General features: G+C 45.8%; 1 protein-coding gene across 1 annotated transcript; it reads left to right on the forward strand.

The window, feature by feature from the left end:
- The first annotated feature begins 49,555 nt into the window (after nucleotides 1–49,555).
- Nucleotides 49,556–88,612, forward strand: THEMIS2 (thymocyte selection associated family member 2). Its single transcript, XM_063954556.1, has 7 exons — nucleotides 49,556–49,677; nucleotides 67,713–67,853; nucleotides 71,733–72,137; nucleotides 73,005–74,083; nucleotides 75,536–75,677; nucleotides 81,787–81,870; nucleotides 85,360–88,612. Exons 1-6 carry the CDS (start codon nucleotides 49,575–49,577, stop codon nucleotides 81,855–81,857), a joined length of 1,941 nt encoding a protein of 646 aa, XP_063810626.1. The 5' UTR covers nucleotides 49,556–49,574; the 3' UTR covers nucleotides 81,858–81,870; nucleotides 85,360–88,612.
- Nucleotides 88,613–144,179: the final 55,567 nt, after the last annotated feature.

Raw genomic sequence — 144,179 nt, forward strand, 5'->3', positions numbered from 1 at the left:
ACTGACCTTTATACAGTGATATGATCTAACACTAACACTAACACTAACAGTAAGAGAAATGACCAAGCTAAAAGGTAGATATTGCTGCATTTATACTGCCTGATAATAAGGAAAGAATATGACAAGTCTGTACTCACAACCATTTGACATGGGGCTTGATATTAATCAATTTTCATAAATCAAATTCAGCGAATGTGTCGTTTTTCAATTCAGCAACACTATTCACAGCTAGTAGTCTTCCAGGCAAAATCTACTTTGACATAATACCCAAATCCTCACCACAGTTCCATCTTGGTGATTGTGACATACTTGGTGATGTCATAGAATGCTAAGTACAGCAGCCAATCAGCTGTCCCAAGTGTTAAGTAGTACTATAATAGATGCATCGACTTTAAGGCCTAGTATACATAATGCACATTGTGTTATACCTATAGTATATACTGTATTATATTTATCATTCCAATAACATGACCTGTCCTTAGAGTTTTTCTTACTTATACTGCTAACTAAACTGCTTAATGGAGGCCTAAACATATAGGGGGTCATTCCGAGTTGATCGCTAGCTGCCGTTGTTCGCAACGCAGCGATCAGGCAAAAAATCTGCATTTCTGCGCATGCGTATGCACCGCAATGTGCGCGCGTGACGTACGGGTATAAAGTCCTTTGTGGTTTTGCACAGGTTCTAGCGAAGCTTTCAGTCGCACGGCACAACGCAGGAAGATTGACATGAAGTGGGTGTTCTGGGTGTCAACCGACCATTTTTAGGGAGTGCTAAGAAAAACGCAGGCATGTCGGGGAAAACACAGGCATGGCTGGGTGAACGCTGGGTGGGTGTGTGACGTCAAAAGCTGTCCCACCATCGTTAGATTCAACGCACACGAAGAGTAACTACAGGGCTGGTCTTCTGCACAAGTGTTCGTACTTCTGCAAAGCTAAAATACACTCCCCAGTGGGCGGCGGCAATGAGTTTGCATGGCTGCTAAAAACTGCTAGCGAGCGATCAACTCGGAATGACCCCAGATCAACTCGGAATGACCCCCTTTATTTTGCTGCTTTTAAATTGTATTAATTTAGTAACAATTAATTTTAACAGATTACACTATCCTGATTTTTGTTAAATATTGGGCAAGACATTTTATCATTATAATTATCATTGTCATTGATTTATATAGTGTTCCACGGTGTCAGAAAATGGGAAAAACGGAGGACAAATAAAGTTCTCCAGGCATTGTCCCCCATCCTGCAAAACAAATATACATAATTGCTTAGCTCTAAACAGGGGCATAGCCAGAATTTTGTGGGTCCCATAGTAATGTTTTGAAGGCACCCCTGTTCCAATGTTTCTAGAGACACCTCTCTGCAGCAGTTGTTCATTTTATGCCCCATAGTAGTGCCCTAGTTTATTGTATGCCCCATAGTAGTGCCCTAGTTTATTGTATGCCCCATAGTAGTGCCCTAGTTCACATGATGTCACATTGTAAACATTATACCGTGCCCCCACTTCACATTATGACACTAGAGGAGAGGTGTATCAAGCATTGGAAAGACATTTCCAGCTTTTATGAGATAATTATGTTTTATTAAATATCCCCCATAAAGTGAAAATGTTGCTCAAATCAACTTCTGTCATTTATATAGAACAGTCTTGAAATGACAATTTGACACTGGTTGCTTTTTACTTTATCTCTCTCCAAGGCTTGATACATCTTGCCCTCAGTGTCCCCAGTACACATTATGCCACATTGCAGTGCTCCCTGTTCACACTATGCTACATTAGAATGTCCACAGTACATATTATGCCACATTATAGTGCCCCCTGTTTATATTGTGCCACATTACACTGCCCACCAGTTCAAATTATGCCCCATTACAGTGTCCCCACTTCATATTGTGCCACAGTACACTTCATATTATGTAATATTCTAGTGCCCTCCAGATCATTTTAGACCACATAACAATGAGCAGGTCAGGTTATGCCACATTGCAGTGCCCTCCAGTTCAGATTATGCCATATTACAGTGCCCTCCAGGTCAGATTATGCCACATTGCAGTGCCCTCCAGGTCAGATTATGCCACATTACAGTGCCCCCTTACCATTAGAACATCCACTACACATACCACTCGCTGAAAATAAAATGTCACCCCATTCAGGCTGAGCCCATTGTATACCAGGCAAATCTAGAAACGTGTATTCAGTAATATAACTTGGACTAGGGTATCCTAAGTCTCTGAGCCCCATAGCAATTGCACCCCCAGCACCCACTATAGCTACACACCCATGGTCCTGAATGATCTAGAGCAAATTATACTGTGAAAGAGACTACAGTTCTGCAGTGTATAACAGTAAAGTCCTATTCTGTATGCCTCAGGCAACAGGATATCTTGCATCAACCAATTTATTAGTTAAGGTACCAGAGCGTGCTCAAGTAAGACTGACGGATCAGCTGGTGATCAGGTTTGGTATTCCTTTTGGTCCTGCATAGGCAGTGATTTTTGGCCAGATTAGTCTCAAATAACAATCAATTTGTGTATGGATAGTTTAAGCATTAGAGCTATATACACACAAAGCTCCATTCCAAGCAAAAAAACGAAACTTGAGAAAGAACTGAGGAAGATCAATAGATCTCTATAGATCACTGTGCAGTGCTGCCACTTGAACAGTAGAGATATATACATCTCTTAACTTAATCAGTAGATGGCACGAGTAAGTCAAACAACTTGTAAGCTGCGCTGTTTAGCGGCTGTTTTGTCTATTCTCTTACCAGCTGGAAAGCAACTCACGACAATGCTTATAATAAATGTGCTTTGTATATAAGGCTTTTGATTATAAACAATTTCACTATTTAAACGAACAGATGGGGAGATGTACTAAGCCGTGAAAAGAGTGGAGAAGTTGCCTATGGCAACCAATCAGCTGCTCTGTATAATTTTATAGTATGCAAATTATAAATGTTACTTCAATGCTGATTGGTTGCCTTTGGCAACTTCTTCCCTGGCTCACTTGTCCACCCTTGTCACTACTTAGTACATCTCCCCTTAGACATAAATGGATCTGTAAGGAATGGCACAGCGACATTTTCCTGATACAGTATTGGTGCTCTAGGTAATGCTATTCTTCACATTTGGCATAAAACAATACACCTGAGTTTAATCAGAATATTAGACTGTGCATGTGCAGAAAAAACACTATAAAGAAGTGACTAAATCACAATTCTTTGTTTGGGTTACGTTTATGTGACCGGCGGTCAGGAGACCACCGGTCATAATACCAATGCCGGCATGCCAACCAACAGGGACTATTCCCACTCGTGGATGTCCATGACACCCATAGAGTGGGAGTAGAACCTGTTGCTAGTGCAGCGAGCCACCGAGCCCGCTGTGTGGTGAGCGCACCGAGCCCGCAAGGTGCTTTGTTGTGCTCGCCCCCTGCCGGTAATCTAATTGTCGGGATCCCGGAGGAGGTATTGTGACTGGCCGTCACGCATATCCAACGCCTTTGTTATAATTCTGTAAAAAAAAGAATCCCAGATTTCAGTGCTGTACTATGGGGGTAATTCCAAGTTGATCGCAGCAGGAATTCTGTTAGCAATTGGGCAAAACCATGTGCACTGCAGGGAAGGCAGATATAACATGTGCAGAGAGAGTTAGATTTGGGTGTGGTGTGTTCAATCTGCAATCTAATTTGCAGTGTAAAAATAAAGCAGCCAGCCTGCACAGAAAATAAGATTTTACTCACCGGTAAATCTATTTCTCGTAGTCCGTAGTGGATGCTGGGGACTCCGTAAGGACCATGGGGAATAGACGGGCTCCGCAGGAGACTGGGCACTCTAAGAAAAATTTAGTACTACTGGTGTGCACTGGCTACTCCCTCTATGCCCCTCCTCCAGACCTCAGTTAAGGAAACTGTGCCCGGAAGAGCTGACATTACAAGGAAAGGATTTTGGAATCCAGGGTAAGACTCATACCAGCCACACCAATCACACCGTATAACTTGTGATAAACTTACCCAGTCAACAGTATGAACAACAACAGAGCATCAGACAAACATGATGCAACCATAACATAACCGTTATTTAAGCAATAACTATATACAAGTATTGCAGAAGAAGTCCGCACTTGGGACGGGCGCCCAGCATCCACTACGGACTACGAGAAATAGATTTACCGGTGAGTAAAATCTTATTTTCTCTAACGTCCTAGTGGATGCTGGGGACTCCGTAAGGACCATGGGGATTATACCAAAGCTCCCAAACAGGCGGGAGAGTGCGGATGACTCTGCAGCACCGAATGAGCAAACACAAGGTCCTCCTCAGCCAGGGTATCAAACTTGTAGAACTTTGTAAAAGTGTTTGAACCCGACCAAGTAGCTGCTCGGCAAAGCTGTAATGCCGAGACCCCTCGGGCAGCCGCCCAAGAAGAGCCCACCTTCCTTGTGATTTTGGAGGCGGCAAGCCAGCCGCAGAATGAGCCTGCTGAATCGTGCTACAGATCCAGCGAGCAATAGTTTGCTTTGAAGCAGGAGCACCCAGCTTGATGGATGCATACAGGATAAACAGCGAGTCAGGTTTCCTGACTCCAGCCGATCTGGCTACATAAATCTTCAAAGCCCTGACTACATCTAGTAACTTGGAATCCTCCAAGTCACGAGTAGCCGCAGGCACCACAATAGGTTGGTTCACATGAAAAGATGACACCACCTTTGGCAGAAATTGCGGACGAGTCCGTAATTCTGCCCTGTCCGTATGGAAAACCAGATAGGGGCTTTTACATGACAAAGCCGCCAATTTTTGACCCCTTTCCACGTGAGATATTTTAACTCCACGGTCTTAAGCGGCTCAAACCAGTGAGATTTCAGGAAACTCAACACCACGTTAAGATCCCAAGGTGCCACTGGTGGCACAAAAATGGGGCTGAATATGCAGCACTCCCTTTACAAACGTCTGAACTTCAGGTAGAGAAGCTAGGTTTTGTATGAAAGAAAATGGATCGGGCCGAAATCTGGACCTTAATGGACCCCAATTCTAGGCCCAAAGTCACTCCCGACTGTAGGAAGTGAAGGAAACGGCCCAGCTGGACTTCCTCTTTAGAGGCATTCCTGACCTCACACCCAGCAACATATTTTCGCCGTATACGGTGATGTTTAGCCGTCACGTCCTTCCTAGCCCAGCGTAGGAATAACCTCATCCGGAATCCCTCTTTTCTACTAGGATCCGTCGTCCAACCGCCATGCCGTCAAACGCAGCTGCGGTAAGTCTTGGAACATACAAGGTCCCTGCTGCAACAGATCCTGCCCTAGCATTTTTTGCAGCTCTGGATACCAAGTCCTTCTTGGCCAATCCGGAACAATGAGTATCGTTCTCACTCCTCTTTTCCTTATGATTCTCAGCACCTTGGGTAAGAGAGGAAAAGGAGGAAACACATAAACCGACTGGAACATCCACGGTGTCACCAGTGCGTCTACAGCTATCGCCTGAGAGTCCCTTGACCTGGCGCAATACCTCTGTAGCTTTTTGTTGAGGCGGGATGCCATCATGTCCACCCGTGGCAGTTCCCACCGACCTACAATCTGCGCGAAGACTTCTTGATGAAATCCCCACTCTCCCGGGTGGAGGTCGTGCCTGCTGAGGAAGTCTGCTTCCCAGTTGTCCACTCCCGGAATGAACACTACTGACAGTGCGCTTGCGTGATTCTCCGCCCAGCGAAGAATTCTGGTGGCTTCTACCATCGCCACCTTGCTCCTTGTGCCGCCTTGGCGGTTTACATGAGCCACTGCGGTGATATTGTCTGACTGAATCAGAACCGGTTGGTCGCGAAGCAGGGTCTCCGCTTGACTTAGGGCGTTGTATATGGCCCTTAGTTATAGGATATTGATGTGAAGGCAAGTCTCCTGCCCTGACCACAGCCCTTGGAAATTTCTTCCCTGTGTGACTGCCCCCCACCCTCGGAGGCTTGCATCCGTGGTCACCAGGACCCAGTCCTGAATGCCGAATCTGCGACCTTCGATACGGTGAGCACTCTGCAGTCACCACAGGAGAGACACCCTGGCTCTGGGGGATAGGGTGATTAACCGATGCATCTGAAGATGTGATCCGGACCACTTGTCCAGTAAGTCCCATTGGAAGGTCCTCGTATGGAACCTGCCGAAGGGAATGGCCTCGTATGATGCCACCCTCCTTCCCAGGACTCGAGTGTAGTGATGCACTGACACCTGTTTTGGTTTTAATAGATTCCTGACCAGTGTCACGAGCTCCTGAGCTCTCTCTATCGGGAGATAAACCCTTTTCTGGTCTGTGTCTAGGATCATGCCTAGGAGAGGCAGATGAGCTGTAAGAACCAACTGCGACTTTGGAATATATAGAATCCAGCCATGTTGCCGTTACACTTCCAGAGAAAGTGATACGCTGTTCAGCAACTGCTCTCTTGATCTCGCTTTTATGAGGAGATCGTCCAAGTACGTGATAATAGTGACACCTTGCTTCCGCAGGAGCACCATCATTTCCGCCATTATCTTGGTGAAAATTCTCAAGGCCGTGGAGAGACCAAACGGCAACGTCTGAAATTGGTAATGACAATCCCGTACCGCAATTCTGAGGTACGCCTGATGAGGTGGATAAATGGGGACATGAAGGTATGCATCCTTTATGTCCCGAGTCACCATAAAATCTCCCCCTTTCAGGCTTGCAATAACCGCTCTTAGCGATTCCATCTTGAACTTGAACCCTTTCAGGTTCAGGGATTTTAAATTCAATATGGGTCCGACCGAACCGTCTGGTTTCGGGACTACAACATGGTCGAATAATAACCGCCTCCTAGTTGAAGGAGGGGACCCTTGACCACCACCTTGTTGAAGATACAATTTGTGAATTGCAGTTAACACTGTTTCCCTCTCGTGGGGGGAAGCCGGCCGGGCCGTCGTTGAGGGGGCATCTTCTCAAAGTCCAGCTTGTATCCCTGAGACACAATATCTATTGCCCAGGGATCTAACAGGGAGTGAACCCACTTGTGGCTGAACTTACGAAGGCGTGCCCCCACCGGGCCTAGCTCCGCTTGTGGAGCCCCAGCGACATGCGGTGGATTTTTGTAGAGGCCGGGGAGGACTTCTGTTCCTGGGAACTAGCTGTGTTGTGCAGCTTCTTTTCTCTGCCCCCGCCTCTGGCAAGAAAGGACGCACCTCGGACTTTCTTGTTTCTTTATTCGAAAGGCTGCATTTAATAACGTTGTGCTTTCCTAGGCTGTGCAGGAATATAAGGCAAAATATCAGAATTACCAGCTATAGCTGTGGAGACCAGGTCCGAGAACCCTTCTCCACACAATCCTCAGCCTTCCATATGCCTCTTAAGTCGGCATCATCTGTCCATTGCATATTCTACAGGACACGTCAAGCAGAAATCGACATAGCTTTGACTCTAGGACCCAGTATACCCATGTCTCTTTGGGCATGTTTTATATATAAACCCATCTCTTAAGACAGCATCTTTAATATATATATATATATCTCTATATATACATATGTATATATATCTATATGCATACTAGGGTCTCAATCTCTGCTGATAAAGTACCTGTCCACGCTGCCACAGCGCTATAAACCCATGCCGACACAATCGCCGGTCTGAGTAGTGTACTAGAATGTGCACGCTATCTGCAGGATCCCTGAGAATAGCTAGTGCTACCTTCTGTGCAAACGTGACACCCTAGGGGAAGATTCCCATCACATCCTGGCCCTAGTGGGGAAAGGATACTGCCTGAGAATCTTTTGTGGGAAGCTGCAGTCTCTTGTCTGGAGATTCCCGCTCTTTTTCCTCATGAGAGGAGGGAAATTTACCTCAGCTTTCTTCCCCTTAACATGTGTACCCTTGTGTCAGGAACAAATTAGTCATCAGTGATATGCAAATCATCTTTTATTACAATAATCATATATTGAATACCTTTCAGCCATTTTGGCTGTAACTTTGCATTATCGTAGTCGACACTGGAGTCAAACTCCGTGTCGATATCAGTGTTTATTATTTTGGATAGTGAGCATTGTGAGACTCTGAAGGTCTCTGTGACATAGGGACAGACATGGGTAGATTTCCTGTCTGTTCTCTAATCTTTTGTGCAATAAATTCACCTCAGCACTTACACATATCCAAACAGGTGTCGGCGTTGTCGACGGAGACACCCTCTCACACACATATTTGCTCTATCTCCTCCTTAGGGAAGCCTTTTACCTCAGACATGTCGACACACACGTACCGACACCTTAGGTGTGCGCAGGGGGGGTGCCTGGTGCGCACAGGCACCCCCTAATGTCCGGCACCCCGATCTCACATGCCTGATGCAGCGATCGCCGAGCAGGCTGATTACTGTCCCCTCTGCGTTGCACCCTGTCAGGACTGCATTACTGACCAGACGCCTGGGTTAATCAAGGGTGCCACTGCCACCGGCTTTCAAATTCCCAGCTCCACCTCCATGTACAAAAACAGTGTTATGTGACATGATTATGTCATGCTGCTCGCACGCCCACCTGCCACACCCCCACCTCTCTCCTTCTGTGCCATGCTAACGCCAGCCACTGATGAGGAGCAGCATGCAGCCAGCGTTCCTCTTAGGAAGACAAATTCAATACTGGCAGGCGGTCGGCAGCAGCATTGACAGGCTGAGGGGGAGCAGTGTAATTGCAGTGAGTGCCATCAGGGGTGTTTGTTTGGTGCACACCACAACATCTGACAATGTATCTGCTTTATTAGGCTTGGTACAAAGGTGGATATTTTATATGCATTGACCATCAATAGTTGGTGCTAGACACGGCCAAAAGGCGGTGCTAGACACACCCCTCCGACGGTGCACCCCCTAATAAAATGTGCTGCGCACGCCAGTGACCGACACACCACACACACAGGGGATGCTCTATTTGAAGACAGTTCCCCCACAAGGCCCTTTGGAGAGACAGAGAGAGAGTATGCCAGCACACACCCCAGCGCTATATGACCCAGGAATCACACAGTAACTTAGTGTTAACCCACTAGCTGCTGTATATATTGTTTTTACGCCAAATTTATGTGCCCCCCCCCCCCTCTCTTTTTCACCCTCTCTATCGTGCAGGGGAGAGCCTGGGGAGCTTCCTCTCAGCGGAGCTGTGGAGAGAAAATGGCGCTGGTCAGTGCTGAGGAAGAAGGCCCCGCCCCCTCAGCGGCGGGCTTCTCCCGCGATTTTGTGTAAAATTAATGGCGGGGGCTCATGCATATAACAGTGTCCAACTGTATATATGCTGCTTTTTGCCAGGAGGTAATCAATTGCTGCCCAGGGCGCCCCCCCTGCGCCCTGCACCCTACAGTGACCGGAGTGTGTGGGTTAGTGTGGGCGCAATGGCGCACAGCTGCAGTGCTGTGCGCTACCTCATATGAAGACAGGCGTCTTCTGCCGCCGATTTTGACGTCTTCTTGCTTCAACCCGCCGGCTTCTGTCTTCTGGCTCTGCGAAGGGGACGGCAGCGCGGCTCCGGGAACGGACGACAAGGTCAGGTCCTGTGTTCGATCCCTCTGGAGCTAATGGTGTCCAGTAGCCTAAGAAGCGCAACCTAGCCGCAGTTAGTAGGTTTGCTTCTCTCCCCTCAGTCCCACGTAGCAGAGAGTCTGTTGCCAGCAGAAGCTCTCTGAAAATAAAAAACCTAACTAAAATACTTTCTTATTACCAAGCTCAGGAGAGCTCACTAAAAGCACCCAGCTCTGTCCGGGCACAGATTCTAACTGAGGTCTGGAGGAGGGGCATAGAGGGAGGAGCCAGTGCACACCAGTAGTACTAAATCTTTCTTAGAGTGCCCATTCTCCTGCGGAGCCCGTCTATTCCCCATGGTCCTTACGGAGTCCCCAGCATCCACTAGGACGTTAGAGAAATAAAATAACCCACCCAAATCTAACTCTCTCTGCAAATGTTATATCTGCCACACCTGCAGTGCACATGGTTTTGCCCAACTGCTAAAAAAATTCCTGCTGCGATCAACTTGGAATTACCCCCTATATTTCTTTCTGGAACAGAGCTTACGCAGCAAAATTACTTACAAAAGCACTAATGAAATAATATGAATCTGTAACCTACTGTAGGAGAAAATGCTGCAGGATGTTAGAAAAGTAGAATACCACAACTGGGAATCATATTTTTTACTTTGTTCTAAGACGCTATCATTTTAAATAATATAGATATAAATAATGAACGGGTCACAATTTTAAATTTATAATATTTAAAATGAACTATGGAGAACCACTATAGCAATGTTATTTGTAAAACACGTGGGGTTAGAAAAATCCAAACGAAGATTAATAAAGTATTCCCCAGAAACTATGCTTTCTTGCTTGTTTTCTGTATTTTATTCACATTGGGATAAAAGCTGAGAGGCACACCTCAGTGACCCCATACTCTCATACACAAGGAGTCTTTAGCCCCATACTCTCATACACAAGGAGTCTGTGACTCCATACTTTCATACACAAGGAGTTTGTGACCCCATACTCTCACACTCAAGGAGTTTGTGACCCCATACTCTCACACACAAGGAGTTTGTGACCCCATACTCTCACACACAAGGAGTCTGTGACCCCATACTCTCATACACAAGGAGTTTGTGACCCCATACTCTCACACACAAGGAGTCTGTAACCCCATACTCTCATACACAAGGAGTCTGTGACCCCATACTCTCACACACAAGGAGTCTGTGACCCCATACTCTCACACACAAGGAGTCTGTGACCCCATACTCTCATACACAAGGAGTCTGTGACCCCATACTCTCATACACAAGGAGTCTGTGACCCCATACTCTCATACACAGGGAGTCTGTGACCCCATACTCTCATACACAAGGAGTCTGTGACCCCATACTCTCATACACAGGGAGTCTGTGACCCCATACTCTCATACACAAGGAGTCTGTGACCCCATACTCTCATACTCAAGGAGTTTGTGACCCCATACTCTCACACACAAGGAGTTTGTGACCCCATACTCTCACACACAAGGAGTCTGTGACCCCATACTCTCATACACAAGGAGTCTGTGACCCCATACTCTCATACACAAGGAGTCTGTGACCCCATACTCTCATACACAAGGAGTCTGTGACTCCATACTCTCATACACAAGGAGTCTGTGACCCCATACTCTCATACACAAGGAGTTTGTGAGCTCATGCTCTCATACACAAGGAGTTTGTGACAGAGCCGTAACTAGACATTTTAGCGCTGTGTGCAAGAAGCAGCATCGGCGCCCCCCCCCCAATATACAAAACAGGGCCAGTGCACGTTGTAGGCGTGTGCCAAAAATCTAGGGGTGTGGACACAAAATAATACCAATTCATATTATGACGCTGTACAGAAGTCTCCATTATTCAAATTACACCACACAGTAGCGCCACTTATGTCCTTATCACACATTATGCCAGGTAGCAGGCCCGGCGCTACCCGCTCAGCAAAGGGATGCAGAGTAGGTAGGCGCCGGGCACGAGAGGCGCCTTCACTGCTCTGCATCCCAGCTGAAGCGCCGTCCTGTCCCCCCTGCTGCTGCTGCTGCGCCTGCCTTGTCACACTGACAGGCAGCCGCAGCAGCATGAAGCCTTCTCCTCTCTCCTCTGTGACAGGGAGAGGAGTGTCAGTGATAGTTCGGCCGAAAAGGGGCGGAGCTACACGGACCAAGGGGGCGGAGCTACACAGGATCATGCTATTGAAGATCTGGCCAGCACAACTGTGGTAAGTGGATGTAAAAAGAGTGAGAGAGAAAGTGTGTATGTGTGTGTGTGTGTATGTGTGTGTGTGTGTGTGTGTGTGTGTGTGTGTGTGTGTGTGTGTGTGTGTGTGTGTGTGTGTGTGTGTCTGGGTATGTGTATGTGTTTGTATTTATGTATATACTGTATTTATGTATGTGTGTATCTGTATGCAGAGCCGTAATGTGTAAAAAGGGGACGCCGTCTGCCATAATGTGTAATAAGGGGGATGCTGTCTGCCGTAATGTGTAATAAGGGGGACACTGTCTGCCGTAATGTGTAAAAAAGGGACACTGTCCGTCGTAATGTGTAAAAAGGGGGACGCTGTCTGCCGTAATGTGTAAAAAGGGGACGCTGTTTGCCGTAATGTGTAAAAAGGGGGATGCTGTTTGCTGTAATGTGTAAAAAGGGGGATGCTGTCTGCCTTAATGTGTAAAAAGGGGGGCGCTGTCTGCCGTAATGTGTAAAAATGGAAATCTATCCGCCATAATGTGTAAAAGGGGCTCTACCTGGTGTAGTGGCGCTGCTGTGCGGCGTAGTTTGAATAATGGAGACTACTATAATATGTAATATGAATTGGTATTATTTTGTGGCCACACCCCATCCCCATGAAACCACGCCCCTAATTTTTTTGCACGCGCCTGCGGCGCGCAGTGCCTCTATTTTACACACAGGGAGGCCGCCAATGCCCTCTCTTGCACACAGCGCTAAAATGTCTAGTTACGGCACTGTCTGTGTGTAGGGCCGAAACTAGCGCTGCACAGGGTGTGTGTGGGCAGAGAGTTCACATCCATAGGCTTACACGGATCTCCTGCAGCTCAGGGGCCCAAGAGGCCATGGTAACCCTCCGGCCCTGCATGTAAAGTATGGGAGGGCGCAAATTTATATTTTGCAGGAGGGCGCCGAACACCCTAGCACCGGCCCTGCCAGGTAGTTTCCCCTTTTACACAGTACGGCAGGCAGAATCCCCTTTTACACATTACGGCAGGCAGAGTCCCATTTTACACAGTACAGCAGGCAGAGGGGGTCATTCCGAGTTGATCGCTAGCTGCATTTGTTCGCTGTGCAGCAATTAGGCAAAAAAAGGCACTTCTGCGCATGCGTATGCGGCACAATGCGCACGCGTGTCGTACTATTGCAACGAACAATGTAGTTTCACACAAGGTCTAGCTAAGCTTTTCAGTCACACTGCTGGCCGCAGAGTGATTGACAGGAAGAGGGCATTTCTGGGTGTCAACTGACCGTTTTCAGGGAGTGTTTGGAAAAACACAGGCATGGCTGGGCGAACGCAGGGCGTGTTCGTGATGTCAAAACAGGAACGAAACAGTCTGAAGTGATCTAAGCGCTGAGTAGGTATTGAGCTACTCTAAAACTGCACAAAAAAGTTTGCCGCCGCTCTGCGATCCTTTCGTTCGCACTTCTGCTAAGCTAAAATACACTCCCAGTGGGAGACGGCATAGCATTTGCACGGCTGCAAAAAACTGCTAGCAAGCAAACAACTCGGAATGACCACCAGAGTCCCCTTTTACACAATACGGCAGGCAGAGTCCCCTTTAACACAGTACGGCAGGCAGAGTCCCCTTTTTTTTTTTTACACATTACGGGAGGCTGAGTCCCCCTTTTTTACACATTACAGCAGGAGAGTCCCATTTTACACAGGACAGCAGGCAGAGTCCCCTTTTACACAGTACGGCAGGCAGAGTCCCCTTTTTTTTATACATTACGGCAGACAGAGTCCTCTTTTTTAAATATTACAGCAGGCATAGTCCCCTATTTTTAAACACTACGGCAGGCAGAGTCCCCTTTCTTTACACATTACGGAAGGCAGAGTCCCCTTTTTACACATTACTGCAGGCTGAGTCCCCCTTTTTTCCACATTACAGCAGGAGAGTCCCATTTTACACAGTACAGCAGGCAAAGTCCCCTTTTACACAGTATGGCAGGCAGAGTCCCCTTTTTTTAAACATTACGGCAGGAAGAGTCCCCCTTTTTACACATTATGGCAGGCAGAGTCCCAAATTTTACACATTACGGGAGGCAGAGTCCCCCTTTTTACACAATACGGCAGGCAGAGTCCCCCTTTTTACACATTACGGCAGCCAGAGTCCCCCTTTTTACACATTACGGCAGGCAGAGTCTTCCTTTTTACACCATATGACAGGCAGAGTCCCCCTTTTTACACAATACGGCAGGCAGAGTCCCCCTTTTTACACATTACGGCAGCCAGAGTCCCCCTTTTTACACATTACGGCAGGCAGAGTCTTCCTTTTTACACCATATGGCAGGCAGAGTCCCCCTTTTTACACATTACAGCAGGCAGAGTCCCCCTTTTTACACAATACGGCAGGCAGAGTCCTCCTTTTTACACAATACGGCAGGCAGAGTCCCCCTTTTTACACATTACGGCAGGCAGAGTCCCAAATTTTACACATTATGGGAGGCAGAGTCCCAAATTTTACACATTAGGACAGGGGAGAGAGAGAGAGAGTCACCTTTCAGCATGCTCCTCTTCACCAGCACACCTGTGGGTCATACAGGAACTTCCTGAGCGCTCTTCTCCTGCAGAGCAGCAGTCGGGGGCACCGCCATCCTCCAGCAGCAGTCACCTGAGGGTCTGCCTCCAGGCCAGCGCTGCAGTCATCTCCCCCGCCTGGGTCCGACATACATGGAGCAGAGGCTGCGGGACAGTGACCAGGGGGCGCCGGAGGAGGGACAGTACATCGGCGGCAGCAGCAGCAGCAGCTGAGAGCACACAGAGTGGAGGAGAAGGAGGAGCTTCTGTCCTCTCCTGCTCCGTGTTCTCCTCCAGCAGCCTACCCTGAAACCCAGCACTGCAGCGGCCGTCCAATTTCTGTCACTTGCCGCAGCTCTGAGGACAAGCAGCTCCTCTTTGTGGGCACTTCTGACTCCATCTGGGCCGTGCTGCCAGCGGTTCCGCTGCAGCTGTCCCTCACCTTCACATTGGCTGGCCACGATCGCTCCCTCGCTGCTCCCTGGCAGAAGTGCGCCAGGAGCAGGGAGGGAGCGATCGCAGCCAGCCAATGTGAAAGAGAGGGACAGCTGCAGCGGCGCCGCCACCAATTACATAGCGCTGCAGCGGCTCCGGAGTCCCCCTCCCTCCTCCTCCTGCCCTGCCCCAGGAGCTGTTCCTCTCCTCTCTGGCGGCAGCATACTCACACAGGTGGCTTGTAATGAGTAAGTTTGACTCATTACAATGCCTCTGACTTTATACAAAGGATGCGGGCAGTGGCACCCTCAGGGCAACTGCGCTGTGCCAGGCACACCTGGCACACACGTAGTTACGGCTCTGGTTTGTGACCCCAAACTCTCATACACAAGGAGTTTGTGACCCCATACTCTCATACACAAGGAGTATGTGACCCCATACTCTCATACACAAGGAGTTTGGGACCCCATACTCTCAAACACAAGGAGTTTGGGACCCCATACATGCCTAAAGCTCATACTTGCCTAGGTATGGTGTTGAGGTCAGGGCCGGCGCCACCACTAGGCAGCTTTAGCATACTTGCCTACCTGACCCTCTCCATGAGGGAGAAAATGCTCTGTTCCTGGACTTTCCTGGTAATGTATGGTTACCTTTCTTATCAGTTAACTAGCTCACCACAGGTGATGGCAATCATACATTACCAGGAAAGACCAGGAACAGAGCATTTTCTCCCTCATGGAGAGGGTCAGGTAGGCAAGTATGCTAAAGCTGCCTAGTGGTGGCGCCGGCCCTGACCTCAACACCATACCTACCTGCATATTAAAAAAGCTGAATTAGGCCAAAATATCCTTAGTCAAAGTAATATTTCCTTTCTTTATCCAAAAATCTAGGTGGGTCCATTGCTTGGGACAATTGGGATTGTTTGAACACTATCTACTCTCATCTTACCTTACTACTCTTTTACCGTACCTGTCCACTTGACCCTATACCACTATAAATCACTCAATCTTCCAGTGCTAATCCTAGCCTTTACTGTGGGCCTAATTCAGACCTTATCACAAGAACAAAATCTTCCTCTAATGCAGGCATTCCCAACCGCGGTCCTCAAGGCACACCAACAGTGCAGGTTTTAGTGATATCCAGGCTTCAGCACAGATGGTTAAATCAAAATAACTGAGGTACTAATTAAGTCACCTGTGCTCAAGCCTGGATATCACTAAACCAGAACTGTTAGTGCTGAAACACACTACCCGGCTTTTGCCGGCCGGGAAAAAGCCGGACGGCTTTTTCCCGTGCCGGCATTGTAGTTAACAGTGTGAGGGCTAGGGTCCCTTCACACTGCACGGCCCCGGCCCGGCTGCCGGGTCTCACCACTGGAAGGTCCGGCGGCCGGGCGGCCGCCGGGCCGTCTTTGGAGCCAGTGAACCGTGTGTGTGTGAAGGGGAGCTTTCACACACAACGGTTTTTTCTGAAGCCGTGTCTGATGCTGCGCATGTGCACAGCATCACACACGGCTCAAAGCCGTCCTGTGTGACAGACACTGCCGGTTTCTCCCGGATGGCAAAAAGCCGGACAAACTTTGTCCGGCTTTTTGCCATCCGGGAAAAACCGGAGTGTGTGTTACAGCCCTTAGTGTGCCTTGAGGACCGAGGTTGGGAAACACTGCTCTAATGGTCAAAACTATGTGCACTGCAGCTGGGGCAGATATAACATGTGCAGAAAGAGTTAGATTTGGGTGGGTTATATTGTTTCTGTGCAGGGTAAATACTGGCTGCTTTATTTCTAACTCTCTCTGCACATGTTACATCTGCCCCACCTGCATTGCATATGGGTGGTCATTCCGAGTTGTACGCTCGCAAGCTGCTTTTAGCAGCTTTACACACGCTAAGCCGCCGCCTACTGGGAGTGAATCTTAGCTTATCAAAATTGCGAACGAAAGATTCGCAATATTGCGAAAAGACTTCTCTGTGCAGTTTCTGAGTAGCTCGAGAGACTTACTCTTCCAGTGCGATCAGTTCAGTGCTTGTCGTTCCTGGTTTGACGTCACAAACACACCCAGCGTTCGCCCAGACACTCCCCCGTTTCTCCAGACACTCCCGCATTTTTCCCAGAAACGGTAGCGTTTTTTCACACACTCCCATAAAACGTCCAGTTTCCGCCCAGAAACACCCACTTCCTGTCAATCACACTCCGATCTCCAGAACGAAGAAAAAACCTCGTAATGCCGTGAGTAAAATACCAATCTTCATAGCAAATTTACTTGGTGCAGTCGCAGTGCGAACATTGCGCATGCGCAATTAGCGAAAAATCGCTGCGATGCGAAGAAAATTACAGAGCGAACAACTCGGAATGACCACCATGGTTTTGCCCATTAGAGAAACATTTTTCTGTTGTGATCAGGTCTGAATTAGGCCCTAAATTCTGTAATCCCTCTACACTGGCACTTATTACTCCTATTTTGAAAAGACAAATTTTGACCCAAACTTTTTCTCCAATGACAATGCTCTGATATACCTCAAGTTTTTTGAGAGACCGGCCTATACTAGCCTCACAAGGTTTCTTTCCTCATACAACCTGTTGACTCCTCGTGTTCCCTACCCTACACAGAAACTGCACATAGGCAGCTGATCAGAGGCGGAACTAGCGCCAGTGCAGGCAGTGCCTTGCACTGGGGCCCGCCTCTGTCAAGGGGCCCAAAGCCAGAGCGGCATGTAATGAGTCAAACTGACTCATTACATGCCGCCTGGCTGCTGCTGTGTGCCGCCGCCGAGGAGAGGATGCGCACCGGCTACGGAGGGTGAGGAGGAGGAGTGGAGGAGAGAGCCGCAGCAGCGCTGTGTCATTGGTAGAAGCGCTGCTGCTGGCCCTCTACTTTACCATAGGCTGCCCCCCGCCGCTGTGAATGCTGGGATGCACTGGGAAAGCTGTCGGCTTTCTCGGCAGTCGGGATTCCGACCGCCTGGATATTAAATACAAACCTCTTTTTACCTGTATCAAATTCAATGTAGACACGGTCTTAAAGATATTTGGGAAACGGAAGGGGAGGTAATACTTTTTAATAGTGCTACAGTACAATAATAGGACAATGGATCAGTGGACAAAGTTATTTTACCTTCATGGCTCATATCAGCGTATTTAAATTGGGGCTTTGTGGTCCTTTAATACAAACTATGAGGTACAGCACAGACAGGAGAGTCCAAAACAAATATATAATAAAACACCGTAGGTGCTACCAATTAAAAATACCACAATTAAAACATGTCGCATTCACAACAAATATACATTGAAACAGAGCAATATTGGCAGGGCCTAATCAACCAATAGCCTCTGCCAGGCAAAAGTGCAGAGGCTGAGCTCTGGTGGTGAGTGAAACAGAAACACTGAGGGCTGTAACACACACTCCGGTTTTTCCCGGATGGCAAAAAGCCGGACAAACTTTGTCCGGCTTTTTGCCATCCGGGAGAAACCGGCAGTGTCTCTCACACAGGACGGCTTTGAGCCGTGTGTGATGCTGTGCGCATGTGCAGCATCAGACACGGCTTCAGAAAAAACCGTTGTGTGTGAAAGCTCCCCTTCACACACACGGTTTACTGGCTCCAAAGACGGCCCGGCGGCCGCCCGGCCGCCGGACCTTCCAGTGGTGAGACCCGGCTGCAACCCGGCAGCCGGGCCGGGGCCGTGCAGTGTGAAGGGACCCTAGCCCTCACACTGTTAACTACAATGCCGGCACGGGAAAAAGCTGTCCGGCTCTTTCCCGTCCGGCAAAAGCCGGGTAGTGTGTTTCAGCCCTTACAGCAAACTTGCCTACTTTTGAAAACTAGTTTCAGGGAGATTTTAGCTGGTAGTAAAATGTTCAGCGCTGCTGAGTGGGTGCGTCATGGTCCGCCCAAAGGGCATGTCTAACTCCACCTATGGGCGTATCTATCATCCCTAAGGGGTGTGTCCTGCAGTGGCAGGTAATAACTAAAGTACTAAGGGACCTATTCATGAAGCAGTGATAAGAGCGGAGAAGTGAGCCAGTGGAGAAGTTGCCCATGGCAACCAATCAGCACTGAAGTAACATTTATAATTTGCATACTATAAAACTAGAGAGAGCAGCTGATTGGTTGCAACTTCTCCACTAGCTCACTTCTCCACTGCTTCATGAATAGACCCTCATGTGCAGCATGCTGCCAGAGGGGGTTTGTGTAAGGGTGTCTCTCCAGACATGAGATTCCACAACTCATCCACATCAGAAAATAGCTGTGGCTGAGCTCGGTAACATTCTGTGCTTGACCTATTGATGGACGTTGCTACATTCATTCAAGTACCTGTTGCTGGAATTGCTGGTGCGATGATATGAAAATGCTAGTATCACCCTACCCCTTGTGTACTAGTGTTTGTCTCAATGTGCAAGCCCTGTGACGGCCACTTTCTGTGCCCCTGCCTGCTGTCACCCCACCCAGTGGTTCTAGACAGTCCACTAGTAGCAGCACACCGTAGTGCCTATTTATGGCAGGTGCCGTTTGAAAACATAGACCCAGTGGAAGCAATACCACAGGCAGCTTGCAGTGGCCATCATAATGGTAACACACAAGGGCCTAATTCAAGGTTGATCTAAAAGCAAAATCTTCCTCTAATGGGGAAAACCATGTGTACTGCAGGTGGGGGAGATGTAACATGTGCAGAGACAGTTAGATTTGGGTGGGGTGTGTTCAAACTGAAATGTAAATTGCAGTGTAACAATAAAGCAGACAGTATTTACCCTGCACAGAAACAATATAACCCCCCCAAATCTAACTCTCTCTGCACATGTTACATCTGCCCCACCTGCAGTGCACATGGTTTTGCCCATTAGAGGAAGATTTTGATTTTACGATCAAGTAAGAATTAGGCTCTATGTGCAATGCGGGAGTGATTCCATAGGTGCCCAGTTTTCATTCTCCGACACCATTGGGGTTTTAACTATATTGGCAGTGTGCAATATCTGTGTATATAAAAAAGAACTTAGGGTGTGTACACACGGTGAGATTCGGGCTATGCCCGATTCTCACTATGCGACAGGGGCCAGGTCGGCACTTAGCCAGTATCGCAAGCACATAATGAGTGTGCTTGCGATACTTGCTATGTGCGATTTTGGCTAAGTCCCGATTTTGACTATCTCTTCTATAGAGATAGTCAAAATTGACTTGCCTGCTTGGTCTATTTTTTCTTTCGATGCCGACCGCGCGGGACCGCGCATCGGCATCGAATCGGGATCGCAAGGTGACTGTCACCTTGCGATCTGCACTAACTTTTCTTCCGATCCTGACTATATCGTCAGGATCGGAAAAAAAATCTCACCGTGTGTACACACCCTTACTTTTTTGGTTAAATGGAGTAGTTTCTGTCTAATGAGGAATGACTCTTCTCTGTCCAATACATTGAGAGGACATGTCGCAGTATGTTTTTGGAGTGTGTGAGGAAACTGAAGTACCTGGGGGGGGAGAGTGTGTTGCTGATAGGGCTGTAACACACTCCGGTTTCTCCCGGATGGCAAAAAGCCGGCCAAACTTTGTCCGGCTTTTTGCCATCCGGGAGAAACCGGCAGAGTCTGTCACACAGGACGGCTTTTAGCCGTGTGTGATGCTGTGCGCATGCGCAGCATCAGACACGGCTTCAGAAAAAACCGTTGTGTGTGAAAGCTCCCCTTCACACACATGGTTTACTGGCTCCAAAGACGGCCCGGCGGCCGCCCGACCTTCCAGTGGTGAGACCCGGCTGCAACCCGGCAGCCGGGGCCGTGCAGTGTGAAGGGACCCTAGCCCTCACACTGTTAACTACAATGCCGGCACGGGAAAAAGCCGTCCGGCTTTTTCCCGGCCGGCAAATGCCGGGTAGTGTGTTTTAGCCCTTAGGGGGCAGGGACACAGACTCACAGAGGGGACTAGGGAGGAATGGAAACAGCTGCAGTATGCAGTAAGATGTCTACATCCCTGGAAGGGACCAGGCTGTCAATGATATTGCACACACCAATAACCAGGGAGTTTACTTATGTGGATTCTGTCCATGTTAATTTTTTCTAGAACTAAATAAAAACTAAACTGCTGCCATCAGTTAGTTAAGTAGCAGCATCAGGTGGGAAGCCTTTCAGACAGGGGGTTCCGTGGCACATGCCCATGAGGTCCCCTTACCAAGCCTGCTCTGTCTATTAAAAAATGAAGTGTTTTAGCCTCCCTGTGATGTTAAACTGTGAGAGGAGGAGGTGCTTCCAATGGGCCCAGTGAGATCAGATCACCAAGGGCTCGGAGGACTGGAAGTTCTGCAGGGCAGGAGGAGTTGAAAGTGAAACTCAGGCTGACAGCAGCAGCAGCAGCAATCAGTGTGAGGTAGGAGAAGAGGGGGAAAGTCCATAGCTCTGCTGAGTTCACAGCCCGAGTCCCTGCACCTCTTACCTTCCCCTTCCTGGTCATCTTTCTATGTGCTTCCGCCTTGCTGACGTCCTTGGTCGGTCACAGCTCTGCTCCACTACTGGTGTGGCAGACACCCCTGCGCAGCCCTGTCACTCCAGCCGCAGCATCATGACCCCGATAATCAGCTGCAGCAGCTCCAGCTGGCTTCCACTCAATGTTGCTGCAGCACAGATGCCGGGAGGAGGATCATCACAGTGCTGAAGCCGCCGGGTTACAACTTCCGCCCACTGCTACCCATACATCCGGGCTTCGCAGTGGCCCTCCCCTTGTGTCCTGTTGTCACAACTTTAGTTCTGGGCAGTGGGGAATCCGGGAGGTTTACGTAACTTCCCGGGGCAGCGGGAGACTCTGCATACAACCGGGAGTCTCCTGCGAAATGCGGGAGGGTAGGCAAGTATGACTTACAGACAGTTAAATTTATATAGTTTAGAGCTCTGTGTTATGGTACTGTAGTGACTCAGGCATAAAGGTGCTTTGATATATGAATTAGATAGGAATGTTTCATCTCAGCAATAGTAGCTTACATTTAGAAAATTATTCTGAGCCTTGTAGTCTAAACAAACTGTACACCTGTACACACATGCAGTTGCACCCTGCATGTGCTTGTTATATGCCCCTGTTCACCAGACAAAAGGTCACTGCATGCCAGACTTCTAGTGCACTACTTGGCAGGGCCGGCTCAATGCCTACTAGCACCCTGAGAAAATTTGAAGCGCCCATCCCCTCTTCTCAATGCGTGTGTTCTCCTGGAAAAGTAGGTGTGGCCTCACAGCTTCATATTATGTTAATCAAACTATAACTATATATATATATTATCACACACCCCCTCTACACACACACAATTCGTAGCCTTACAAATAATGCCACCAGTAGTGCTCCTTACACTTAATGCCCCCAGTATAGTGTCAGTTACACATAATACGGCAGATGTATTAAGCCTGGAGACGGCATAAGGAAGTGATAAACCAGTGATAAGTGCAAGGTGATAAACGCAACAGCCAGTCAGCTCCAATATGTAAATTAACAGGAGGTGATTGGCTGGTGCATTTATCACCTTGCACTTATCACTGGTTTATCACTTCCTTATGCTGTCTCCAGGCTTAATACATCTGCCCCAATAACCCCAGCATAGTGCCAGATTCACATAATGTCCCCAGTATAGTGCCAGATTTACATAATGTCCCCAGTATAGTGCCAGATACACACATGGCGGTATTCAAATTATATATCACGTCCAAACTCATTTCTAAAGTGATCTCCGTTATCGCGCATTTTGCGCCCATAGTAATCAGGTTTAGTTGCGTAAAGGGTTGGGTGTCCTCACTACGCTGAAATGATTATGCCGGTCAGCAGAAACAAAACGGGTGTGGAAGGGGGTGAAAAGAATTGAATACCACCCATAATGTCCCCAGTATAGTGGCAGATACACATAATGTCCCCAGTATAGTGGCAGATACACTTTGCTAGATGCTAAATAAATGTTAAGTAGAATCTGATTGGTTGCGTGACGTATTCTCTCAACCTTATCTTTCTCTTTATCTAGCTGCTTCTAGAAGATAATGGATAGAATCTGATTAGCTGCTATGGGCAACATCACCAGTTCGGAAAAAAAACCTCCCACCTCAGTAAATTTACCCCTGCATCTTTGAACGCAGCAGTACTGAGAAGTTATGCCACAGCGCTGTATTTTGTACAGAGTCACCCACCAGCTACAAGTCTGATCCACCACTTGCGCACATACATCGGTTGCACTTTTTAACTTCTGAGCAATCCCATTCCTGCTCAAATTAGAACTTAGACACTGAGGCCAGTGATGCTGCATTCAAAGATGCATTCGCTGGCTGCGACATGACCACAAAATGCTTACAGCACGTGCATGTTTTTTAAGCCACCCCGTTACCTCCCATTGTCCTCACTACAGCCGCCAACAGTTAACCATCGCAACAAATATGCAGTGCGACTCTGATGTATGTGCAGTACAGAAAACACTATCCAGCTGCACAAACATAGGCATTATGTCTTCCTTGGAGTCAGGCCCATTACATTGAACTGGATAACAACGGACTCTGCCAGGAGAGAATCATTAATATATGCTTAGATATCTGTGACATATCATAGGATCTATCACAAATACAGTCTAGAAATCTAGTAACCTGTGCCAAGCACAGTGAGGCACCTTACCCAAAGCATGGGGAGCAAAGCAAGCCATGCGAGGGGACATGGTACACTAATGGGGCTTGTTTGTGACAGAAAAGTGGAACCCTCCCACAAAAAAACAAAAAGCATTGTAACTAGCTTTTTTGTGTCGACCATTTCCATGTTGACCTTTTCTACTGTCTACCTATTCTATGTTATAATAATAATAATAATTAATTATTATTATTTTATTTTTATAGCGCTCTTTCTCCAACAGGACTCAAGGTGCTTTACAGACATCAAAAACAATGCACATTGGGGGTCATTCCGAGTTGATCGCTCATTGCCGATTTTCGCAACGGAGCGATTAAGTAAAAAATGTGCATGCGCATGGTACGCAGTGCGCATGCGCTAAGTATTTTAGCACAAAACTTAGTAGATTTACTCGCGTCCGAACGAAGAATTTTCATCGTTGAAGTGATCGGAGTGTGATTGATAGGAAGTGGGTGGAAACTAGCCGTTTTCTGGGAGTGTGCGGAAAAACGCAGGCGTGCCAGGATAAAACGCGGGAGTGTCTGGAGAAACGGGGGAGTGGCTGGCCGAACGCAGGGCGTGTTTGTGACATCAAACCAGGAACGAAACGGACTGAGCTGATCGCAATCTGTGAGTAGGTCTGGGGGTGTGGTATTGAAAGTCGACAGTAACTAGGTCGACCACTATTGGTCGACAGTAACTAGGTCGACAGGGTCTTTAGGTCGACATGTTCTAGGTCAACAGGTCAAAAGGTCGACATGAGTTTTTAATGTTATTTTGGTGTCGTTTTCTTCGTAGAGTGACCGGGAACCCCAATTAGTGCACCGCGTCCCCTCGCATGGCTCGCTTCGCTCGCCATGCTTCGGGCATGGTGCCTTCGCTCCGCTACCGATTCGCTCGGCACAGATTACCGTTCCAATCGTAGTCCACGTGGATTGTTAAGTATGAAAAGGTTCAAAAAAAGAAAAAAATTGTGAAAAACTCATGTCGACCTTTTGACCTGTCGACCTAGAACATGTCGACCTAAAGACCCTGTCGACCTAGACACCCTGTCGACCTAGTTACTGTCGACCAATAGTGGTCAACCTAGACATTGTCGACCTAGTTACTGTCGACTTTCAGTCCGGATCCCAGGTCTGGAGCTACTCAGAAACTGCTAAGAATTTTCTATTCGCAATTCTGCTAATCTTTCGTTCGCTATTCTGCTAAGCTAAGATACACTCCCAGAGGGCGGCGGCCTAGCGTGTGCAATGCTGCTAAAATCTGCTAGCGAGCGAACAACTAAGAATGACCCCCATAATATAGAAGATTTAAGTAATACAGCAATAGATGAGCCTCACAGACATAAAAGAAAACCTTGAGCACATAGAAAGCCTAATGCAGGATTGGTGTAGGCATTTTGGGCAATAACTTTCAAGGGTTGTGTGTTCCACGCTCACAAGGTACCAGGTGCGGCAGACATCTTGAGAGCACTGCGTAGGATTACCCAGGGTGGAATAGTCTACCCCTGGAAGAGATAACACAAAATGGGGAGAATGTAGAGTCCTAAAGTTCAGAGCAGAGGCCCTCATTCCGAGTTGTTCGCTTGCTAGCAGTTTTTAGCAGCCGTGCAAACGCTATGCCGCCTCCCACTGGGAGTGTATTTTAGCTTAGCAGAAGTGCGAGCGAAAGGATCGCAGAGCGGCTACAAAAAAAATTTGTGCAGTGTCAGAGTAGCTTCAGACCTACTCAGTGCTTGCAATGACTTCAGACTGTTCAGTTCCTGTTTTGACGTCACGAACATGCCCTGCGTTCGCCCAGCCACACCTGCGTTTTTCCTGGCATGCCTGCGTTTTTTCGAACACTCCCTGAAAACGGTCAGTTGACACCCAGAAACGCCTGCTTCATGTCAATCACTCTGCGGCCAGCAGTGCGACTGAAAAGCTTCGCTAGACCTTGTGTGAAACTACATCGTTCGTTGTAATAGTACGACGCGCGTGCGCATTGCGCCACACAGAAGTGCCGTTTTTTTTGCCTGATCGCAGCGCAGCAAAGAAAATCTGCTAGCGAACAACTCGGAATGACCCCCAGAGTTCCAACAAAATCATCAGGTCCATGTATTTTTCATCCCATCCACAAGCCGACCAGATGAGGCAGCCATGTTGGGTGCTCTGTGGGAGATAAGCCACACAAGGGTCAAAAGCATGTATGGGAAAACTGACACGTGTGTAGTAGTATGCTATACCCTGCACAGAAAGATCCAAATGAAGCACACCCTGCCCATGGAGGAACCATCTGAGGCAGCCATCTGAGGCGCTTTGCGTAGGTTTCTGCTGGCAGGGTGTGCAATCATGTTGACCTTTTGACGGTGTCGAACTTTTGGCACTGTCGACCAAATGTTTACCAGTTGTGGTAGACCTGTTGACTATAGACCTTTTTAGTGTATATCTAATAATCCACACCCCTAAAATATTTAGCATCTACTTTTTGCTGGCATATTAGGGGTGTTGCACGCAATGCAGCTAATCTCTGAAATGGTGAATGTTTTTCAAATGTGCACACATCTAAGTAGCTAACAAAAAACATTGTGCATACATCCCTAGTTTTTCGCAGTAGCAACTGAGACTGGACTTGGAAATGTATTGGGCATTTGTAGGTGGTGACTGGGAGTTGGCTATTTAGACACACAGAGACATCAGATGCTTAATTCCTTACATTGGGGCCACACTCGTCTCTGATGTTGAATATGCAAATAGCATGGGGCGCATCGAAGTTTCGATGGTAGTTTCTAAATACGCAAAAGTAGGATTGTTCTATCTAAAGATGCATAAAGTTGTGTACACAAAAGTTGCATATGCATTAGCATAAAGTTGCAGATGCAACTACAGGAAAAGATGCTACAACTGTAGCAGCAGTGTGTGACACTAAATGGGCCCTTATCTGTTGCCAGAGCTTCTTTAAAGTGACAAATGCTACCTGTAGCATTCTCATCTAACAGTTAAAATAAACTGCTACATTCAGGTCCATTGTAATGAATGAAAAACACTCCAGCTTGTCACACTCAACCTGTAAAAAGATATTGAAGTGTATATGAAAGCAGCATTTTCCATAATAGATAAAAATAAAAATACTTCAAATATTTTGTAAGCAGGAAAATATAAAAATTTGAAGGTATTAGCTGTTTCTCTGCTTGATTGGGCTTCCCTTCGTACTCCAGTTTTCACCCACAACCCAAAAAAAAGTAGAGGTATATTAATGGGCTTCAAGGGAGAGGATTAGGGATTAGGGATATGGATTAAATACTCATTGGAATGCTCCCGCAGAAGTCTTCCCCAAAACTGCTGGTCACATGGCCGATGAGATCCGGAAGACAACGCTACCGCCGGGACCAGTTGGGTCACCAGGATGTTATGTCAATATTCTATCATGTCAACATGTCATTTGGGTAGAAAGGATGAAAGTAGACATGGTAACTGATGACATAACATACCACACCGGCCATGATAGTAAATAATAAGTTATAATAAAACCAGCCTCCTACAATTCAAAAACACCTTCACCAGGCATGACATGCTAATGGGAACTCGATGAGAGGAGTTTCAGCATTTTTACAAACAAAAAACCCCCCACATTTCATTAATAGCCCATAAAATATATTAAAAGCCCCTCCATACCATATTACATTAGTAGCCCTTGTATGATATTAATTCTCTCACTCCCCAACAGATCCCCCCATGATTAACCTCTACGGTGGGAATTAGATTCCTCCGTCACCTGGAGGCGATGGATTAGTGAAGACTCTGCATGCACCAAAGGCTCTATTCTGTTAAGTTTGTTTAACTTACAGGAAGAAAAAGCACTACCTTAATACAGAAATGTTCAGGCCGCTGCAACCTCTAAGCATGTGTGTGTTAAACCTCTATGAAATGCGTACACGTTGCGTAAGCACGCCGTCACGCTATAAGCACAAAGTGGCTACACGTGCGGCCAAATACACTTTAACCCCTAACAGGAAAGGAATGCGACACCAATTGTATATGTTATGTTGTGGTCCAACGCAGCAACAAATATTTACTTAAAAGGGGGTTCACAGATAAATACAACACTATTACAGAGAAGAAGCTACAACCAATGGATACATACGTTTGTTCGCCTGCGCCACCCGGATCTGGTCCTCAGTCAATCTGGAAAGATGACCTTCAGAGAATTAGACTGGGACCGGCCAGCAGGCCTGGCTTTTATACATTTGTCCAAAACATAGTACAAAGGAAACTGTAAGCTCTTCTTTCATAGGTCAAAGGGCCGGTCATTTATAGTACATGAGGGGTCATAGGTTGGTTTGAATAGCTGGGCGATGCCTGGTCCAGGTGCACTTGCAGGTGTCCTCCACTGGGTTCCCGCAAAATATCAAGAGTACAGTAAATACAGTGTGATATTAATAATATATTCCTGCGCATATCTATGCGCAGGAGCATGCTACTTTCTGCAAACTGCCATCGGAATATTGCGCTTGAAATACTAAAGAAAAAAAACAATAGTGTAGATTCTGGCGCAAAGGTTATAGGCCCAATCTAAATCCTCAACAGATCCGCCCAAATAACAGATCAAACAATATCATGAAACAAACAATCGGAGGGTAGATCGAAGGCGATAACAAGAATGAAAATACTTATGTGGTATGGAGTCCTTCTCAGAATTGCCCCTCTTCTGATCGTCTCACAAATTCCAGATATTAAACATGTAAAAAAGAGAAAATACACAAACATAGGTGGTATTGCATAATACAAATGATTTAAACAGCCCGTGAATGTCCAGAAAGGGAAACCCTATGGTGCCGGACCAAATTTGATAGAAGATGAGGATAGTATCTCCCCACCACTTCACTATGTTTGTGGACGTACCGAAACTCACATCAAAATTGGCAGGAACAGGTGTGTAAAGGTATCTTTTTAATACTATGTCCCACGTGATATAAAGCAGAAAGGAGACTGCTGCGGATAACGTACCCCACTCACTTATAAAGGGGGGTTGGTCCCACGTATCAAGGTATCTTTAAACTAGGATCAGCAATTACGTCCAAGATAATTCAACAGGTTTATTCATAAAAAAGTCCATAAAATGACAATCTGATACTTTTCTATGATACTTCCACTCTCCAGTTTGTACATTAACATGCAGGTCAGATATAATAGACAAAAAGCTGATGTAATCCGGTTTTACACCAGTACTGTCATGTTGGGCACACTTCTAAAGTGGTATCCCATGAAAAGGACAGAATGTCAGATAAAAAATGGTAAAACTCACTGCCTGGTGCATGTTAATGTACAAACTGGAGAGTGGAAGTATCATAGAAAAGTATCAGATTGTCATTTTATGGACTTTTTTATGAATAAACCTGTTGAATTATCTTGGACGTCATTTCTGATCCTGGTTTAAAGATACCTTGATACGTGGGACCAAACCCCCTTTATAAGTGAGTGGGGTACGTTATCCGCAGCAGTCTCCTTTCTGCTTTATATCACGTGGGACATAGTATTAAAAAGATATCTTTACACACCTGTTCCTGCCAATTTTGATGAGAGTTTCGGTACGTCAACAAACATAGTGAAGTGGTGGGGAGATACTATCCTCATCTTCTATCAAATTTGGTCCGGCACCATAGGGTTTCCCTTTCTGGACATTCACGGGCTGTTTAAATCATTTGTATTATGCAATACCACCTATGTTTGTGTATTTTCTCTTTTTTACATGTTTAATATCTGGAATTTGTGAGACGATCGAAAGAGTGGCAATTCTGAGAAGGACTCCATACCACATAAGTATTTTCATTCTTGTTATCGCCTTTGATCTACCTTCCGATTGTTTGTTTCATGATAGCGCTTGAAATACTGTACTGCTGGATACCAAACACCACATCCTAACCTAATTCTGTCCCCTCATATCCTGTAAAGTTGAATCCCTCTGTTGTTAAACTTCCAAAGTAAATGTAACTTGCTGTGGTGGTACGTGTAGGCTATGTGTAAATTATGCCCTATGTGGATTAAATATCAGATATGTCTTTGTGGCTTTTACATGCGAATGCATATGCTACCGTATTTACTCATACCATGCGTTAATACGCAGGACTTCGTGAGACAATTAACGCAACGTGCGGGCATGCACACGCACGGCAGAACAAGCACACGCATGGAGGCCACTCTGTGTGGCGTTTGCATGTGATGCATGTGGGCATAATATTTTCAACTTCGACAGTCCACCCTTTGGCAATAAATAACTGCCACACATAGCTAATAATACTGAAAATATTACATTTACAATATGTACAAAATTTCGGGTTACAGGGGAAGAGTTGTAGGTCGGAAAGATATAGCCTAGTGGGATAGGAAAAAGCGTGTATGTATGAGTAAATGTCTGAGGGGCATGTATCATCGTGCCGTATATGTTCTAAGTAAGCTTCAAGGTACTGCGAAGTATACATTAAATCCTTCTCATCCCGTATTAAGGGTCTGTACATGGGCAAACACTACCGAGATCTTTCTAGGCAAAGGCCATTAGTCCCCACCTTTCCGGCTTCTTATACCAACAAATGGGGAGCACATTTATCTGATGATACATGTGGGGGAGACGTATGTGTATGCTATTATGTGTGGATAACATTTATCGACTATGTGTGTCATTAACTGAAGATTACAGAGATGAGGGTAAGACACATAAAATACATTTACATAAATTTGGGTATACTGAAGTCTTTTCTGGTTGGATGTTTCTGGGTAGAGAGGAAAACAGAAAAAAAAATGGTGAAAGAAACAGGCCATGAAATTCATTTACAATCCTTATCACAACACTGTTTCTACGGATGGGTCATAAATCAAATCTGCCGCTGTTACAACGCCCTCGCTCCTTAGACTCATCAAATTTGTCCTATGTCTGCGCCGCGTCAAAATTCGAACACATCTGAATATCAGACCAATAATTATGACGACACCGAGGATACAGAGGAGAAACTTTCCCACACTTACAATTACATTTTGGGCCCACTCTCCTAACGTAGAGAACCATTTGAGTGGGTTCAACCATGAGGCCCATCCGGTCAATTTATTACCCACAGCCGTCAAGGTAAGGTTGTGCTTCCTTCTGAACTCCCACTTCAACTGCAAGATCTCGTCCATCTTTTGATCGATGATCTCCGTTGGGTCGTCAGTACTATTTGTAATATACGTACAGCACTTCACACCATATTGAGTTGCCAGAGTAACACAGTAACCACCTGTCACAGCCGTGACATAATTCAAGACCGTCCTGTGCTGGACTAGCTCCTTCTTGTAGGCCTGTAGCTCCCTACCCGTATACCTGAAGGTGTCATCATACATCTCAGTGATATTATCTATCAAGTTCGCCAGCGCATGGATGTACCTATAATTTATAATTCCTCTGGCAGTATGGGTGATATCTAATGCGAGAAGAATTTGAATCCTGGTGGATTCATAGATCAAATCAGAGGCTGCGGGCTTTGTCCTATCTATAAGGTGTCTCTTGACAATGTGTTCATAATGTGTATGAGTATAAGAAGTCTGAGCGTTGCAGTGAATATCTTTCATTTTGTCATGTGCAATGGTCATAACCTCTGGTAGTACTCTGCCAATATAACACAACCCTTCAGAACTCGAATTGTACCCTTCAGAAGCCAATTGTACGCTTTCCTTCCACATATGAAGTAGGCATCATCTGGATGAACATAAGAGACAAAATGCAACAAAATCATAACACAGATTTTTCTTATAAAGAAACCGGTCCCCAGTTCTCCCATTTGCTCAGTACAGGTATCGGGCTGGATGATGTGGGCACATTACCCCTGTGACACTTTTCCAGCCCACATGGTTTTGATCCCACGTGTATACCTGTATTGAAAATACCTCCCACTCGTGGCTATCTTACGTACAAGTTCGGAGTTGATGGGTACTTTGTCAGCTCTATGTGAGAAGGTCTTTGGTTATTCCATGTCACTTTCCAATTTCCTGGTTTCTGGAAATTGCACACGTGAAAGCACAACAGTGACCTATCTACGTGGTACTGGTGGAGCTTCAAGCTAGAGGGCCTAGATATATTGAATTTCTTGTCCACCGGTCTCTCCCCCCGTAATTCGAGTTCCTCATTTATTGTTAAAGGGTATGGCACTAATCCCGACTTACTCTGTCCTTGAGGTACTTGTGAGCACACCCAGCATTCTGTTTGGTTTAAGACCGTACCCACTAATGAGTGGTAATCACTCAAAGGATGTCCGCTCATGTCGATATTATTGTTTGACTGACATCTCTGGATGCACCCATCGTCGACTATGTTTTTGCAATACCTACATATGCAGTATTCATCAGACAATAACCCTTCACATTGCCTCCGAGCTCCGTGAATACCAGATCTCTTACTGATACCAGCTTTAAACAAAGTGATGCGCTAATCCTGGGGTCCTACGAATCCGTACTCTCCATCAGAACCCATTCCAGATCCTTACTCGACGTCTCGGGGGCCCTCACAAAAACAAATTGTCCTGATCAAAAACAGAGTCACAAGAAAAAAAACGGAACACAGTCTCTTGGTGTGGATCCATTTCGTTAAGGAGGAAAAAATAGAATAGGGGAAAAAGAAAAAATGCAGTAGGGGGTGGAAAAAAAGAAAAATGTTACGACAACCGTCCTTGATTTTGCTGCTCTCCATGCTCAGGTGCCATCCAACAGTCCTGCCTCTCAGCTTTCCCAGAATAGATTCTCTAGTGATATGAGGTTCTCTTCACCTTTCTCTTTGTCACGAGTTTTGTCTGGGTCAGCGACCTTCTTGCAGTGGGACGAGTGAACCCAAGTCTCTCTCTCGGCAACCTTTAGTGCTGTCGTGCTGGACAACAAAACTTGATACGGTCCTACCCACCTGTCAATGAGGCAACTTGAGCGTAGAAAATTTTGAATCATCACATAATCCCCAGACTCAATGTCATGACAATTACTGTTTGGTAGGTTAGGAATCGCCAGTTTCAGATTCCTTTGCTGGTTTCTCAGTTGCTGGCTCATCCTAACCAAATATTGCACAGTCATCTCATTATTGCACTTCAAATCATCCTGGGGGTCTATCATTACATGGGGTTGTCATCCAAAAAGAACTTTGAAGGGTGATAAGTTAAGCGGTGACCTGGGAGTGGTTCTGATGCTGTACAACACTAGTGGCAAAGCTTCTGGCCACAGTCCAGTTTCAGCCATCTCTTTGCTCAGCTTGTTCTTAATAGTGCTGTTCATTCTCTCCACCTTTGCACTGGCCTGTGGCCGGTATGGAGTATGCAGCTTACTATTAATACCCATCAGTTTGCATATGACCTGAAAGACTTCACCTGTAAAATGGGTACCCCTATCACTTTCAATCATTCTAGGGATACCATATCTACACACAAATTCCTGCACGATTTTCTTTGCAGTGAACACGGCCATATTTGTGGCAGCGGGGAATGCTTCTACCCAGTTTGAAAAGACATCGGTACATACTAATACATACTTTAAATTCCTACAGGGCGGTAACTGTATGATGTTGATTTGTATTACCCGGAAAGGTCCGTCTGTAGGAGGGATATGGGATGGCTCCGTTGGTATTGTCTTACCAATATTCTTCCTCAAGCAAGTAAGACATGTCATTGCTTTCTTACCTGCATGAGACGAGAACCCTGGTGCACTCCAGTAGGCTCTTACCAATTTGCACATACCTTCCTTGCCCAGATGAGTCAGACCGTGTGCCGCCTTAGCTAGGCTTGGGAGATATGCCCTGGGGGCCACTGGCTTACCGTGTCCATATCTCCAAAGTCCTGAGGACTCCTGACCATATCCCTTAGCCTTCCAGACTGCCTTCTCCTGTAGGGAACACAAATTTTGCATTTAGATTAATTGTTGCATGTTTACCGTGTTATATGTCATCAGTTGTGTGATGTTAGTTTGTATGATGGTGCTTGCTGCTGATTTTGCAGCTTCATCCGCCCGGCTGTTACCAAGTAAAATTGGGTCTTGGTTGTAAGTGTGTGCTCTACACTTGATAACAGCCACTCTGTCCGGTTCCTGTATGACTGTCAGAAGCCTTTTGATGTATGACGAATGTGCTACAGGTGTGCCAGCTGCCGTCATGAAATTTCTGAGGCGCCACAGGGCCCCGAAATCATGCACCACTCCAAAAGCGTACCTAGCGTCCGTGTACATATTAGCTGACTTACCCTTTGCCAACTCACATGAACTGGTCAGTACTACCAGCTCAGCGACTTGTGTTGAGTGAGGTGGACCAAGGGGTTCAGCTTCGATGATACCTTCGTCATCTACAACTGCGTATCCGGTGCACAGATCTCCCGAGTCCGTCTGTCTGTGGCAACTACCGTCAGTGTAGAAGGTAAAGTCTACGCCTTCCAGTGGGTTGTCACTGATGTCAGGTCTCGCAGTGAAAGTCTGGTTCAGGTATTCCATACAATTATGCGTATCAGTGTTTGCACTAAATCCTCCTTCACCATCACTCTCATCCTCCACCCTTTGTGTATGACCAGGCACACTCAGCAAGTAAGTTGCAGGATTTAGTGTGCTGCACCTTTTTATGGTGATGTTCACAGGGGCCATCAGTGATAGTTCCCACTTTGTAAACCGAGCGGATGAGACATGTCTGGTTTGGGCAGAGTTCAGCAAGGCTGATACTGCATGCGGTGTATGGATGTTCAGGTCATGTCCTAACAGTACATCTTCACTTTTACTTACCAACAAAACTATGGCTGCAACACTTCGTAGGCAAGTGGGGAGAGACCATGCTACAGTGTCCAACTGTGCACTGTAGTAGGCTACCGGTACTCTGGCATCACCATGTTTCTGTGTTAAGACTCCTGCCGCGCACCCAGCGCTTTTGGTACCATACAATTCAAAGGGCTTCTCGTAATCTGGCATTCCCAATGCTGGTGCTTGTGACAAACACTGTTTTAGTCTCTCAAATGCCAGTTCGGACTCTTCTGTATGAGAGACCCATTGTGGTTTGTTTGAAGAGACCATTTCTTGCAAAGGTAGTGCCAGAATAGAGAACCCTGGAATCCAATTCCGACAGTACCCACACATTCTGAGGAAAGTGCGGGTCTGTTGCTGAGTTTGCGGCAGAGTAATGTCGCGGATGGCCTGTATTCTGTCAGTGGTCAGGTGCCTAAGTCCTTGCGTCAAGCAGTGTCCCAAGTATTTAACCTTAGTCCGTCACAACTGCAACTTATCCTTTGAAACCTTGTGTCCTGTCTGGGAGAGATGAAACAGAAGCTGTTTAATGTCTGCCAGGGACAACTCGAATGAGTCAGAGCACAACAACACTCTCAGGTTGAAAATATTGCAAACAGTCATGTAGGGCCTGGGAGAAAATACTTGGGCTGTCAATAAAACCTTGGGGGAGATGGGTCCAGGTATATTGTACTCCCCTGTAGGTGAAAGCAAAGAGGTATTGGCTGTCAGGTTGAAGAGAGACAGTAAAGAATGCAGAACAGAGGTCAATGACAGTGAAGAACTTGGAGGTGGAGGGAATCTGCATGAGGATGACGGCTGGATTGGGCACTATGGGGAATTGACTCTCAACTATCTTGTTTATCCCCCTTAGATCCTGCACTAGCCTGTAACCCCTCCCCCCACTTTTTTCACAGGTAAGATGGGACTGTTGGCTGTGCTGGACGTCCTGACTAAGATTCTCTGCTGTAGCAGCCGTTCTATGACGGGGTATACTTCTAATTCAACCTCTGGTTTCAGAGGGTACTGGGGGATTTTTGGAGCTATCCTGCCACCGTTTATTTGTACTACTACTGGGGCTACATTCGCCACCAATCAAAGTGTCCTGTCCATCTTTGGTCCAAAGGGAACCCGGCATTTCCTCTACCTGCATTGGACATGTGTCTATAACGGTGGAGTGTAACAGCCTTTGAGGGGTGTCTAATATATCTTGTACTTCCTGTGCATGGTTCTTAGGGATATCTAAGAACACACCCTCAGGGATACAGTATATGACACATCGCATTTTACACAACAAATCTCTGCCAAGCAGATTAGTCGAAGCTGATGCAGCCAACAGGAAAGAATGTTTGGTATGCAAGGGCCCTATCGTAATCTCTGCAGGTCTACTCAAAGGGTACTGCTGCACCTTTCCCGTTGCTCCCATTGCCGAAATTGTTTTACCCGTGGTTGTTACACCTGTGGTGGAATTTAGCACTGATCTGGCTGCCCCTGTATCTACAAGAAAAGGTTGTGGTATGCCAGCTACATTGACCATTACCTCAGGTTCACTTCCAAGGCCAGCAATCAATTTCACCAGCTGCAGACTACAAGTATGACCTGACCTCTATTGTGTTGTGGGATCCTCCTGCAGGGCATTGGCAGCTACAATATGTGCGGGGGATAACTGTGGGTTTTCGGGGGTCTGCCAGTCCCTCCTCGGTGGGTACTTCCTTGTTTCCCCTCTATGCGGCTCATAATCCCTCCTTTGTGTTCCGTGATCCCGTCTATGTGTTTGGTACCGCAGTTCGTATTCTGGTCTAGGGGGTCTATATTTAGTATGTGTCCCATTACTCCTAAAATCCCTAGCCACGTGCCCTTTCCTCCTGCAATTAAAACATGTTACCGACCTTTTCCAATCATCGGGGGTCTGGTGTTTAGGTTGGTTGGACATCCCTTCCAGCGCCTGTATACTTACCAGCATCAACCTATCCCCTTGCGACTCCCTATGCTTAGTGATATTTCGGTCATGCTCAATTGCAGACTCTCTCAGTGCAACTACCGTGATACCTCTCCAATTTGGCAGAGAGGTTTGCACTCTGGTCCTCAATGCCTCCTTTAGTCCATCCATTAGTATAGAGACAGCTACCTCCCTGTGGTTGGCATTTTCCTTAATATCCGCTATCCCAGTGTATCTAGCCATTTTCTGTAGAGCTCTGTGGAAATACTCGGATGCTGTTTCACTTTCCTTCTGTTTTATGGAGAATATTTTATTCCACTTGACAACAGTGGGGAAATTCAATCCTAATTGTATGTTAATCTGCCTAACATTTTCCTGAGTGTATTCATCAGTGAGAGGCACTTCTACATCTAGTTTGCAGTCAGCTATGAATTTTGTGATGTCAATATTAGAGGGTAGACTCGCTCTTAACACTATCCGACAATCTTTGTTTGTGGGCTCGTGGGCATTGCCCAATTCTTTAATACATTTCTGGCATCTGACTAGATCTTTCTGGGATGGGGGAATTCTGAAATAATTGACCTCAGTTCTGTTCGGGACCATGGACAATGCATTGCAATGTTCCTGATGGGGGTCACACCCTGATTATCAGTTCTCCCATTGGGGACTGCAATCACCCTGACAGGATTTAACTCAACCACATCATTTTTGTTTGTTTCTATATTACGGGGGGTTAGTGTCGCTGCATAATGGATGGTTCCATACTTACCTATGGATATGACCTCACCCGCCCCTCCAGTGGAGGGCATCACCACTGCTCTTACTGGTTGGGCCATGCTCACCTGGGTTTCCTGTATGGTAGCCGCTAAGGAGAGGGCTGAGATCATGCTGGGCTCGTCTTCTTCCTCATAACTATAACCTTGGGGAGAATTCAAAACAGGATACAACTTGCGAGTGTTATGCATGTTTCTATCATTTACAGATGTACCATTGGCTGTAGCTGCCTTCTCCCCATCGACATAAGGCGGTGGTGGTGCGCTTCCATTCGCATTTCTGTCTGGTTTGGAACTTGCTGTGCAGGCAAGCTCCCTTTGCACATCTCCCTCTTGTTGCCACATATTTAAACAGTCGTTACAGATGGAGCCATCTTTATCTTGGCCTTTAATAGGATTAACTGAACCAGGGCAGTCGGACTTAATCCCCTGCTGTAATGACTTAATCCACTGATGTATTGTTCTCTCTGTATTGTATTGCAGCTGAGAACAACAGATGAAAGGCTTATGCTAATAAACCTTGGTGCACCTAGGTGCAGCAGAGAAGCCAAGATGACCGTGGATATATCTGTATGTCTGATCCTTAGTTTCCTAGACTTGATCAGACATATTCTATTCTTTACATTCTGCAGTACCTCTGGTTTAAAACTACCCATCCTAGGAAATGATGCCTTATCCCCCGCAGTCATACATCTCCATTCATCACAAAAAGCCTCTACTTGCGGACCATACTTACCATACATTACTAACCTTGCGGATCCTTTAGTTCTTCTTCAGCCTGAACCCTGGCTGCTGAACGCCTCTCACTTGTGCATTTGGCTCCCATTGTGGGCCTTTTTTGCACAAACACTAAATGAACAATGCAAGCAGACAGTTAAAGTCCTTACTGAGTGCTTTCACTCACCCCAGTCCCTGCTGGCCTGTACTACGACCCACTGTAAATAGTGGGATCGCGATGTACCCAACCTTCGGACTGCTATCAGACCCTTCAGCACCGTAATTTCTTTCGGTGGAGGTTCTGTTGGAATATTTTCTTGAGAGGGCCAGCGAAAAATTCCTTTTCGTTATCTTTCCACTGGAATTTTTATAGGGTGAGAAACATACTATTGCTCACCCTTTACATGAATGTCTACCAGGGAGTTTTCCTGAAAAACATCAGTGAAAAACCCCTTGTTTACACAGTCACGTCTGCGTATGCTTTACAAAGCGCCTATGACACACCTGCACAAAATAACGCAAATGACACCACGTTGCGCTGCGCATAACACACGGACGTGCGGTGCAATCGCACGGCATATAGATACTAGTTATCTATATGCCCTACGATCACGGGAGTCGATTTTAAGCCGCGCTCCTCAGCCGGAGCGTAACACTAAAACACTTCACAAATCACAAACTTTTACGCTCCTCCAACACGTTTTAGTACGTGCCAAACTTCGCTAAATGCGCTAGGTTGCGACCCTTTCTCGCAGCTGAGGCTCTTCTAGCTCAGGCGTTTTGTCCACAGATCCGGTTTTCGAGGTTCAATACATCCTACTTTCAGCCCACACAAATACACAATGTTTTTTTTTCTGTACAGAAAAATATCACTCCCTTTGATTGGTAGCCTATCCCAGAGGTGGTACAGTTTAAACAATGTATTAAAATAATCTGCTTTTAAAATCGGATAGTTATTTGCTACTGTATAAATGTCTTCTATCCCGCCTTAAATTGAACTGCTATTGTGCCGTTATAAATTGCGCTCGCAACTTCACGGAACCTTGCGTAAACATGCGACCGTGTGTGTCCCTATGCCACGTGCGCGCTCCTATACACTTTCCTCTCGTACTGTACCACGTGTACAACGTGCATTCGCAACTCACTAATCCACACTATATCACGATAAATGTGAGCAACAAAATACTGCTGCTCACTAACACAACACACAATTGTTCCTTACACTCGCCGGAAGTCACCCACACAGGTAATCCTCTTTTGAGTTTGTACCTAAACGTTTAGGCTGGAACTGCGTTTCGTGTTTTTATAATTACTCCCTTAACACACTAATTCAAATATATATATAGCAAATAAATGTATCCGAATTCACACAGATCTATAATGACTATTATAATATATGGCAACATTATGTGAGAATGTATTCAAAGTATCGGTATGCTTTGTGTACGCTTTTGTGCCAAAAGTTACGCACAAATAATAAACAGCTTTTTTTCCTGTTTGTCCCTTGGGTTACACCAGCACCTCTAAGACTATACAGAACAGACGTGGTCTAACAACACAGGATGGTTTTAAACACAATGCAAGGTTACTTAAGATGCGTCTCCACCCTTTGTTGATAGATCAAAGTCTGTTATGGCCTGCAAGCCTGTAAGTATGTAGTGAACTGGGCGAGTCCCCAATTGTTAAGTTCGTTTAACTTACAGGAAGAAAAAGCACTACCTTAATACAGAAATGTTCAGGCCGCTGCGACCTCTAAGCGTGTGTGTGTTAAACCTCTATGAAATGCGTACACGTTGCGTAAGCACGGCGTCACGCTGTAAGCACAAAGTGGCTACACATGCGGCCGAATACACTTTAACCCCTAACAGGAAAGGAATGCGACACCAATTGTATATGTTATGTTGTGGTCCAACGCAGCAACAAATATTTACTTAAAAGGGGGTTCACAGAGAAATACAACACTATTACAGAGAAGAAGCTACAACCAATGGATACATACGTTTGTTCGCCTACGCCACCCGGATCCGGTCCTCAGTCAATCTGGAAATATGACCTTCAGAGAATTAGACTGGGACCGGCCAGCAGGCCTGGCTTTTATACATTTGTCCAAAACATAGTACAAAGGAAACTGTAAGCTCTTCTTTCATAGGTCAAAGGGCTGGTCATTTACAGTACATGAGGGGTCATAGGTCGGTTTGAATAGCTGGACGATGCCTGGTCCAGGTGCACTTGCAGGTGTCCTCCACTGGGTTCCCGCCGAATATCAAGAGTACAGTAAATACAATGTGATATTAATAATATATTCCTGCACATATCTATGCGCAGGAGCGTGCTACTTTCTGCAAACTGCCATCAGAATATTGCCCTTGAAATACTGTACTGCTGGATACCAAACACCACATCCTAACCTAATTCTGTCCCCCTCATATCCTGTAAAGTTGAATCCCTCTGTTGTTATACTTCCAAAGTAAATGTAACTTGCTGGTGTGGTGCGTGTAGGCTATGTGTAAATTATGCCCTATGTGGATTAAATGTTAGATATGTCTTTGTGGCTTTTCCATACGAATGCGTATGCTACCGTATTTACTCATACCACGTGTTAATACGCAAGACTTCATGAGCCAATATACGCAACGTGCGGGCATGCGCACGCACGGCAGAACAAGCACACACACGGAGGCCACTCTGTGTGGTGTTTGCACGTGATGCATGTGGGTATAATATTTTTGGCTTCGACAATTCATATACAACCTGAACAGTCTACTGGAAAATGTCTCTATATATAATTTTGCATCATATTGATGCGATATATAGTAATGTTATGTAACCATTCAGAAATACCAGTCTGGCAACGTCCTCCGATAAACGATTCTCTGCGATTCCAGGATAAAACATGAAGACAGACATATTGGAAGTCAGATATGTCTTTACACTGCGCATGTGTTCGTAGTGCCTTGTGCTCCGGTGTCCACCCACGTCACATGCTGCCTCTTTGCACAGAGTCAGCCATTAGAGCAGCAATATCTCTTCAAGTTTACAAAAGAGGAAGAAAAAAAAACACCAGGAATAGTTCCCAGTACTTTCAGAGACCTGTGTAGTATCTCAAGCCTGAGTCCAGACCTGCAATGGCCAGCCCATGCACACCTCTGTGTCTGAACCCTTTTTCAGTCCAGATCTCTCCTAAATATCACTGAATTCTCCTTGCCTCCTAGGCAAGTAGACCAATCTCCTGCCCACTTCTCCAGTGTAGGTGGGGGTGTCCAGTGGCTTGGCTATGCAACTCACAGTGAATCATGTCGTTAAGTCCAAATCCCTGTTGTGTGATGGCATGATCTGCAGTGGTGTGCGGTGCTACCATGATGCAAATGGTATCAACCCTCTCCCTGCAAACAACTATACAGTGTCAACAAAAATTAGCTTTACCAGAAAATCTGAGAGGGCTATGTAATGACATCATTGCATCATTGGTATTTTTGAACAAATTCCTATGTTGAAATGGTCTAGTGTGAGCAGAACTAGGGATGGCTTTCGGAGGATTAGCTATCGATAGTACCATTGATGTTTAATCTCCATGGTATGAAACCATCGCCGGTGAACCTTCGATAATTTTGTCCACTGATGGTCATCCCTGATCTATAACCTACTGGGCAGCAGTCCAATCAGATGTGGGGACAGTACTTCACTGGTCTTATAAGTAGAGATGAGCGCCGGAAATTTTTCGGGTTTTGTGTTTTGGTTTTGGGTTCGGTTCCGCGGCCGTGTTTTGGGTTCGACCGCGTTTTGGCAAAACCTCACCGAATTTTTTTTGTCGGATTCGGGTGTGTTTTGGATTCGGGTGTTTTTTTCAAAAAACCCTAAAAAACAGCTTAAATTATAGAATTTGGGGGTCATTTTGATCCCAAAGTATTATTAACCTCAAAAACCATAATTTACACTCATTTTCAGTCTATTCTGAATACCTCACACCTCACAATATTATTTTTAGTCCTAAAATTTGCACCGAGGTCGCTGTGTGAGTAAGATAAGCGACCCTAGTGGCCGACACAAACACCGGGCCCATCTAGGAGTGGCACTGCAGTGTCACGCAGGATGGCCCTTCCAAAAAACCCTCCCCAAACAGCACATGACGCAAAGAAAAAAAGAGGCGCAATGAGGTAGCTGACTGTGTGCGTAAGATAAGCGACCCTAGTGGCCGACACAAACACCGGGCCCATCTAGGAGTGGCACTGCAGTGTCACGGAGGATGGCCCTTCCAAAAAACCCTCCCCAAACAGCACATGACGCAAAGAAAAAAAGAGGCGCAATGAGGTAGCTGACTGTGTGAGTAAGATAAGCGACCCTAGTGGCCGACACAAACACCGGGCCCATCTAGGAGTGGCACTGCAGTGTCACGCAGGATGGCCCTTCCAAAAAACCCTCCCCAAACAGCACATGACGCAAAGAAAAAAAGAGGCGCAATGAGGTAGCTGACTGTGTGAGTAAGATAAGCGACCCTAGTGGCCGACACAAACACCGGGCCCATCTAGGAGTGGCACTGCAGTGTCACGCAGGATGGCCCTTCCAAAAAACCCTCCCCAAACAGCACATGACGCAAAGAAAAAAAGAGGCGCAATGAGGTAGCTGACTGTGTGAGTAAGATAAGCGACCCTAGTGGCCGACACAAACACCGGGCCCATCTAGGAGTGGCACTGCAGTGTCACGCAGGATGGCCCTTCCAAAAAACCCTCCCCAAACAGCACATGACGCAAAGAAAAATAAAAGAAAAAAGAGGTGCAAGATGGAATTGTCCTTGGGCCCTCCCACCCACCCTTATGTTGTATAAACAGGACATGCACACTTTAACCAACCCATCATTTCAGTGACAGGGTCTGCCACACGACTGTGACTGATATGACGGGTTGGTTTGGACCCCCCCCAAAAAAGAAGCAATTAATCTCTCCTTGCACAAACTGGCTCTACAGAGGCAAGATGTCCACCTCATCATCATCCTCCGATATATCACCGTGTACATCCCCCTCCTCACAGATTATCAATTCGTCCCCACTGGAATCCACCATCTCAGCTCCCTGTGTACTTTGTGGAGGCAATTGCTGCTGGTCAATGTCTCCGCGGAGGAATTGATTATAATTCATTTTAATGAACATCATCTTCTCCACATTTTCTGGATGTAACCTCGTACGCCGATTGCTGACAAGGTGAGCGGCGGCACTAAACACTCTTTCGGAGTACACACTTGTGGGAGGGCAACTTAGGTAGAATAAAGCCAGTTTGTGCAAGGGCCTCCAAATTGCCTCTTTTTCCTGCCAGTATAAGTACGGACTGTGTGACGTGCCTACTTGGATGCGGTCACTCATATAATCCTCCACCATTCTTTCAATGTTGAGAGAATCATATGCAGTGACAGTAGACGACATGTCCGTAATCGTTGTCAGGTCCTTCAGTCCGGACCAGATGTCAGCATCAGCAGTCGCTCCAGACTGCCCTGCATCACCGCCAGCGGGTGGGCTCGGAATTCTGAGCCTTTTCCTCGCACCCCCAGTTGCGGGAGAATGTGAAGGAGGAGATGTTGACAGGTCGCGTTCCGCTTGACTTGACAATTTTCTCACCAGCAGGTCTTTCAACCCCAGCAGACTTGTGTCTGCCGGAAAGAGAGATCCAAGGTAGGCTTTAAATCTAGGATCGAGCACGGTGGCCAAAATGTAGTGCTCTGATTTCAACAGATTGACCACCCGTGAATCCTTGTTAAGCGAATTAAGGGCTCCATCCACAAGTCCCACATGCCTAGCGGAATCGCTCCGTGTTAGCTCCTCCTTCAATGTCTCCAGCTTCTTCTGCAAAAGCCTGATGAGGGGAATGACCTGACTCAGGCTGGCAGTGTCTGAACTGACTTCACGTGTGGCAAGTTCAAAGGGCATCAGAACCTTGCACAACGTTGAAATCATTCTCCACTGCGCTTGAGACAGGTGCATTCCACCTCCTATATCGTGCTCAATTGTATAGGCTTGTATGGCCTTTTGCTGCTCCTCCAACCTCTGAAGCATATAGAGGGTTGAATTCCACCTCGTTACCACTTCTTGCTTCAGATGATGGCAGGGCAGGTTCAGTAGTTTTTGGTGGTGCTCCAATCTTCTGTACGTGGTGCCTGTACGCCGAAAGTGTCCCGCAATTCTTCTGGCCACCGACAGCATCTCTTGCACGCCCCTGTCGTTTTTTTAAAAAATTCTGCACCACCAAATTCAAGGTATGTGCAAAACATGGGACGTGCTGGAATTTGCCCATATTTAATGCACACACAATATTGCTGGCGTTGTCCGATGCCACAAATCCACAGGAGAGTCCAATTGGGGTAAGCCATTCCGCGATGATCTTCCTCAGTTGCCGTAACGGTTTTCAGCTGTGTGCGTATTCTGGAAAGCGGTGATACAAAGCGTAGCCTGCCTAGGAAAGAGTTGGCGTTTGCGAGATGCTGCTACTGGTGCCGCCGCTGCTGTTCTTGCGGCGGGAGTCCATACATCTACCCAGTGGGCTGTCACAGTCATATAGTCCTGACCCTGCCCTGCTCCACTTGTCCACATGTCCGTGGTTAAGTGGACATTGGGTACAACTGCATTTTTTAGGACACTGGTGAGTCTTTTTCTGACGTCCGTGTACATTCTCGGTATCGCCTGCCTAGAGAAGTGGAACCTAGATGGTATTTGGTAACGGGGGCACACTGCCTCAATAAATTGTCTAGTTCCCTGTGAACTAACGGCGGATACCGGACGCACGTCTAACACCAACATAGTTGTCAAGGCCTCAGTTATCCGCTTTGCAGCAGGATGACTGCTGTGATATTTCATCTTCCTCGCAAAGGACTGTTGAACAGTCAATTGCTTACTGGAAGTAGTACAAGTGGGCTTACGACTTCCCCTCTGGGATGACCATCGACTCCCAGCAGCAACAACAGCAGCGCCAGCAGCAGTAGGCGTTACACGCAAGGATGCATCGGAGGAATCCCAGGCAGGAGAGGACTCGTCAGAATTGCTAGTGACATGGCCTGCAGGACTATTGGCATTCCTGGGGAAGGAGGAAATTGACACTGAGGGAGTTGGTGGGGTGGTTTGCGTGAGCTTGGTTACAAGAGGAAGGGATTTACTGGTCAGTGGACTGCTTCCGCTGTCGCCCAAAGTTTTTGAACTTGTCACTGACTTATTATGAATGCGCTGCAGGTGACGTATAAGGGAGGATGTTCCGAGGTGGTTAACGTCCTTACCCCTACTTATTACAGCTTGACAAAGGCAACACACGGCTTGACACCTGTTGTCCGCATTTCTGTTGAAATACTTCCACACCGAAGAGCTGATTTTTTTGGTATTTTCACCAGGCATGTCAGTGGCCATATTCCTCCCACGGACAACAGGTGTCTCCCCGGGTGCCTGACTTAAACAAACCACCTCACCATCAGAATCCTCCTGGTCAATTTCCTCCCCAGCGCCAGCAACACCCATATCCTCCTCATCCTGGTGTACTTCAACACTGACATCTTCAATCTGACTATCAGGAACTGGACTGCGGGTGCTCCTTCCAGCACTTGCAGGGGGCGTGCAAATGGTGGAAGGCGCATGCTCTTCACGTCCAGTGTTGGGAAGGTCAGGCATCGCAACCGACACAATTGGACTCTCCTTGTGGATTTGGGATTTCGAAGAACGCACAGTTCTTTGCGGTGCTTTTGCCAGCTTGAGTCTTTTCAGTTTTCTAGCGAGAGGCTGAGTGCTTCCATCCTCATGTGAAGCTGAACCACTAGCCATGAACATAGGCCAGGGCCTCAGCCGTTCCTTGCCACTCCGTGTGGTAAATGGCATATTGGCAAGTTTACGCTTCTCCTCCGACAATTTTATTTTAGGTTTTGGAGTCCTTTTTTTACTGATATTTGGTGTTTTGGATTTGACATGCTCTGTACTATGACATTGGGCATCGGCCTTGGCAGACGACGTTGCTGGCATTTCATCGTCTCGGCCATGACTAGTGGCAGCAGCTTCAGCACGAGGTGGAAGTGGATCTTGATCTTTCCCTAATTTTGGAACCTCAACATTTTTGTTCTCCATATTTTAATAGGCACAACTAAAAGGCACCTCAGGTAAACAATGGAGATGGATGGATACTAGTATACAATTATGGATGGACTGCCGAGTGCCGACACAGAGGTAGCTACAGCCGTGGACTATTGTACTGTACTGTGTCTGCTGCTAATATAGACTGGATGATAATGAGATGTAGTATGTATGTATAAAGAAGAAAGAAAAAAAAACCACGGGTAGGTGGTATACAATTATGGATGGACTGCCGAGTGCCGACACAGAGGTAGCTACAGCCGTGGACTACCGTACTGTGTCTGCTGCTAATATAGACTGGTTGATAATGAGATGTAGTATGTATAAAGAAGAAAGAAAAAAAAAACCACGGGTAGGTGGTATACAATTATGGACGGACTGCCGAGTGCCGACACAGAGGTAGCTACAGCCGTGGACTACCGTACTGTGTCTGCTGCTAATATAGACTGGTTGATAATGAGATGTAGTATGTATAAAGAAGAAAGAAAAAAAAAAACACGGGTAGGTGGTATACAATTATGGACGGACTGCCGAGTGCCGACACAGAGGTAGCTACAGCCGTGGACTACCGTACTGTACTGTGTCTGCTGCTAATATAGACTGGATGATAATGAGATGTAGTATGTATAAAGAAGAAAGAAAAAAAAAACCACGGGTAGGTGGTATACAATTATGGATGGACTGCCGAGTGCCGACACAGAGGTAGCTACAGCCGTGAACTACCGTACTGTGTCTGCTGCGACTGGATGATAAATAATTATATAAAAAATATATATATATCACTACTGCAGCCGGACAGGTATATATTATATAATGACGGACCTGCTGGACACTGTCTGTCAGCAGAATGAGTTTTTTATTTTATAGAATAAAAAAACACCACACAAGTCACACGACGTGTGTTTAACTTTTACAGGCAGACATTCACAATACAATATAGTATACTATATACTGGTGGTCAGGTCACTGGTCAGTCACACTGGCAGTGGCACTCCTGCAGAAAAAAAGTGTGCACTGTTTAATTTTTTAATATGTACTCCTGGCTCCTGCTATAACCTAACTGCTCCCCAGTCTCCCCCACAATTAAGCTGTGTGAGCACAGTCAGATATTATACATAGATGATGCAGCAGCACACTGGGCTGAGCACAGATATGGTATGTGTCTGAGTCACTGTGTATCGTTTTTTCAGGCAGAGAACGGATTATATTAAATAATATAAAACTGCACTGGTGGTCACTGGTCAGTCACTAGTATAACTAACTAATACTATCAGCAAAATTCTGCACTCTCTGTCTGAGTACTCCTCCTAAGCTCCAGTAAATGAAGTGTCACTGTCTCACTCTGTCACTAGTATAACTAACTAATACTATCAGCAAAATTCTGCACTCTCTGTCTGAGTACTCCTCCTAAGCTCCAGTAAATGAAGTGTCACTGTCTCACTCTCACTCTCCTATCTATTTCTTCTCTAAACGGAGAGGACGCCAGCCACGTCCTCTCACTATCAATCTCAATGCACGTGTAAAATGGCGGCGACGCGCGGCTCCTTATATAGAATCCGAGTCTCGCGATAGAATCCGAGCCTCGCGAGAATCCGACAGCGTCATGATGACGTTCGGGCGCGCTCGGGTTAACCGAGCAAGGCGGGAAGATCCGAGTCGCTCGGATCCGTGTAAAAAAAGCTGAAGTTCGGGCGGGTTCGGATTCCGAGGAACCGAACCCGCTCATCTCTACTTATAAGGGGGCGGAACTAAATCCTGAGAGAGAGAAAAATATCATGGGGCTTCTGTGCCATCGGTGACTAACCATAAATGGTTGTAACCTATCGATGGTTGATGGCCATCCCTAAGCAGAACTGTCCATGTTAATTCTGGATAAACTTCTCAGGAAAAGACTCTTAAAATAGCTAAAATTTGGCCTTTTTGTAAAGGCAGTAGGAATTTACATAATTATCAGTTATGTGGTTTTGCTTATTTATGCAAATGCTGATTCTGCTATTTTATCAATGTTGTTATATTATTGAATTCTATTTTCACTGTGCTATTGTTCTGTTAATCATTTTCAAGGACAGAATCCTTCAGTCTTATACTTTACTAGCTGAATACCCGTGCTTCGCTACGGGATGAGGAATTATAGTTGTTCGTTAATTTACGTTGGTTGGAGATCCAGTAGGCATATCTTGCTTCCCTGACCCAGTTTGTGTAGTGGACGGACCCCTTTTTGGTCCCCCAAGGGACCCTGCTCTTCCCACTATACAACTTTCAGTCTGTGGCTTCCTGCTGCCTCCATTCTCCTCCTCACATCATGTCAGTGCCTCTGTGAAATTATAAATTTATTTCCAGTTTCTTATATAGTGCAGCACACTATGCATCTCCTGATATACTCTGTGCTGCTGGGGGACCCTGCTATTTCCAGTATATAACTGTCAGTGTGGGGGTTTGCGCTACCTCCATGCCCCTCCTCACATCATGTCACTGCCCCTGTCACATGCAGCCCTGTCCTGACTGACATATCATCTCCTAATATACTGTGTGCTGCTGGGGACCCTGCTCCTCCCACTATATTACTCTGTGTGTGGCTTCCTGCTACCTCCATTCCCCTCCTCACATCATGTCACCATACCACCCAACTGTCCCGATTTCAGCGGGACAGTCCCGCTATTCAAACACTGTCACGCTGACCCTCGCAGTGTCCCGCGGGCGGTGGGGACAGTTGGGAGAACCAGTGATCCCTGCTGCTCTGCAAAGCAGCCGGTGATCACTGACTAGATGCCGTGCGCATGCGTACAGCATCTGCACAGTGCTGGGAGGAGAGAAAGGGGCTACCCAGCTTCTTGGGGAGCGCTGGGCATGCCCCCAAAATAACAAAAACAAGAGTTGTAGTGTGATGCCCCGCCTCCTTCACCCGAGGCCCCGCTCCCTTTCCGACCGTGGCCGTGCCTTTGGCGCGGCATGTCCCGCATTGGAAACAGCACAAGTTGGGAGGTATACGTCACTGCCACTGTCACATGCAGCCCTGTCGTCACTGACATATCATGCATGTCCTGATATAGCCTGTGCTGCTGGCCCACCCCTAGGGGTGTGTTACCCCCACAGTGTTTGTTCTCAGAATGTAAGTCATATGTGTACCAACACGAAAGAAGCTAAAAGGTTTGTTGGTGCTGTGCAGGGCGGTGTAGATTGACACCTCTGGATCAGCAGCCACCTGGTGAGGGGGCAGACAACCTCCTCAAAATAAACTACTGCCCCCCCTTTTTTGTTATTTTGGGGGGGTGCCCAGCGCTCCCCGAGCAGCTCAGTAGCCCCTATCACTCCTCCCCACACGGCATCTATAGTCAGTGTTCACCGGTTGCTTTGCAGAGCAGAGCAGCGGTGATCACTGGTTCTCCCAACTGCTCCCCCCCCCCCCCGGGACACTGTGACCCGTGGGAGGGACAGTGTCTGAATAGCGGGACTGTCCCGCTGAAATCAGGACAGTTGAGAGGTATGCCTAAGGAGAGGCTATCTGCCAAGTTTCAAGATTGTAGGCCTTGTGGTTTAAGAGATTTAGGGGGACATTTACTAAGCAGTGATAAGAGCGGAGAAGTGAGCCAGTGGAGAAGTTGCCCATCAGCAGCTCTGTATAATTTTGTAGTATGCAAATTATAGATGTTACTTCAGTTCTGATTGGTTGCCATGGGCAACTTCTCCACTGGCTCACTTCTCCGCTCTTATCACTGCAAAGTAAATGTCCCCCTTAGTGATGAGTCAATCAGTGAGTCAATCTCCTGTTTTGCCTTTTATATATATAGATGTATGAAGTTACTGTTGTATAAACGCCCTTTAGGACATTAGGGAGGGGTATTGGGAGACATTTGGCAAAGTGTTATTTAATTTAACCAAACTTGTTGAGTCAAAAAGTTCCTGTCTTGCAGTTTCACTATGCATTGTAATGTGATGTGATACAGGAAATAATCTGACACTGAGGTTTCAGTTAGCTCACATTAGTTGCTACCGTTGCTGTTAGAACAGATAGATATCTGTGGTATCCAAACCATGGAAGATGAGAATGCTGTACCTTTGAAGGATTTTATTGCATCACTGCCGATAATCTCATTGCCAAGAATATTACAGATTGCTTCTGGGGTTTATTTGCAAAGTAAGTATATACAACACCATGCAGATGTGTAGAAGAGTGATAGTCTATGCAACAGAAATAACTTATATTATCTGACTTGTCTTTTATAACGTAAAATCCAGGTGTAGCTACAGTCGAGCAGAAAAAAAAGTGTAAAAAATACTATAAAAAAGGGAAGAGGCTAACAGCCGGATCCAGAAAAATCCAGATCCGTACTAAACTCACTCACACATACCCAGATCCATATTTATCTTGCCCTCTGAGTAAGTGTGACTGTATGCCGCAATTATTGTAGCTAGCTAGGGACTCACTGATATTTGTTTGCAGTCCCATAGGTCTGGGTACACAAATCCGAGTCCGGGGAGAGATTTAGGCATGAGGGATGAGGTGCAGGTCTCTCCCCATGTGGCATTGAATTGACCGTAAATGTTTTTGGTAGATCCAGCTCTTTGAATGTATTTGGTATGGATCCGCCTTTTTCAAAGTATTTGGTATGGCTCTGGCTTTTTCAGTCTGTTTACCTTCTCAGTCTGTTGTTGTTCTTCTTCTCTAAAAATTGATAAGCGGTTTATATATTTATATTTATAGACTTTACATCAAATTACTATTGCAATTTTTAATACATATACAGTATTTTATTTAAAAAAAATGTTTTTCCTTGTCTCATCCTTCCCCTATGTCTGCACGTGCCCCCCATATCTGTATGTGCTTCTCTATGAGGCCCATTTCTCAATAATTGCATTTGCAGTGCAATCTGGGTGCGATTTTAGCACCCAAAATCGCATTGCAATACCATACCTCCCAAGTTTGTTGATAAGCAATCTGGGACAACAGCACGGCGAAGCCGTGTGCGCTCCCAAAAAAGGGTGTGGCCTCAGTGAAGGGCGAGCCACGACTCCTATTGTGTGTCACTTTAGGAGCATGCCCAGCGGCATGTGAGCTGCTGGCATGCCCCCTGTCCCCCTAACTGCCGTGAATAGACGCTGTGTGCCCGCAGGACAAGGACTCCATAAGGAGACCATCCCTGAGGTATGTCCACTTCTGTGTTCAGACTCCTGTGCATATACACCTTGCACCCAGTTTTTCAATACTTAACTCTCCAGAGTCCCGCGCCGGGGACAGTAGCACTGCACATATCGCTTTGAAAATGGTGCGGCAGTCATTTTTTCAGTGTTTTGCACAGGCGCAGTCAAAAAATCACCAGGAAAATGGCTGCCGTGCTATTTTCCTAGGGACCTGCACATACAGTAGGCATTATACTCTTACATGCTCCTAGTGCTCATATTTAGGGCCTAATTCAGATCTGATCGCTGCTGTGCGTTTTCGCACAGCAGGTGATCAGATCCTAACTGCGCATGCGTATGCACCGCAATGCGCCGGCACACCAGACGGCTACAACGGGCATAACCGGTCAGTGACGGGATGGTGCGAATGATCCATTTGCACGGGCGTTCGCGAGGAGATTGACAGGAAGAGGCTGTTTGTTGGTGGCAACTGACCTTTTTCATGGGGTGTCCGGAAAAAAGCAGGCGGGTTCAAGCATTTTCAGGGAGGGTGTCTGACGTCAGCTCCAGTCCCGATCATCAGGCTTCTATCGCACTGGATAAGTAAGTCCTGAGCTGCGCCAAGACTGCTCAAACCGATTTTTGTGCAGCTCTGCAACACAAGCGATCACACACTTGCACAGCTATTTAACCCTCCCCCTGTAGGCAACGACTATCTGATCGCAGGGCAGCAAAAAATGCAGCCCAGTGATCAAATCTGAATTAGGCCCTTATACCCCTTTTCCACTGTAGCACGGGTCGCAGCCGTGTCGCCATATTGCCGTGTTGGTAGCGCTGCTAGTGACGTGGCAGGGGCGGCGCTGGTAGATCACTTGATCTCCCAGCGCCGCCCTCCCATACACTGTGAACAGGCTCCCGTTCACACTACACAGCTTACCGGGTTGAACACGTGTTCAACCCGGCAAGCTACCCGGGTAGGATTCCCAGATCCCTTGATCCGGGAATCTACAGGGGGGGCCGTTTCCACTAGGGAAAAACACGGGTAAATGCGCGCCCCCGCGCATTTACCCGTGTTTTAAAAGCTAGTGTATAAGGGGTATTAGTCTCCTGTGCTGTCGCTGCTGGCTAAAGAGGAGGAGGCCTGGCCAGAGACCACACACGGGCCCCCCTTCTCTCTTAATATGCCCCTGCCCTCACTGTATGTCTATATTTCACTCCCCTGTCTGTATTTTCTCTATTGTGCATCCGACACAATCACCTGTATGTTCCCTATAGTGATTCACAGCCTCCTGCCCCTTCCTGTGAGTTTTTTAATGTGCCATGTTGTACAATGTGCTCCAAACCCTCCTGATCACCCCTTTCCTATCAAGAATATTTAGAACATCTATAAGAGAAGAAAATATCAAAACTTTTTATTCTAGTGCACTGTAGTATGTGGTGAGGAGCACTGGGGAGCATATCTGGCACTGTGGGGCATATGTGTATCTGTCACTGTGTGGGCATATGTGTACCTGGCACTGTGGGGCATATTTATATCTGGCACTGTGTGGGCATATATGTATATGGCACTGTGTGGGAATATGTGTATACACATATGGGTGCCAGATACGCATATGCCCCCACAGTGCCAGATATGCCCCCACAGTGCATATCTGGCACTGTGGGGGCATATGTGTATCTGGCACTGTGTGGGCATATATATATTTGGCACTGTGTGGGCATATGTGTATCTGGCACTGTAGGGCATATCTGGCATTGTGGGACATATATGTATCTTGCACTGTGGTGGCATATGCGTATCTGGCACCGGGGGCATATGTGTATCTGGCACTGTGGGGGCATATGTGTATCTGGCACTGCACTGTGGGGGCATATGTGTACCTGGCACTATGGGGACATACGTGTATCTGGCACTGTGGAGACAGTTATGTGTATCTGGCACTGTGGGGGCATATGTGTACCTGGCACTGTGGGGACATACGTGTATCTGGCACTGTGGAGGCAGTTATGTGTATCTGGCACTGTGGGGGGCATATGTGTACCTGGTACTGTGGGGACATACGTGTATCTGGCACTGTGGAGGCAGTTATGTGTATCTGGCACTGTGGGGGCATATGTGTATCTGGCACTGCACTACTGGGGGCATATGTGTATCTGGCCCCCATATGTGTATCATGCCCCCAATTTCATTGGCCATGCCCCATGCGGCATGTGGCCACACCCATTTTTTAGCACTGTGTCGGTATATGTGTATCTGGCACTGTAGGGGCATATCTGGCACTGTGGTGCATATGTGTATCTGGCACTGTGTGGGCATGCATAAAGCAGGGAATTAATGCAAGGGATGAGTGTGTTATACTCCCATTATATAAATCCCTAGTGAGGCCACATCTCGAATATTGTGTACAATTTTGGGCACCATACTACAAAAAGGATATCCTGGAACTGGAAAAGGTTCAGAGGTGGGCGACCAAACTGATTAAGGGGATGGAAAAGCTATAATACGATGAAAGGCTTGCTACTCTAGGCATGTTTACACTGGAAAAGAGAAGATTAAGAGGGGACTTGATTAACATTTACAAGTATATAAGGGGACAATACACAGAGCTTGCGGGCGATCTGTTTTTGGTAAGATTAACACAGAAGACACGTGGACATCCGCTAAGGTTGGAGGAGAGGATATTTCACACACAGAGACGAAAAGGTTTCTTCACAGTAAGGACAATACTTGTTTGGAATTCCCTGCCTGAGAGAGTGGTAATGGCGGACTCGGTCATTACTTTTAAGAATGGGCTAGATAAACTCCTAAAGGATAAGGATATACAGGGTTATGGTGGGTAGATCGCGCACTATATTTGAAAAAAAATAATAGCTGTCATTCTCAACATATAAAATGAATGCTAAAAATAATACAGTAGGAGACCACAAATAGGTTGAACTTGATGGACAAATTTTATTTTTTCAACCTCAGATACTATGTTACTATATATGTATCTGGCACTGTGTGGGCATATGTGTACCTGGCACTGTGGGGTATATTTATATCTGGCACTGTGTGGGCATATGTGTACCTGGCACTGTGGGGCATATTTATATCTGGCACTGTGTGTGCATATATGTATCTAGCACTGTGTGGGCATATGTGTATCTGGCACTGTAGGGGCATATGTGTCACTGTGGGGGCATATGTGTATCTGACACTGCAGTGGCATATCTGTCACTGTGGGGCGTATCTGGCACTATGGAGGCATCTGTGTACCTGGCACTGTGGGGCATATGTGTAGCTGGCACTATGGGGGCATATGTGTACCTGGCACTGTGGGGCATATGTGTATCTGGCACTGTGGGGGCGTATGTGTATCTGGCACCATGGGGTATATGTGTACCTGGCCCTGGGGACATATGCGTATCTGGCACTGTGGGGGCATATTTGTACCTGGCACTGTGGGGACATATATGTATCTGGCACTGTGGAGGTAGTTATGTGTATCTGGCACTGTGGGGGCATATGTTTATCTGGAACTGCACTACTAGGGGGCATATGTGTATCTGGCCCCCATATGTGCATCACGCCCCCATTTTCATTGGCCACGCACCAAGTGGCATGTGGCCACACCCATTTTTTGGCATGTGCACACAGTACCACTGAGAGATTTTTTCTACTTGCATCACTGACTGGGGCATTATCTGTATGTGGCACTGTACTGAAGCATTATATGTATGTGGCACTGTACTGGGGCATTGTATGTATGTGGCACTGTACAACATGACTAAAAATGGGGTTCATACTCCTACAAACGTCATACAGAAAGGTGTGCACATAAAAATGGGGTGTGGTTTTGTGACAACTAGGCCACACACCCATTTTTGCCTCTGGCGTGCGCATGATAATGGCTCTTTCACTTGACTCTAGATCTTTTCTGGCTTTTTGCCTCTGACTGGTTGGCCACCCCTGGCCTAGTGGATACCCAGCTTATGGTAATCAACTGGACGTCATGGACAGTGTCAGAATTGGGTATGATGGGCTCACTTCGAAATTAATTATATGGTCCCGTGACACACCAGACAGCAGCACACTGCTAAAGGGGAAGTAGTCATCTTGAGAACTAGTAAAAATTAGCTCATACGGTCTGTAACTAGTGTCTAGCAACTGTAGAGTGACTACATATACATGTCAGGTGCCATCAATTTTGGAAGTAAATATTTATGTTGTGAACAGTACAGCAACAATAAGGAACAAGGGTATACTGCATGGTTACTTAAATAGGCCAACACCAAGGTAACTGGCAGAGCTAGGGAGCAGGGCCTTGTGGCTAGGGGGCATGGCATTGCAGGAAATGCCAATTGCGATTCCTGACCACATTTTTCTCCACTGTGGGGGCATGGGCAGAGCTTTAGGTGTTGCTGACCATGCCCGCAGTCCCTCTCTTCATGGAATAGACACTGTGCGCATACGGATAGCATCTATTCTTCGCTGCTGTGTTAAGAAGAGCAGCAAGTGAGAGTGGTGCCTCACAACCCTCCCCCCACTGAGGATCACTGTGGCCTGCAGGTGGGATGGTGGGATAGTGTCCAAAGAACTGGACTGTCCCACCAAAATCGGGACAGTTGGGAGGTATGCAGATGCCATGGAATTCAATAGTGCCTGTATGTCCTGTTTGATGCTGCACAGTTTCTAGTGGAGTCCCTCCCCCACGTACACTAGGTGGGTATTTGATAATTTCATGGTAACAAGATGAATGTCACTTCTTTAATATACTGAGGTCTAGCCTCTTAATCTCACCACTTCTCTGACACATGTCCTCCACACAAGGGGCGGTATGTACCAGGGACGTGCAGTCAGGGGAGGCAGTGCCTCCCCTGTCATAATGATTAAAATACTACAAATAAGATATTTATAACACAGATTCTGTGATAAATATCTTCTTTTATTATTCTAATCATTTCCCCTGTGAATATGCCTGCATATTGGGTTGGGAGGCAGCGGGAGAGGAGCCTCCCGCTGCTAACACTAAAAATCGGGAAGTGGGGACAGGCAGGGGGAAGGGCCAAGCCATAGGCTGTAAAAGCCCATTGAAAAAACATAGGGAAGCAGCACCAGTACAGGTGCCTCATTGACAGGGGCGTGCATTCAGCCCACATGAATGCACACCCCTGTCAGTCCTGCAGATACGATTGGACTAGTGGATCCACTGGATATTCTGGCCAGCAGGCACAAATGCGGCGGCGCAACGCGGCGGCAGGACCCGGCGGAGAAAGGGTGGCTGGCGGCAGACCTAGATCCGAGAGGACCCAGTCCCTGCCAGCCATTCTGCAGAGTTCGGCAACGGAGCCAGCCCAACGCAGAATTCAGAGTGGCTGCGGCGGTGAAGAGGCGGAACGAGTGAGTGATTTTCAGTGAGGATGAGAGGAGAAAACTACAGGGAGCGCAGAGAAAGGCAGGTAACGCTGCGGGAGAGGATAGTACATCCTGCCCAAGATGTATTCTCTTCTCTCTTCAGTGTTGTAGCTCTTGATAAGATCTTGTAAAAAGGAAACACAACGGGGTATATTTACTAAGGTCCCGATTTTGACCGAGATGCCGTTTTTTCATCAAAGTGTCATCTCGGTAATTTACTAAGCAAAAATCACGGCAGTGATGAGGGCATTCGTAATATTTTTGAAGTCCTAGGAAAAAATCACGAATCAATACACCATCGGTCAAATACGCCTGCAATTTGCTAGAAATCGGGAATTTACTAAAAAGTGCAAAACACAAACACTGCCGACAATAGCCAAACACTGCCGTGATAAAATACAAATCGTGAAAAAGTGCTAAAAAAAAAACAGACCTGCTTTTTTATCCCGTATTTGTATAGGCATGCACGGATCCATGAGATCCGTGCATGTTTTTCAGTGGGAAGGGGGGGGAAATGTTATAATTTTTCAGAAAAAAAATTGCGTGGGGTCCCCCCTCCTAAGGCAAACCAGCCTCGGGCTCTTTGAGCCGATCCTGGTTGCAGAAATATGGGAAAAAAATGGACAGGGGTTCCCCCATATTTAAGCAACCAGCATCGGGCTCTGCGCCTGGTCCTGGTTCCAAAAATACGGGGGACAAAAAGAGTAGGGGTCCCCCGTATTTTTGAAACCAGCACCGGGCTCCACTAGCTGGACAGATAATGCCACAGCCGGGGGTCACTTTTATACAGTGCCTTGCGGCCGTGGCCGAAAGTGACCTCACCGCTGACCTGAAAGTTCCCACCATTGGTTACAATGGAGCGCATAGGCGCTACATTGTAACACTGCTGTGTGCCGCCTGTCATACAGTACAGGAGCACACAGCCGATCAGGAGGGTGCCACAACGTGGCGCTCCCTGATTGGCTGAAGAAACCCACTTAGACATCAGTCAGAGTGGGTTTCTGGCATTCGGGGAAAGGGGGCCCATGTGAAAACATGGGTCCCCTTTCAGTTCGTGGTCGGGTATCCGTTTTTTTATTTTTTCAAGTACGTGGATTACAAAAGGATTTACCGAGGAGCCTTCAACCATGGATTATGTGAGTATAATTTTTTCTACAGGTACACCATGGATTCTACTGGAGAAGAGGACCGACCTGCGTGGGAACATAAGGTAAGTATGTGTATATGGAGGTGTGGATGGATGTATTAAAGTTATACTTTCAAGGTGTGTGTGTAATGTCTTTATTGGGGTATTTTTTTAGTAGTAGTACTACAGGTACCAGCGGGCCCATTTTTCCGCCGCATGCTGGTACTTGTGGTTCTCCAAGTACCAGCTTGCGGGGGAGGCTTGCTGGGACTTGTAGTACCGCTACTAAAAACAATATCAAACACTTATCACAAAGGCTATCAGCCCCCCATCCGCAGCCCATTGGATGGGGGGGACAGCCTCGGGCTTCACCCCTGGCCCTTGGGTGGCTGGGGGGGGGGACCCCTTGATTGAAGGGGTCCCCACTCCCCCAGGGTACCCCGGCCAGGGGTGACTAGTTGGATATTTGATGCCACGGCCGCAAGGCACTGTATAAATGTGACCCCCGGCTGTGGCATTATCTGTCCAGCTAGTGGAGCCCGGTGCTGGTTTTAAAAATACGGGGGACCCCTACTCTTTTTGTCCCCCGTATTTTTGGAACCAGGACCAGGCGCAGAGCCCGATGCTGGTTGCTTAAATATGGGGGAACCCCTGTCCATTTTTTCCCCATATTTCTGCAACCAGGATCGGCTCAAAGAGCCCGAGGCTGGTTTGCCTTAGGAGGGGGGACCCCACACAATTTTTTTTTTACATTTAAACTTTATTTTTATTTTTAACAAAGTGCACAATGAAGCCCAGCACGGATCTCTCAGATCCGGCCGAGATTCATTGTATTAAAGTCGGCAGTGTTTTACAAGTCACTCACGTAAAACACTGCCAAAAAAAACGAATGACATCGACATCGGAAAACCCGAAAATGCAGAATACGGCAGCTTAGTAAATTAGTCGTAATCAATTCAAAAAGTTGCATATTTACACTTTCGATGTCATTCGTGATTGAACTTTGACCTCAAACGGGAAAACACGAATCTTAGTCAATTTACCCCAACGTGTCACGAGAAATAACTTGCCTCAAAACTAGTCAAGCAACAAACAACATATAGAACAAGAGGAACTTGTCTTCATATAATATAATTTGCCTGAAAGGACTGTAACTGGATATAACTTGCATGTAAAATCATACAAATACGAATCTAGTACAAAAGATTGGAGAAGTAGTGGCACTGAATATGAGGATGAGTGGAGGAGTAATCCCGGCTGGGGTGAGCAGTTCAAGGTAAAACCACTGGTGGTTCAGGTGGCTGCTGGCAGCGTTCAGCTGTGTGTGGGGAGCAGTGCCCTAGTTACCAGGTTACTGACACTTGCCTGCCAGTTACGGATGCCTATCCTTATACGTTTACACTTACAGTCCAACACACACAGCTAGGTGAAAGACTGCTGTAAAGGTATATCGTATTTTGGGGCTCATTCAGAGGTGAACGCTATAGTTGCCGCTACTGTGGCTGGGTGTCAATATGCAAATACCACAGGAGTCGCCTGTGTATGTAGAAATCTCCTGCCAGCTTTTCTGATTCGCTGCTGCATTTGAAGACTATAGGGTCTATATACTAAGCCTTGGATGGAGATAAAGTGGACGGAGACAAAGAACCAGCCTATCAGCTCCTAACTGTCATTTTTCAAACCCAGCCTTTGACATGGCAGTTAGGAGCTGATTGGTTGTTACCTTATCTCCGTCTACATCATCTCCATCCAAGGCTTAGTAAATAGACACCATAGTATCAGATCATCTGCATGAACATTGGACATCTGAGTAACCCTCCAGTGAAATCAGCCTGCCTGGGCCAGCGAGGCAGCATCCTAAAAGGCAGCCACTGGCTTCGGTACGCCCAGAAAATGGGTCCGTCACACCCTGTTTTCTGGGACACTTCCTGTCACTGCCCCCAATCGCCAGCAGAATGTCAATCATGCTAAGGCTTTTGGGGCACTGTGAGCGACATCGCAACCCAGATCTGCACATGCACAGTGCGACTTTTGCGCTTACACAAATCTAAAAACATTGGAGATGTGTGATAATATCAAGTTAACGCACATCTCTGCATTTGTGTGGTTGTGAATTTTAGCTGCAATACTTATGTGAATGATGACATTTTCTCTTCACAGAGTGTAATAAGGTGGCATTATGTAAAACCTGTATATAGTTGGGCATCCCTGTCCAAATGTATTTAACAAAGGATGTTGGATAATACATGAACAAAACGCATTTGCACTCCAAAGTATATGCTTAAACAGAAGGTAATTATTCAGCAGTAACTTTTATTCTGCAGAAACCCTGTTAATAAATCACACTAAGCTGTGAAATCCCCTACAGTATATTGCAGGAAACTGGAAAAAAATAGATTATCACACCATACCAAATATGTCTATGTCCTGACTCCTAGCAGTATTATCTTCCTGTTACTCAGGGTGGTTTTGATTTGTATGATGATAAAGCTACCACAAATGCAGTAGCAGCTAAAGTGTTAAAATACACAAATGCTATTTTAAGCAGTCTCTGTGTATGAGTGTGAGATGGACTGTGTAAAAAAGTTAAACGCCCACTTTACTTATCTGAGTATCGTACAGAGCCATCAGACGGACCGTGCACACCGCAAACATCAGCGAAACAGCGAGAAACATCAGTGGTTCACCTAGGTCCCTGGGTCACACAGATAGAACTCTGTAACTTTCAACAAATATGGCCACTATGTCAGTGGTTCTGCCTGAGATAAATCATCCACAGGCAGAAGCACAGCCATGACACTCACATTACTTGGATACAACACTGTCTCTTTTTGTGTGTAATTTTGGTTAACACCCGTTCTCCACCCATATTTGCAAATGCTGCGCAATGGTCTTCTCAGGTACTTGCGATTTAGCAGTTTGGACATGCCAGAACCTAGTACAGACCCTGAACATGTACAGTATTAATACTTAACATAGATGGTCTATATACTATAGGCTGTATAAAACACATTTAACTAATATACATAAGTGGTCAGGGAAAAGTGAGGGTTTCTGAGAATATTTGGGCATATGAAGTAGAAATACATCGGCCATTTGCAAAAACATTTTGTTTGTGTTTAAGTTAGTGGAAAGAGGAAGAGAAGTGTCACTGTGGTTTTGTATTCGTCCCCATTGTTGCTATTTCTTACACCATAGCATAATGGTTAGCATGAGTGTACAATTTTACATTATATTTCAGCTGCTGGGTTGAAGCACATGGGGATAATTCTGGGTCATGCTTCAGTAAACTGTCATTTGTGGTTGTCAGAATTAAGCAGTGAACCTGAACAATGTGGTTTAATGTTAAAGAAAAAAATGTTTCAATGAATTAGCAGTTAGGCAACTTTTTAGATTCTCCAAATTACAGTACTAGTACTTATATTTTCTCCCAGTACTCTTGGGTAGATGCAATATTTCTGAGAGGTCATCTAGACCAGTGACGTGTGGCGAGATCAGTGGCTATTGAAATGAATAAAAAAAATATATATATGGGGTTCCCCATACTCAACCATAACCAGCACCAGGCTGAACCAGCCAGGGGAGGTAATGCCACAGCAGGAGAACACTCGGTCTGGGCTCCCCCTGCCATCACATTAAACTCCCCCCCCCCCCCCCCCAAACCAGTCAGCCCAGGGCTGGAATTCCTCGGAAAGTGGGGACCCCAGAAAAAATAAATGGAGTCCCCCCGCCCGAGCATCAATCAGCAGTGCTACGCCCCACACCCCTGGTGGCGGTGGGTGTGGAGTTCATGTTATAATATTGTTCTTTACAGGCGGCCTACAGGTCCCAGCAAGCCTCCCCTAGCATGCTGGCACTTGGAGAACTACAAGTGCCTGCATGCCCGGACATTCAGGGCCCACTGGCACCTGTAGTCCTCCTGTAAAGAAAATATTAGAATAAACACATGACACATTTTATTTAAAAATGTTTATTGTACAGCGTCTTCACCTGGGGGGCAGCGGCCTTTGGGCAGCTCTTTTCTATGACCACCGCCGGGGTGATGACACGGCGAACTGTTATTGGCTCATGGCGGCCATCTTAGATTAAAAAAATTACGCTAATGGCGCCATTTTTGAAATTGGAACCACTCCGCTCTGCTGCCGAACTCTGCAATATGACCGACAGGGACTGGATCCTCTTGGATCCAGGCCTGCCGTCTTGCCAGCTATCCCCGCCAAGTCCCGCCGCTGCTAACGCCCGCACCTCTGCCGCATCCCCGCCACACATCCCGCTGCCCAACCAGTGATGACATCGGATCCATCACTGGACAGCTGTATTCAGTGACAGATCCGCTGTCCAATCACATCTGCCTGACTGACGGGTGTACTTTCATGTGCAGTGAAAGCTTGCCCCTGTCACCGAGGCACTTAAACTAGTGCCGCTTCTCATGTTATTTTCAATGGGCTTTTAATGCCCACGCTTGGCCCTGCCCCGCCCGCCCCCTGCTCCCGCAGCTTTCCTATTTTTAATGTATAATTGGTTAGTATAATACAAATCAGATCCTTATGGCACAGAATATGTGTCATAAGTATCTTCTTTGTATTATTTTAACCACTAATGACAGGGGAGGCACTGCCTCCCCTGACTGCACGTCCCTGATCTAGTCCCAGTTTTATCTAACACAATAGAAATACACAATGAAAATTCAAATGCAATCCACAATCTCCTGCTTTACAAAACATTGGAGCAAGTGCGGGTGTCTGGTGGAATGGTAGAAGAATGCCAGAGTCTACTAGCTGCCCGAGAGTAGAGGGCCCGCAATGGAGGCTGCACGCGGGTGCCTCCCTCACTTAAAATGCCCCTGCCATGAATATATGTATATATATATACCTTCCAGGGGTCCAGCACTCTCACCCAACCTTATGAAACTACTGGGATGTCTCCACGTTTAATGGATAATCCAATATACTATATATATATTCTCAGAGAATTGCACCGACCCGAACTTCCCGATCCGGGTCCAGATCTGAGTCTGGCTCTGGCTTTCCCGCCAGACTCGGATCCCAAAATGAGGCAAAACGTCATCATCCCACTTTTGGATTCTTGCGGGGTTTTGGATTCTATATTCCCGATGATCAGCTCCATTTTCACTCCGGCTGTGATGAGTGCACTGAACGGCCTTGTCCATCTTATTGCTGGGTTGTGGGGTGTGGGCATGGGTCTGCTGGCTGCTGTAGTGCTGGTGTATCAGTCCAGGGGTGCACTCTCTGTCGTTAAGTGGTGTATCTGACAAGGCGTGATCTGCCCATAATCCATATACATCCAGGGGCTCTTCCCCAGTGTTAAATAAACCCAGTATACGTACATCCAGGGGCTGGGGTGTCCTAGTGTGACCTTTGTATCAGTCCAGGGGTGCTTTGTCTGTCATCTGGTGGTGTATCTGACAATGGGTGATCTGTTCATATACATCCAGGGCTCTGCTCCAGTGTTAATAACTCAGTATACTGTGTATACATCCAGGGGATGGTGTGTCCTAGTGTGTCCTAGGTATCAGTATCAGTCCAGGGGTGCTCTTTCTGTCATCTGGTGATGTATCTGACAAGTGATCTGTCTGTATACATCCAGGGGCTCTGCCCCAGTGTAAAAATGAAAACCCAGTATATTATGTGTACATCCAGGGGCTGGTCTGTCCGACTCCTATCAGTCTTGGGGTGCTCTGTCTGTCATCTGTTGTATCTGACAAGGGGTGGGTGCTCTGTCCACCTAGGAGGGGATCTGTCCCAGGGGCTCCATTCCAGTGTAAAATTAAAATAATAAAAGCTAAAAGCCTAAAATATAATTATAAAAAAAAAAAATTGTGTTTGTTTCTTTGTGCTTTACTAGGGATGGACATCAGAAGCCCACCATCAAAAGATGTCTGGGCATCCGCCATTGAATCTTTCGATGAAATGGTAACTGACCATTGCATCAAAAGAATTCAATAGAAGAAAAAAAATCATATGATTTGAGCATGCACAAAAAAAGTCCTGTTTGCGCATGCGCAACCCTCTGCAGTATGGCAGTCGGGGATGGGCCTTGGGGGCGGGACCATCGCTACACCATCAAATGTTTACCATTAAATAGCGGCAAATATCGGAACACCGCCATCTAATGGTAAACAATTGATGGTGTAGCGATCCCCGCCAGGGGTAGTCTTGGAATATCCTCCCTGTTTTCCTAGGACTAAGGGTTAGTGCAGTGGTTCTGAACTCCAGTCCTCACGTACTACAAAACGGTCACATTTTGTGGATCTCTTTAATCATATACAGGTGAGTAAACTATACAGGTCAGTAATTACCCTACCTACTTCCACAGACAGAGGAAGCCTCAAAACTTGACCGGTTTGGAAAACTTTGAGAGCTCAGGTTGAGACCCAATGTGTACCTTTGCAAAAAAAATAAACTACATCAAGGAATATAAAACAAAGTAAAGGTGAACTTTAATACTTAGATGAATGGTGGCAGGAAATCTAAGTTTGTACCGGCAAATAGGGATGCTCATCGATGGCTTGCCACAGATGGTTGATGGTTTTGCCATCTATGGTGGATATCCGATGGTTCTTTGCCATGGATGACTGACAGGGCGCCAATGTTTTTTTTAATTGGCTCAGGGGCACTGAGCTTAGCTCCACTCCTTGGTGATCGACTATTGTGACATTGGAGATACATTCGTTTTCCCCATTGTTCTATATTTCCATTGTCCTTGGGAATCAAATATAATAAAAATTAGAAATGTTGTTTATTTCTTATCTGATGTTAGTGTTCTCTGTCAGAACATGTCTCAAAATTGGACTTCTGCCTGAAACTGGGCAGCTAAAATAACAGTAATGCCACTTGAAGATGATAAATCCTAAGAGGTTGAAGGTGTAAAAATTCAAATATGGGAAGGGGTCATTAATTTTACAGCTGTCTCCCAGATGGATCCGATGGGATATATAAAACCAGGGGTGCCAGAACGTGTTGTTGTTGGGGGTAAAGCATATATAAAAATAAATTTTGGCACTCCCCCCCCATTATCCACCCCCACCCCACGCGTGGAGCAATTACCACCCAGATCACCATGGAGAATCTGATTCAAAACTCCGGTGCCGCAGGGTGCTGTCCCGTGTCCTCCTGTCCTAGCCGGCACTCAGATGCATTACTGGGAGGAGGCGTGGCCATTCTGAGCCTGCTGGGATATCTCCGCCTCCTCCCAGTAATGCCTCTGTGAAGAGCCGGCTGGACAGCACATGGGGCAGCACGCTGCAGCGCCGGAGTTTTGAATTCACAGTCTCCGCTGTGATTTGGGGGGGTAAGCGCCCCCCTCCCCACACCTGCTCCTCTGTCATGTTTGGGGGCGGCATGCTGCCCCCTTGCCCTCCCCCCCCCCCCCATTCCGACGCCTTTGTATGATACAGATGAAATTAAAATATCTAGTGTAGAGGTTTCCAGCCACAGTCTTCAAAGCACATTAACAATCCAGGTTTAAGCATATCGATACTTTAGTACAGGTGGCTTAATTAGTAGCTCGATTATTTTGATTTAACCATCTATGCTCAAGTATATATATCAATAACACTTGACTAGCGTGCCTTGAGGATTGAGGTTGAGAAACAGATCTTGTATATTAACTTTGATGAGTTATTGAATAGGGATGCTTTAAATGAAAAGATTGTATCTAGCTAGAATAAGAGGATTCATTCAGTATTTTACAAAATAAGCAACAAAAAGGATGATGATTGACAGGAATAAATATTTAAAAAACTAGGACTATCCATGGAAATTGAGGAAGCAGGGAAAGTTTAAAAACATTTGGTCAGCTGTCTCCTATGTTAATAAATGCTCCATCAAAAGCTCTCCTACATATTGCATTGAGAATGAAACTGTTGACCTGGCCATAATGCCCACTTGCTCACAATGTCAACATTGATCAGGACGATTTTCATCATGTTGACACTGATGATATGTCAACACGATCAGAATGTCATCATTCGTCCCTGGTGGTCTAGGGGTGACTTACCTGATACATCGGGTCCGGTGGCTCCAACAATGTCTTCCGGGTCCGGTGGTCATCTGATGCGTCATCTCAAGTCGCACTTGCGGAGTATGCCTAACCCTTAACCCTCACCTCCCCTCCCACAGCCGAATGTTGGTGTATCATATGTCAACATTTCACGGGTTGACATTGTTAATATGTGGACATTATGCACACACCAACATAATCGATGTTGACATTTTGACATGGTCGGCATTACAGTTGTCAATATTCTGATGTCAACATTATGAATGTTGACATTTTGGCTACATCCCAGTCTATAGATAGAAAGGGGCACGGACTAATGTAAATCCAACAAAACGGTTTTGTCATTTGATTCGACCATTTTCTTTGTTATTATGTGTAAATGATCATGCAAATTATTGTAAGTTTGCTTCATACCAATACAAAATAACAGTACAGTATAATACAACTGTAATTAAAATAAAATAATTATTATTAAAATATGTAAATTTGAAGAGATCATGTTGTACCTTTAAATATCTCCCATTTACTTCAAAGAGGCATGAATGATAATAGTATTTAAATCCACACAGAAAGTTTTTTATAAGCTATGTTCATCTTAGTTAACAAAAGCTAGTTATGTAAGTCATTTATGTAAGCTGTGTATATTTCAATGAACATGCCTGCAATGAAATGGTATCCTCACCTAAAACAGGATATCGTATTATTTATTGGTGAAGTCTGCGGATGTGTATTTTCCACATCTGCCTGTTAAGTCCAATCTGAAGACACTACAATATGTAATACGGGTGAGTTTGCTTTTTGTTGGGTTACTATGCAAGTTCTCTTGTTTACTAAACAAATCATTTATCAACCACTATGTGTCCCTGTCCATGTACAACCACTAGACTTACCATGGGATTTACATGCTCATTTGTCTCTATGATCACCCTGAATATTCCCAGTCATTTTGGTAGAGGAAGCTCTTTAAACTGGGTGCTAAACTTCAGCACCGCCACCTAGTTTTGATGTACAGGGAAGAGGACTGCATATAAGGCATAGAATTTGCTGTAGTTAGCTGACAACAGCTTATAGATATTGCAGATGAAGCAAGAAAAGGTTCTTGTAGATTGCAACACATCTCATGCTAATTTTTAATGTCATCTTAGTACTAAAGATACTGTACATACAGCTCTGCATATAACTGAATATACACATTTACACCTTCAATTCCCTCCTTCCCCACCTCCATCAGTGTTAATGTCTTTCATACTTTTCCTGTGTACTTAACTTTGCCATTTACTTTCTCTCCAAAATTGAGATGTCATGGACATCTCGTCCCGCATCCCTAAAGGCTCCATTTCATTTTTCCTTTACCTCCCCACCAGGACTGTTGACCTAGTCCTGAAGTTCATGTATGCCTCTCCCCTTGGCTCCTAGATTCCATCCCCACCCTCATCCTCTGGTTTCTCCCACCTGATTCCACTTTGCCCACATTGCCAACCTATCTATCTCTTTTTTAGTACCTTCCTCTTATTCCTCAAACATTTCCTTGTGTGCACCATGCTTAATAAACCCTCCATTAAGCCCTTCTGCCTCTCTATCCTCCGACCTATCTCCAAGCTCCTCAAGCAGGTTGTGTACAACCGCGTCACCTCCTTACTTTCTACCCACTCCCTCCTAGATCTTCCGTAATATTACTTTCACTTCTTCAGTCCAACAAAACTGTTCTCATGAAGGTCACTTATGACTTCACAGCCAAATCCAAAGGCAATTTCTCTTGTACTCCTCAACCTCACTAAAGCATTCAATGCCACTGACTACCCCCTGAACCTATAAAACTTCCCTTCAATCCTGGTTCAACTCCTATATGTCCAACCAGTCCTTCTTTATCTCTACATGAACCTCCACCCCCTCTCCAGTTCAGTTTACAATTGGGGTCCCCCAATGATCAGTCCTTGGTCTCCTTCTTTTCTTCTCTACGCCTCTCCTTGGTGAGACTTCCAGCTACTTTGGGCTCTAGTATCACCTCTATGTCAACTATGCCCAAACTGACATGTGTCCCAAGATCTCTCACCTTCTGTCTCTCCTGCGTTAACCCTTGTCTGCTGGTCATCATTTTCCACTCTCATTGCTCTACCTTTGCAGATGGCTTGTAAAACCTTTTACGTAAAAGATTATAATCATTTTGTCCTGTGTACGTAACGCATGAGCAATTATGGCCAACTTGTCTTCCATTCTGCATTGTTACCTATGCGCTGAATAATAAAATTTTAAAAATAATAAATGTGCACATATCTTCAATGGTGTGGTTAGATGTCAGTAACAAACAAAAGTGCATTTATTCTATTTTATACTATGCATAAGGAAAGAAAACCTGCAAAGAATCTACTATGTATAACAAATGGGAGTAGTAAAAACCAATATGTGAATATTGATGAATGGTCAAGATACGATGCTGACTATACAAGCTCATATTTGTACCATACAAGATAAATTGCCTACAATATGGTTTCTATTTTGTTTACAGGTTCAGTATATGATATCCAGGGATCTGAATGTTGCTTGTCAACTGGGGATTTGCTGAAAGTTGTTGGCAAAGAGTTGCAATCTGTGTCTCTTGTGAATCTGCAAACAGGAAAGTACCAGAACCTACCCAATGACTTCCAAGGTATAATTATTTTAGTCAATATATAGTTTGTAAAAGTGAGGTTGCTATTTGCTTTCAATGGCAACCTATTGGTTCTTATTTAGTAGCCTGCTGGTCAGGGCCGTCTATTCGTATGGGCTCAATGGGCTCTTGCCCAATGGCCCCAGGAGTATAAAAGCCCTAGGCTGATAGCTGAGGGTCCCCTCTTTCCAGGGGTACCAGATTTTTAAAATCGGCCATGGTGAACCGGAGATATCCGACTTGAAACCATCCAAGCCTCCAATTGCTCTTCCCAGCCATACATCTTGGGTTCTGTCTGACTTAGACATACTCTATTTGGTATATTCCAAAAGCTGGGACTCTCCCCTTTTAGTGGACACTGGCAGGCTCCTCTCCCCTTTTGGTGGACACAGCAGGCTCCTGAGCTCTGATCCCCAAGTCCCCAGTACCTCCTGAAAGGTGGGACTCTCTAGTTTTTTGTTTTGTTTTATCCCATTCAAAGCTAAGAAATCTAATTTCAGGAACTTGAGATATCTGCATTTAAGCAAGCTGACCTCCCACCAAAAAATGATGAATATTAAGCCCACTCCACTATCCCCTCCTCCCCTATGTATTAAACACCCCCTACCACCCTGGAAAATGTACCGGGGCCCCTTTATTCAGCCCAATGCCTCCTTCTACAGTTTAGCCCCATCTGTGCAGTAAAGGAGTAATTAGCAGAAATGACTGCTCCAGGTCCTACATGCTCAGCGGAAGATAGAACACCCCCTACCGCCCGCGGGACATCAAAGCTGCCGCTGATAGCACCCCCCGCCCCTAGTACTGGAGGATGGGTAGGGGGCCCAGTGCATTGCTGTGCCCAGGGGCCTACACTGCTGTTAAGACGGCCCTGCTGCTGGTTGCTGGAACAGGTGCTATTCTGGCGAGTTAGCCCATATTTTTAAAATGGTCTTAATTCAAAAGGCAAACTCAGGTTAATTTTGCCTTTTAAATTATTGTCAATTTAAAAATATGGGCTAACTCCCCGAATTGCACCTGTGCCTGCAACAGATTGGGGGTCATTCAGACCCGAACGCAGCCGCACATCTGTACGCAATTGCTGCATTTGGGTGGTCTGTGAACGCACACTGGCTGCAGTGTGCATGCGCAACCTAGCACATTGTAGCCGCAGTTTGATTGGCAGCGGCGGGCGTTTGCGGGGCGGCAATGTGTCATTTGAGGGGCGGGCCGAATGGGGGTGTGCCTTGACCATTTTCAGGGTGGCTGTGTGACGTCACACACAGCCCCTCCGATTAAAAAAATGCCGGCTGACCGCCTAAAGGGGTCAACCTTAGTTTGATGTGTCCGCAATCTAATTGCAGACGCATCCGGAGGTGGCCCATCACACGTGCTGGGCGTCCTTTCCCTGTGCTGTGTGGCCCCCAGCATGTGAGGAGATGGAAGCAGATCTGGCTGCTCTGAATCAGGTCCATTATTTTGTCTTAATCATATTTTAAACTGTATTCATTGATAAAGAAAATACATCTCAAATAAAGTGGATATGCAAAAGCATCAAAACTTTAAGAGAGAGGAAGTTTTTAAAACAATAAAAATTAGGAATCATATACTTGAGCAGGTTTAACTTTATCCAAATGGAAACCCTACTGAGATCTATTTCACAGTGCAGTTCTGGTAGGGTGTTAAGCCCTTGCTCATAGGGGGGTCATTCAGACCTGATCACTCGCTAGCTGGTTTTTGCAGTCCTGCGTTCGCTTAGTCGCCGCCCACCGGGGAGTGTATTTCAGCTGTGAAAGTGTGCGATCGCATGTGCAGCCGAGCGGTACAAAAAACCTTTGTGCAGTTTCTGAGTTGCCTAGAACTTACTCAGCCGCTGTGATCACTTCAGCCTGTCCGGGGCCGGAATTAACATCAGACACCCGCCCTGCAAACGCTTGGACACGCCTGCGCTTTTCCAACCACTCCCTGAAAATGGTTAGTTGCCACACACAAACAGTGAATATAACAGAAAAGTGCCTTGGCGCCAACAACAAATCAGCTGCACACAGGCTGGTCTAAGAGGTATCCCCAATACTAAAGATAAATGCAGGTAAGGTTAGGTAAGACCAGATGTCGTGCGCTTAATTAAATTATAAAAGAGGGTACTTTCCTCACAAATCTTCTGTTAAAAACTTCATACAAAATAGGGTCCACATGTGGAAAGAAACAGAATTCAAAATATAGTGTAGTATACTTCAAAATTGAAAGCGAGTCAAATTAATCATATATTTGATGCACGGATGGTGCCAATGGAAATGGATGGAGGATTACCAGAACTAAGTGTAGTACAGGCCTCTATATATGCCTCTCAAAGTGTTCCGTGGCTAGGATGATCGTGCATCAAACCCCTCACAGGCCCTCTGTCATCCACCTATGTCACCAACACTCCCCAGAAACGAAATTCATATAGGGAAAACAAATTCCAAATATAGTGTAGTAGGTTCGGTATAAAATGTAATTTTAATAAATAAATACAAATAAAAAGTAGCTGATGTACAAAGAATGGGTAATGAATGGAGAATTACCACAAATATGATAACAAACAGCGTTGAAAATAAGTCTCACTGATAAAGATGCAGCTCAAATGTCCCTTATTGTCAAAAAGGTAAAGTTGATGAAGGGAGAGATCCCGAAACCGGTCGGCACTGCATGACAGGAAAACTTTGTGTGGCAAAGAGCTCACCGGATGGATGGAATTGTGTGCTACTTGGGAGAAGGGTTCCGGAGCCAGTTTCCCCTTCATTTGACACCAGAAGGCACATACTTCTTGAAAATCCGGTAAACCTCCAACTTTACCTTTTTGACAATAAGGGACATTTGAGCTGCATCTTTATCAGTGAGACTTATTTTCAACGCTGTTTGTTATCATATTTGTGGTAATTCTCCATTCATTACCCATTCTTTGTACATTAGCTACTTTTTATTTGTATTTATTTATTAAAATTACATTTTATACCGAACCTACTACACTATATTTGGAATTTTGTTTTCCCTATATGAATTTCGTTTCTGGGGAGTGTTGGTGACAAAGGTGGATGACAGAGGGCCTGTGAGGGGTTTGATGCACGATCATCCTAGCCGCGAAACACTTTGAGAGGCATATATAGAGGCCTGTACTACACTTAGTTCTGGTAATCCTCCATCCATTTCCATTGGCACCATCCGTGCATCAAATATATGATAAATTTGACTCACTTTCAATTTTGAAATATACTACACTATATTTTGAATTCTGTTTCTTTCCACATGTGGACCCTATTTTGTATGAAGTTTTTAAAAGAAGATTTGTGAGGAAAGTACCCTCTTTTATAATTTAATTAAGCGCACGACATCTGGTCTTACCTAACCTTACCTGCCACCCACAAACGCCTTCTTCCTGTCAAGCGCCTTGTGATCGGCTGTGCGAATGGATTCTTCGTAAAACCCATCGCACAGCAACGATCCGCTTTGTACCCGTGCAACGTGCCTGCGCATTGCGGTGAATACGCATGCGCAGTTCTGACCTGATTGCAGCACTGCAGAAAACGCTAGCGAGCGATCGGGTCTGAATGACCCCCATTGTCCACTATCATAACAATAGTGCTGCAAATACAGATTATAACACAACACATGAACAAAGCGCCTTGAGTCCTGTTGGAGAAAGAGCACTATGTAAATAAAATTATTAATGTTATTATTATTACTATTATTATTATTATTATATGTACATTATTTGTGTTTTTTTCAGTATACATAACCAAGCAAATGATTGAAAGTCACATTATCAATTTGTACAATAAAGTACTTAAATAAAGTTTCAATATTTTTTGAGATTATGAAATTATATATTGCTTTATGTAATGAAAATAAATATCTGTATTCCAGGTGTTTTTCAAATCAGTGTGCATAATTGTGTGTACAACACTCTTGGGAAGTTACACGAGCAGTTATCCTATGGAGATTACATGCTTCCATACTGGTTTACCTCCAAGTCTGACGTTACCGTGGGAGATCATCTCTTAAAGCAGCTACTTCCTATTCAATTAGTGTCAGTTGACAGACACACCCATTGTGCTGAGTGTCATGTCTGCCATGGTCCAGAGTCATACAGCATCACCATCCCCTTATCAACGGCGGGACAATTCTATGAGTGTGAAAATGAGGAATCATATCAATTGGAACAGATATTGCAATCTCCAGCATTACTGAAACGTAATTTGAAATGCAGAAGTATTGGGACTGAAATGTACAATCTCAGGCCAGTGTATGAAATCAATACTATCATGCAGAGTGAGTTTATGAAATTAAGTGAAATAACTACTAAAAAGAAACTGTTTCCATAATGAATTTTCATTTAAATATTTGTAATTCTCCGACATTCTTTTATAGAACCACGGTTCAAACTGTAGGTCATAGGGGGAAATTTAATAACAGTGAACTTATTTTAGTTTAAAGTCATTAACAGTAATTTAAAAACGGTTTGCCTAGTGCACAGCAAAAAGCACACCTTGTTGCTTGTTTGCGGGTCCGGTTGGAAATGTGCATGGCAGAAAATCCATCTGACTACCACTTTAGTACAAGGAGACAAATCTTCCCTGTGTGTCTCTTTACTATGTTCTAAATGCTCCCTGTGGGAGACAATGTTTCAGTCAAGACTGACAATATTTATTTAGAGTATGGAGCACTTACTGTATAGCTGAATGATGGAGAGTTTTGTCTCCGGGTTCCAGTTAATTATTTTAACTCTAAGAGCACCTCATTCATGAATTTTATGTTGTCTGATTGCTCTTAGATTTTGCTCAGGTCATAATCATTTAGGGAAGACCCCAATCCACTCAGCTCCTTCTATAACAAATTACTAAATGTAGTACCCCGCACCCTTGCAGTCACCACTGGTCTACAAGCCATGTACGTCCTTCAGAGTGCATATATTTGCATATAATAGAGAGATAATGTCACTAAATGGCATTTTCACTTGACCCACACTTTCAGAAATAACACTTATATTCTATAAAATACACACATTATTTTGGTTTTACCCCTATTGTAGAAATACATCATCAAATGTCTGTCTGTCTTTCTATTTATCTATCTATCTATCTATCTATTTATCTATCTTTCTAGTCATTTTCAAGCCATACCTTTCCCTTATTGCAGTGAGAAAAGATTTTGTGAAGATACCATCAAGCCTAGAAGTAGATGTAATAGACATCACTGACCAGTGTGGAGACATCACCTTTATCCAGCCATTGCTCTTGACAGAAGTTTGTGAGCATGAAGACAAGTTTCCAGTTGTAGCAGAAATTCTGGATAGAGGAGAATGCAACCATTTGTTGAACAATGACAAATACTCTGCTCTACATAGAGGACAAAAAATCATAATTTACAAAAAAATTATTTCCAAAAAAGTGCTAGCATCAGGCACAAAAGGTAGGACATCCAGGTTCTTTTACATACACAATTTGTACCGAGGGAAATTTCGTCAAAGACCAAGAGAGTTTTCATCAATTTACGATATTTGGGCCAGAATGATAGATAAAAGCAAATTAACGGTGGTGGCTACCCAGGATTGTGAGAGTGTTAGTGATAATTTCCCTTCGCTTTGTATTGGAGATCATTTACATATTTTGCATCATACCAGAGCGGTCCCATCAATGGGAACAGAAGAAGTAGATATGTTAGCGTGTATTAAAGAATCTGCAGATGATGATGATGATGATGATGATGATGATGATGATGAACCTGAAGAAATCATGCTGCCTTTTTATATGGAAGGACGTTTTGTAGAAGACGTTAAAGATAATAAAAAATACAGTATTTCCAATATAATTCAGAAGCTTCAGTTTCCTTGCGATGTCAAAGTTGTGACAAAAGACACAGCTTTGCCTGTTGATCCTTTGGCTTCTTTTGGTTCTCTCAGGCTGGAAGAGACTATTGAAGAACCTGTTTTGTTGGTCAGTCTATGTGACAAGGTCTCAGAATGTTTTGAGCTGCCTATTACATACTGTAATATTTCAGTGGTTTTATTGGAAGATCCAGTGACATCAGTTGAAGGACCGATTACTTCCATTACGGTGGAAGAGCTTCAGGAATGGTTTTATTATAGTCTGCTGAAAAGCTTGCCAAGCAATCAACTGCCGCCTCCGAGGCCACCTAAAAGACAAACCCAAACTAAAGAAGAAAAACCACACGCTGAATCTGCAAGGTCAAAAAATACAATTCCTCTCAGTTTAAAGGTTTGTGATTGTGTATCATTGTGTTATTATAGGTAATATTTACTAATTTCCCTTTCCTGTTATATCTTTTTGTATATAACCTGCTTCAAATTGCATTTTTAGTGAGCATACAACAAGAATCAGAGGGAGTTATTCAGGTTTGTTTGCAAACCAAAAAAGCACACTAATGGGCAAAACCATGTGCACTGCAGGGAGGCAGATGTAACATGTGCTGAGAGATTTAGATTTGGATGGGTTATATTGTTTCTGTGCAGGGTAAATACTGGCTGCTTTATTTTTACACTACAATTTAGATTTCAGTTTGAACACACCCCACCCAAATCTAACTCTCTCTGCACATGTTACATTTGCACTGCCTGTAGTGCATCATGGATTTGCTCAGTTGCTTGCTTTTTTTGTTTGCTAACAAATCTGAAAAAGGCCCTGAGCCTTATAACTAGCGTTACATGGATGTCCCCTATTCTTACTTATTCCCAAGGTTTGAAATAAGGGAGAACAGAAAACTCTGTAGCCAGCAATGATTATTTCAGCAAATGGCTGAACTGACGTTATGGGAGGCAATGGTCTATCCACTAGCTAGTACAAATTTGTCTTTACCTGTGACAGTGTTATGAAATAGGGGGGTGAATAGTGGTAGGCATTAAGTCAGATACACAACATAAAGGGTGTCACTAGCAGCACATATTAATAATTCAAGGCTTGTGTCAAATTGGTGTAGGAAGATTGTTGGGTCAATTTTCCCATGATCTGAAACAAAGTTCATTAATCCAACTTGTTCATGATATGTTGGCAAATGAGAACACTGTTCCATTATACCAAAAAAATAGAGCCAAAGAATAGTCATTTTATTTTTCTTGTATTCTAAAGTATTTGTAGGCACTGCAAAGTGAATATTTTAGATATTACCCCTGTGCAATATTGTTGGAAATATGTGTGTACAAGCTTGAGGATGTAGTAGAGTTTCTGTACACACCAGCAGGTGCTAACCAGTAGAGTACTTTTACTGATGATAAAGCAGGTACAGTCGTACTCACTGTTATACACCATGGTAGATGGAAGTGGAGCAGGATGCCATACAGCTCACCAGCCTCTAAATGTCACATGGTCTCAAGATGGCTCCATACATGCTCAGTAATAGCCTTGATGACCATCTTGCTACAGGGAATGAAGCTTCCCTGGAGGAATAGCAAGCATGGTGTCTGCACAATAGCACACTCCACTTTCAATAAATATAACAAACAAAAACATAGTAGAAATTCTTAATTTATCTTGATAGTTACATTTCCAGCACTATGCATCTATATTTAATAATGTGTATACCTCTTATCTAGTCAAAGCGGGACCCTTCTGAAAGTCCTTCAATGCAATTGTCTTTGTAATGTCACATTAATTTCTACTGTTAATGACTGAGACAAATTTGTATTTGGTTCTGTTTTCTATCTCTTGTTGTAGGAACCAGAAAACATCTGTTCTGGCCCTGTCATCCCCCCCAGGCGCCCTTCGAATGGAAGAAAAACAATCGTTGAGACATATAATTTGCAGCAGAGTAATGAGTACACTCCAACACCAAAAAATATCTCAGTTAAAGAAGAAGGTTAGTTTATGTTCCCTGAGTTTAACTGTCTAACGGGGAAATGTATCAAACCTTGTAAAGAATGGAGAAGTGGACAAGCAGAGAAGTTACTCATATAGATGGGTCCTTCGTGTTAGTCGCGATCAGGCATACGCAGCGTGCCTGGGCGCAAGGGGGCGCACCTAGTCGAAGGGAGGCGCCCAGAGCATTTGGCGTTACTTTTGAGTGTAATACCTAAGATCATCCACCAGATGTCGCTTTTTAAAATCATCAGTGCGCATCGTGTGGTCTCCATTAAAATACAATACTGAACTACAGCGTAAGAACTACTTTACTGGTGCGTCTCATTACGCTACAGTATGTCATACAGTCTATAACAGTATATACAGTACAGATGAAAATAGTACAGCATATACAGATGCAAATGAACGTGTTACAGATACAGTATGGTCTGTTGATGTTAGGGATATGTGAGTGTCCAAATCCCATAGTATTAAGTATAATGGGGAGAGATAATACCTCCTCCCTAAGTTCCTGGATGCCAAATCACTGTGTGTATAGTTTATACAGACACAAATGAATGTGTTAAAACACTTGTGTATACAGACGCAACTAATGTGTGAAAGGAATAATGTGGCTCATTGACTTTACAGTATGTACAGTGCACTAAATGAGCGTCCGAGTCCCCTAACAGGGGTAACCAATCAGGTTCTAGCTATCATTTATCACGTACATTCTTTAACATGATAGATGAAAGCTGATTGGTTACCATAGGTACATTCTCCACTTAACCACTCTTTTGAAAGTTTGATACATTTCCCCCCTAGATTTGAAGTAACCAGTTTCCTGCAACCTGAAAAAATATTTATTGAGCAATTACAGTATATATCTGTTTCCAATGTCCCAAACAGTTTTCTAAAATAAAAATGAATAAATTAATAAATAAATTAAATAACTGAAAACCTTTTGGGTTTCTTATTTTTTTTTTTATTCTTTATTTTCATAAATTTAGTATTTTCAAAAATGATTTTCAAAACAGAAAATCAGTATACAAATCATATGTAAACAATGGTATACAATAATACACGAAAGCAAGAAAACTGCTATAGCGCTTAGGGGGTAATTCAGCACGGATTGCAGATTCTGCTAAAAAGCAGAATCTGCAATCCCTTCTGTAGCATGCTGGGGGCTGCCCAGAGCAGGGCAAGGCTGCCCAGCATGCTAACTCCCACCCTGCGACTGCGTCCGCAATCCGATTGTGTTGTGATTGCAGTCAGAATGCAGTTGCAGCAATTGTGGACGACCCACTACAGCCGCAGCTAGGCTGCATATGCAAACTGTCTGCTGCCATTTTTCTCATCACAGTGGCTGCATGTGATGTCACGCGGCAGCCCCGAAAAACGCTGCTGACCCGCCCCCATTTTCCCTGTGCCCCCCCGCAATGCCATAACGCTGCCCCACCAAAGGCCGTCATTGTCAATCAAAGTGTGGTCGCATCCTTCCATGATGTGATCGCACTTTGATTGCATGTCACGTGCCATAAGTGTGTGGCGCATGCGCAGTGTGCCAAAAATTGCTGAATTGCAATTATCGGTACACTGCGTACCGTATTGAATAACCCTCTTAGTCTGCATTCATATCTCACTAAAACAATGAAACAATTGTTATCAAGAGCACAATGACAGAGAGCAACGATCAAACAGAGGAAGAAAGTTAGTCTTGAGAGAAGAGAAGAGAAGAGAAGAGAGAGGGGAAAGAGTAGGGAAGGGAATAAATCCACCTGACAAGGGACTCCCAAGTGCTAGTCTCCTCAAAGCCAGTCTAAAAGACTGATTGAATATAAAATTAGTTTTAAGACTAAAAATATTATCATCAACAATTTCCGTATCCTTTAGGTTTTATTTTGACAAACATTTTCATTTAAAGCTACCTGAATGTAAAAGAAAAGAATACAATCTCAGTAATAATTATTGTCTCCTTAATGTCAGCGTCCGGGTTCTTACCGGCATGCCGGGGCCGCGGGGTTTGCTGAGCAGGCGGCTTGTGGGCAGCGGCGGAGGAGGGCTGCCGCGCCGGGTCTGTGTGCAGCGGTAGGCGGCCGTGGGGGGTCCGCTCGTGGTGGCAGGACGCCGCTGCAGCGGGTCTCACTCACTTTGGCGGTTGCTAGGAGACCAGGGGCAGGGAGCTGTGTGGTTATGCAGGAAGGTCTGTCATACTGGGAGCCGCCATGTTGGAGACCAAACTCTGAAGCATAGTGCAGGCTTCCTGTTTCTTCCAGCCAATCCAGGGAGAGTTCTCCTTATAAAAGGGGGCTGGTTTATGACAGGGACACCAGTGCTTCAAGTTACAACCCTGTTGTAGGTGCTTTAGCCCTGTGCTCCCTGGATTCTTGCCGTGTTCTGGTTACTCCTAACTCTGCTTAGCCGTTTCTCAATTGCTGCTGCAGCCCTGCCATTCCTAGCCTACTGCCGCCTGTGGAAGCGCTCCTGGAAACCCCAGCCCAGTAAGAGCCTTAGGGCACGGACGGTACCGGACTTTCTGCCTCGCCTTTCAAGCCACAGTCCGCAGTTCTTTATCTTCAGTCACTTCTTTAAACCATCATTCACAGTCCACAGTTCATTATCTACAGTCTTGTCTTTCAAGCCACAGCCCGCAGTTCTTTATCTTCAGCCACGTCTTCAAAACCACTATCCACAGTCCCCAGTTCATTATCTACAGTCTCGTCTTTCAAGCCACAGTCCGCAGTTCTTTATCTTCAGTCACGTCCTTAAACCATCATTCACGGTCCACAGTTCATTATCTACAGCCTCGTCTTTCAAGCCACAGTCCGCAGTTCTTTGTCTCCAGCCACGTCTCTAAACCACCATTCACAGTCCGCAGTTCATTATTTACAGCCTCGTCTTTCAAGCCACAGTCCGCAGTTCTTTGTTTTCAAACTTCGTCTTTAAGTCATCGTTCACAAGCCACAGTTCTTTTCCCTCAGTCTCGTTCTCAAGAACTACTACTCATTGACTCATAGCTCCTCCTATGTTCTCCATTGATCCCTGTTCCATGAGAAGGAACTATATCCAGCCCCCACTTCTTCTTCATCCGCAGACAACTACTTCCTTGGGCAAGTCTCAGCTGCCGGATCCTCAAATCCAGCCGAGCGTGACACTTAATGTACTCTAACATATTACAGTGCTGTACTCTGTCAGTAGTGTTGGACCAAAACAGGAAATCTTGAAATAGAAGTCCCCTGCTAAGTCAAAACTGAAATGGTATGAAGTGCTGAGCAAAGATAGTACAGACTAGAGGAGATAAATGAATGACTACGGTCCATACCCACTCATAACTTTAATTGATATATAGTGACGTGCGGTGGAGTGAGGCAGGTGAGGCAAAGCCTTTCCTGTCATACTAACGTTTGCACCAGAGTTTTTACTGTATAAAGTACATGTAAAATACAAAGAATATGTTTGAAATATCTTTTTTGTATTCTTCTAATCATTTTTATAGCCAAAACTCTGCAGTAAAAAATCTATGGCAGGTGAAGCCGTGCCTCACCTTGCAATATTTTCCGCACCTAAAATAACCAAGAAACTTTTACACCACTACGGACACTGATGGTTTTTTACGAATTGTAATAAATATGTGTATTGGAGGAACCCACTGATTGTTTTATCTTAATTATCATATTCTGTTATTCTATTATACCAACATATGGTTTGAGTGTAATAGGGGTGTTATAACAACCCTTAGGCGCTAATTTCACTATTGCTGTATATCTGTTGTTTGGTTCCCCCTAACATGGGACTTCGTGAAATAAGGCTGCCTGACGAATTTCCTCCTATTTTCAATCTAAATATCGCAGAAAGAGAGTTTTGTGATTTATATATACATATATATATTTTAAAACAAAAAGTAACCTTTTTTCTGCGCTATACCTCTAGTCTCAAACCACTGAGAAATACCTTCTGTCAGATGAGGTATAAAGAGTAGATATGAAAAGGAAAAAGGTTCTAGTGGGAGCCAATACGCCTTTAGAATAACTATGTTTAAAAGTTTTTATTCATACACAAATGGACGACATTTACAACTTAAACATTCGTCTTTGGTACAAATTACTAAAAATTCAGTAAAATGATATAACAATCTTATATAAACACATGTTTCAGTTGATGTGAGGAATTTACAATCAGGTGATCACAATCAGAATTTTAAAGAGATATATCTCCAACCAGATATTTGTGGTGAAGGCTTTATGAATCCGAAATTGCGAAACCCAACGCGTTTCGTCCGTTAGGACTTCATCAGGGGTTAACAATCTAAATAGATTTCATCATAACAGAAAATGACAATTTAGGTTGAAGTTAGGTGATGTTATATTCCTGTAAAGTGCAGTAGCGAGGTTGTTGCTGGAAGAGGGTGTCTGAGCTGTTGCTTTTTTTACTCTGCCCCCCTCCCTCTCAGTACGATAGGTCTTGTATGTCTCCTGTACTGTAGTAGAAATGATGTCTGCAGTACAGCTCTCTCCTCTCTCTCTCCAGTATGTAAATGTGTAATAGAAGCCAAATATGGAGCAGTTGGCTGCCTCTGCAACAGCTCAAGGATCCTACTTCATGCAAAAGGGCTTTTGCATGAAGTAGGATCCTTGAGCTGTTGCAGAGGCAGCCAACTGCTCCATATTTGGCTTCTATTACACATTTACATACTGGAGAGAGAGAGGAGAGAGCTGTACTGCAGACATCATTTCTACTACAGTACAGGAGACATACAAGACCTATCGTACTGAGAGGGAGGGGGGAAGAGTAAAAAAACGCAACAGCTCAGACACCCTCTTCCAGCAACAACCTCGCTACTGCACTTTACAGGAATATAACATCACCTAACTTCAACCTAAATTGTCATTTTATGTTATGATGAAATCTATTTAGATTGTTAACCCCTGATGAAGTCCTAACGGACGAAACGCGTTGGGTTTCGCGATTTCGGATTCATAAAGCCTTCACCACAAATATCTGGTTGGAGATATATCTCTTTAAAATTCTGATTGTGATCACCTGATTGTAAATTCCTCACATCAACTGAAACGTGTTTATATAAGATTGTTATATCATTTTACTGAATTTTTAGTCATTTGTACCAAAGACGAATGTTTAAGTTGTAAATGTCGTCCATTTGTGTATGAATAAAAACTTTTAAACATAGTTATTCTAAAGGCGTATTGGCTCCCACTAGAACCTTTTTCCTTTTCATATATATATATATATATATATATATATATATAAAAATAAAAGTCTGGTCTATATATGGCTAACGTATACAAAGGTGTGTTCACTTTTTGAAGCAAGTATCTAACACTGGAAACACAAGCTGGTTAGAACAGAGAGAAGTCATAAGGGTCAATGGGACTATTTTGCCTTTTGTTTAAGGGCTGTTTGTGTTATCACCACATGTTCTAGACCCACACCAGACTTAGTGGATATGGACATAAAGTCCAACGTCTAAGTGCAACATATTTTACTGTACTGCCCTTTATTTTACTGTGCATGTGTAGTAGACAAGCATACATTTAAATATTTAATAAACTTATATATGCCTCTTCAATATACTTCTGTACACTTAGAGAGGCTGAACAAGGGGAGGAAAGAGGGTGTGTGTGTGGGGGAGGGGTTATTGTAAACCAAGTAAAGTAAGGACATATTGTGCACCTCTCCTACTATATAGGGGTTAAAGCAGGCTCAGATAAGCATGTTAAGAGGCATATTTATTGCTGGTCCTTCACACCTGGCACACGATCATCACTATCGACACAGAACTTGGAAATGTATTGTAATGTAAGCCTCAACCTGGGAAAAAAACAAAACAATGTATGCCTCTGATTTTGGTGTAAATTGCATAGAGTTATAAATTAAGCCGAAGAAATTTTTCATGCTAGATGTGATTCATTGTAAATTGCGCATTGCATGCATCTTGATAAAAGGATTACTGATCCCTATAAACAAATACCTGTACATACTATACTTTTCTTTAAAACAAATGACTGACCGCTAATGCTATATATTGCTTGTGGTTTTGATATACATGTCTTTGGTCATGATATTACGTTATATTTTGGAAATTAATTGTAAGTATATCTTCTACACAGATAGTGACAGTGATCATGACTATGAACAAATAACAGAAGAAATGCAAAATCAGTTATCGGTATTTTACTGAACAAGTGAAGAAGGTACAGTAACATTTTTAAATGGCTGATGAGATGTTTGAAATACGTTTGATAAATGTAAGACTTATGCTATCTTAAGGGGCGGTTCAATCATCTCGATAAGAATGGCACCAGGAAGGAGATCCCGGAGCTATTCAACTGACCACGCTGTTAAGCCCTCCCCTCCAAATCCAAAGAAGTGAGACTTCGGGTTCTGATTGTGTGCCTGTTGAGATGTATGTCAAACATACCGGGTTCTTTATACCCAGAACTTTGGAAATTTTCAATACTTTCCAGGGGTTGGCTACTCTGCCAAGCTCTATGTCCAAGTCACTAATTAATATTTTCCTAAAACCGGGTAAGGGTCCTTTGCTCCCTGACTCTTACCGTCCTATCTCCCTGCTCTCCACAGATGTAAAAATACTAGCTAAGGCCCTTACTCTTCACTTGGGCCAAGTTATAACTTTGATTGTCCATCCAGATCAAACGGGCTTCATGCCAGGGAAATCTACTCTATGATTATCTACTATTTAATGCAGAGCTTCACTTTTATCAGTAGCAAAGCATTACTCATACCTCTCAACAGTCCCACTTATCTGGGACTGTCTTGCTATCCCTCAAGTGGGCCTCAGTGTCTGTTGATGGAACGAGGGGGGGGGGGTGTTGGGGGAGCCTACACTGCTGCTCTGTAAAGTGAATAGGTGAATAGATATGGAATTTGACATAGAAACATAGAATTTGATGGCAGATAAGAACCACTTGGCCCATCTAGTCTGCCCCTTTTTTTCCCATATTTTTTATCTTAAACCTTATTTGATCCTCATTTATTAGTAAGGATATCCTTATGTCTATCCCATGCATGTTTAAATTGTTCTACTGTCTTAGCCTCTACCACCTCTGAAGGGAGGCCATTCCACTTGTCCACTACCCTTTCTGTGAAGTAATTTTTCCTCAAATTTCACTCTGACTCAGTGTGCTTCTCCTCCTCCTGCTCTGTGGCTGCCAGTACAGTGGCCCACGGGAATGTGAGTGGCGGGCAGCAGCGCGCTCTCTAAATTTTTCAGCGCCCGGAGCTCATGCTCCATTGGAGCTACCCTCGCTACACCCCTGTGTAGGCCATGCACCATTTTAGTTGCCATTCTTTGTACAGTCTCTAAAGTATTAATATCCTTTTGAAGATATGGCCTCTAGAATTGACCACAGTATTCTAGATGAGGCTGTACCAATAACCCATACAGGGGCATTATTACTTATATCTTTCTGCTGCTGATTCCTCTCCCAATGCAGCCAAGCATCTGACTAGCCTTCCTCATTGCTTTGTTACATTGCTTACCTGCCTTTAAGTCACCAGAAATAGTGACGCCTAGATCCCTTTCCTCCTCAGTAGTTTCCAGTATAATGCCATTAATACTATATTTAGCCTTAGGATTTTTGAGACCCAAGTGCATGATTTTAAATTTTTTGGTATTAAACTGTAATTGCCATACTCTTGACCATTCCTCTAGTCTACCTAGATCCTCAATCATTTGTTTTACCCCATCAGGTGTGTATACCCTGTAGTATACCTTTGTGTCATCTGCAAAACTTTCCCTTTAATGCCATTTGCAATGCCACCAATAAAGATATTAAAAAGCACTGGTCCAAGTACAGATCCCTGGGGTACTCCACTGGTATCATTTCCCTCCTGTGAATGCACTCCATTTACCACAACTCTATGTTTTCTATCCTGCAACCAAGATCTTATCCAATCGATAATCCTAGTATCCAATCCCAAGCTTTCAAGTTTATTTAGCAGTCTGCGATGTGGAACAGTGTCAAAAGCCTTACTAAAGTATAGATAAGCTATATCCATGGCTCTACCTTTATCTATCAGTTTAGTAAAAAAAGTACATAAGATTTGTTAGCATGGATTCACTGGGTTGAGATCATGTCAGTTTGGGATCCTGTGAATTGCTGGATTTGAGATAGTCTACAATTCTTTCTTTTAAGAGTGTTTCCATCAATTTCCCTACTACTGATGTAAGACTCACTGGTCTGTAGTTGTTTGCCTCTTCCTTGTTTCCACTTTTGTGCAGTGGGACTACGTTCACTCTTTTCCAGTCCTCTGGAATTACTCCTGTAGCTAATTACTGGTTGAATAATTCTGTCAATGGTGCTACCAGCACCTCTGTAAGTTATTTTAGTATCCTTGGATGTATCCCATCTGGTCCCATGTGCACGGCATAGATGCCATGCACATGGCAACTACACAGTGCAGGGAGAGTTTCTGGGCAGCATAGCATCTCCGTGGTTGCTGGGCACGCCTCCCAGAGTGATGAAACTCATGAGAATTCCCAAATTCAAGAGCTCTGATGATGTTAGGTATGATTATTGCATTTATGAACAAGTCCTATTTCATGTGATTTAGACATGAAATGAGTATGATTGCACAAATGAAAGTTGTAAAGACAACAGTTTGAACTTCCTTTTTTCAGTTGCTCAAAAGATATGCGCTAACAAAAACCACAACATTACTAAGTGAAGGTAACGGAAGTAAAAACAGGACAGAAAAAAAAAACAGGTCACAGAAATAGACATTGCATTTGCTATAGAGCAGTGGTTAAAAAATTCTGTGAGAAAATAAATACAAATATATGTGCTCAACCTAAACTAAAATTGTAACATAAAAGGGTCAATTTATTTGGTCATACTTATGATATAATTATGTACCTAGTAGAAAGAACAATAGGGAGTCTGTAACTGGAATACATACATACATACATACATACAATATGCTGGTGGATGGGATACCAGCAGTCATACGACCGACACCGGCATCCCGAAGCAGAGAATCCTGACAGGGGTTGGGTAAGTATATTTACCCTCCTCTTTACCCCCCTAACCCTCCCTTCCTGCAACCTAACCCTAACCTTACCCCCCCTTCCTCCGCAGTCTAACCTTACCCTCACCGGTGGTGCCTAAACCTAACCCCCTTCACGCAGTCTAACCCTAACCCTCCCCCACACCCCTAACCATCCCCCCTCAGCCTAAACCTGACCTCCCTCTTCCCCCCCTTCCCCGTTCCCACGTTTTACCACCGCGGACTCCCGTCAGAGGTCGATTGGGTTTCCGTAGTTCGGGATCCCGGTGCCAGCATTTCAATCCATGTCGGGCTGCCAGCATCGGAATTCCGAGCAGTGTCGGGATTCTGGTGTTGGTATTCCAACTGCTGGAATGCCGAATGCCGTTATCTTGAATGTATCCCATGTAATGTATTGGAACCTATTTGAAATGTGAGCTCAGAGCATTGTATTTGTATAGGCTTATTCAGTAGTGTTACATGGGAAATCTTTTGGAAATATTGAAGAGTATCAGGCTGATTCTGCCATTCTGTGAGATCACAAGACAAATGAGCTGTAGTACAGATGTGTCCTCATATACCTAGTGTCTATATTCTATACGGTACAAGATGCCTGGCAACACTGAGCCACTACAAAATGTTTAGAGAACCATCTTTTTCTTTATATTTCACAGACACAGCGACTCACCACTCAAAAAAAGTGTACTAGAGACACCAAGCTGTGACTTCAACTGAACAGGAATTAGTTATAAATATGTACAAAATCGCAGATGAACTTGGCATGAGAGAAAGCCACAGGCACTGCATTGTATCACTTTCTTTAAAGATTCAGACTCAACTTCCGGTTCTGGCTGCGATGTGTTAGCAGCGTGGGGAGAGTGCTCCGCTGCCGCCCGTCAGATAATATCCTTTAAATGGCTGAAAAACCTCCACGATGGCCCTGCAAACTCTCTTACCCCCTCTGTGGAGGACCAGTGATCACCATGGACCGATATTTGGCCCCCGCAGCGCTCACGAAGAAGGAGCAGAGGAGGAGGGAGAAGCGCCGCATGGAGCTGAAAATGGCGCTGGATGCGGAGGCTCCAGCAGCGCCCCCCCCCTCCTCCTCTGCTGCCTCACCACACATAACGGAAGCTGCGCTGACTGCAGCAGTGACTGAACCTGCTCCAGCTACCCTAACTACTGACCAGGTACTGTTACTTTACACCCGCTATGCCAGTCACATACAGCAATATGGTGGGCGCGAAACGCACGGCAATGGGTCCCTTAGTACAGACCCAGACAGCGGATATTAACAAGCAACTGGCCCAGCTCACACACCGGGTATTGCAAACTGAGCAAAGAGCAGGCGAAATGTTTCACGAGCTCAAGCAGGACGTAGCCCATGTATCTCATTCTCAGATTTGGAACAAACTAGATGATCTAGAAAATAGATTAAGTAGATCGAACTTGCGTGTGATTGGCCTCCTTGAGACTCTTAAAAGTACAGCATTGTATACTTTCCTCCGTGTCACCCTACCAGAATTGCTGAATATTGCGGACTCCTGCCGGGATATGGTCATAGAGAGCGCACAGGGTGGGTGCTCAAAAGAGCTATGATGGAGCTAGACCCAGAGTCGTGCTATTTAAATGCCTCAATTTTTTGCACAAGGAGGAAATCTGGAAAGCTTACCGTAAAATACGTAATATCTCCTGGGAATCGCATAAAATATTAATTTTTCAAGACTATTCAGTTGAACTTTCAAGAGCAAGGAGGGCATTCTCTAATCTGTGTTCAAAACTTGTGCAGCTCAACAGGAAATTCTCCCTATTGTACCCACCACGACTCCGCATTTACTCGGGCAACTCCTTTACGGATTTCCTCATCGGCAGATGATGCAGAAGCCTTCCTGAAAGAGGAAGAGGAATCGGATATTCGGCATAAAGTCACCTCTGGAGACATATGAGTCTTGACTCATGGAATTTAACTTTGATTATACTGCAAGTTATCTTTAATACCTGCTCTCGATGATTAATCATATGTAACTTGTTATAACTACATGTTACGGCTCCTATCTCCTACAGTTATGTTATAGCATATATTCTGGATAATTCTGTGGTTTACCATTTCTAACTTCATAATGGTATTACTACTGGATTGCTATCCATATGCTTAAACTAGTCTATAATATTGCTGGAATTTACTTATTAGTTTTGCAGGCCACGACTTGTGTAATGTTAATATTCGGCGGGGTAGGCGAGGATCTTCTCCTCCCTCTTCTTGGTTCTTTTATATTTGTCAATTATATTTTCACTATATGTTTCATTTACTGCTCAAGAGCGGGATGCCATGCTGCTAGTCGGGTGGCATCGTACGCTCTCTCTGTGGTTTTTCTGTGGGGTACAGATCATTACACTGTTACCTTTCATATGCTATCCCCTCTCCCTTCTCTTCCCATCTTTCTCCCTCCACCAAGTCTCATTTTATCACAATGGCGAAATATGTGTCAGAGTTCAAATATTAGCTGGGTATTTTTCACTTCTTTATTTTCACAGTTACCCATGCCTACATACCATGCAAGTATTAGGTAAATGTCTACTATTAAATTAGGATCCTAGAATGTTGGTGGGATAAACGCACCACAAAAGAGGAAAAAAGTCTTATTATATCTCAACAAATTAAAGCTAGATATCGTTTATTTGCAGGAAACTCATCTGGTAAAATCAGAGATGCTTAAACTTAATTCCTTAAAATGGAAATTGATTGCTTCCTCACCCTATTCATCCAAAGCCAGGGGAGTAGCCATATTAGTCAAACAACATGTACGTTTAAAGATTAAGAATTCAATTGTGGACCCTGATGGCAGATACATGGTATGTAAGTGACCTTAGATAATAACCCTTATCTGCTATGCAATTTATACGCACCTAGGGGGTCATTCCGAGTTGTTCGCTCATTGACGATTTTCGCTATACTGCGATTAGTCGCTTACTGCGCATGCGCAAGGTACGCAGAGCGCATGCGCTTAGTTATTTTACACAAAAGTTAGGTATTTTACTCACGGTATAACAAAGCTTTTTCATCGCTGTGCTGATCGTAGTGTGATTGACAGGAAGTGGGTGTTTCTGGGCGGAAACTGGACGTTTTATGGGAGTGTGCGGAAAAACGCAGGCGTCAGAGTTGCAAAACGCAGGAGTGGCTGGAGAAACGGGGGAGTGGTTGGGCAAACGCTGGGTGTTTTTGTGACGTCAAACCAGGAACGAAAAGGACTGAGCTGGTCGCAATGGCTGAGTAAGTCTGGAGCTACTCAAACTGCTAAGAAATTTCTATTCGCTATTCTGCTAATCTTTCGTTCGCACTTCTGCTAAGCTAAGATTCACTCCCAGAGGGCGGCGGCCTAGCGTGTGCAATGCTGCTAAAAGCAGCTAGCGAGCTAACAACTCGGAATCACCCCCCTAATACTAATGTACATCCCTTTTTGCAAAAAGTCTTACAAATCCTTGTACCTCACACCGATACCCCTATTATTATAGGCGGTGATCTCAATATTGTTTCTTCTTTGTTATTAGATAGACAAACACCTCGAAATAGCAAGGTTAAACTACCCAAAAAAGGTATTCCTTGGTTTACGCAGGCTATGACCTTGATAGATATATGGAGAACTCTGAATCCAACTGATAGAGAATACTCATGCCTTTCGGCAGACCATGGGACGCTCTCTAGAATAGATTATCTGTTGCCTTCAGTGGCGTTGCTTCCCAACATAGTGTCGGTGGGGATTGTACCCATTACTCTATCAGATCATGCAGTCATTTGGTTGGACATGAAATGACATACTGATAGGAGTACTTTCCGCTCTTGGAGGTTCCCCTCTTCCATGGCATTATCTCTTGACTTCGGGAATAATCTTGATAAGGCTTGGGACTCTTAAGGGGGGGTACTCAAGGAGCGATCGCTGCTTAAAATCTAAGCAATCTGACTAGATTGCTTACATTTTAAGCAGCGATCACTCCGTGTGTACCCCCCCACAGCGATAGCGATGCGCAGCCCCGCGCATCGCTATCGCTGGTGCTAGATTGGCCTGCATGTAGGCCAATCTAGTGGGTCGCTCACTTTACCCGCTGGGTGAAATTAGTGGCCCCCCCGTCTCACCCGCACGCTCAGCACAGATCGCGCTGTGCTGAGCGGGGGGAGAGATGTGTGCTGAGCGAACCGCTCAGCACACATCTCTCCCCAAATCGGCCCGTGAATATGGCCCTTTATTCTACTAATAATGAGATAACTCTATCTGAGTCACCACAGCTGTTCTGGCAGGCCTCTAAGGCTGTACTAAGAGGAGAGATTATCTCCCGCACTTCCCAAACTTATAAAATGCTACAAGCAGATTTCCTTCAGGCTCAACAAATACTAACGGAGACATTTCAAGCCTATAAATCTTCCCCGACCACTATTAATAGAGAGAAATATTCAACAGCAAAATTGGCGTTTGAGGGTTTGTTTGATAAAATGGAGTCAAGATACACTTTTAAAAAAGACTCTAGATTCCATCGTTTTGGCAACAAATCAGGGAAACTTCTCTCCAGTCTTTTACGAGGGCAAAGATCCCCAATGCTCATGCATCCCCTAAAAACCACAACGGGGACGCTCACAACTAATAGTGAACAGATTTCCCAGATAATGCAATCATTTTATGCAGAATTATACTCAGAACCTCCATCCCCACCTCCTGCAGCGAAATTATTTTGGGAAGATTTACCTGTACCCCAACTGACAGAGGAACTTGGGGCTAAATTAATCGTGGCCATTTCTGAAGCGGAGGTGTCCAGGACCATTGCGAACCTTAAGTCGGGGAAAGCACCTGGCCCAGATGGCCTCACCTCCGAATATTATAAGCTATCGGCTCCTAAATTAGTTCCTATACTTACTCGGGTGTTCAGTGATGTTTTAACCACTGGGGATATGCCTTTGTATTTTAACTCAGCGGTGCTAAATGTTCTACCCAAAACGGGAAGAGATTTATCTGATCCCGGGTCGTACAGACCTATATCCTTACTTAACATAGACTATAAACTCCTAACCAAAATACTTGCGGAACGGCTTAAACTAGTCGTGCTTTCGCTGATCCACTGTGACCAGACGGGTTTTATTATAGCAGACAGATCATCAGTGGTAAACATAAGAAAGGTTCTGACGGCTATAGATGTATCCCAGTGCGCGATGTCGACAAAACCTGCAGCAATATTATCATTAGATGCTGAGAAAGTCTTTGACATGGTGCACTGGGATCATCTGTTTGACACAATGTACCAATTTGGCATACCACACAACTTTATAAACTTCATAAAAATGTTGTACAAAAACCCCAACATCCAAATTCTGTGTAATGGCTATATATCAACATCTTTCTCTATTAAAAGAGGTACCAGACAGGGCTGCCCGCTCTCCCCCCTTTTGTTCGCGCTGGCGTTGGAACCCTTGGATATTGCTATCAGACAATCACCATCATACCATGGAATTAAAATTGGAGACGTTGATCTCCGCATATCATTATTCGCAGACGATATGCTGCTGTTCGTCTCTTACACCCATGTATCCCTGCCAGTGGTGTTCAACCTGATCACTAAATTTGGTGAATTTTCTGGTTATAAAATTAATATACAAAAATCAGAACTACTACCCCTAAATGGGGAACCCACATATCTGGACTCATTAGGCCCATTGCATGACCTGAAGGTAGCCACTACAGCAATAAAATACCTGGGAATTAAAATTCCAGCCCAATTGCATGATATCTGTCGACTCAATTATACCCCTACTATACTCGCCATATCGAGAAAAATTAATACATGGCTGTCATTGCCATTATCTGTGTTGGGAAGAAATGCACTGGTTAAATCAGTCCTTTTCCCTCAGCTATCATACTTGTTTCAGATGTTACCTCTACGCATATCTAAAGCGGACATAATTCTGATTGAAAAAATGTTCTGTAAATTTATTTGGAAAGGTGGAAAGAGCAGGATTTCTGGCAGTCATCTGAAATTACCACGTAAAAAAGGGGGAATTGGTCTGCCTGACATCTTGCAATTTTCACACTCTGTACACTTCCGATATATACTTGATTGGATGTATGAAAGGAATGTATATACAATGTATGCTCTGGATTGTGTAATTTTCGCTCCGCTATCCCCAGCTGCTTTAATACATATGCCTGAATCTAAAATCCCGGATACTATTATTAGTAAACATTTGCTTTTTAAAGACACACATACATCTTGGAAGGCTTTAAATAAGAAATGAAACAGGAATCCACTCTATTCACACTTAATACCATTGTGGGGCAATCCATTATTTACGCCAGGTTTGAATGATGCAGTTTTTTACCGTCTAAAAAATTGAAAGGTATCAGGGTGATCACAGATGTCTTTGATCCTGGCGGTGGAGTACTCTCTTTTGTAAATATGCAAGAAAAGTTTGGTTTATATAACTCCTATTTTTATGCATACTTGCAGATCAGACGCTATATTGCATCACTACCATCAACAATGAAGGATTTGTCACAGTCTGACCCTCTGCTCCCTGTATTACAGTTAGTACATACCCGCCCATACAAAACAAGATTATTATACCAAAAATTGATTACTGTATCAGATACAAAACTCCAGAACCAGATTGTGTTATCATGGAAACAGTTTATTTTTAATATAGATAAACCGGATGATATATTCCGTCACTTTGACAGGTCATTAAGGCTTTTACAAGCATCCTCACTACAAGAAGTACATATCAAGACAGTCTATAGAGCCTATATATCACAGGCCCAGAGAAAGCATTTTGTTCCAGAAGAAACTGGGAGATGCTTGAAATGTTCTCACTCTTCAGCCATATACAAACATACCCCCACCCTCATGGAAGTTCACCAGAAACTATTGAGGACTTTATATAATGATCAATATTATACTCTTCCCAATATAGAGAAGGGAGTAATATCCTTTTATAAGAAATGGGAACCTTACATTACTACTTTATCACAAGAAACACAAGCCCAGATTTTTGCACGTTTTGAGACACCTGAATGGTTCTTACATAATAATATGCTCGAAAAAACTTTATTGCATGTGTAAGATTTGCTAACGCCTCCTCACCACCGAAAATAAATTATTATCTTAACCTAATTCCTTTGCATAACTTCATTTATAATTTGATCTACTAACCTGAATGACCTGGTCAAAACAAAGATACCTAATTAAATTAGTGGGATGTTTGTCTCTATTCTTATGCCCTAATATTTAACTGATATGTTAAAATCGTACTTTATACCTCTGATGCGCATTTTCTAGTGCTTTACATATTCTCACCCCCCTCCCCTCCTCCCAACCTCCATTTCTTCTGTTTCTATTCAATTAATTTAACTTTCTCTTTTCAATTTATGTGTTTTGATATTGTGGTCATGTTTACCAATGATGTTACTGTGGAGCTCAGAGTTCTTTATGATATCAAAATTTGTATTTTATGACTCCTAATGCTCTTACACCTTTGAACTATGTCTGACTATATATCTTTTTACCACATTGTGAATATCATACCAAGAAAGTTGATTTCCCTGTTTGAACTATATTCAATATTCAATAAAATGTTTATGACAAAAAATAAAAAAGATTCAGACTCTTTTGCACATAGATATGCAAGTGCTGCACATCAAATTAATCAGGGAGAGCAGTTTTGTTGCTTCAGTTGTTCTATGTATTAATAAGATGCACATTTTCAGCAAGAAAGACACTTGCTGAGGCTAAGTCGCATGCCGACAGGGACTGTTTGGCCCAACTGATACAATAGCATATAAGGACACATGAATTTGTGATGCACATTGTTCATTAAAATAGCTCGCACAAGCCAACTCACATCTAATTAGATTTAACCCATAGTGAAAGAGAAAATATAATGCCGATGCAAACTCACAGTACCAAGCACTGCTAATCCGAATAATTATAATAAACTATTGCAATCTAACACAGTGCAAAATCAAGGTGCTTAGCATACTTTTTGGCCAAAAAATACAGGCCCACCAACCAGTGTCCAGGTGATCTTGTCTCTAGTGTGTCCCTAACACTAAGCTTAAGTCAGGGGCACGGGAGCCTACCAAGTGCTAGAAAAATGCTAAAGTAAGTGTTATAATGTGCCACACCAAAGCAGCCTGGCCACACCAACTCATGGGGTCCCTGCGCCCCAAACTCATCCCTAAAACTGATCACTTGTTTAATTTTGTAGGACTTACCATCATTGTGCCTTTCAATATGCAGTCTGTGAGTGCTAGAGACCAGCAGCGGCTCCTACCTGGCCATGCTTCCAGGTCTCCACTGCCTTTTCCCCGTTGCCTGGTGTCCATGCTGCCTGGGTCCTGGCACCTGTACTATGTATTCCACAGATGCCGGTACCCAGCAGCTGTGCAGTAGCAATGACGGAACTGTGCATGTGCAAAACGCTTGGACTGCATCGGCTGGAGTCAGTAGAAGCCGGTTAGAAAGCCAGCTCTCTGCTAATCACAGCCTCCCAATGGAACTGCCCTATGTATCTGTGACTGACAGGTAAGACTTCCAATAGGAAGTCACTGCCAGACACTGTGAAGCCAGTGCAGTCACTGAAACTGAGCTGGTGGTGGACCACCAACCCAGGGCACCACTGCAAGTGTCCTGAGGCACTCCAGGGTGCCACGGCACACAGTTTGAGAACCACTGCCATAGGTAAAACTCCAGTGCTAGAGACCAATACTAGTTGAAATCAGGGCAGGTGAGAGGGGTGCCAATCCATGCTGAAGGAGCCCCGGCCTTCAAATATACTATGTACACAATACAGAGTATATGGGGGAGGGGGACCTTGGACTCCACACCCTAATTACAAATATAATAAGAGCTGCTATCATGCTGAGACTTGTAGTTCCACAAAGAAAGAGAAAATATAATGCTGATGCACACTTGGTGGCACCAAGCACTGCTAATCAGAATAATAATAATTATTATTTTTCAAAAAAGATTTATTGACAGGCAAAAGTAATACAATCAATACACATATGCTGCACAGATATACAGGAAAGAAACAGGGTTGTCTTGTAAAATATTACTAATCAGAATTATTCTAATAAACTCTGCAATCTATCAAAGAAAAAAAACTGAGGTGCTTGGCATCTATACTAGTTAAAAACACTAAGGCAGGTGCCAAGCATACACAAGGGTCACTCTCATACACATGCACGCACATATACACACTCATACTGTACATATTTATACTTTATATTTTTGGGTTTTGTGTTTTGGTTTTGGATTCGGTTCCGCGGCCGTGTTTTGGATTCGGACGCATTTTGGCAAAACCTCCCTTAAAATTTTTTGTCGGATTCGGGTGTGTTTTAGATTCGGGTGTTTTATTTCAAAAACCCCTCAAAAACAGCTTAAATCATAGAATTTGGGGGTCATTTTGATCCTATAGTATTATTAACCTCAATAACCATAATTTCCACTCATTTCCAGTCTATTCTGAACACCTCACAATTTCATTTTTAGTCCTAAAATTTGCACCGAGGTCGCTGGATGACTAAGCTAAGCGACCCAAGTGGACAGCACAAACACCTGGCCCATCTAGGAGTGGCACTGCATTGTCAGAAAGGATGGCCATTAAAAAAATTGGCCCCAAACATCACCTGATGCAAAGATAAAAAATAAAAAAAAGAGGTGCAAGATGGAATTGTCCTTGGGCCCTCTCACCCACCCTTATGTTGTATAAACAGGACATGCACACTTTAACAAACCCATCATTTCAGCGACAGGGTCTGCCACACGACTGTGGCTGAAATGACTGGTTGGTTTGGGCCCCCACCAAAAAAAGAAGCAATCAATCTCTCCTTGCTCAAACTGGCTCTACAGAGGCAAGATGTCGACATCATCATCCTTCGATTCCTCACCCCTTTCACTGTGTACATCCCCCTCCTCACAGAGTATTACTTTGTGGAAGTAACCTCGTACGCCGATCGCTGACAAGGTGACCGGCTGCACTAAACACTTTCGGAGTACACACTGAAGGGGGGGCAATTTAGGTAAAATAAAGCCAGTTTGTGCAAGGGCCTCCAAATTGCCTCTTTTTCCTGCCAGTATACGTACGGACTGTCTGACGTGCCTACTTGGATGCTGTCACTCATATAATCCTCCACCATTCTTTCAATGGTGACAATCATATGCAGTGACAGTAGACGACACATCAGTAATCGTTGGCAGGTCCTTCAGTCCGGACCAGATGTCAGTTTTCGCTCCTGACTGCCCTGCATCACCGCCAGCGAGTGGTTTTGGAAATCTGATCCTTTTCCTGGCAGCTCCAATGGCGGTAGAAAATGAAGGAGGAGAAGTGTCTCACCAGCAGGTCTTTGAACATGTGCAGACTTGTGTCTGCCGGAAAGAGAGATACAACGTAGGCTTTAAACCTAGGATCGAGCACAGTGGCCAAAATGTAGTGCTCTGATGTCAACAGATTGACCACCCGTGAATCCTGGTTAAGCGAATGAAGGGCTCCATCCACAAGTCCCACATGCCTAGCGGAATCGCTCCGTTTTAGCTCCTCCTTCAATCTCTCCAGCTGCTTCTGCAAAAGCCTGATAAGGGGAATGACCTGACTCAGGCTGGCAGTGTCTGAACTGACTTCACGTGTGGCAAGTTCAAAGGGTTGCAGAACCTTGCACAACGTTGAAATCATTCTCCACTGCGCTTGAGTCAGGTGCATTCCCCCTCCTTTGCCTATATCGTAGGCAGATGTATAGGCTTGAATGGCCTTTTGCTGCTCCTCCATCCTCTGAAGCATATAGAGGGTTGAATTCCACCTCGTTACCACCTCTTGCTTCAGCTGATGGCGGGGCAGATTCAGGACTGTTTGCTGGTGCTCCAGTCTTCGGCACGCGGTGGCTGAATGCCGAAAGTGGCCCACAATTCTTCGGGCCACCGACAGCATCTCTTGCACACCCCTGTCATTTTAAAAAAAAATTCTGCACCACCAAATTCATTGTATGTGCAAAACATACGACGTGCTGGAATTTGCCCACATGTAATGCACGCACAATATTGGTGGCGTTGTCCGATGTCACAAATCCCCAGGAGAGTCCAATTGGGGTAAGCCAATCTGCGATGATGTTCCTCAGTTTCCGTAAGAGGTTGTCAGCTGTGTGCCTCTTATGGAATCCGGTGATACAAAGCGTAGTCTGCCTAGGAACGAGTTGGCGTTTGCGAGATGCTGCCACTGGTGCCGCCGCTGCTGTTGTTGCTGCGGGAGGCAATACATCTACCCAGTGGGCTATCTACCCAGTGGGCTGTCACAGTCATATAGTCCTGAGTCTGCCCTGCTCCACTTGTCCACATGTCCGTGGTTAAGTGGACATTGGGTACAACTGCATTTTTTAGGACACTGGTGACTCTTTTTCTGACGTCTGTGTACATTCTCGGTATCGCCTGCCTAGAGAAGTGGAACCTAGATGGCATTTGGTACCGGGGACACACTACCTCAAGAAATTCTCTAAGTCCCTGTGAACTAACGGTGGATACCGGACGCACGTCTAACACCAACACAGCTGCCATGGCCTGAGTTATCCGCTTTGCAACAGGATGACTGCTGTAATATTTTATCTTCCTTGCAAAGGACTGTTGGACAGTCAATTGCTTACTGGAAGTAGTACAAGTGGTCTTCGGACTTACCCTCTGGGATGACGATCGACTCCCAGCAGCATCAACAGCAGCGCCAGCAGCAGTAGGCGTTACACTCAAGGATCCATCGGAGGAATCCCAGTCAGGAGAGGACTCATCAGACTTGCCAGTGACGTGGCCTGCAGGACTATTGGCGTTCCTGTCTAAGGAGGAAATTGACACTGAGGGAGTTGGTGGTGTGGTTTGCACTGGGAGCTTGGGTACAAGAGGAAGAAGGGATTTAGTTGTCAGTGGACTGCTTCCGCTGTCGCCCAAAGTTTTTGAACTTGTCAATGACTTCTGATGAATGCGCTCCAGGTGATGTATAAGGGAGGATGTTCCTAGGTGGTTAACGTCCTTACCCCTACTTATTACAGCTTGACAAAGGCAACACACGGCTTGACACCTGTTGTCCGCATTTCTGTTGAAATAATTCCACACCGAAGAGGTGATTTTTTGGGGGGGTATTTTGACCAGGCATGTCAATGGCCTTATTCATCCCACGGACAACAGGTGTCTCCCCGGGTGCCTGACTTAAACAAACCACCTCTCCTTCAGATTCCTCCTTGTCAATTTCCTCCTCAGCGCCAGCAACACCCATATCCTCATCCTGGTGTACTTCAACAGTGACATCTTCAATTTGAATATCAGGAACTGGACTGTGGGTGCTCCTTCCAGCACTTGCAGGGGGCATGCAAATGGTGGAAGGAGCCACCTCTTCCCGTCCAGTGTTGGGAAGGTCAGGCATCGCAACCGACACAATTCGACTCTCCTTGGGGATTTGTGATTTAGAAGAACGCACAGTTCTTTGCTGTGCTCTTGCCAGCTTAACTCTTTTCATTTTTCTAGCGGGAGGATGAGTGCTTCCATCCTCATGTGAAGCTGAACCACTAGCCATGAACATAGGCCAGGGCCTCAGCCGTTCCTTGCCACCCCGTGTCGTAAATGGCATATTGGCAAGTTTACGCTTCTTCTCAGATGATTTTAATTTAGATTTTTGGGTCATCATTTTACTGAACTTTTGCTTTTTGGATTTTACACGCTCTCTACTATGACATTGGGCCTTGGCAGACGACGTTGATGGCATTTCATCGTCTCTGCCATGACTAGTGGCAGCAGCTTCAGCACTAGGTGGAAGTGGATCTTGATCTTTCCCTATTTTACCCTCCACATTTTTGTTCTCCATTTTTTAATGTGTGGAATTATATGCCAGTAAAATTATTATATCAAAAGCAATGGCCTACTGTACTGTACTACTATATACTGCTCACAACAATGCAGCACAGGTATGGACACTAGAAGTGACACAGAGCTACAAGATACAGCAATGACCTACTGTACTGCACTACTATATATACTGGTGGTAACCAAAATGCTGCACTGTACTACTATATACTGCTCACAACAATGCAGCACAGATATGGATACTGGAAGTGACACGTAGCTGCAAGATACAGCAATGGCCTACTGTACTGTACTACTATATATACTGGTGGTCACCAAAACGCTGCACTATACTACTATATACTGCCCACAACAATGCAGCATAGATATGGATACTTGAAGTGACACAGAGCTGCAAGATACAACAATGGACTACTGTACTGTACAACTATATACTGGTGGTCACCAAAATGCTGCACTGTACTACTATATACTGCTCACAACAATGCAGCACAGATATGGATACTTGAAGTGACACAGAGCTGCAAGATACAGCAATGGCCTACTGTACTGTACTACTATACTGGTGGTCACCAAAATGCTGCACTGTACTACTATATAGTATATACTGGTCACGCAACAATGCAGCAGATATTGAGCACTGATCAGGATACTAGAACTGAGTCTGACACAGAGCTGCAAGATACAGCAATGGCCTACTGTACTGTACTACTGTATAACATACTGGTGGTCACCACAATGCAGCACACTGAGCACAGATATTGAGCTTTTCAGGCAGAGAACGTAGCCACATCCTCTCCACTCAATCTACAATGCACGAGTGAAAATGGTGGCGACGCACGGTTCTTTATATGGAATACGAATCTCGCGAGAATCCGACAGCGGGATGATGATGTTCGGCCTCTTCGGGTTAACCGAGCAAGGTGGGAAGATCCGAGGCTGCCTCGGACCCATGTAAAACACGTGAAGTTCGGGGGGTTTCGGATCTCGACGAACCGAACCCGCTCATCTCTTATTTATACACACTAACACACACTCACAGAAACTCTACACACCTCACATACTCAGAAGACACAGCTTCGGAAGCTGAGTAATAATCAGGGGCATAGGGACGGTGGAACAAGGGTAGCTCGAGCTGCAGGCGCCTCTGGGGACAGAAGGCACCGGCTCACTGCACCACTGAGAGCCGGGATCTCGGGCAAGGGTGGGAGGAGATGACTAGAAGAGAGGGAAGGGATGGCCACCACACTGTCTGCATGTTCCATATCACTGATTGCACAGTGCAGAGAGTCCAGTGCAGTGCAGTGTAGTGTGGTGTGTTGTTAGGGACGTGGGGAGGTTTGAAGGCTTGTCAGAAGAACTTTCCTGGCTGTCAGGGATCTGCATTTAGTGATCTGGAATATGCAGGCAGTGTGGAGGCCACCCCTTCCCTTTCCTCAGTCGTTTCCTTCTACCCAGAGGTCCAGCCTGTCAATCACATAGAAGCTCCGCCCCTCCAGGCTGGAATGAGGAGCTGCTCTGCTGCTGCCCACTTGGTGAGAATTACTGTGTGTTTATACTGTGTGTTTATGTGTATGTCTGTGTATACTGTGTGTATATGTGTATATGTCTGTGTTTGTGTGTAAATGTGTTTGTGTGTAAATGTGTGCATATATGTCTAATGCTAAACTGCTAATGTGTATACATATATGTATGTGTTTGTGTATATATATTTTTGTATACAGTATGTGTGAGAATATGTGTGTGTTTATGTATGTCTGTGTATATCTGTGTGTGTATATTTGTGTGTGTATGTGTGTGTATATATCTGTGTATACTGTATTTGTGTGTTTATGTATGTTTGTGCCTAAATGTGCGTGAATCTATGTATGTATGTATGTATGTATGTATGTATGTGTGTGTGGTGGTGGGTGGGGGCGCCGTGATATGACCCTGCTCCGAGAGTCATGTCTCCACGCTACACCTCTGGTAATAACCAATTAAGCTAATTGGAAACTTCCAATTGCTTACTTAGTCACCAGGGGGAGTGCCGCGGGGGTCCCAGAGCAAGTCCTGGTGATGTTTCCTAAATTTAACGATTTTAGTAAAAATCTAACTTGCTCTGGGGATGCAAGAAAAAAGGCGTACTGATTTCTATAGAAATCACTACATCCCATTTTCAGTGCCCTAGCTGAATACCAAAACCCCGCGGCTGAACGAAAAACCCCACGCCGTTGGGTTTGTTAAATTTCCCGCCAGCAATTGGATTCCCCCCTATATGTCCCGGATTGTTTAGTGTGTGTCCACTATGTGTTGACAAAAAGTATGATGTAACATGTGGTAACATCATCTCCCCTATTTGGGCCTTTTATGATATTAATGTGTCCATACTCAGTATGTATACTTTCTTCTAAGTGTGGATTTTCAGCATTTCCCAAATGTGGCACATCCTATGAGGCCTCTATTAGGGCTTGGTTAAAGTTTGAATTAATCCTGAAATCACTTTTTTTAACCCTGTTGTCCCAGGCAGGGCCGGTGCTAGGATGTGTGTCCCCCTCCCCCGCAAAATACTTCACCAAGGATCAGTGTGCGCCTTCAGCGCACGTTGGGAAAAGTGGCGTGGTGTCACAAGGACAGGGCGTGGCCACACAATTGTACCCATCTCCCCCTCCACTTACCTAAGTTTTGTTGTCTGCCACTGTTTACTCTCCCTCTGTACAGCAGCCTTGTCCCATGTAGCTCTGCCCCCTCCATCCCGTGTAGCTTCTCCCCCACATTCTGGTGTAGCTCAGCCCTCTCTTCGGGACCCGCACACTGCAAACTAACGCTGTGACAGGTGAGGGGGGAGTAGGTGCAGCAGCCGGCAGCAGCAGGGGAGACAGGCACAGCAGCAGGGATGCAGAGCAAGGAGAGCGCCTCTCCATCCTGGTGCCTCCCTGCTTTGCATCCCTTCGCTGAGTGGGTAGCGGCGGGCCTGGTCCCTGGCCACACTAAAATCAGCCCTTCTCTTGGCAGTGGGGTATCTCCTCAAAATGCATGATCTCTTCAAAGCAGTCTGCTGGCACCACACGGATCATCCATAGTTGTTACTACCAGAATGAAACAGTTGGCTGGAATCGCAGGATGCATCGGTGTCGGTCCTGCTGCAGAATAAATTTGGAGCCAATCAGACTCCTTCCTTATGGTCTTGCATTATGGATAAGTACCTGCCATCAGGGAGGCATCTAGCTCCAAATGTATTCTACAGCAGGACAATGACCCCAAACATACAGCCAATGTCATTAAGAACTATCTTCAGTGTAAAGAAGAACAAGGAGTCCTGGAAGGGATGATATGGCCCCACACAGAGCCCTGATCTCAACATTAGCAAGTCTGTTTGGGATTACGTGAAGAGATAAAAGGATTTGAGTAAGCCTTCAGAATGTCTGTGGTAAGTTCTCCAAGATGCTTGGAACAACCTACCTGCCGAGTTCCTTCAAAAACTGTGTGCAAGTGTACCTAGAAGAATTGATGCTGTTTTGAAGGCAAAGGGTGGTCACACCAAATATTGATTTGATTTAGATTTCTCTTCTGTTCATTCACTTTGCGTTTGGTTAATTGATAAAAAATAAACTATTAACACTTTTATTTTTGAAAGCATTCTTACTTCGCAGCATTTTCCCACACCTGCCTAAAACTTTTGCACAGTATAGTATATATTAGAGATGAGCGGGTTCGGTTTCTCTGAATCCGAACCCGCACGAACTTCATGTTTTTTTTCACGGGTCCGAGCGACTCGGATCTTCCCGCCTTGCTCGGTTAACCCGAGCGCGCCCGAACGTCATCATGACGCTGTCGGATTCTCGCGAGACTCGGATTCTATATAAGGAGCCGCGCGTCGCCGCCATTTTCACACGTGCATTGAGATTGATAGGGAGAGGACGTGGCTGGCGTCCTCTCCGTTATAGTAGAAAAGAGTAAAGACTGAGTGACTTAGTTATAATTGTGGGGAGGATTGGGGACGGGGAGCAGCTGTTAGGGAGTACAGTGATTTAGATTAGGAGAGAGAGAGAGAGAGAGAGAGAGAGATTGACCTGATTTACTGGAGCTTAGTGTTATGCACACCAGTGCCAGCAGGAAAGTACTGGTGTCAGAACTGTTATGCACTCCAGTGTCTGCAGGAATGTACTGGTGTTTGAACTGTTATGCAAAACAGATGGACTCACAGACAAACTGGGGGATATGACATAACGTACACAGAAGGTGATAGGGTAACAAAATACACACAAAGTGAACAGAGAAGCCCAGAGGCTAAGGAACTGGGTATCTCCCTTGTATTAGAACTGCTAAGATGGAAAAAGCAAGATGTTGTGTTTTAATACGTAGAGAACCCGAAATGCTGTTGCTAAGGGCAACAGCAAAACCCTAAAGGGTTACCAACGGGTGTGGCAGTAAACTCCTTGGTCAGAGATGGAATGATAGACACAAGGAGAATCTCCACAATCCTAATTCTCACTTGCAGTGCACAGGTTTTAGCTTACTGCCACTAAACTGACCCCTGACACCTAGCACAGTGAGACAGGATTAGACAGGCAAGTCTTAGAATACAGCCGCAAACTTGCTAAGTTCACAGAGTAGTAACAGAACCCCAGCAAGCTAAACGACTGACTCCAGTCTTACTGCTAGGTCTGGATTGGCAGAGTGTAATACCAAATTCCCAGGCCTATTTGCAGTAAGCAACAAACAAATACAAAGCTACACAGTACTGGCTAACTTTCATGAACTGACTAACCAACAAAGATTCAGCAGCATCTGCTTACCCTGAAAAGAGGCCTTATAAAGCAGGTGCTGTCCACGCCCCACTCAGACCTCACAGACTGTGAGCACAAAAACCAGCACCGGATCCCCTGCCGTGCACAGAGCCTATAACCACTGCACAGCAAAAGACCCGAACCGGAGTATCAGCTGCGCTCAGGTTACTCCACTAGCACTTGTCTCCCGGTTGCCATGACGACGTGGCAGCACAGGGCAGGAGACCCTAACAGTACCCCCCCTCTGACGAGGGGTCAAAGAACCCCTACCACCGGGTTTATCGGGGAACTGCGAGAAGAAAGAGCGTATCAGTCTGGGGGCATGAAGATCACAACTGCGCACCCACGACCGCTCCTCCGGGCCATACCCCTTCCAGTGCACCAAAAATGACAGCCGACCCCGAACCACCTTGGAGTCAAGAATCCTTTCAACAACAAACTCCCTCTGGCCACGTATCAGAAGAGGGGAAGGTCTTCCACTGGAAGAAGGATTACTAATCGCCCGTTTTAAAAGGGAACAATGAAATGTTTTATTGATACCCAAAGAACGGGGCAGATCTAACTGAAATGCCACCGGATTGATAACCCTGGTGATCTTATAAGGGCCGATGAACCGGGGCCCTAACTTATGAGATGGCTGTCTCAACTTCAAATTCTTGGTAGACAACCAGACGAAGTCTCCTAATTTGAAGCTGCAGGGTCTTTTCCGCTTATCAAAAACCCTTTTGGTCACTAATGACACAGACACAAGGGCTTTCTTCACTTTCCGCCAAATACCTCTAAGGACCGAAACCACAGAGGAACCACCAGGCGTGGAGTCCAGGGGGTCAAAAGAATTGGCCTTAGGATGATGCCCATACACACAAAGGAAGGGAGAGATCCCTGTAGCAGAGTGAGCCGCGTTGTTATAGGCAAACTCCGCCATGGACAGATGAGCAACCCAGTCAGTCTGACACTTGGAGACATAACACCTGAGGAACTGCTCCAAGGACTGGTTCACCCTTTCAGTCTGCCCATTAGACTGCGGATGGTAGCCTGACGACAAGCTGACAGAAATCTGGAGATCGGAACAAAATGCCCTCCAGAATTTGGCCACAAACTGGGATCCGCGGTCAGAGACCACATCAAGTGGCAACCCGTGGAGACGCACAACATGCAGCATAAATAATTCAGACAGGCGTCTGGCTGATGGCAGCCCAACCAGTGGAACGAAGTGCGCCATCTTCGAAAACCTGTCAACGACAACCCAGATGGCTGTCATCCCCGAGGATTTGGGCAAGTCCACCACAAAATCCATTGAAATGTGGGTCCATGGCTTAGATGGGATAGAGAGTGGATGTAATGGGCCAACAGGAACCCCTCTAGGAGTCTTATTTCGGGCACAGATGTCACATGCCCGAACCCACTGATCCACATCCTTGGCCACCGAGGGCCACCACACCGCCCTAGATAGCAACTCCCGAGTTCTGGCAATACCCGGGTGACCTGCCGACTTCTTGGCATGGAATTCCAGGAACACTCGCTGTCTTAACCTAGGAGGCACAAACAAAAGACCTACCGGAAGGTCTGGAGGAGCCTGCTCCTGTGCTCTAAGGACTAATGATAAGAGGTCCTGGGTAATGCCCACTTTAATACATGATGGGGAAACAATGGGCAACGGCTCCTCGGTGGTCTCCTGGATTGGAGCAAAACTCCGCGAGAGCGCATCAGCCTTGATGTTTTTTGACCCAGGGCGATATGTTATCAAAAAATTAAAGCGAGCAAAAAACAAAGCCCATCGTGCCTGCCTGGCATTGAGACGCTTCGCTGACTCTAAATATGCCAGATTCTTATGGTCAGTGAGAATTGAGACCACAAACTTAGCCCCCTCAAGCCAGTGTCTCCACTCCTCGAGTGCATCCTTAATAGCCAACAATTCCCGGTTACCCACGTCATAATTCATCTCGGCAGGCGAAAATTTACGGGAAAAGTAAGCACAGGGATGAAGGCGATTATCAGACACTCCCATCTGAGAAAGCACTGCCCCAATACCCATCTCAGAGGCATCCACCTCCACCACAAAAGGACGCTCTGGATCTGGGTGTCGCAGCACCTTGGCCGAAACAAATGCCCTTTTGAGACGGGCAAAAGCCGCTTTAGCCTCACAAGACCAGTGAGCAACATCCGCCCCTTTCTTAGTGAGTGCCACCAAGGGCGCCACTATAGACGAAAATCCAGCGATAAATCGTCTATAAAAATTCGCAAAGCCCAGGAAACGCTGAAGCGCCTTCAAACTAGTGGGCTGCACCCAATCCAGGACTGCCTGTACCTTGGAACCCTCCATTTGGAAACCTTCTGGGGAGATAATATATCCTAGAAATGCGATTTGCTGAACTTCAAATTCGCACTTCTCCAGCTTCGCCCCAAGCCGGTGGTCTCTGAGTTTCTGGAGGACTAAGCGTACATGCTTCCGATGTTCCTCCAGGGAATGGGAGAAGATTAGGATGTCATCTAAGTATACAACTAAGAATCTATCCAAATATTCCCTGAGCACATCATTCATGAAATCCTGGAAGACTGCCGGGGCATTACAGAGCCCAAAAGGCATCACCAAATATTCATAATGCCCTGAGTGGGTATTAAAGGCAGTCTTCCATTCATCCCCCTCTCTTATTCGGATTAGATTGTACGCACCGCGTAGGTCAATCTTAGAAAAAATGGTGGCAGTACGAAGCTGGTCAAACAAGACCGAAATGAGAGGCAGTGGGTATGAGTTTTTAATCGTGATACGGTTCAATTCCCTGAAGTCGATGCAGGGTCGCAACGAACCGTCCTTTTTACCCACGAAGAAGAACCCCGACCCAACTGGAGACTGTGAAGGTCTGATAAATCCCTTAGCCAAGTTCTCCTGAATGTACTCTGCCATAGCCTGAGTCTCAGGACGTGACAGGGAGTACAACCTGCTCTTGGGAAGCTTAGCATTTGGCAACAAATCAATGGCACAGTCATAGGGGCGATGGGGAGGTAGTACCTCTGCAACTTTTTTGGAGAACACGTCCGCAAAATCTGCATAACACCCTGGCAATCCTGGCAAACTTAGCTGCGAGAGCCTGACTGGAAGGCTCAAGCAACTCCTGAAACAATCAGTACCCCAACTAAGAATCTCCCCAGAGACCCAGTCAAATTGAGGATTGTGGGCCCTTAACCAGGGTAACCCCAACACCAATGGGGCAAAAGTACAGACAGTCACATAAAAGGACAATTTTTCAGAGTGTGTGGCTCCAATAAACAAAGAAATCTGGCTAGTGCAAGAGGTAATTTTACCTTGGGATAATGGTTCCCCGTTTAACCCACAAATCTCAATTTCCGATGCCAAGGGTACTAAGGGAACAGAGTGTTTCAGGGCGAATTGGCGGTCCATAAAAACCCCGTCGGCCCCACTGTCCACAAAGGCCTCAGTCTTGACAGTTTGACCGAGGATCTTCAAGGTCACCGGAATGATAAAAGTCTTCTTGGGAAATTCTGACTTCTGGCCTGACAGGATATTTCCCATCACCCTCAGGCCCTGAAGTTTTCCGGCTTTTCTGGGCATGATACTACCACATGACCTTTATTCCCACAGTACAAACACAACCCCTGCTGTCTCCTCCGCGTCTTCTCACGCGAGGAGAGGCGGGTAGCCCCAATCTGCATAGGCTCCTCAGAAAATTCCTCAGAGTCTGAGGTTCCCTTGGGAAGGAAGGAAATCTCAGTCTCCCTTTCAAGCCTACGCTCTCTCAGCCGTCTATCCACCCGGATGGATAACTGCATGAGCTGATCCAAGCTATCAGGCAAGGGATATTGTACCAGTTGGTCCTTTATCTGGTTAGAAAGACCTCTTCGGTACTGGTGTCTCAGGGCTGGGTCATTCCACTGGGTATCATGGGCCAACCTCCGAAACTCCGTACAGTAAACCTCAACTGGCCTTCGCCCTTGCTTAAGGATCGAAATCTGAGCCTCGGCTGAGGCCGTCTTGTCAGGGTCATCATACAACATGCCCAGTGCCGTAAAAAAAGCATCAACACTTTTAAGCGACGGACAGTCAGGCTGCAACCCATATGCCCAGACCTGTGGGTCTCCTTGTAGCAAGGAAATCACTATGCCCACCCGCTGAATCTCCGACCCAGAAGACTGAGGCCTAAGCCGGAAGTATAGCTTGCAGCTCTCCTTGAAACAAAAGAACTGCGAGCGATCTCCAGAAAAACGATCCGGGAGATTTACTTTCGGCTCCTTAACCCCTGCAGGTGCTGCTGCTGCGGGAGCTCCGCCAGCAGCCTGGGAGGTGTGCATTTTAATGGACAAATCATTAAATTGTCGAGTCAGGACCTGCACCTGATCCACCACCTGTTGCAACGTATTTTGAGGGGTATGCTCCATATTCCCACAAAATTTCAACAGGAGTATTTGGCTGCTGAATATGTTATGCACACCAGTGCCAGCAGGAAAGTACTGGTGTCAGAACTGTTATGCACTCCAGTGTCTGCAGGAATGTACTGGTGTTTGAACTGGTATGCAAAACAGATGGACTCACAGACAAACTGGGGGATATGACATAACGTACACAGAAGGTGATAGGGTAACAAAATACACACAAAGTGAACAGAGAAGCCCAGAGGCTAAGGAACTGGGTATCTCCCTTGTATTAGAACTGCTAAGATGGAAAAAGCAAGATGTTGTGTTTTAATACGTAGAGAACCCGAAATGCTGTTGCTAAGGGCAACAGCAAAACCCTAAAGGGTTACCAACGGGTGTGGCAGTAAACTCCTTGGTCAGAGATGGAATGATAGACACAAGGAGAATCTCCACAATCCTAATTCTCACTTGCAGTGCACAGGTTTTAGCTTACTGCCACTAAACTGACCCCTGACACCTAGCACAGTGAGACAGGATTAGACAGGCAAGTCTTAGAATACAGCCGCAAACTTGCTAAGTTCACAGAGTAGTAACAGAACCCCAGCAAGCTAAACGACTGACTCCAGTCTTACTGCTAGGTCTGGATTGGCAGAGTGTAATACCAAATTCCCAGGCCTATTTGCAGTAAGCAACAAACAAATACAAAGCTACACAGTACTGGCTAACTTTCATGAACTGACTAACCAACAAAGATTCAGCAGCATCTGCTTACCCTGAAAAGAGGCCTTATAAAGCAGGTGCTGTCCACGCCCCACTCAGACCTCACAGACTGTGAGCACAAAAACCAGCACCGGATCCCCTGCCGTGCACAGAGCCTATAACCACTGCACAGCAAAAGACCCGAACCGGAGTATCAGCTGCGCTCAGGTTACTCCACTAGCACTTGTCTCCCGGTTGCCATGACGACGTGGCAGCACAGGGCAGGAGACCCTAACACTTAGGAGTACTGTAGAAGAGAGTGCAGAGTTTACTAGTGACTGACCACAGTGACCACCAGACAGTGCAGTTTTATTTAATATATCCGTTCTCTGCCTGAAAAAAACGATACACACAGTGACTCAGTCACATACCATATCTGTGTGCACTGCTCAGCCCAGTGTGCTGCATCATCTATGTATATATTATATATCTGACTGTGCTCAGCTCACACAGCTTATAATTGTGGGGGAGACTGGGGAGCACTGCAGTGCCAGTTATAGGTTATAGCAGGAGCCAGGAGTACAAGACAGTCACATACCATATCTGTGTGCACTGCTCAGCCCAGTGTGCTGCATCATCTATGTATATATTATATATCTGACTGTGCTCAGCTCACACAGCTTATAATTGTGGGGGAGACTCGGGAGCACTGCAGTGCCAGTTATAGGTTATAGCAGGAGCCAGGAGTACATATTATATTAAAATTAAACAGTGCACACTTTTGCTGCAGGAGTGCCACTGCCAGTGTGACTGACCAGTGACCTGACCACACTGACCACCAGTATAGTTAGTAGTATACTATATTGTGATTGCCTGAAAAAGTTAAACACTCGTCGTGTGACTTCACTTGTGTGGTGTTTTTTTTTTAATTCTATAAAAAACTCATTCTGCTGACAGACAGTGTCCAGCAGGTCCGTCATTATATAATATATATACCTGTCCGGCTGCAGTAGTGATATATATATTTTTTTTATATCATTATTTATCATCCAGTCGCAGCAGACACAGTACGGTAGTTCACGGCTGTAGCTACCTCTGTGTCGGCACTCGGCAGTCCGTCCATAATTGTATACCACCTAACCGTGGTTTTTTTTTCTTTCTTCTTTATACATACATACTACGACATCTCTTTATCAACCAGTCTATATTAGCAGCAGACACAGTACAGTACGGTAGTTCACGGCTGTGGCTACCTCTGTGTCGGCACTCGGCAGTCCGTCCATAATTGTATACCACCTAACCGTGGTTTTTTTTTCTTTCTTCTTTATACATACATACTACGACATCTCTTTATCAACCAGTCTATATTAGCAGCAGACACAGTACAGTACGGTAGTTCACGGCTGTGGCTACCTCTGTGTCGGCACTCGGCAGTCCGTCCATAATTGTATACCACCTAACCGTGGTTTTTTTTTCCTTTCTTCTTTATACGTACATACTACGACATCTCTTTATCAACCAGTCTATATTAGCAGCAGACACAGTACAGTACGGTAGTTCACGGCTGTGGCTACCTCTGTGTCGGCACTCGGCAGTCCGTCCATAATTGTATACCACCTAACCGTGTTTTTTTTTTCTTTCTTCTTTATACATACATACTACGACATCTCTTTATCAACCAGTCTATATTAGCAGCAGACACAGTACAGTACGGTAGTTCACGGCTGTGGCTACCTCTGTGTCGGCACTCGGCAGTCCGTCCATAATTGTATACTAGTATCCATCCATCTCCATTGTTTACCTGAGGTGCCTTTTAGTTGTGCCTATTAAAATATGGAGAACAAAAATGTTGAGGTTCCAAAATTAGGGAAAGATCAAGATCCACTTCCACCTCGTGCTGAAGCTGCTGCCACTAGTCATGGCCGAGACGATGAAATGCCAGCAACGTCGTCTGCCAAGGCCGATGCCCAATGTCATAGTACAGAGCATGTCAAATCCAAAACACCAAATATCAGTAAAAAAAGGACTCCAAAACCTAAAATAAAATTGTCGGAGGAGAAGCGTAAACTTGCCAATATGCCATTTACCACACGGAGTGGCAAGGAACGGCTGAGGCCCTGGCCTATGTTCATGGCTAGTGGTTCAGCTTCACATGAGGATGGAAGCAATCAGCCTCTCGCTAGAAAAATGAAAAGACTCAAGCTGGCAAAAGCACAGCAAAGAACTGTGCATTCTTCGAAATCCCAAATCCACAAGGAGAGTCCAATTGTGTCGGTTGCGATGCCTGACCTTCCCAACACTGGACGTGAAGAGCATGCGCCTTCCACCATTTGCACGCCCCCTGCAAGTGCTGGAAGGAGCACCCGCAGTCCAGTTCCTGATAGTCAGATTGAAGATGTCAGTGTTGAAGTACACCAGGATGAGGAGGATATGGGTGTTGCTGGCGCTGGGGAGGAAATTGACCAGGAGGATTCTGATGGTGAGGTGGTTTGTTTAAGTCAGGCACCCGGGGAGACACCTGTTGTCCGTGGGAGGAATAGGGCCGTTAACATGCCTGGTGAAAATACCAAAAAAATCAGCTCTTCGGTGTGGAGGTATTTCACCAGAAATGCGGACAACAGGTGTCAAGCCATGTGTTCCCTTTGTCAAGCTGTAATAAGTAGGGGTAAGGACGTTAACCACCTCGGAACATCCTCCCTTATACGTCACCTGCAGCGCATTCATAATAAGTCAGTGACAAGTTCAAAAACTTTGGGTGACAGCGGAAGCAGTCCACTGACCAGTAAATCCCTTCCTCTTGTAACCAAGCTCACGCAAACCACCCCACCAACTCCCTCAGTGTCAATTTCCTCCTTCCCCAGGAATGCCAATAGTCCTGCAGGCCATGTCACTGGCAATTCTGACGATTCCTCTCCTGCCTGGGATTCCTCCGATGCATCCTTGCGTGTAACGCCTACTGCTGCTGGCGCTGCTGTTGTTGCTGCTGGGAGTCGATGGTCATCCCAGAGGGGAAGTCGTAAGACCACTTTTACTACTTCCACCAAGCAATTGACTGTCCAACAGTCCTTTGCGAGGAAGATGAAATATCACAGCAGTCATCCTACTGCAAAGCGGATAACTGAGGCCTTGGCATCCTGGGTGGTGAGAACCGTGGTTCCGGTATCCATCATTACTGCAGAGCCAACTAGAGACTTGTTGGAGGTACTGTGTCCCCGGTACCAAATACCATCTAGGTTCCATTTCTCTAGGCAGGCGATACCGAAAATTTACACAGACCTCAGAAAAAGAGTCACCAGTGTCCTAAAAAATGCAGCTGTACCCAATGTCCACTTAACCACGGACATGTGGACAAGTGGAGCAGGGCAGGGTCAGGACTATATGACTGTGACAGCCCACTGGGTAGATGTATGGACTCCCGCCGCAAGAACAGCAGCGGCGGCACCAGTAGCAGCATCTCGCAAACGCCAACTCTTTCCTAGGCAGGCTACGCTTTGTATCACCGGTTTCCAGAATACGCACACAGCTGAAAACCTCTTACGGCAACTGAGAAAGATCATCGCGGAATGGCTTACCCCAATTGGACTCTCCTGTGGATTTGTGGCATCGGACAACGGCAGCAATATTGTGTGTGCATTAAATATGGGCAAATTCCAGCACGTCCCATGTTTTGCACATACCTTGAATTTGGTGGTGCAGAATTATTTAAAAAACGACAGGGGCGTGCAAGAGATGCTGTCGGTGGCCAGAAGAATTGCGGGACACTTTCGGCGTACAGGCACCACGTACAGAAGACTGGAGCACCACCAAAAACTACTGAACCTGCCCTGCCATCATCTGAAGCAAGAAGTGGTAACGAGGTGGAATTCAACCCTCTATATGCTTCAGAGGTTGGAGGAGCAGCAAAAGGCCATTCAAGCCTATACAATTGAGCACGATATAGGAGGTGGAATGCACCTGTCTCAAGCGCAGTGGAGAATGATTTCAACGTTGTGCAAGGTTCTGATGCCCTTTGAACTTGCCACACGTGAAGTCAGTTCAGACACTGCCAGCCTGAGTCAGGTCATTCCCCTCATCAGGCTTTTGCAGAAGAAGCTGGAGACATTGAAGGAGGAGCTAACACGGAGCGATTCCGCTAGGCATGTGGGACTTGTGGATGGAGCCCTTAATTTGCTTAACAAGGATTCACGGGTGGTCAATCTGTTGAAATCAGAGCACTACATTTTGGCCACCGTGCTCGATCCTAGATTTAAAGCCTACCTTGGATCTCTCTTTCCGGCAGACACAAGTCTGCTGGGGTTGAAAGACCTGCTGGTGAGAAAATTGTCAAGTCAAGCGGAACGCGACCTGTCAACATCTCCTCCTTCACATTCTCCCGCAACTGGGGGTGCGAGGAAAAGGCTCAGAATTCCGAGCCCACCCGCTGGCGGTGATGCAGGGCAGTCTGGAGCGACTGCTGATGCTGACATCTGGTCCGGACTGAAGGACCTGACAACGATTACGGATACGGACATGTCGTCTACTGGCACTGCATATGATTCTCTCCCCATTGAAAGAATGGTGGAGGATTATATGAGTGACCGCATCCAAGTAGGCACGTCACACAGTCCGTACTTATACTGGCAGGAAAAAGAGGCAATTTGGAGGCCCTTGCACAAACTGGCTTTATTCTACCTAAGTTGCCCTCCCACAAGTGTGTACTCCGAAAGAGTGTTTAGTGCCGCCGCTCACCTTGTCAGCAATCGGCGTACGAGGTTACATCCAGAAAATGTGGAGAAGATGATGTTCATTAAAATTAATTATAATCAATTCCTCCGCGGAGACATTGACCAGCAGCAATTGCCTCCACAAAGTACACAGGGAGCTGAGATGGTGGATTCCAGTGGGGACGAATTGATAATCTGTGAGGAGGGGGATGTACACGGTGATATATCGGAGGATGATGATGAGGTGGACATCTTGCCTCTGTAGAGCCAGTTTGTGCAAGGAGAGATTAATTGCTTCTTTTTTGGTGGGGGTCCAAACCATCCCGTCATTTCAGTCACAGTCGTGTGGCAGACCCTGTCACTGAAATGATGGGTTGGTTAAAGTGTCCATGTCCTGTTTATACAACATAAGGGTGGGTGGGAGGGCCCAAGGACAATTCCATCTTGCACCTCTTTTTTCTTTTATTTTTCTTTGCGTCATGTGCTGTTTGGGGAGGGTTTTTTGGAAGGGACATCCTGCGTGACACTGCAGTGCCACTCCTAAATGGGCCCGGTGTTTGTGTCGGCCACTAGGGTCGCTAATCTTACTCACACAGCTACCTCATTGCGCCTCTTTTTTTCTTTGCGTCATGTGCTGATTGGGGAGGGTTTTTTGGAAGGGACATCCTGCATGACACTGCAGTGCCACTCCTAAATGGGCCCGGTGTTTGTGTCGGCCACTAGGGTCGCTTATCTTACTCACAAAGTCAGCTACCTCATTGCGCCTCTTTTTTTCTTTGCGTCATGTGCTGTTTGGGGAGGGTTTTTTGGAAGGGACATCCTGCGTGACACTGCAGTGCCACTCCTAAATGGGCCCGGTGTTTGTGTCGGCCACTAGGGTCGCTTATCTTACTCACACAGTCAGCTACCTCATTGCGCCTCTTTTTTTCTTTGCGTCATGTGCTGTTTGGGGAGGGTTTTTTGGAAGGGACATCCTGCGTGACACTGCAGTGCCACTCCTAGATGGGCCAGGTGTTTGTGTCGGCCACTAGGGTCGCTTAGCTTAGTCATCCAGCGACCTCGGTGCAAATTTTAGGACTAAAAATAATATTGTGAGGTGTGAGGTATTCAGAATAGACTGAAAATGAGTGGAAATTATGGTTTTTGAGGTTAATAATAATATGGGATCAAAATGACCCCCAAATTCTATGATTTAAGCTGTTTTTTAGGGTTTTTTGAAAAAAACACCCGAATCCAAAACACACCCGAATCCGACAAAAAAAATTCGGTGAGGTTTTGCCAAAACGCGGTCGAACCCAAAACACGGCCGCGGAACCGAACCCAAAACCAAAACACAAAACCCGAAAAATTTCAGGCGCTCATCTCTAGTATATATACTGGAAAATGGGTACTGGAAATAAGGACTCATGAGTTGGGTCTTCTAGCTTAAACACAGTGGGGCTAATTCAGATCTGATCGTAGATGTGGTAAATTTAGCACATCTACGATCATCTTCCCTGACATGTGGGGGGACGCCCAGCACAGGGCTAGTCCGCCCCGCATGTCACGCCCTACCCCGCCGCACAAGTACAAAAGCATCTCAGAGCGGTGATGCTTTTGTACTTGAAGAGTAGCTTCCTACCATTGTAGCTCTTACACACTGGCAGGGAGCTACTGCCTGGGTCGCATCGGCTGCATGTGACGTCAAGCAGCCGCGGCGGCCCGCCCCCCGCACGGTCCGGGCATGCCTGCTTTTCCCGGACCGCACCCCTAAAATGGCGGCCAAATGCCACCGGCCCGCTCCCTCCCACCCAGTGACCACCTCTGCCTGTCAATCCGGCAGAGGCGATCGCAGGGCTGAGATAGCCGTCAGCTGTCTGGCATGTGCCACTGCACTGCGGCGCTGGTGCATGCGCAGTTCAGACCTGATTGGCTGCTGTGCGAAAACACACAGCACCGATCAGGTTTGAATTAGGCCTAGTGGCTTTACTGGCATCAGACACTGTGCAAAGCATAATATAGACTATATGGAAACGGGGCCTGGACTGCACACCCTAGCTTATTATAATGGGATGTGCTACCTTGCTGGGACTAAGTACTGTAATACTACAACATAGGAACAAAGGGTGCAGGTGCACCATACACCATTAAAATTATTATAACCATAATATAATATTTGAGGTTTTTGGCATATATTGGCCAGTATATGAGCCTGCCCACCTGCTTCACGGTGACCTCATCGGACAGGTCCCTAACACTATAGGGGTTCACCTCCGGGACGCAGAGCACCCCCAGACCACCCCAGCCAAACCACCCCAGGGCATCACACAGAAAAAAGGATAGGAGTGAAAGATCAGTGTTAAGCAAATGAAAGAGGCTGCTGAATGTACAAGAAAAGAAGAGGACAGCAGTAAAGTGTTAGAATGTGAAGTTTAGCTGAGCAGTGTTAGAAGAAGTGTAAAAAATATGTGAAAAAAGCTACATAAATATAAAACAAACACAATGTGATATAAGTGTTAAAAGTAAATGTAAGGTGGTGATGCCCCAAGGTGGCCCAGCCAGAGCAATATAGGGAGCTCCACGCCCCAAACGCTTACCCCCAAACTGACTTTGTATATAATTAAAAGGATTTCTCTAACGTCCTAAGTGGATGCTGGGGACTCCGTAAGGACCATGGGGAATAGCGGCTCCGCAGGAGACTGGGCACATCTAAAGAAAGCTTTAGGACTATCTGGTGTGCACTGGCTCCTCCCCCTATGACCCTCCTCCAAGCCTCAGTTAGATCTCTGTGCCCGAACGAGAAGGGTGCACACTAGGGGCTCTCCTGAGCTTCTTAGTGAAAGTTTTAGTTTAGGTTTTTTATTTTCAGTGAGACCTGCTGGCAACAGGCTCACTGCATCGAGGGACTAAGGGGAGAAGAAGCGAACTCACCTGCGTGCAGAGTGGATTGGGCTTCTTAGGCTACTGGACATTAGCTCCAGAGGGACGATCACAGGCCCAGCCTGGATGGGTCCCAGAGCCGCGCCGCCGGCCCCCTTACAGAGCCAGAAGGCTGAAGAGGTCCGGAAAATCGGCGGCAGAAGACGTCCTGTCTTCAACAAGGTAGCGCACAGCACTGCAGCTGTGCGCCATTGCTCTCAGCACACTTCACACTCCGGTCACTGAGGGTGCAGGGCGCTGGGGGGGGGCGCCCTGAGATGCAATAAAAAACACCTTGGATGGCAAAAAATGCATCACATATAGCTCCTGGGCTATATGGATGCATTTAACCCCTGCCAGAATACATAGAAAAACGGGAGATAAGGCCGCCGATAAGGGGGCGGAGCCTATCTCCTCAGCACACTGGCGCCATTTTCCCTCACAGCTCCGTTGGAGGGAAGCTCCCTGTCTCTCCCCTGCAGTCACTACACTACAGAAAGGGTTAAAAAAGAGAGGGGGGGCACAAATTATGCGCAGTATTAAAGATACAGCAGCTATAAGGGGAAAAACACTTATATAAGGTTATCCCTGCATATATATATAGCGCTCTGGTGTGTGCTGGCAAACTCTCCCTCTGTCTCCCCAAAGGGCTAGTGGGGTCCTGTCCTCTATCAGAGCATTCCCTGTGTGTGTGCTGTATGTCGGTACGTTTGTGTCGACATGTATGAGGAGAAAAATGATGTGGAGACGGAGCAGATTGCCTGTAATAGTGATGTCACCCCCTAGGGGGTCGACACCTGAGTGGATGAACTGTTGGAAGGAATTACGTGACAGTGTCAGCTCTGTATAAAAGACAGTGGTTGACATGAGACAGCCGGCTACTCAGCTTGGGCCTGTCCAGACGTCTCATAGGCCGTCAGGGGCTCTAAAGCGCCCGTTACCTCAGATGGCAGATATAGACGCCGACACGGATACTGACTCCAGTGTCGACGGTGAAGAGACGAATGTGACTTCCAGTAGGGCCACACGTTACATGATTGAGGCAATGAAAAATGTTTTACACATTTCTGATAATACGAATACCACCAAAAAGGGGTATTATGTTCGGTGAGGAAAAACTACCTGTAGTTTTCCTGAATCTGAGAAATTAAATGAGGTGTGTGATGATGCGTGGGTTTCCCCCGATAACAACTGATAATTTCTAAAATGTTATTGGCATTATATCCTTTCCCGCCAGAGGTTAGGGTGCGTTGGGAAACACCCCCTAGGGTGGATAAAGCGCTCACACGCTTGTAAGGGCTCTACCTTCGCCTGAGATGGCCGCCCTTAAGGATCCTGCTGATAGAAAGCAGGAGGGTATCCTAAAAGGTATTTACACACATACTGGTGTTATACTGCGACCAGCAATCGCCTCAGCCTGGATGTGCAGGGCTGGGTTGGCGTGGTCGGATTCCCTGACTGAAAATATTGATACCCTAGATAGGGACAGTATATTTTTGCCTATAGAGCATTTAAAAGATGCATTTCTATATATGCGTGATGCACAGCGGAATATTTGCCGACTGGCATCAAGTCTAAGCGCGTTGTCCATTTCTACCAGTAGAGGGTTATGGACACGTCAGTGGTCAGGTGATGCGTATTCCAAACGGCAATTGGAAGTATTGCTTTATTAAGGGGAGGAGTTATTTGGGGTCGGTCTTTCAGACCTGGTGGCCACGGCAACAGCTGGGAATTCCACGTTTGTACCCCAGGTCGCCTCTCAACATGAGAAGACGCCGTATTATCAGGCGCAGTCTTTTCGTGGACAAGGTTCCTCATTTCTGCCCCGTGACAGAGGGAGAGGAAAAAGGCTGCAGAAATCAGCCAGTTCCCAGGAACAGAAACCCTCTCCCGCCTCATGGGACCTGTCCGATGAGGTCACCGTGAAGCAGGTGGGCAGGCTCATATACTGGCCAATATATGCCAAGAACCTCAAATATTATATTATGGTTATAATAATTTTATGGTGTATGGTGCACCTGCACCCTTTGTTCCTATGTTGTAGTATTACAGTACTTAGACCCAGCAAGGTAGCACATCCCATTATAATAAGCTAGGGTGTGCAGTCCAGGCCCCGTTTCCATATAGTCTATATTATGTGTGTGTGTATACACACCTGAGGGATTGGGACAGCCCTCATCTCTGGATTAGCACCCCACCCACTGCCTCTCAGGCTTTTAAACAGGAAACCAGCACATTCTGACTGCACAAAAGACATAGGTATGATCCTTTTAATTATATACAAAGTCAGTTTGGGGGTGAGCTTTTGGGGCGTGGAGCTCCCTATATTGCTCTGGCTGGGCCACCTTGGGGCATCACCACCTTACATTTACTTTTAACGCTAATATCACATTGTGTTTGTTTTATATTTATGTAGCTTTTTTCACATATTTTTTACACTTCTAACACTGCTCAGCTAAACTTCACATTCTAACACTTTACTGCTGTCCTCTTCTTTTCTTTTACATTCAGCAGCCTCTTTCATTTGCTTAACACTGATCTTTCACTCCTATCCTTTTTTCTGTGTGATGCCCTGGGGTGGTTTGGCTGGGGTGGTCTGGGGGTCAGAGCCGGCCCTAGCCAATATGATGCCCTAGGCAAGATTTTGGCTGGTGCCCCCTAGCACCACTGCTAGTTCCGCCTCTGTCATTGCACCTCTTTCCCAGCACCATCACCCCTCACCCATAGCAGTCCTTATTTTGGTGTTTGTACCCCCTATATTTTAAATAGAAACAGTTCGCACATTTGGCACACACCCCAAAAAGGGGTGTGTTTTTGCTGGCAAGGGGCATGGCCACACAATAGTAACCCCAATTCCAATTACGCCACATAGTAATGCAACTTTATTCACATTTGATCATGCGATAGTTTCCATAATTCATATTACATCCCACAGTAGTATCACTTTACCTTATAAACGTTACTCCTCGCAGTAGAGCCCCTTATTCATAAGACATCATCACACTGAATTACTCATTATTCACATTACACCACACCCTATTGCTCTTTATTCACATTAGACGACACAGTAGTGCCCTTTCTATATGCAATGCCACATAGTAGAGCACCTTGTACACATAATGCCACAGAGTAATGCCCCTTACACATGAGACACATTATTAATGTCATTAGAAACATAATTCACCTTATGCATTATGACAACCTTTATTAATGTCCTTTTACACATAATGTCCCTTACACATATGCCGCACATTATTAATGCCCTTATACACATAATGACACACATAGTGCCCCTTACATATATGCTGCACATTATTAATGCATTTTTACATGACACACATAATGCTTCTTACACATATTCCAATCACTACTGCGCAACCAACCCACTCACATGCACACAGCACTCACACTGCCACTAACACTGTGACCTCTGCCTCTACTTGGATACAGATGTGTCCTCATAAATCTTGCCTCAATGCTAACGTCGGGCACCTTTTTTTAATGAAAATGCATCTTATTTGCATTGCTATTTGGCTAGGATGCACAAGCAGATTCTGCTGAATAAAATGATATGCAGCATGCCTATATACTGTGTGAGACTGTGGCTGTATCTGCATATGAAATGCTACACACAGAATATAGGCATGCCGCATATCATTTTAATCAGCAGAAGCTGTTGATGCCCCTAGGCATATCAAATGCCCTAGGCAATTGCCTAGTTTGCCTATGCCTAAGGCCGGCTCTGCTGGGGGTGCTCTGCGTCCCGGAGGTGAACCCCTATAGTGTTAGGGACCTGTCCAATGAGGTCACCGTGAAGCAGGAGGGCAGGCTCATATACTGGCCAATATATGCCAAGAACCTCAAATATTATATTATGGTTATAATAATTTTAATGGTGTATGGTGCACCTGCACCCTTTGTTACTGTGCAAAACATATACACCATCTTGGGCCTGTTACACAGATACATACAGAAAATAAATCAATGAACATGTGATGTTAATGTATTAGAATGCTTAATATTTGTAGACACTCCCTTACTAACATGTGTGAGCCTGAATCTTCAGTGATGGTCCCTGGGACCAGGGGGATGCTGGGAAGTGGGTGGTCCAGTGTGCAGGGTGTCTGGAGATGGTGATGGAATAAACAGCACAGCAGTGAACTCACATGTCTCTGTGTCCTAATGACTAGATTTACAAACATATGAACAAAACATGGTGTCAGAAGAAGTTTAACTTGGACTGCTAGTGCTCTCAGAGTGTGAAAGAATCCTGCAGCAGTCTGTAAGGCTGTGATAATGTCTGCAAAGCCTGCCGTGTGCTCCTCTCTTCAAACAGTGAGTAACCATGGATAAACTAGCTCCTCCAAGCGGCATGCTGATGTCTGGTAACTTTGCTTAAATCTTTTCCAGTTTTCAGACAAGGTTTAATATATATCTTGCTGCATGTGGAGCTGATACAGAGGCTGACAAAACGAAGGCATCCATTTTCCTCCATGTGATAGGAGAGGATGTGCTGGACATTTATAATAGTTATCAGTTTGCTGAGGGGCAGAATATGGTGCTATCTTCTATAATGCAAAAGTTTGAAGATTACTTTGTGCCAAGGAAAAATGTGACATATGAAAGATATAAGTTTTTCACATGTGATCAGAAGTCTGTAGATGGATTTGATCAGTATGTTACAGAGCTGCAATCACTCAGTAAAACCTGTGAGTTTGGTGATTTAAAGGATTCACTGATTAGAGATCGTATTGTCTGTGGAATACCTAATAATGGACTCAGAGAGAGACTGCTGAGAGAGCAAGACCTAACACTAGACAAGGCAGTGACTATGTGTAGATCTGCAGAAATAACTAGATTTCAAGCCAAAACATTACACAATGAAAGTGTTGAAAGATATCATTCTGAAAGGTTGGCCAGCAGAAAAACATGCGTGCCCGCTGTCTATCCATGATTATTGGATGCACCGCAGTGACCTTACAGTTGTCGATGGTATTATTTACAAAGGCAATAGGTTTGTCATACCTGCACAACTAAGAAAAACTATGCTGTGCAAGATACATGAAGGCCACTTAGGAGAAGTAAAATGTAAGCGGAGAGCGCGTGAAGTTATGTATTGGCCAAGAATGGACCAAGACATAGCACAGACTACAGCTACATGTGAATTATGTCTTACGTATAGACCGAAACAACAAGTCGAGCCACTGAGTCCTCACGCAGTGCCAGAGAGACCGTACCAGAAAGTTGGCGCAGATTTGTTTGATTGTAATGGGAAAACGTACATTGTTGTGACTGATTATTACTCTAACTACCCTGAGGTGAAGACACTACATATAACTACTAGTAAAGCCGTAATCAATTGCATGAAGTCAATCTTTGCAAGGCATGGTGTTCCTATGGAAGTGTTCACTGACAATGGTCCTCAGTTTTCCAGTGCTGAATTTAGACAATTTGCTGATGAGTGGGAATTTTTCCATACTACGTCAAGTCCCCACTATCCACGCTCAAATGGGTTGGTGGAAAGTTCAGTAAAAACTGTAAAGAGTCTCATGAAAAAAGCTCAAGAAGGTAAAGAAGATTTCTACAAAAGTCTTTTAATCTACCGCAGTACACCTTTACAGAATGGACTTCCTCCTTCCCATCAGCATTTGTGCAGGAGAATTAGAGAAAATCTCCCGATACATGATGAACTGCTTAATACACATAACTCAGCGTTGGTCAGACTGAGTAAGGAACGTCAACAGGCGAAACAGAAACTGTTCCATGACAGGCGAACAAAACGCTTATCTGATCTAAAATCGAGTGACCAAGTCCATCTCAGAGATCACGAGAAAGGTATTTGGGTGCAGAAAGGTATTGTTCAAGCACAACTAGCACCAAGATCTTATACTATACATACAGAGCATGGAACGGAAGTAAGAAGAAATCGGGTGGATTTAAGATCTCAACCTAACCATAATGAAGACAACATGACTGAAGAATACCCTTCATCTGACATGTATGATGATCCTCATAATGGTGAACAAACCACGATTCTAGAAAGGTCCAACATGGTCGATGAAACACAGACTGTGTATGAAAGACCTAAAAGGGAAATACGCAGACCTGAGAGACTCATTGAAACGTGTTAGAAGATGTTCTTAATATGACGTTGTTAATTGTTGCATTGAAGCGTACAGGGCTTATCTTTAAAGAAAAGAGGATGTGATGTTAATGTATTAGAATGCTTAATATTTGTAGACACTCCCTTACTAATCTGTGTAAGCCTGAATCTTCAGTGATGGTCCCTGGGACCAGGGGGATGCTGGGAAGTGGGTGGTCCAGTGTGCAGGGTGTCTGGAGTTGGTGATGGAATAAACAGCACAGCGGTGAACTCACATGTCTCTGTGTTCTGATGACTGGATTTACAAACATATGAACAAAACAGAACATAAAAAAATCCTAGCACTCCTTGTGCTCAGCAATAAGTCCGCCATGCTCTCCTGGCACAGCAAATGTCATAAGTCCCTGGTACTATAAAACTGCAGCCTACTCGTTGGCCCCGATTGGGCATCAGTACAATGTGATTTGGGTGTATGGAAGTTTTAAACCCCTCTCCTGCTTCTGATTTCCTGCTGGCTCTGGGTGTGCATAGCAAAAAGCCCGGAATTCCAAATTATTAATGCAGCTTCATATTGTGCAGGTTTTGTTTTCCTCTTTCTTGAAGAGAGCTGATTCCACAGAAATGTGGGCAATTGTGATCAGACATAAGCCATCACACCGCAATACATACACACATATGATAATGGACAAATTGTAAATATTAGGGCTGGACTTGCCATCTAGCACTTATGGCAATGGCATATGCCAGAATTGCCAATGGCCTGATGCGCCATTCTGGCCACACAGAGACAAGGGCTGGCTGAGCAGTGTAGTTCCCCAGCACTCTGCTTGGCTGTCAGGCACATGGGGACAGGAGTTGGCCTCCCAGCGCTCTGCTTGGCTACCCAGCATACAGGAAATGGGGGCATGCCACTAAACCACTACCCCATGAGCCGTTGCCGCTCCACCTTGTCTAGCGTGTGACTACAATGCAAGGGCTATTATAGATCCCCAGTCTGTCCCTGATCTGTACTCAAGCATGGATAGCCTTAAAACCTGGACTGTAATGGCAGAGTTAGGAAAACTCTGCCTTAAGTGATACATAATTGTCTGCAGCCTCAGCTCACATTAACTATATCTCGCTGCATCTGCAGTACCCGGGAAAACTTTTAATGTAATAATGACAGTAGTCACATGGTCTGATCACATGATTGAGTGACATATGGAGTACATGCAGGGGATCCCGCATTCTATTTGCTACGCAGACTCATGATGCTGCTATTAACTATACAGTGGGCGGCTGGCATGGCGTCGCGTTGCCACAATGTATATAATTAGCCGGCATTACCTCAAGAACAGTGGCGCCCCTGTGGTAACCCCCACTGCCCCATGTCAGCTGTCCAGGGGCAGCTCATACAGCTATCCCCATGTGCAATGACATCACGCTACTCCCAACGCTGTGTCCTCCCCTCCTCTCCTCCCCGCCCTGTTTCTGCTGTGGCAACTACCTTAGAGGAGTGGCTGTGCGGGAGCAGGAGTGCGATTAAAATGACTGCCAGGTTGGGACTTGGGCCCCGAATCTGCACGCCTCTTTCCCCTCCTTGCCGTGATTGTTACTGTGGCGAAAAAGGTGATACTCTGTAACTGGACCTCCCAGGCCCCCTCTTTTGTAGAAGCTATTAAAGCCCTGCTATTGCAAGTTTTATACTTTAACAAGCGGTTAACAAGCGGTTCTCCCGGCTATGGAGGCTGGAGTCACCCATTTTTACAACAAACGGAGCGTCTACATTGAGACTTTAGACCAACTCACTCAAACAAAAATTTTAAAGGTTTTCAATACCACCTCTCGGTTTTTATATCGCCATATTACTTGATTTATGATTTATGCTTTTAGTGTGTCAATGACTGCTTACATCAACTGACTGATCGGGCCTGAGCCCTGAGGTATCATCAGGACTCCTCGCTTTACCCCTTACCCCTCCCTTTCTTCATCTACTCTTTTTCTTTCCCTATCTTCTGTCCTTCTTTTCTCCTCCTTGTTTTCTCATTTTTTATCTGTATTTGGGGCAATTTGTGGATTTTGATTTCCACTTACACACTCAATAAGTAGAAGAGTTTTAAGGTACTGATTGTTTTGATACGACACATACTTTTCCTCAATTGTACCTTGAATTCTGATACAATATGGTAGCGGAGAGTGGATGTTATTACTCTGTGCCTTTTCTTAAAGAGTTTTATTTGTGCTATGCTCTTTTATGCCCCTAATCCTCTTTATTACTGTCTGTATTGAAAAATTGTGAAAATCTAATAATCAGATTTTTGAAGAAAAAAAAAAATGACTGCCAGGCTGGCACACATACAGAATAAAACAGCCTCAGGCAGGCAGACAGGCTAGCAGCTTGTGGGGAGACTGGTCTGGATAGCGGCAGCTGTGTGCTGGTAAGTGTGCACTCTCCACTCTTTGGGGCTTTGGATTTGGGCACAATGGCACATGTCATGGATGCATGAATGCAGGCCCAGAGATAGGGAATGGGGGCTCAAAGGGGATAACCTTACCATGCCCCGAGGGTCAGAGGGGCACGGCTGGGGATCAGGGACACCTATTACGATACTGCAGCTCCTATTAGTGCTTTTTCAACTAACTGCCTGTCCGCCGCCAATTTAGCTAACTGGTATTGTCTATACCACAGGTTCTCAAACTCGGTCCTCAGGACCCCACACAGTGCGTGTTTTGCAGGTAACTCAGCAGGTGCACAGGTGTATTAATTACTCACTGACACATTGTAAACAGTCCGCAGGTGCAGTTAATTATTTAACTTGTGATTCTGTGAGAAGACCTGCAAAACATGCACCATGTGGGGTCCTGAGGACCGAGTTTGAGAACCTATGGTCTATACCAGGCATGTCCAAACTGCGGCCCTCCAGCTGTTGAGAAACTACACATCCCAGCATGCCCTGACACAGCTTTAGCATTCTCTGACAGCAAAACTGTGTCAAGGCATGCTGGGATATGTAGTTTCATAACAGCTGGAGGGCCGAGGTTTGGACATGCCTGGTCTATACTATATAGACAGTAGGAGAGAGCGCATATACGTTTTTTTGAAAAATACACAGTTTATTGTGACACTTAAAAACAATAGTTGCAATCTATTAACACTAATACATTGTAATAAAACGGAACCGCATTAATGAGTAGCCACTGAATGATACAATATGTATCTAAGGCAATTGCATATAATAAGGAATAATGGCCCTCATTCCGAGTTGTTCGCTCGCAAGCTGCTTTTAGCAGCATTGCACACGCTAAGCCGCCGCCTACTGGGAGTGAATCTTAGCTTAGCAAAATTGCGAACGAAAGATTCTCAAAATTGCGAATAGAAATTTCTAAGCAGTTTCTGAGTAGCTCGACACTTACTCTGCCACTGCGATCAGTTCAGTCAGTTTCGTTCCTGGTTTGACGTCACAAACACACCCAGCGTTCACCCAGACACTCCCCCGTTTCTCCAGCCACTCCCGCGTTTTTCCCAGAAATGGCAGCGTTTTTCACACACTCCCATAAAACGGCCAGTTTCCGCCCAGAAACACCCACTTCCTGTCAATCACACAACGATCACCAGAACGAAGAAAAAACCTTGTAATGCCGTGAGTAAAATACCAAACTTCTTAGCAAATTTACTTGGCGCAGTCGCAGTGCGAACATTGCGCATGCGCAATTAGCGGAAAATCGCTGCGATGCGAAGAAAATTACCGAGCGAACAACTCGGAATGAGGGCCAATAATAGTCCCAACCTGAACGTAATTGATGTGTACAGGTAGTCCAATAAGAAAAAGGGGATTTAAAGTTGTTGAAAGTCCCACTCAGGTATCCATGGTAAATGACTTTATGATGGATAAATGCCAATACTAATCCCTTTTGCTCCTCAAGAATTTAGGCAACCTGTGCTGGTGTTAGTTATATATGTCTGGCCAGAGGTAAATTGGCGTGCTCCTTATAGCTTGCGTTATGCTACGACAACCCACCCCCGCCCACCCACCCGCCCGCCCATGCGGCAGAAGCAGGAGCAGCGGTGGATGGAAAGTCCCGGGGAGGGAGGCCGCGGCTGGAGGCGGTAGTGATGGTCAGCGTTGCAGCTGTCTCCGTAATGTGTGTGGCCAGTCAGGGCTCTCAATGGGGCGGCAAAACCCCTTGATGCGTTTCCCCGACGTAGGGGCTGTCTGTTTCCTGAGAAGATGCTCCCAATACATGGGTATTGCAGTATTTAAAATGTTTAACACCCAATGGGTGTCTTCCTTCACCTTAATCACAAGATTTCAAACAGGTGCATATGTATTATATTGCATCGTGTGGTCTCCAAAATGCGGCTTAAAAATGCACATACGAGCAAATTTATACAAATTATTCTGAACAATAACATCAAAATAATCCAATACATCTCAATTAATAACTACTATACAAACTACATTATGATAATGTCGATATTATATTAAAACATAAAGCTATACCTCTAAATACACTTTTACCATGGAGCCGCTGCGGCCGTACCTTTAATATACACGCTACGCACTTCGCACGCTATTTGCGTACAGAGTCCCGTACCGTGTACGTACTTAGCGTACACACGCCGCGCTGGGTGTACAAAGTACGCACAGCGCGCGCACACACTCTTGATAAACTTTAAACCTTATTCGTAATGCAATGCAATGTTATTCTTACACTCTAAACCATGTGCCGCAAAGCACTGTAATGATGTTACACTTTAAACCTTACGCAGAGCTGACTGTATAAGTACTTGCTGTGCGTACACACCTTATCAATACACTCTTAAACCTTATACAGTTAAATACACTTTAAACCCATGAGGACACAACACCGATTTGTAGTTAACCGCTGGGTTCTAACACCACAGTGGATTAATTGAAAGGGGATAACAGTACAAGTTATACACTACAAGGCTAACAAGATAAATCTACAATAGAATAATGGCTACAGTCAATGTACATACGTGAGAATATTCGCTTGCGCAACCTGGACCAGTCCTCCGCTCATCAGGTAGATAGCGTTCAGAGTCTTGTGTGACCGAGCCTGCTGCAGGCTCTCTTTATTCACTTCATCCAAAACATAACACAATGGATACTGTAATCTCTTTGTTCATTGGACACAGGGATGGTCATTTACAGTACAGGAGAGGTCATAGGTCTGTTTGAATAGGTGGGCGATGTCTTTCTTAACTGCTCTTGTGGGTGGTCTCCTCTGGATTCCCCCCGCATACATAATATACAGTAAATACAGTTTAAACCTATATTCTGCTTCTGCATCTAACTATCCTCAGGAACATGCGATCTTCCTCAAACCAACACCAGAATGTTTCCCTTAAAATACCCTACAGCTGGATACCAAATACCACCTTGTAACCTTATTCTGTCCCCTCCTGTCCTGTAAAGGTGAATCCCTTTGTTCTGTAACCATTTTAAACAGCTATTTCTTTCTGATGTGGTGCAGGGGGCTATGTGTACAATGTGCACTATTTGGGTTAAATATGTAATGTTCTGATAACCCTCTATGCGCTCACAAACTCCGCCGTAAATACCAATACCACGCGCAGGTCCGCGGGAGCGATCATACGCAAATTGCGGATATGTGCACGTGCAGCGGGCATGTGTGTGTGTGGTTAGTACGTGGTGTGTGTGCTACAATATTTTTCAACTTTGACAGTCCACCCTTTGGAAGTCAACAATAACTGCCACTATCTAAACACTAAACAGAAAAATATACAATATCTACAAAAGTTTGGATAGTCGGGAGAGAGGGGAAGGTAGGAAATGTATGACCTAGTGGGATAGTAAAAAGCATGTAAGTATGAATCCATGTCTGAGGGGCATGTATCATCGTGCCGTATATGTTCTAAATAAGCTTCGAGGTATTGCGAAGTATACATTAAATCCTTCTCATCCCGTATTAAGGGTCTGTAAGTGGGCCAACAAACACTACCGAGCTCTTTTCGGCTTCTTGTTCCAACAAATGGGGTGCACATTTAGTTGATGATACATGGAGGGGGAACATATGTGAGTGCTAATATATGTGGATATCACCTGTCGACTATGTGTGTCATTAACTGAAGGTTGTAGAGATGAAGATAAGACACATATCTAAAATACATTCACATAACATTTTCATAATCATTCTTGGGTGTTGATCGAAGTCTTTTCCGGATGGGTGTATTTTTGCTGAGGGGGAAACAAAGGAAAAACGGGTGAAAGAAACAGACCATGGAATTCATTTGCAATCCTTATCATAACATTGTTTCTATGGATGGGTCGTAAATTAAATCTGCTGCTGTAACAATGCCCCCGCTCCTTAAACTCATCAATTTTGTGCTGTGCTTGCGCCACATTAGAATTCGAACACACCTAAATATCAAACCAATAATTATGACGACTCCCAGGATACAAAGGAGAAACTTCCCTACACTCATAATAACATTTTGAGCCCATTCTCCTAATCCTGAGAACCAATTTCGTGGGTTCAACCATGAGACCCAGCCGGTCAGTTCATTACTCACAGCAGTCAGGGTAAGGTTGTGTCTCCTTCGGAACTCCCACTTCAACTGCAAGATATCGTCCATCTTTTGATCGATGATCTCGGTTGGGTCATCAGTGCTGTTTGTAATATACGTGCAGCACTTCACACCATATTGAGTTGCCAAAGGGACGCAGTACCCACCCGTCACGGCTGTGATATAATTGAGGACCATCTGTGCTGGATCAGTTCCGTTTTGTAAGCTTGCAACTCCCTACCCGTATACCTGAAGGTGTCGTCATACATCTCAGTGATATTATCTATCAGGTTCGCTAGCGCATGGATGTACCTATTGTGACAGGATGGTCCCGTACGAAAGCATTCGCCGCTTTTGCGTTCCGTCTCCTGCGCACAGAATGGAGGGTTAGGTCACACGAGGCCTGACCACATAGGGGATTCCCGCTTACCGTCAGTAACCGCCTGTTACTGACTCCACCCACTGCGTTGTGGGCGGGTTTATGCTGCCACCACCAAACTCCTAACCTGCCGTGGCGTTTGGAACCACGGTTCTGCTCTGTATGTGCCGACGCACTGCCTTACCACACCTGTGTGGTGTTGACGAATCCCCACTAGCCACTTGCTAGGCCTCTACCGGTAGCTGGCGGAAGGCGGAACTTGGAGACGTTAGGTGCTTCCCTGGACAGCCGGAGGACGGGGCTATGTTTGGCATAACCCTGTAGGTCACAAGATGACGCGGTCTTCTTGAGGCAAATGGTATTTATTTGCAATAGTTCTAAAGAGAACTCTTCCCTATTGCTAGGGGCAACAGCATACAGCAAGATGTTCCAGCAGAATAAAGATGGTACAATTACAAATACAACCTGGAGGCTCACAGGCATCCTCTTTTTATCTCAGTTCTACACATAGTACCACAGGGGGGTAAGCCCTCCCTGTCTTCTCCAACCAATCAGGTTATCGCAGAAAATATAAATAAATACAAGTTACATTTCAAAAGTTAAGAATTAGATAAAGCACATTCCTGCTCCTCTTCATATATAACCAAACCAGTGTGCTTTCCCAAACACAATCTGATTATCATGTTCCTGTCTCTTTCACAAATGTAAATGTAACTTGCATTTAAATTGCATTCACCCTCTCACACATAGACAACGTTCTTATATTGTAAATTAAACATAATCTGCATCACACATAATGCAGCCTAAGAAATCTTACATCAAACTGTTGGTAAACGAAACCCACTAGTTTGTATTCATAAAACACAATCTGATTTAGCAGCCCCTTGTGTCTCCATGCAAAACCAGTTCTGAGTCATCACACCACAGGAGATGCTGAAGGCACAGTCTTCTTTCCAAACCTTCATTTATACCTGAAAGAAAACATTTGCCGACCAAAAGGCCTGCTAATCGACACCCTGCTTTAGCTAGGACAATTAACATATGACTGGCTATGTACAAGTTGCTGAACAACAATTGTCAAGGTCTTTTAGAAACAAAATACCTTGTACTTTCCTCATAAGTGCCCTGTCCATCAGTTCATCATTCTCCAACTGCGCACTGCGCAGCGATAGAACATATGACACCTTATTAAACATATTTTAAATACCCGGTGCCTAGCACCCACAATACATTTAAAGATGGCGACTAGCGCCAGTGCACAGTTTAAAGTGGCGCCAAGAGCCCATTGTCCTCCTAATGGCGCCAGGCACTAGGGGTTAACCCCTTCAGTGCCGCGGCTGCCATTACATGTGTGGCTGGTTAGTCTCTCCGGCCACACTCCTCCCCCCCCCCCCCCCAATTCAAGCGGGAAACCAGGGAGCCATGTCCCAACGATTTGACTCCTGGTCCCGCAGTCTGTTGGGTTGAAGGGGACGATACCTGGGTAGTGTAGGCTCCGGCCTAGACAGTTCATCCATAGTGCAGTGGGCCTCTCTTCGTGGGTGCACAATGTTCAAATAGTCCACCTGAAGTCCAAGTTCAAGGCTCCACCACAAAAGTCTGTCCAATTTCCCCAAGGTAGGTTGCAGCCACCTAACAGGTGGGTGGTAAGTCACCACGGTAGGGGGCCAGTTACTCAAGCAGAGTAAAAACTGGTCCAGTGCCATCCAAGGTGTCCCAATTGTGGCATACCCCACCTCCCCCCGTAGCAGCTTTCTGCTCAAACAGGCCACAGGGTGCTCCTGCCCATATGGCTCTTTCTGGCTCGTTACTACTCCCAGTCCATGCAGTGGCGCAGTAGTTCGTAACACACAGTCCTGGTCAAGAATGTGCGCCATCAGCACTGGAGCGGGTACCCGAGCCTCCTTCAATGACTGGAATGCCAACTCGCAAGCGGGTGCAAAGTCCACTGACTTGGGAATGCCCTTCCTAGCCATCTCTGTCAAGGGGTTCACTACAGGACTAAAGTCAATGACAACGTGTCCGTAGGGCCTAACAGGCTCTAAGGTCAGTACCGGTCTGGGTGATGTGGGTCGGGGACAGCCTCTGGTTGCCTCCACCCCCTCTGGTTTGGGCCTACCCCTGTCTCCTCCCACATGGTGCCCCAGGCACTGCACCTCCGTCACTTCTATCTGGCAACTGTCTGGCCTAACTGTCAGACCTGCCCTCCAATCCTCCTCTGTCGACCTATGACTCGGGAAACCTACCCTGTCACCTAGGCCTACTCTTTCCTCCTCGTCCGCTACCTGTGCTGCAGTAATGGCGGCCAGATCACCAGCCTCTGGATCCTGTGTGGCATCCACTACAGGGAGGCTGCGTGTCTTCCCCGATCTACTGAGCACAGGCAAGGGACCTGCTATGTCCACAGCAACTTGCTGTAAAGGTTCTCCTATGGGTAGAGGCCCAGAGACAACACAGCCGCTGGAGTGCCCCGGCTGCCAACGCATGGCACCAGCCTTACAGTTGGTCTGGGCGTCATCCGACATTCCAGACCAGGGTAAGCTCTGTGACAGGCACTTCAGGGTACGGTCTGTCTCCGGGTTACTGTCCAAAGGGGTTTCGCTGGCAACCGACACCGGTTGCGCAGGAACGTTCCCTGGGGGGACCAGTTGGACACATTCCCTATCTGGTCTATCCCCTCCCACTTTCCTGGCTACCCTATACCATAACCCTTCCCGCCAGGTCAAACTTCCTGCCCCAACCCTGTCAAGGCCGCTGCCAGAGTGGCGCCTCATACCTTTCAGGGATGGGTCAGAGGGTTGAGCCTCCCTAAACTCCTGCCTGCGGCCCTCAATCTCTCCTAAATTGGGACACACTACAGGGGGATCTAGGTGGGGACTACTAGGGTCAGTCTGGTAGGGGTCAGTCATGGAAAAGTCAGTGTGGTTTCTCATACTCACCGCCGGAGTTGGCAAACCACTTGGGTCAGGAGCATCATTGGGCACCCCCAAAGGATCAAACGAGCTGGAACCAACATCCTCTACGTTGATAGGGGACGTAGGCATACCAGAGGCAAAAGGCATGCGGAGTCGATGTGCCGATCTAGCCGCTGTAATATTTTCCTCTGGGCTGGTTGATGCTGTGGTTAGCTGTGCTGGCAGTTGTCTAGCAGCTGTAGTCTTTTCCTCTGGGCTGTGCTGTGCTGGAGTAGCTGATGTCAACGGTGGTTGTGGAACTTGACTCCGGGAAATGGCACCAGCAAACGTGGTGACGATCCCACCACCCAGATCATTTCCTAGGACCACATCAGTTGGGAGACCATCCATGACGGCAACTTCTCGCAACTCTGGTTCAGCTCCCCAGTCCAGGTAGACTCTTGCCATGGGAACCTCTTTCTCTGTTCCATCTGCCAGGGTGACCTTAGCAGTGCGACCCTGCAATACTGCAGCAGGATCTATAAGGTGGGGGCTCACCACAGTGATTGAGGCCCCAGAGTCTCTTAGGCCTTCTCCCTGCATGGGGTCCCATGTGGACCGGCTGCAGGTGCCTCCACATGTTGTGTAGGGGCTGTTTGGCCATGCAGGTGACTCTCTCCCCAGAGTGCACCTGTCTCTCGCCACACTCCATCGGACTGACTGGAGGGGGAACAGTCTCTGTAGGCTCATCTCCTCTCGTCAAACAAGCGAGCCGGGCTCCAGCACTCGGATTTGGGGCACGAGTCTGGGGTGCTTGGGATGCAGGACAGTTCATCCTCAGATGTCCGATTTTCCCACAGCCGTAGCACTTCTTCTCCAGTCGTGGCACCGATGATCTCTGATCAGTTGCAGGGACGCTGCGGTGCGGTTGCTGGCCAAGAGCACCTGGGTTGGAAGATGCTTGTCTTTGGGGGTGATGAGCCGAAGAGGGGGGTCCCCCTGGTGGTACAGTCTTTTGGAGCTGGCTGCTGGCTGGGCACTTCTGCCCCCGTGGCCGAATTGCCACATATTTGTCGGCTAATTGGGCAGCCATTTTTAAGCTGGGTGGCTCCCGATCTAGCACCCACTCCTTCACTTCTGGGGCGCACCTGCGGTAGAACTGCTCCCTGCAGATCAGGTCGATCAGTGCGTCCCATGTAGTGGCTTCAGAATCCTTCACCCACTTCACCACGTACTGTCGCAGCTGGTTGGCGAACTGCTCATGGGTGCTGCTAGGATTCTTGGACAAGTCTCTGAACTTCTTCCTGTAAGACTCTGGAGTGATGAAGAATCGCTGGAGGAGGGCCTTCGCAACTTCGTCGTAGTTCCCACAGTCCTCCGTGGCCACTCCTCGATAGGCCTCCAATGCCTCTCCATGCAGAGTGGGCACAAGGTGTCTCACCCACTCCGACTTGGGTAAATCATGTAGTTTACAAGTCCTTTCAAAAACTTGTAAATGTCCATCAATGTCCCCATTACTGTCTGCAAACTTGGCAAACTGAATGCGTCCTGATCTGTGTACAACAGCTGACAACGGCTCCCGGTGTACCACGGCCTGTGGTGCCCGCTCATCACGCCACATCTGGATGATGATCAAGCGCTTTTGCTCCATTGCCCTTTCCCCCAATTCCGCTAGCCGATCTGCTAGGGTATCCGGGCCGCCCCCCCTGGGACGTTGGGATCCTGGCTCTGCTAGGGATTGCTGGGAAACATTGCTGCTGTGAGAGAGGGCGGGGCTTGTGGGTCTCACCGGTTCCTTACACAGGTCCACTGTTGGGCCGTCCTCTGCGATGCTGACACCGTCAGTGCTTTCCACCTCCGCCCGATGGGACTCCTCCACGCTCATGAGCGCCGCCTTCATGACGCTTCTGGACGCGTTGAAAGAGATATCCACACCCTTCTCCTGGCACACGATCTCCAGATCATCCTTGGACATTCCGCTGAATTCAGCCATCTTGTGCGTTCTCCTGCGCTGCAGTTACTCCTCTCCTGAGTAACTCGGCTTCTCCAATCTGGTGACCGAAAAACCGCCTGGGATTATCCCACTGCTGCCACCAATTTCTGTGACAGGACGGTCCCGTACGAAAGCACTCACCGCTTTCGCATCCCGTCTCCTGCGCACAGAATGGAGGGTTAGGTCACACGAGGCCTGACCACATAGGGGATTCCCGCTTACCGTCAGTAACCGCCTGTTACTGACTCCACCCACTGCGTTGTGGGCGGGTTTATGCTGCCACCACCAAACTCCTAACCTGCCGTGGCATTTGGAACCACGGTTCTGCTCTGTATGTGCCGACGCACTGCCTTACCACACCTGTGTGGTGTTGACGAATCCCCACTAGCCACTTGCTAGGCCTCTACCGGTAGCTGGCGGAAGGCGGAACTTGGAGACGTTAGGTGCTTCCCTGGACAGCCGGAGGACGGGGCTATGTTTGGCATAACCCTGTAGGTCACAAGATGACGCGGTCTTCTTGAGGCAAATGGTATTTATTTGCAATAGTTCTAAAGAGAACTCTTCCCTATTGCTAGGGGCAACAGCATACAGCAAGATGTTCCAGCAGAATAAAGATGGTACAATTACAAATACAACCTGGAGGCTCACAGGCATCCTCTTTTTATCTCAGTTCTACACATAGTACCACAGGGGGGTAAGCCCTCCCTGTCTTCTCCAACCAATCAGGTTATCGCAGAAAATATAAATAAATACAAGTTACATTTCAAAAGTTAAGAATTAGATAAAGCACATTCCTGCTCCTCTTCATATATAACCAAACCAGTGTGCTTTCCCAAACACAATCTGATTATCATGTTCCTGTCTCTTTCACAAATGTAAATGTAACTTGCATTTCAATTGCATTCACCCTCTCACACATAGACAACGTTCTTATACTGTAAATTAAACATAATCTGCATCACACATGGGCCCTCATTCCGAGTTGTTCGCTCGCAAGGCGATTTTAGCAGTATTGCACACGCTAAGCCGCCGCCTACTGGGAGTGAATCTTAGCTTCTTAAAATTGCGAACGAAAGATTCGCAATATTGCGATTACACATCTCGTAGCAGTTTCAGAGTAGCTTCAGACTTACTCGGCATCTGCGATCAGTTCAGTGCTTATCGTTCCTGGTTTGACGTCACAAACACACCCAGCGTTCGCCCAGACACTCCTCCGTTTCTCCAGCCACACCTGCGTTTTTTCCGGAAACGGTAGCGTTTTTTCCCACACGCCCATAAAGCGGCCTGTTTCCGCCCAGTAACACCCATTTCCTGTCAATCACATTACGATCGCCTGAGCGAAGAAAAAGCCGTGAGTAAAAATCCAAACTTCATAGCAAATTTACTTGGCGCAGTCGCAGTGCGGACATTGCGCATGCGCACTAAGCGGAAAAACGCTGCGATGCGAAGAAATTTTCCGAGCGAACGACTCGGAATGACCTCGATAATGCAGCCTAAGAAATCTTACATCAAACTGTTGGTAAACGAAACCCACTAGTTTGCATTCATAAAACACAATCTGATTTAGCAGCCCCTTGTGTCTCCATGCAAAACCAGTTCTGAGTCATCACACCACAGGAGATGCTGAAGGCACAGTCTTCTTTCCAAACCTTCATTTATACCTGAAAGAAAACATTTGCCGACCAAAAGGCCTGCTAATCGACACCCTGCTTTAGCTAGGACAATTAACATATGACTGGCTATGTACAAGTTGCTGAACAACAATTGTCAAGGTCTTTTAGAAACAAAATACCTTGTACTTTCCTCATAAGTGCCCTGTCCATCAGTTCATCATTCTCCAACTGCGCACTGCGCAGCGATAGAACATATGACACCTTATTAAACATATTTTAAATACCCGGTGCCTAGCACCCACAATACATTTAAAGATGGCGACTAGCGCCAGTGCACAGTTTAAAGTGGCGCCAAGAGCCCATTGTCCTCCTAATGGCGCCAGGCACTAGGGGTTAACCCCTTCAGTGCCGCGGCTGCCATTACACGTGTGGCTGGTTAGTCTCTCCGGCCACACCTATAATTTATAATTCCTCTGGCAGTACGGGTGATGTCTAATGCGAGAAGGAATTGAATCCCGGTGGATTCGTGGATCAAATCAGAGGCTACGTGCTCTGTCCTATCTATGAGGTGTCTCTTAACGATGTGTTCATAATGAGTATGAGTATAAGGAGCTTGAGCACTGCGGTGAACGTCTTTCATCTTATCATGGGTTATGGTCATGACCTCTGGCATCACTCTTCCAATGTAACACAATCCCTCTGAGTCTGGGGAAAGCCACTTATACGCCTTCCTCCCACATATGAAATAGGCATCATCAGGGAGAACATATGGGACAGAATATGACATTACCATATTGCAAAATTTCCAAGTGAAAAATCCTATCCCTAACTCTCTCATCTGTTCAGTACACGTATCAGGCTGTATGATATGCGCACAGTACTCTGGTGATACTTCTCCAACCCGCATGGTCTTACTTCCTTGAGTATACCTATACCGAAAATACCTTCCACTGTTGGCTATTTGGCGTATAAGTTCAGAGTCTTCGGGCATTCTATCGGCTCTGTGTGAAAATGCCATGGTTTGGTTATTCCATGTCACCTCCCAATTTCCTGATTTTCGGGAATTGGAAATGTTGAAACATACTAAGGATCTATCTACATGATACTGGTGGAGCTTCAAACCAGGGGGCCTAGAAATATTAAATTTCTTGTCCACTGGTCTCCCACCCCGTAATTCGAGTACCTCATCTATTGCTAAAGGGTACGGTACTAATCCTGACTTGCTCTGACCTTGAGGTACTTGTGAGCACACCCAGCATTCTGTCTGGTTTAAAACCTTACCCACTAGTGAGTGGTAGTCACTCAATGGATGACGGTCCATGTTGATATTAAGGCTGGACTGACATCTCTGGATGCACCCATCCTCAACTATGTTCTCACAATTCCTACAAATGCAATCTTCCTCAGCCAATAACCCTTCACAGTGCCTCCTAGTTTCCTGACTACCAGATCATTTTCTGATACTCGCCTTTGCTCGATTGATGTGTTGCTCTTGGAATTCTACAAATCCGTCCTTGCCATCAGAACCCATTCCAGATCCTTTCTCGACCTCACTGGTACTCTCACCGAAACAGACTGCTCTGGTCAACAACAGGGTTAACAGGAAAACCCGGAACGCAGTCTCTTGGGGTAAGTCCATCTTGTTAAGGGGAGAGAAAGGAAACAAGAAGGGGGAGGAAAGGAGGGTAGTGGGAGATGGAGAAAATAAAAAAAAGGAAAAAGAAAACTGGTGCGACAACCGCCTCTGGTCTTGTTGTTCTCCACGCTCAGGTGCCGTCTCAACAGTACTGCCTCTCCACCTTCCCGGAACAGACACTCCAGTGGTACGATGTTCTCTCCGAGTCAGCGACCTTTCTGTAGGGAACATAAATCTTGCATTACAATGTGTTTAACTGTTGTGTATTATCAGTTGTGTGAAGTAAACCATCCGTGGAAAATGAAAAAATAAGAATTTACTTACCGATAATTCTATTTCTCGGAGTCCGTAGTGGATGCTGGGGTTCCTGAAAGGACCATGGGGAATAGCGGCTCCGCAGGAGACAGGGCACAAAAAGTAAAGCTTTACGATCAGGTGGTGTGTACTGGCTCCTCCCCCTATGACCCTCCTCCAAGCCTCAGTTAGGTACTGTGCCCGGACGAGCGTACACAATAAGGAAGGATTTATGAATCCCGGGTAAGACTCATACCAGCCACACCAATCACACCGTACAACCTGTGATCTAAACCCAGTTAACAGTATGATAACAGCGGAGCCTCTGAAAAGATGGCTCACAACAATAATAACCCGATTTTTGTAACTATGTACAAGTAATGCAGATAATCCGCACTTGGGATGGGCGCCCAGCATCCACTACGGACTCCGAGAAATAGAATTATCGGTAAGTAAATTCTTATTTTCTCTATCGTCCTAGTGGATGCTGGGGTTCCTGAAAGGACCATGGGGATTATACCAAAGCTCCCAAACGGGCGGGAGAGTGCGGATGACTCTGCAGCACCGAATGAGAGAACTCCAGGTCCTCTTTAGCCAGGGTATCAAATTTGTAGAATTTTACAAACGTGTTCTCCCCCGACCACGTAGCCGCTCGGCAGAGTTGTAATGCCGAGACCCCTCGGGCAGCCGCCCAAGAAGAACCCACCTTCCTTGTGGAGTGGGCTTTTACCGATTTTGGCTGTGGCAGGCCTGCCACAGAATGTGCAAGCTGAATCGTACTACAAATCCAGCGAGCAATAGTCTGCTTAGACGCAGGAGCGCCCAACTTGTTGGGAGCATATAGTATAAACAGCGAGTCAGATTTCCTGACTCCAGCTGTCCTTGAAATGTATATTTTTAAAGCTCTGACAACGTCCAACAACTTGGAGTCCTCCAAGTCGCTTGTAGCCGCAGGCACTACAATAGGTTGGTTCAGATGAAATGCTGACACCACCTTAGGGAGAAAATGCGGACGAGTCCGCAGTTCTGCCCTGTCCGAATGGAAAATCAGATATGGGCTTTTGTAAGATAAAGCTGCCAGTTCTGACACTCTCCTGGCCGAAGCCAGGGCTAGTAGCATGGTCACTTTCCATGTGAGATATTTCAAATCCACAGTTTTTAGTGGTTCAAACCAATGAGATTTGAGAAAGTCCAAAACAACATTGAGATCCCACGGTGCCACTGGAGGCACCACAGGGGGCTGTATATGCAGCACTCCCTTAACAAAAGTCTGGACTTCAGGAACTGAAGCCAATTCTTTTTGGAAGAAAATCGACAGGGCCGAAATTTGAACCTTAATAGATCCCAATTTGAGACCCATAGACAATCCTGATTGCAGGAAATGTAGGAATCGACCCAGTTGAAATTCCTCCGTCGGAGCACTCCGATCCTCGCACCACGCAACATATTTTCGCCAAATGCGGTGATAATGTTGCGCGGTTACTTCCTTCCTTGCTTTAATCAAAGTAGGAATGACTTCTTCTGGCATGCCTTTTTCCTTTAGGATCCGGCGTTCAACCGCCATGCCGTCAAACACAGCCGCGGTAAGTCTTGAAACAGACAGGGACCCTGCTGAAGCAAGTCCCTTCTCAGAGGTAGAGGCCACGGATCTTCCGTGATCATCTCTTGAAGTTCCGGGTACCAAGTCCTTCTTGGCCAATCCGGAACCACTAGTATCGTTCTTACGCCTCTTTGCCGTATAATTCTCAATACTTTTGGTATGAGAGGCAGAGGAGGAAACACATACACCGACTGGTACACCCAAGGCGTTACCAGCGCGTCCACAGCTATTGCCTGTGGATCTCTTGACCTGGCGCAATACCTGTCCAGTTTTTTGTTGAGGCGAGACGCCATCATGTCCACCATTGGTCTTTCCCAACGGGTTACCAGCATGTGGAAAACTTCTGGATGAAGTCCCCACTCTCCCGGGTGAAGGTCGTGTCTGCTGAGGAAGTCTGCTTCCCAGTTGTCCACTCCCGGGATGAACACTGCTGACAGTGCTATCACATGATTCTCTGCCCAGCGAAGAATCCTTGCAGCTTCTGCCATTGCACTCCTGCTTCTTGTGCCGCCCTGTCTGTTCACATGGGCGACTGCCGTGATGTTGTCCGACTGGATCAACACCGGTTTTCCTTGAAGCAGAGGTTCTGCCTGGCTTAGAGCATTGTAGATTGCTCTTAGTTCCAGAATGTTTATGTGAAGAGACGTTTCCAGGCTCGACCACACGCCCTGGAAGTTTCTTCCTTGTGTGACTGCTCCCCAGCCTCTCAGGCTGGCGTCCGTGGTCACCAGGATCCAATCCTGTATGCCGAATCTGCGGCCCTCCAATAGATGAGCACTCTGCAACCACCACAGAAGAGATACCCTTGTCCTTGGAGACAGGGTTATCCGCTGGTGCATCTGAAGATGCGACCCTGACCATTTGTCCAACAGATCCCTCTGGAAAATTCTTGCGTGGAATCTGCCGAATGGAATTGCTTCGTAAGAAGCCACCATTTTTCCCAGGACTCTTGTGCATTGATGTACAGACACCTTTCCTGGTTTTAGGAGGTTCCTGACAAGCTCGGATAACTCCTTGGCTTTTTCCTCCGGGAGAAAAACCTTTTTCTGAACCGTGTCCAGAATCATCCCTAGGAACAGCAGACGTGTTGTCGGAATTAACTGGGATTTTGGAATATTCAGAATCCACCCGTGCTGTTTTAGCACTTCTTGAGACAGTGCTAATCCCATCTCTAGCTGTTCTCTGGACCTTGCCCTTATTAGGAGATCGTCCAAGTATGGGATAATTAATACGCCTTTTCTTCGAAGAAGAATCATCATCTCGGCCATTACCTTGGTAAAGACCCGAGGTGCCGTGGACAATCCGAACGGCAGCGTCTGAAACTGATAGTGACAGTTCTGTACGACGAACCTGAGGTTCCCCTGGTGTGAGGGGTAAATTGGAACGTGGAGATACGCATCCTTGATGTCCAAGGATACCATAAAGTCCCCTTCTTCCAGGTTCGCTATCACTGCTCTGAGTGACTCCATCTTGAACTTGAACTTCTTTATGTACAGGTTCAAGGATTTCAGATTTAGAATAGGTCTTACCGAGCCATCCGGCTTCGGTACCACAAATAGAGTGGAATAATACCCCTTTCCTTGTTGTAAAAGGGGTACCTTGACTATCACCTGCTGAGAGTACAGCTTGTGAATGGCTTCCAAGACCGTCACCCTGTCGGAGGGGGACGTTGGTAAAGCAGACTTCAGGAAACGGCGAGGTGGATCCGTCTCTAGTTCCAACCTGTACCCCTGAGATATTATCTGCAGGATCCAGGGATCTACCTGCGAGTGAGCCCACTGCGCGCTGAAATTCTTGAGACGACCCCCCACCGCCCCCGAGTCCGCTTGAGAAGCCCCAGCGTCATGCTGAGGCTTTTGTAGAAGCGGGGGAGGGCTTCTGTTCCTGGGAAGGAGCTGCCTGTTGCTGTCTCTTCCCCCTTCCTCTGCCTCGTGGCAGATATGAATATCCCTTTGCTCTCTTGTTTTTAAAGGAACGAAAGGGCTGCGGTTGAAAAGTCGGTGTCTTTTTCTGTTGGGGAGTGACTTGAGGTAAAAAGGTGGATTTCCCGGCTGTAGCCGTGGCCACCAAATCCGATAGACCGACACCAAATAACTCCTCCCCTTTATACGGCAAAACTTCCATATGCCGTTTTGAGTCCGCATCGCCTGACCACTGTCGCGTCCATAAACTTCTTCTGGCCGAAATGGACATAGCACTTACCCGTGATGCCAGTGTGCAGATATCCCTCTGTGCATCACGCATATAAAGAAATGCATCCTTTATTTGCTCTAAAGACAGTAAAACATTGTCCCTATCCAGGGTATCAATATTTTCAATCAGGGACTCTGACCAAGCTACCCCAGCACTGCACATCCAGGCTGTCGCTATAGCTGGTCGTAGTATAACACCTGTATGTGTGTATATACTTTTTTGGATATTTTCTATCCTCCTATCTGCTGGATCTTTAAGTGCGGCCGTCTCAGGAGAGGGTAACGCCACTTGTTTTGATAAGCGTGTGAGCGCCTTGTCCACCCTAGGAGGTGTTTCCCAGCGCGGCCTAACCTCTGGCGGGAAAGGGTATAAAGCCAATAACTTCTTTGAAATTAGCATTTTTTTATCGGGGGCAACCCACGCTTCATCACACACCTCATTTAATTCATCTGATTCAGGAAAAACTATAGGTAGTTTTTTCACACCCCACATGATACCCTGTTTTGTGGTACCTGTAGTATCAGCAATATGTAACGCCTCCTTCATTGCCAAAATCATATAACGTGTGGCCCTACTAGAAAATACGGTTGATTCGTCACCGTCGCCACTGGAATCAGTGCCTGTGTCTGGGTCTGTGTCGACCGACTGAGGCAAAGGGCGTTTTACAGCCCCTGACGGTGTTTGAGGCGCCTGGACAGGCACTAATTGATTGTCCGGCCGTCTCATGTCGTCAAACGACTGCTTTAGCGTGTTGACACTATCCCGTAATTCCATAAATAAAGGCATCCATTCTGGTGTCGACCCCCTAGGAGGTGACATCCCCATATTTGGCAATTGCTCCGCCTCCACACCAATATCGTCCTCATACATGTCGACACACACGTACCGACACACAGCAGACACACAGGGAATGCTCTTAACGAAGACAGGACCCCACTAGCCCTTTGGGGAGACAGAGGGAGAGTTTGCCAGCACACACCAAAAGCGCTATATATGACAGGGATAGCCTTATAATAAGTGCTCCCTGTATAGCTGCTTTAATAATATAGTTTTGCCACAATTTTGCCCCCCCTCTCTTGTTTTACCCTGTTTCTGTAGTGCAGTGCAGGGGAGAGCCTGGGAGCCTTCCTGACCAGCGGAGCTGTGTGAGGAAAATGGCGCTGTGTGCTGAGGAGATAGGCCCCGCCCCTTTTTCGGCGGGCTCGTCTCCCGCTCTTTAGTGGATTCTGGCAGGGGTTAAATATCTCCATATAGCCCCCGGAGGCTATATGTGAGGTATTTTTAGCCAAAAAAGGTTTTCATTTGCCTCCCAGGGCGCCCCCCTCCCAGCGCCCTGCACCCTCAGTGACTGCCGTGTGAAGTGTGCTGAGAGGAAAATGGCGCACAGCTGCAGTGCTGTGCGCTACCTTAAGAAGACTGAGGAGTCTTCTGCCGCCGATTCTGGACCTCTTCTCGTTTCAGCATCTGCAAGGGGGCCGGCGGCGAGGCTCCGGTGACGATCCAGGCTGTACCTGTGATCGTCCCTCTGGAGCTAATGTCCAGTAGCCAAGAAGCCAATCCATCCTGCACGCAGGTGAGTTCACTTCTTCTCCCCTAAGTCCCTCGTTGCAGTGATCCTGTTGCCAGCAGGACTCACTGTAAAATAAAAAACCTAAGCTAAACTTTTCTAAGCAGCTCTTTAGGAGAGCCACCTAGATTGCACCCTTCTCGGCCGGGCACAAAAATCTAACTGAGGCTTGGAGGAGGGTCATGGGGGGAGGAGCCAGTACACACCACCTGATCGTAAAGCTTTACTTTTTGTGCCCTGTCTCCTGCGGAGCCGCTATTCCCCATGGTCCTTTCAGGAACCCCAGCATCCACTAGGACGATAGAGAAAGAGAGAGGAAATAATAAAAAGAAAATTTGTCAGATTTGCGTTCACCATCAGGCTGTCACACCATCATGTCTATCGGTATCTATGCACAGTCTCCCTTCACCAGTATTTCCACTCTCCACCCTTTGTGCATGGCCAGGCACAGTGATGCTGGTGAGATATACTGGGTTTGGGCAGACCTCTGAAAAGACAGAGTAGACATGTGACGTTTGAGCTGTAATCCTGTCGGTGAACGTCAGAGATGAAGAGGAAACTTTGAAGACAACTCACAGAGTTTAGTAACAAAGAAGATTTTACAAAGTTTGACATCTGGATTGGGCACTACGGGGAATGATTCCCTAATCGGTCTGTTCCCCTTAAAAAATTATGTGTGTTATATCTCTACTGGGACTATTCCAGCCATCAATCCAGTGTCTTGTCCATTCTAAGTTCATAGGGAACCCGGTATCTTTGAGATAATTTCCTCTACCTGTGATGGACATGCTTCTAAAACAGTGAAATGCAATATTAGTCTTCGTGGGTATTTTAACATATTTTGTGCTTCCTGGGTGGGAGCACTCTATATGTATACCATCTCTAACAAAACTCCTGTTAAATTACTTAGAGGTCACTTCTGCTAGAGAGAGAGAAGCAGAAGTTTAGAAGCCTCCTCCTAATCTCCGTAAATTCTGTCAAAAGGGTAAAGTTGCATTTATTCTGTTCTTCCCATTAACCGAATCTGTGTTTTTGTATACTGTATCGTGATTCCTTACTATATGTCCCTTGATCCCGTCTATGTGTTTAGTAACGTGGCTTGTTTACTCTATCTAGGGGTCTATATTGGCTATGTGCTCTACTACTCCTACAATTTCTAGCAAAATGTCCTTTATTTTTACAAATGTAACATATCTTCGGTCTTTTGTTACTACTAGGGTTTTGGGGTTTGGGCTGATGAGACTTTGGTGTAAGAGCCTGCATACTTTCAATCCTCAGCCTCTCCTCCTGCAGTTTTCTACGCCTAGCAATATTCCTATGGTGTTCAATTGCGCACTCTCTAAGGCAAGCTACTGTGACCCCTCTCCAATTAGGCAAAGATATTTGTACTCTGTCCCTCACTGTCTGATCGAGTCCGTCCATTAGCACAGACACAGCTACCTTCCTGTAATTCGTATCGTTCCCTGCATCTAATACCCCCATGTAGCTGTCCATTTCCTGCAGTGCTCGGTGGAAATATTCAGATGTCATTTAATTTTCCCTCTGTTTTATGGAGAAAATTCTTCTCCACTCAGTGGGAAAACACAACTCTAGTTGCTTATTAATTCGTTCTATATTTTCCTGATTGTTTCTGTCAGTCATAGGACTATCCGACTCTAATCTACAATCAGTGATGAATTTTTGGGTGTTAATATTAGGGGGTAGGCCTGTTTTCAAAAATGTCCGCCAATGTTGGTTTGTCGGTTCATACACATTATCCAGATCTCTGATAAATTTCTGACATCTGGCTAAATGCTTCCGAGGGTCGGGGAATTCTGAAATGATTGATCACAGCTCATCTCTGGGCCACGGGCAATACATTGCATTATTCCTGGTGAGGACTACTTCCTGTTTATCGGTTCCCCCATTGGGAGTTACTATTCCCAACACAGGGTGTAATCCTACCATTCCGTTCCTAATCTGTTTACTGTGTGGTGTTGTTTCTGTGTAATGAACTGTCTCATACTTACCGGTAGCTGTGACCTCACCCGTTCTTTCATTGGGGAATATTGTTACTGCACTACCTGGTTGGACAGGTCCCACCTGAGTTTCCTGCAACATGACTGCTTGGAGGAGAGCTGCGATTTGGCTGAATCCTTCATCTTCCTGTGACCTATAACCGTGGAGAGACTTCAAAACAGGATACATTTTGCAAAAGTTAGAGTTAATACATTGCTCTTTCATATTACTATCATTTACGGATGTATCATTGACTGTAGCCTTCTGTTCCCCTTCGACCTGTGTCGACAATGGTGTGTTTGTGTTCTCATTCCCGCTAGGTTTGGAACCAGCTGCATATGTTAATTTCCCTTGCATATCGCCCTCTTGCTGCCATAAA

Source organism: Pseudophryne corroboree, chromosome 2 (genome assembly GCF_028390025.1).
Source record: "Pseudophryne corroboree isolate aPseCor3 chromosome 2, aPseCor3.hap2, whole genome shotgun sequence".
NCBI lineage: Eukaryota > Metazoa > Chordata > Amphibia > Anura > Myobatrachidae > Pseudophryne > Pseudophryne corroboree.

Bases quoted from the DNA above. Each gene is read 5' to 3' on its own strand.
- THEMIS2 (XM_063954556.1), top strand. From the start codon at position 49,575: ATGGAAGATGAGAATGCTGTACCTTTGAAGGATTTTATTGCATCACTG. The intron at 49,678-67,712 runs GTAAGTATATAC...TTTTGTTTACAG, and splicing joins TTCTGGGGTTTATTTGCAAA to GTTCAGTATATGATATCCAG. The intron at 75,678-81,786 runs GTTAGTTTATGT...TCTTCTACACAG, and splicing joins TATCTCAGTTAAAGAAGAAG to ATAGTGACAGTGATCATGAC.